Here is a 119,449-nt window from a genome sequence, read left to right on the forward strand (position 1 = left end):
TCTGTTTTAGACTGCAGGAAACTTTCAGGAAAATTACTGTACCTGTTCTAAAAATAAAGCTGACAAAAGCAAGCTGTGAGTCTAACTCATGTGCACTTTTATCTGTTTCACATGAATCCCTTATCAGTGAGGACATTCAATTATTTTGTTTAAAGGTCAGTGATTTCAGCTGTTCTTGCTTCCTTGAGCAAAGGTACAAGTCCATCCAGCTTTTTTTGAGATATTTAACAGATGAAACATTCTCCCCCATCTGAAACTTGTTCCAATGTTTTGTGTTTTTTTTTCCCCTTCAGGTCCTCAGCTGGTGGCAGTCTTGCTGCCCCTCCTCATCTCCTTTCTCCTGGACGAAAATGCCCTTAGCTCTGCTCCCCTGCCATCCAGGTCTCTTCATGATTCGGCACTCAAGGATCTGATGCGCTTTGGCTCTCAGCACCCAGCTGTCTTCAGGTTGGTGGTGATGTGTGCAGTTATTTTGTTGCATACAGCTCTGGTTTAGTTTGTATGAAACGCTCCTGCTGCTCTCAGTGGACTGAACTGTACAAGCAACCTTTTAGGCTTTTTCGTAATTTTCTTTATTTATGTAGATTACATGTTGATTTCTGGGATTCATGAGTATTTTCTTTTCCTGCTCTTCTCCTCAGTAAGAAGAAAGTTTACAATAATGTGATTATAGGGTGTAGGAGAAAGCATTGTGTGACTCCTCTCTGAGGTTTTAGGATTTTATTGATCGTGAGGAACTTTTTGATTATTTTCATATAGTTCAAAATCATTTCCACTGTAGTTTCACCCTATCTGTGAAGGAGAGATTGATAGTCTCCATCACTAATTAAATCATCTCATGCTGAGTAAAGCCATGTTTTGTCATGCTGCTTTTAATGTTTTCAAAAGACAAAGGATCAGTCAATATGAAGCAGATGGTTATATATTTTCCTTCCTCCTACAGGTCACTCATCACAACATCGCCTCACCTGAAGTCTCGTCTTCAAGCTGCCATCAAAGGAAATCAGGAGAGTTTGAATGTCAAAGCTAGCAGTGTTAACCCAGCCGCCCACAGCACTGGGAAGTCCTCTCCCAGCATCACGCTCAAAACCAAGTTCCTATGAGGCAGCCAAGCTTAGATCCGCCGCACAGAGACGGAGTTTAATGTCACTAACACACTGTGGGACTTTGATTGTTCTGAGGGACATTCTGACGGGTTCTGTGGTACGCCATATTGAAAGAGTGATAGCAGATGCCCCCCCCCCCCCAAAAAAAAAAAAAAATCTGTGAGATCACTTCCTGTCTCATTTTGAAGAAAAAAAAAACTAGCTCGAATTTTTTTTTCTTTAATTTTTACCAGCACACTGCATGCCACCTCACATTGATGCTTACCTTTATTATATCATTTGAAAAAAGCAATTCCGCCAGGTTGGCATGTTTTATCACACGAACTGTGCATCATACATACGTCATACATATATGTTGATCAAATCACGGACTGACTCCTCCCCAGGACACACGAGCTTCACTTCATATCTACGAGAATGAACTTGGAGAGTTCAAACTCAGCTTCAAAACGAACTGAGGCCGGTGTCAGTAATTTGGTGAATGATCAACATGATGGCTAACAATATCAAACCTACTGAGGTTCATTCACCTTGAAAAGAAGGGAATGTGATTAACTTGTATTCAGATAGAGCGGTGTGCAAACAAGAGAAGAGTTGCCCATCAGAAGGAACCAGTTTCATTGGTTCTGGCATGTGACAAGGACACCTCCTAGATGCTTCCTGAATGAGCTGTTTTGGGTGTATCCAACAGGGAGGAGACCCAGAGGAACACCCAAGACAAACTTGAGAAATGTCAGGTAGTCAGATTTCCCTCAGTTCCTGACTGAGTGACATGAACAGAAACCATCTGCATGGCAGCCATAATAAGAGCTTTTAGAGCTAAAGGGAAGGTGCCTTGGTCCTTCCTTTATTATCCCCTTTAGTAGAGGATACAATAGAACATTCTGAAAGGAGAGGAGATAAATCCTGCCCAGATTTCATTCGTCAGATCATTTATAAAAACAATCAATATAAGTCGCACACATCATTTAATACACACATCAGGTTAATAGTGCTTTCCCTTTCATGCCTTACATCGCTCTTATGTCCTAAACCACCAATGATAGGCTGTTTAAACCCACAGCTGAACTGTGAACATTACACTGCTATGATCAGATTTGCTTCTTGAGGTGTTGCCACGGGAACAATTATTTGTACTGTAAAGTTTTATAAATAAGAATTATGAGCTATATCTAAATGATCAAAGTGTATTGAAGGTTTACTACAATTCATTTTGTATTAAGTGTTGCTGTTTTGCAACTTCTTGGGTTTATTAAGCATTAATTTGAATTAAGTCACAGCATGCCATCTTAAAGGTGGGATTTAAACTGATCAGTCCTGGGATACCTGAGTCATCTTTTCTTTTGAGTTAGATTTTTCACCTCTTGCATACGACCTCCATCCAACATCTCTATCACCAAGACTGGGACAATAACAAAAATTGACTGCTCCTGTATGCATATATTGTTAGTATCCCTTTCTATTTGCACGTGTGTTTGCTTTACCATTAAAGCAACTACCTGGTGTTTTAAAACTACCAACAGCAGTTAGAGTGCATGTCATAAAAGGGAACATTCAGTTGCCTGAGGTTTTTATTTTTTTTCCCAAATATAACTTTTGCACACTTGGCAATTTCACTTTATTTTTTCATTTGATTTTTTAAGAACCCATTCATGATTTTTTTTTCAAAGACATTGTGCTAGGATCAATCACATGTAATTTTTCTGCTGCTCTGAGCACCACATACATTTTATTCAAGCGAAGGCAGACACATCTACAGTGGATATTTCCAAATCTCCTAAGCAATCTAGATGAAGAAACGGCACTGCAGACAACAGGAAAACACGTACTTGTGATTTTTGAGGTGAACTGCCCCTTTAAACTGTTAGTGTAGTGTTGTTAATGTGTTTGTTTTGAGTGTACTGTAAAAAGCATTGACTGGTTACTTAAACTTAAATCTTGTCAGTTTGTTTAAAAAGAAAAGTCTTGACTTTGTAAATGTGAATGTTGTCCTCTTAACCTGATTTTCTTGAATGATGAAGGGTAACACTAAAGTACTGACCAGCAATAAGTGTACAAGGCAGCAGAGTTTCAGTGTCTGTCTCTGTCCTGGCCATCTCCTTTGTGCAGTGTACAGGTGTGAACTGAAAGATCGAGTAGGTGCAGTACACCTACAAGTACATGTACAAATAAACTCTTTAAATTCACCTCTGTGTTTTCTTCACTTTTAGCTTTTTAGGGTTTTAAAATTTGTGTGACTATGAAGGTTTTAAAGATGGTAAATGTAAACCTTCCGAATGATCATGTCCTCAAAAATAACTGTTAAAGAAGGGGCATTTCAAGATCTACATCCTAATCATCGGAGTTGACAGTAGTAATAAGTCGATTTATCCTATGGTTAAGAAACACCATTGCTCCAGCAGTTAAACTAAACCCAGCAGACAGAACAAGTAGAATGTAGTGCAAAGCATAAAACATGATCAAACAAATATTAAAGAAGGTAAAAACATCTGAAACTAAATACTAAAGTTTTCTAAATTATACATTTAAACAAAATTATAAAGTAATATTACAATATATAACGAGTCAATTTTCAAAAGAAGCGAAAACAATTATGTTTACTAAATGTGGTTAAAAACAGCACGCAAATATCAGATGACATTAAAGTGGCTCTGTGTAAAGTGTAATAGCGCAGCTTTGAAACAAAAAGATAACTCAAAGGTGATTCTCTTTCAAGTTGGCTTTCTCTACCTCTCTGCACACAGTACTGTTTTTGTGTAGTCCATTTAATTAACAACTTACTGATAACGTGTTATTTCATATTGTATTGTTCATGTTCTTTATCCAAACCACACTCTCTGCTGATTCACCTGCAGCATGGCCTCTTCATCCGTCCCTCCTGCGCTTTCCTGCTCAGTGTGTCAGATGTTTCCTCTACTCTGGAGCTCTGGAGACCCAGTGTTGGACCAAAAAGTGATTTCTGGTGTTTTTGTGTTTTTTTTTTTAACATCTACAGAGTGGGCCATTTATATGGATACACCGTAATAACATGGGAATGGTTGGTGATATTAAAGTCCTGTTTGTGGCACATTAGTATATGTGAGGGGGCAAACTCCTCAAGATGGGTGGTGACCATGGTGGCCATTTAGAAGTCGGCCATCTTGGATACAACTTTTGTTTTTTCAATAGGAAGAGGGCCATGTGACACATCAGACTTATTGGTAATGTCACAGGAAAAACAATGGTGTGCTTGGTTTCAACGTAACTTTATTCTTTCATGAGTTATTTACAAGTTTCTCTTTGTTCACAGCCATTGACATGTCGAAGAGGTTAACACGTGAGGAGCGGATCGAAATTGTGTTGATATCTGGTGAACGCAGTAACCGGGTCATTGCAGCAGATTTCAATGCAAGACACCCTACGAGACCACCCATCTCCCATGCTACAGTTAGCAAACTGCTTGCTAAGTTTCGTGAAACTGGTTCAGTGTTGGATTTGCCAAAATGTGGAAGCAAGAAAACTGTCACTAATGAAGAAACATCAGTGGCTGTCCTAGCTTCATTCAGCAAGAGCCCACAGCGTAGCACTCGCCGCATGTCACTGGAGAGTGGGATTAGTCGAACATCCCTTCAGCAGATATTAGCTACTCACAAATGGCACCCTTACAAACTCCAGCTACTGCAGCATGTCAACGAGGATGACCCAGATTGGCGCACAGAATTTGCAGAATGGGCAAAAAAAAAAAAAAAAATTGGAACAGGACCCTCAGTTCATGCAGAAGCTTTTGTTCAGTGATGAGGCAAACTTTTATGTGAATGGTGAAGTTAACAAACAAAACCACTGCTATTGGTCTAACACTAACCCACATTGGATGGCACACTTAATAATAAATCTGAGGAATAGTAATAAGTGTGCCTCTTGGCATAGGCACACTTACTAATAAATCTGAGGAATAGTAATAAGTGTGCCTCTTGGCAAAGGCACACTTAATAAGATGAATAATAAATCTGATGAATAGTAATAAGTGTGCCTCTTGGCATAGGCACACTTAATAAATCTGACGAATAGTAATAAGTGTGCCTCTTGGAATAGGCACACTTAATAAGAAGAATAATAAATCTGAGGAATAGTAATAAGTGTACCTCTTGTCATAGGCACACTGAAAAATAAATCTGACGAATAGTAATAAGTGTGCCTCTTCGAATAGGCACACTTAATAATAATAAGAAGAATACATCTGACGAATAGTAATAAGTGTGCCTCTTGGCATAGGCACACTTAATAAATCTGACGAATAGTAATAAGTGTGCCTCTTGGAATAGGCACACTTAATAATAAGAAGAAGAATAAATCTGACGAATAGTAATAAGTGTGCCTCTTGGCATTGGCACACTTAATAAATCTGAGGAATAGTAAGAAGTGTGCCTCTTGGAATAGGCACACTTAATAAATCTGAGGAATAGTAATAAGTGTACCTCTTGTCATAGGCACACTGAATAATAAATCTGACGAATAGTAATAAGTGTGCCTCTTGGAATAGGCACACTTAATAATAATAAGAAGAATAAATCTGACGAATAGTAATAAGTGTGCCTCTTGGCATAGGCACATTTAATAATAAATCTGAGGAATAGTAATAAGTGTGCCTCTTGGCATAGGCACACTTAATAATAAATCTGACGAATAGTAATAAGTGTGCCTCTTGGCATAGGCACACTTAATAAATCTGACGAATAGTAATAAGTGTGCCTCTTGTCATAGGCACATTTAATAATAAATCTGACGAATAGTAATAAGTGTGCCTCTTGTCATAGGCACATTTAATAATAAATCTGACGAATAGTAATAAGTGTGCCTCTTGGCATAGGCACACTTAATAAATCTGACGAATAGTAATAAGTGTGCCTCTTGGAATAGGCACACTTAATAATAAGAAGAAGAATAAATCTGAGGAATAGTAATAAGTGTGCCTCTTGTCATAGGCACATTTAATAATAAATCTGAGGAATAGTAATAAGTGTGCCTCTTGGCATAGGCACACTTAATAATAAATCTGAGGAATAGTAATAAGTGTGCCTCTTGGAATAGGCACACTTAATAATAATAAGAAGAATAAATCTGACGAATAGTAATAAGTGTACCTCTTGGCATAGGCACACTGAATAATAAATCTGACGAATAGTAATAAGTGTGCCTCTTGGAATAGGCACACTTAATAATAAGAAGAAGAATAAATCTGAGGAATAGTAATAAGTGTGCCTCTTGGCATAGGCACACTTAATAATAAATCTGAGAAATAGTAATAAGTGTGCCTCTTGGCATAGGCACACTTAATAATAAATCTGAGGAATAGTAATAAGTGTGCCTCTTGGAATAGGCACACTTAATAATAAGAAGAAGAATAAATCTGACGAATAGTAATAAGTGTGCCTCTTGGCATTGGCACACTTAATAAATCTGAGGAATAGTAAGAAGTGTGCCTCTTGGAATAGGCACACTTAATAAATCTGAGGAATAGTAATAAGTGTACCTCTTGTCATAGGCACACTGAATAATAAATCTGACGAATAGTAATAAGTGTGCCTCTTGGAATAGGCACACTTAATAATAATAAGAAGAATAAATCTGACGAATAGTAATAAGTGTGCCTCTTGGCATAGGCACACTTAATAAATCTGACGAATAGTAATAAGTGTGCCTCTTGGAATAGGCACACTTAATAAGAAGAATAATAAATCTGAGGAATAGTAATAAGTGTACCTCTTGTCATAGGCACACTGAATAATAAATCTGACGAATAGTAATAAGTGTGCCTCTTCGAATAGGCACACTTAATAATAATAATAAGAATAAATCTGACGAATAGTAATAAGTGTGCCTCTTGGCATAGGCACACTTAATAAATCTGACGAATAGTAATAAGTGTGCCTCTTGGAATAGGCACACTTAATAATAAGAAGAAGAATAAATCTGACGAATAGTAATAAGTGTGCCTCTTGGCATTGGCACACTTAATAAATCTGAGGAATAGTAATAAGTGTGCCTCTTGGCATAGGCACAATTAATAATAATAAGAAGAATAAATCTGAGGAATAGTAATAAGTGTGCCTCTTGGCATAGGCACACTTAATAATAAATCTGAGAAATAGTAATAAGTGTGCCTCTTGGCATAGGCACACTTAATAATAAATCTGAGGAATAGTAATAAGTGTGCCTCTTGGCATAGGCACACTTAATAATAAATCTGAGGAATAGTAATAAGTGTGCCTCTTGGCATTGGCACACTTAATAAATCTGAGGAATAGTAATAAGTGTGCCTCTTGGCATAGGCACAATTAATAATAAGAAGAAGAATAAATCTGAGGAATAGTAATAAGTGTGCCTCTTGGCATAGGCACACTTAATAATAAATCTGAGAAATAGTAATAAGTGTGCCTCTTGGCATAGGCACACTTAATAATAAATCTGAGGAATAGTAATAAGTGTGCCTCTTGGCATAGGCACACTTAATAATAAATCTGAGGAATAGTAATAAGTGTGCCTCTTGGAATAGGCACACTTAATAATAAGAATAATAAATCTGATGAATATTAATAAGTGTTCCTCTTGGCATAGGCACACTTAATAAGAATAATAATAAATCTGACGAATAGTAATAAGTGTGCCTCTTGGCATAGGCACACTTAATAATATACTGTACACAGCTGTACAGAATAGAATAGAATAAAATAAAATACTATATAAAATAGAATAAAATAAAATAAAATAAAATATACAGTAGGATAAAATAGAATACAAATGCTATATACAACTGAGTAAAAATACAACTTTGTCAGAATATGAGTATGGCACTTAGTCTTATTGCACATGTGTGTGTTTGATCAGCTGCAAAAGTCTTTGTTGTGGAGTCTGACAGCAGTGGGGGGGAAAGACCTGCGAAGTCTCTCCGTCCCACACCGTGGGTGCTGCAGCCTGCCACTGAAGGAGCTGCTCAGTGCTGTCAGAGTCTCCTGCGTGGGGTGGGAGATATTGTCGTCAAACAAATGTTTAATGTCAGTGGCACATTTTACCAGGATAAATAGGTCTCTTTACAAAAACTGGTTGCAGCAGATACTTTATGATAGGAATGCTCTTACTGGCTCCAAATTACTTGACATTCTTCCTGAGAGATATTATTGATCTGTTTTTGACAGAATTTAGGTCAACAAGTAATTTCTAACAGCTTAAATTCCTGCAATCACTTTTTTGGACTGGCTTCGTACCCTTGAAAAACCCGTAGCTAGCCAGGCCCCTGGCGCTGGAGCAGCCAAAGGTCCCGTTGGCTCTCCCCCAGCAGATTGTCCCAAGGAACTGGGAAAACAGGATGGCTAGGTGACAGTGAGGAGGAAGCGTAGTCGTAAACAGAAGCCCCCGGTACACCACCAACCCCTTCATGCAGCTAATTGGTTTTCCCCACACTGCAACACACCCACCGTGGAACCAAGATTTCGGAGACAGACACCCTCTCTACTTTAAGATTAGGTTTAAAACTTTCTTGTTTGATAAAGCATAAAGTTAAGGTTGGGTCAGGTGACCCTGAATCCTCCCTTAGTTATGCTGCAATTCATCTAGGGTTGCTGGGGGATTCCCATGATGCACTGAGTGCTTCTACTTCAGTCACCTTTTTCACTCAGTATGTGTTTATACACCTCTCTGCATTTAATTACATGTTATTATTAACCCCTGTCTTTCTTCCAAAGTATGTCTTTATCCTGTCTTTATCTACTTGTGCAGCAGATGGCCAACCCCTCCCTGAGCCTGGTTCTGCTGGAGGTTTCTTCATGTTAAAAGGGAGTTTTTCCTTCCCACTCTCACCAAAGCACTTGCTTATAGAGAGTCATATAATTGTTGGGGTTTTCTCTGTTTATTTGTATTTTTGTAAGGTTTTTACCTTACAATATAAAGCGCCTTGATTTCTATGTGCCTTGTGATTCCATCCTGTCTTCCTGTAGGCATATTTGTCTTTTATTGTCTTATGTACATACAGAGCACCTAAAACTTAAGTAATGCCTATGATAATTGCAAATATGCAGTGATTGAGGGAAGTTGTCACATTGCCATAGTGCCAACAGTTTGTCTCCATCCTATAGCTTTTCACCGAGTTCTCTCCCTGAATGTTAGAACAAGGTCACGTGTGTTTCTGCTGTTCAGTAATACTGCTATGTTACTGTAACAAATGGGAATTAAACATGGAGCCTCCACTGAAAGCAGAAGAGTTTATTACAAAACTTGCATAGGTTGTTGATGTATTCAGGGTAGTAAACTCACTTTTCACAGTAGGCTGAGCAATTTTAAGCTTGTTTATCCTATCTGAGCCTCTGCCAAATGACCAAGACACCCCTTGGATTAAGCTCATTTCTGCCAGTCATTCCTTCTGTTTCTACCCACACATTTGACCATAGATAAGATTAGGAAGGTGTCTCAACTGCTAAACTGACACCTCCACTTTCAGTTCTCTAGACCATGAAAACCTGGTACAACATCCACAATACAGCAATGTTACAAAAGCAATTACCCCAGAGCAATCTGGAGGTCAAAAGCTAATGAAGTCAACAGAAGCACATTATCTGCAAAAAAAACAAAGATGTTTTTCAACAAAGCCCACCAAATTGGAGACTCCACCATCTGGCTATGTCTAAATATTCTGTTCATAAAAACTATGAATCTGTGACAAAGGGCAGCCCTGGAAGAGACCAATACACACTGGAAATGAATCTGACTTACTGTATTCAATACAAACCAAGCTCTTGCTGCATTTGTACAGGGACCGAATGGCCTGTAACAACTGGCCAGACACTCTATAGATACCCCACACAGCATGTCCTGACATATGCAGACAAATAGATTTTCCAGGTCCACAAAACACATGCAAACTGATTGGACAAATTCCTATGCACACTTTAATAATGAATGGGTGCAATGTTCTGTGACTAGGACGAAAACAACATTGTGCCTCCTGAATGCATGGTTTTACTAACAGACGGACTCTCGTAAGATTACTTTGGTAATTTAAAGCCACCGCCAGACCTCCATGCAACATTTCAGAGACATGTCAGCTAGGATAACCCCACAACATCCAGGGTGAATCTCATCCACCCCAGCTACCCTACCACGGAGCAGTTATTCAACTCAATCAGTGACCTCACCTCAAGTGATAAGCAAGTCATCCCCTCAGCCTCACTCTTCTTCCATACAGAAAACATGACAGTGGGATTGAGGTATTCCCTAAATCAGGGGTCGGCAACCTGCGGCTCCGGAGCCGCATGCGGTTCTTTAGTCCTTATAGTGCGGCTCCGCGTGGTTTGGGCAAATAAATTAGAAGTATTTAGCTGAAGTGTATTTTATTTATGTTAGTTCTTTTTACTCGTAGTTCTAAATTGGAAGATTATTGTGATATTGAAATATAAAAATAAAATTATATTCTATTATTTTTTCATCGCTCAAAATAAGAGTCACCCTCGCGGAAGCCGGTATACCCGCAGAAACGCCGTGCATTTATCGAGACTTTCAACCCCAGGTAGGCCAATTATGGATCTTCGGATCCACATTATGTCAGCAGCTGTTCTCCACCGTGAACTATGTTAAAGACAAACACTGTTCACGCCTGACAGATGACAGCTTACAGTCCTGCGTAAACTGACTTCGTATAGCCCCGATTTGCGGACTCTGTGCGCAGAGGTTCAGGAGCAGAAGTCCCATTGTAGTCAAAGGAATTTGCAAAGAAAAGCGTCTGGACTTCTTTAAGTTGCTTGAAGACGTTTCACCTCTCATCCGAGAAGCTTCTTCAGTTCTAAGGTCAAATGGCCGAGAGTCCCAGATTTAAACCCAGTGGGAGTATCCCCCCAAAGAGGGACAAAGGACCCCCTGGTGATCCTCTAATCACATGAGCCAAGGTGTGAAAGCGGGTGTGGGACCTAATCAGCCAGGGTTTCGGGTGAGCTCATTGTGAAACCTGGCCCCACCTTGTTATGTGAATTCCTGAGGTCAGATGGCCCAGGATGTGAGTGGGCGTTAAGGCGTCTGGGGAGGGAACTCAAAACTGGATTATAGATGGCAGACAGTTGGTGTCGTAAACCACCGCCTCTGTTCAAAGATGGTCGCTCACAGTGGACATAGATGGCCTCTTTCACTCCTCTTTCAAACCATCTGTCCTCTCTGTCCAAAATGTGAACATTGGCATCCTCGAAAGAGTGACCTTTATCCTTAAGATGCAGATGGACTGCTGAGTCTTGTCCTGTGGAGGTGGCTCTTCTATGTTGTGCCATGTGCTTGTGAAGTGGCTGTTTGGTCTCTCCAATGTAGAGGTCTGGGCATTCCTCGCTGCACTGTACAGCATACACCACGTTGTTAAGTCTGTGTTTTGGAGTTTTGTCTTTCGGGTGAACCAGTTTGTGTCTGAGTGTGTTGCTGGGTCTGAAGTACACTGGGATGTCGTGCTTGGAGAAAACTCTCCTGAGTTTCTCTGATACACCGGCTACATAGGGGATGACAACATTGTTGCGTCTGTCTTTCTTATCCTCCCTCGCTGGTGTCTGATCTTCTTTTCTGTGCCTCTTTGCTGACTTTATGAACGCCCAGTTAGGATAACCACATGTTTTGAGTGCTTCCTTTACGTGTGTGTGTTCCTTCTTTTTTCCCTCAGGCTTAGAGGGAACATGTTCTGCCCGGTGGTGTAGGGTCCTAATTACTCCAAGTTTGTGTTCCAGAGGGTGATGGGAGTCAAAGAGGAGGTACTGGTCCGTGTGTGTGGGCTTCCGGTAAACTTCGATGTTGAGGTTGCCATTCTCTTCAATGTGCACGGCGCAGTCCAGGAAAGGCAAACAGTTATCCTTTGTGTCTTCCCTGGTGAACTTGATGTTTTTATCCACAGCGTTAATGTGCGCAGTGAAGGATTCCACTTCTTGTGTCTTGATTTTGACCCAGGTGTCATCTACATATCTGTACCAGTGGCTGGGTGCTCTTCCTTTGAAAGAGCCAAGAGCCTTCCTTTCCACTTCCTCCATGTAAAGGTTGGCTACAATAGGTGACACGGGGGAGCCCATGGCACAGCCATGTTTTTGTCTGTAGAAGCCTTCGTTGTATTTGAAGTATGTTGTGGTAAGGCAGAGGTCTAACAGTGTGCAGATCTGATCGGGTGTGAAGTTGGTCCTGTCTTCCAAGGAGCTGTCTTCTTGTAGTCGTTTTCTGACAGTCTCCACTGTTTCCGTGGTGGGTATGCACGTGAAGAGAGAGACTACATCAAAGGACACCATGGTTTCATCTGGATCCAGGGTAAGTTTCTGGACCTTGTCGGTGAAGTCGGTGGAGTTCTTGATGTGGTGTGGGGTGTTCCCCACGAGAGGTGCAAGGATGGTAGCAAGGTGTTTCGTCCTGTGATGAAAGTCATCCTGTGATGAAAGGATGAAAGTCTCAGCCACCCTCTCCAGTGCGAAAGTCCCTCCGATATAAGGGTGGCGGCTGACAGTTTTTGTTTGCTACATGGATCATTCTAGTTCAGGTTGGTGTCTTTCCTTTTGTTATATTTCTTTAAGAGTTCAAAATGTGTTGATTACATAAATATAATTTAATTTTCTCTGTAGCACTTCATGGATTTCATAAGCAGCACACCTTAGTTGTTCACACAAAGCATAAAGATAAAAAACAATATATACAGTGTTATCTTCATTTTAGATGTCAAAAAGTATTTGCGGCTCCCAGTGTTTTCTTTTGCGTGGAAACCAGGTCCAAATGGCTCTTTGGGTGTAAAAGGCTGCAGACCCCTGCCCTAAGTGTTCCTTCCACTGCCTTACCTATGTCCTCAGTTGAGGTCAGTGAAATCCCACCACCGCTTTGAGACCAAAAGTCTTGTTCAGTGGTCTCACCAACTCCTCCCACACCAGAGTTTTTAGGTCAGCCACACTCCACTTGACCTGCTGGTCTGTTAGCTACTTCTGGATTCCCACAGGCTAACCAAGCCTGATAAGACGTCTTTTTCAACCTGATAGCCTCCTTCAACTTCTGTGATTACTGCCACAACAGGCACCAATGACCTTGCAGTCACAGCATTTTGCAGTTGCCTCAACAATAGAGGTGTGGAACATGGTCCACTCAGACTCACTGTCCCCACCCTCCCTCAGAATGCAATCGAAGTCTTGTCAGAGGTGGGAATTGAAGATCTGGAGGACTGCCAGATGTCCCCAATGCTTGCTCACTATACGTTTCAGTATGCCATGTCTGGCTAGCATCTTCCCCTGCCATCTGATCCAATTCACCACCAGGTGGTGATCAGTTGACAGTGTAGAAGCTCTTTTTAAGTGTCCAAGACATATGGCCGCAGATCTGTTGCTATGTGAACTTGTGAACAGCATGGTGTTTGTTATGAACAAACTTTGGAAAATATAGGAAAATATATTGGTCCTAACACCTAGAATACCTATAAATATTTATACTTACTTTTATATATTTACTTTTACTTTTCTACCTTTACTTCTGCTTTACTTTTATATATTTATACTTCTGCATTACATCTACACCTTAGTTAAGTTGTAACTGCAAACCCTTCTGAAACCCTACCTCATAACCTATGGGTAACGTGATGTGTACCTCTAGTAATCTAACTACACATGGCTGTTTGATGCAGGGACACTAGCAAACGGCCACTTGCACATGCTACGCCTTGGCTCTACATACTACATAAGTATAAATTCAACTTTAAGGGAGATGTGGGAGCTGTTTTGGGACATCTGTAAATTAAAATCCTCGCCGCGCTAATATTCAGTGTGTTATCTATTATTTTTTAATGATATTTATGTGAGAGCTTGTGATTTATAAGTCGTAATATATACACTTATTGTGAATAATTAAAAATATTAATGATAAAATGAAGCGAATAGCTTTTGAACATTGGCATTTCCGAGGCAGATGGCGACCTCTGAAGGCAGCGGGCTCAATCGCCTCAGCTCTCCATTTCAGTCCGGTCTGCTGTGTTTTGCGGGCCGCCGTCCACTCTGACCTCTTAAGACTCGTTGAGAAGAAATGGGAGCACCTTGACGTAACTCCCGGCACAAACGGCTCTGTACCCTGTATTTGTCCCAGAAGAATTATTCATACACCTGTCGATCGTCTCTTTGTCAAAAAGAGCAAAAACGGTGAGTGAATCGTTCTGCTGGTGACCTGAAGATCGAGGCCGTTGTCGCTTGAGTTTTGTGTCCGCTGTTTCACCGTGGCCTCTCGGCTCTCTTGGAACTCGAGTCCGGTGGTTTCCTTTAGAAGTCCGAGGCCGCATGTATAGTTGGTTGGCAAAGCAAGCATAAAATACAGGTATAAATTATTTTAATGGTTAAAATTTTTTTGGGGGACAAGACGCTTCAGTTGTTAGTAGGGAAAAAGCTTTTTTGTTGTTAAAGTCTGCTTGTTTTTGGAAGCTAACGTGGTGCTAAGGCCATCTAATCGGCTAATATTAGCCGGCTTTCCGGGTTTCGGTACATGAAATTACTTTTATATTGAGGGACAAACAATTGTATGACTTAATTGAAAGCGGCTGAGTCTGAGGTTGGGGGATTATGGAGATTTTTTAAGCTTTATTTCGGTTTATCGGCCTGACATCGGCCGATGCTTTACATTAGCGAATCTGGAAGTAAAGCTACTCACCCGACTATAAAACTGTATGTACCCGACTGGACAGCTAACTCTAAGGCTTATCGCTTCCAATAACATAGCTGTTCTATGTCCTCTTAAGTTGATTTGTGTGAATAATTAGGCTCCGTATGGCTCGTCAAATAATAAAAACTGCGGTCATACGATTAGCTCTCTCGGATATGGCTGAACGTGTTTGTTTTCCATTAGTCATAACAAAGCTTTTTTTGCCCGACTTTTTAACATTGTGTAAATATAAAGTATAAAAGTTTGAGTTCAACATGGGAACATTTAAATGTTGATTTCTTGTGTTACTACATCAACATTTGTTTTTATATCATTGTTTTGTTTTATTTACCTAATGGTCACTTCTCTTACCAGTTTGCTGTGTAACTGTTATGTGTAACTTTTATTAGGTTGGTGTACCGTAACTGTTTCACAATATTGTGAGCGTGACAGCTGTTCTGTAGGTTTAAATCATGTTAAGCGAACTTTGCCGAATTACTGAGTAATAAATGTCCATATTTTAATTTCTGTCTTTCAGGTTTAAGAAATGCTTTATGGAGCGCTTACATTCTTTTAACCTTGTCTCAGGTATCCACTCCTCATTGGAAAAGCTATGTTTCGGCTAGATGGTTTCAACAAAATCAGTTGGTACAGTCTACGCGAAAGTAGTTTTTTGTGATTAGATAATTTAACTAAGTTTTACAGGTGTGTGTTCTCCAGTATGTGTTGGTGTTAAATTAGTTTTCTTTTTAGTCCTACCCACATTTCCCTAAGCAGCTTTTCCATTTGCCAGATCGCTGTAAGTACAATAAGAATTGGTTGTTAATACTTGCCTGGTTAAATGCTGCCCCATTTACCTCTGAAGTTGGATGTCAGAACTGTGAGTGAGGTCACTTCCAAATTGATTATTTCATTTGTAGTCAGATTTTCTCAGTTTCTAATAGAATTTTTAACTGGAATGCCCCCTCAAGTCTGACTTACGGTGCATTCCTGAATAAGTTGTAATTCCTGAGTTCTTAGTCGGAATTTAAATTTGGAACACCTAATCGAAAACCCAGCAACTGCCAAGTTAACAATCCATGGCAGTCCTGAACGTGTGCAGTAGTAAAACTTTTCATATGTGCTGCCAGTATTGTGTCTTTGTGGCTCATTAAAATAACAGCTAGTTGCTAATAAAATGATAATGTTAATGTAGGAGCAAGGCAGCAAATGTTACCATTTGTAACATTAATACACTGTTAATTCAACAGGGTAACAGTAATTTGTGTCTAACAGTCTACCAGCAACTAGACAGAAATGGCAGCAACCTACCTTACTAACTCTATTTGACCATCGATGAAAATATGGTGTCAGCTCACCATAAGCACAGCACCACCTCAGACAAACTAAAAAAATTTTTTTCAACTGTATAAGAGAATTGTTTTATCATTTAAGTAGTATTGCGTATTTTCCTGGGTATCAGTTATCTAGTTGGAAATTGTACTTTCATGACAAAACTAGCAGGCCCATGTGTGACTTTGAGGCAAGGCATTCGGAAAGCATGCTGTTTAAATGATGTGATGATTTCGCCTACTTGATTCACCACACATGTATGCCAGTGTATTAATTCTGCAGACCCTCTGAAGCACCCATTAGCTGTCATTCACATGGATGTGATGACATGTTGTTTTGTATTTTCCTTTATTTTGTATAGCATTTTTTCTTTTCTTTGCTAAATTAACTTCTGTATATTGTTTACATGATCAAAATAAATTTACAAACTAACAATTAATAACAACTAATAATTAATCATTATTACATTTTTCTGCTCCATACAAATATGATGTAATTCTTGGTTGTAATATGTTTACTGGAGATGCTGATGAAGGCTGCAAGCACATTATCAGTAAGGCTACGTTCACACTGCAGGCGAAAGCGCATCAAATCCAATTTTTTTGACCCTATGCGACCCATATCCGATCATGGTATGACAGTGTGAACGGCACAAATCCGATATTTTCAAATCCAATCTGGGTCACTTTCGTATGTGGTACTGAATCCGATACATATCCGATGTTTTAGAAAGTGACTGCTGTTTGAACGGTCATGTCGCATTAAATCCGTCTTTTACGTCACTGACACAAGACAGACGCCAATTATCAGCGCCGGAGAAGCGCCCGAGAGGACATCGCGAACGCTTCCTGGCCATCCAGTGTAGATGTCAGTGAAACTGTTGGGAAGACAACGTTGGAGAAACGTGAACATTTTATTTGTACTGTATAATCTGCAGATTCTGACAGAAATCTGCAACTATCCTTTGAAACACCGATCCTCTAAAACAGCAATAAGGATAATTATTAGGTTATCTACATTATTATGTAAATAACAAAATAACTTAAAGCAAAAAATTGGGAAACGTAAAGTCTGAAGTCTTTATATTAAGGGCCATCAGTCAAACAATATTGTTTGCTCTGGGTCTAAACAGAGCGCGTTGTGTGTGATATCTTCTTTTGCGCATGCGGGCCGCTTTGAGCGTTCACACTAGAGCACGTTTGCTGTCGCATTTTATTTGTAGTGTGAACAAGCAGACACAAAAATCAGATTTGATCAAAAAATCGGAATTGAGCATTAAGACCTGCAGTGTGAACGTAGCCTAAGTCTGTTCTATATGCTACAGCTGCTGCTGGAAAGTTGACCCCTCCCTGCATTGATGGCTTAACAATAGAGAAAACGCACTTAAAATGACAAGACCCCTTATTCAAATGACTTTGAACTTGAAGCTACTTTATTCTTTAGCAGTATACATGTTTTGTTAAAAGGAAATGGTTGAGCAGTGGTAGCACATTGGCAGTCTGTGGACAGGTACAGACTGCCAATGGCAAAACTCGACATATTTTTTTAGGGTTTTCCAATAGAGTGATAGTACCTGGTACCAGGTACTTTTTTTAGTATCTACTCGACTGGGGTTTCAAGTGATCCCAAAAATATGACGTCAGAAGACTTCATGCCACCGATTGGCTAGTCGGTAGCATTACTCGATGAGTCACGAGAGCATCTCCTTCATGAAAATCAAAACCAACAACGCCGTGGTCCCCAAGTCTGATGAAAACCAACCGATTGAGCAGCAGGTATACCATCACCTTGACGTCCAACTTTGTTGTGGCGTTTGTGTGGCATACAAATGACATGGTTGTTTGTCCGTGTTGCTATAATGACTACATGAATGGTGGTACTCAATTTTAATGGAGGACTGCATAGCAGCTTGTTTGCTTTGAATGAAAACCCCTCTCTGTAGGACTATAGGCAAATAGATTTGCAAACAGACACAATTGCAGTACTGTAATATGCTTTAGAAGCAATTTGGATGACCATTTGACAAATCATTGAACTTTGTCAGCTGTTGCCACACATGCAGTTGGTATCAATTGATCAATTGACAGTAGCTGAGCTGTATCCCTCCATGCTGCAGGAAAACCTTGTGAGAGAACTGGAGATGCAGAGGCAGAGTGGGGGCAGGGCTTTAAGAGTGTTGTGATAGTAGCGTCTGGAAACGCTGACTTTACTGAAGTTATCATGTTATGGCACATGCCATCGCCAGATCTTATATATTATAAATTCTAATTATATCTTAAAGCTTTTATATACTGATGGCTGACCTAAAGTCTTTGTTGTTTTATATATATATATATATATATAGTGGATTTCACTATCTAATGTTTTGAACATTAACCAATGCTTTTAGATTGAAAAGTAGTTCGTATGAGGTAGGGCTGTGCGATATAACGAAAATCTCATATCCCGATATAAGGCATTTATCGTCATGACAATGATATATAAAAACAAACATTTTACATTTTCTGTAAATTCGGTGAATCTTGGGCAGCTCGACTTGCATTAAGTGTTTTCAGCTGGGCGTTGTGTACCTGGAGTCGAGTGTTACATAAGTTGAAACGGCCTCAATTTTCTTTGTGAGTATTTATTACACAGCGTGCTGCAGGGAAAAGCCTGTTCTAAGCTTTATTTTTTTTAGCACGACTCTTTTTAGCTTCTCATGCGTAAACACTCTGCATTCTATTTCACTTGATTCAGTTTATTTTGAAAAATCTCAACAGGATCTTCAGCTTTATTGTGAAAGGTTTATGTGGGAAATAAACATGCGGACGGCAGAGCCACGTGATGGTTTTACCGTCGTTGTTGCTAACGACAACACATAAAAACAATCGCTTGTCTGTCTGTAGTGTGGCTATATTAAATATAAGAGAAAGAGAGAACTTCAGGAAATTATACAGTGACCATCAAAATGATTGCCATAAACAGTTGATTTTGCGACACCACGAAACAAACGATAGCGTAATATGAAACGATAGACGTTTTCATATCGTACCCGATGTATATCGTTATATCGAACAGCCCTACTTTGAGGCATCCTTCAGTTCTTAGCTACACTCAAAGAGCCTAGACAGACTCCACAGGGTGAACTTTGGTCATGAACAGGAAGAATGAGAAAGTGTTTTCTGTCACACTGTGTAATTCCTAACTTCTGTCTGGACTTAGACAATAGAAACACTATCAGGGGTTAAAGGGTGTTAGAGGGAGGGCCAGCCGAAGGCTGAAGCTCTGTGACTGAGCAAGTCACTATATTCTGTCTTGCTGTGGTTGCCCCATGCTGGTGGTGGGGGTGGGAAGAGGTCAGGATGCACAGGATGCCAGTTGTGATGATTAATCTGTGGATTAGAGGATCTGCATCAGCACAGCCTGTTTATATCCAGACAGTCAAACAGGCAAGCAGACTTCAAATTAGCCACTAATCAACTTAGGGTGGAACCAACAGACTCTCAGTAGGGACTGCTGCATGGTAATGCTAATGAACAGAGCCTCTGGTTTGAGGACGTGTTTAATTTTTAAATTTATAAAAAATTCTAACTTGGTATTGAGTTTTGCATTGTCACAGTAAACTTGATGTTTGTAGGTTGCTGCTTTCAGTCAGTGGCTGGTAGGAGTATAGCTGCAACAATAGCAACATTTCAAGGCCTTAATATAAGTGCTTTTGCAGCTGCCATTTCAAAATTTTTTTTCGGAGCCACAAGTGACCGCGAATGAAAGGGTGGACTGCCAAGTTTATCAAGCTTCCAGAAACCTATTTGGATACAGTGTACAGATACAAGTAGCTGCTGTTGGGTACTAAATAACAGACTAATTAAACTGAAAAATGTCACTCACCAAAACAGAAGTACAAATGTGGATGGTCTATAGCTCAAAGGCGGCCTTATTATCGGTCAGTCAGTTCCATTTAAAGGCACCAACATCACAAATGCTTTTGAGAGGTCCAGTAAATCAAAGCGGCCACAACTCTGTTATCCAGATGGATGAGTTGTAAAAACATTCAATCTCCCACTTTAGTTATAAACTAGTAAATATATAAATGGATGAAAATATGTGTTGTTGTTGTTGTGGGGTTTTTTTTTGTTGTTGTTTGTTTGTTTTTTGTTAATGCTGTAACATTAGACTTACATGGGAGTCAGTGTGGCTGGACCCCAATTTGTGTCCATTAAATGAACTGCAGTTTTTTGTTGTTGTTGTTGTTTTTTTGGTTTTTTTTGCCACCTTTACCTTAGCTTTGGTTTTCGGCCCTCCTGCTTTTCTAAATGTGCATCAGATAATCATTTTAGTGTGTTTCATGTACAGACAGATGAATGTCAATTGAGCCTTTCTCCTCTGTTCTTCCTGTTTGCAGGTGAAGAGACTTCATGTCCCAGAAATCCCTGTGAACGTCAGCACTTCCTCTTAAGTGTGTTCCCTTTCCCATTCTCTCTCTCTGGTTGGTTGGATGAGTCCCAAACAGCGACACAACTGATTGGGTGTTGAGCCAGACCGGGTAGCCAACAGGAAGCTAGGTGAGGCTTTCATTTTGTTTGTTGGTTTTTTGTTTTTAAATTATAATAATTTATTTTATTAAGTTTAGTTTTATACTAAACTTAATAGTATAAAACACGTGTGGGAAAGATAGAAAGCTTGACTTAATGAAGAAACCCATCTGGCATATGAGTAGAGCTGGGCGATAGAATGATAACGATATGTATTGTGAAATAACTTTTTCTCGATAGAAAAATTAAACTATTGCGATAGACCTCCTCTCTCGCTCTCTTCCTCTTTTTAAAAAAAAAGAAAAGAACAGCCAATCCAAATTAAGTAGCGCAGAGTCGAACCAATCACAGCCGCAGCGTCACATCACGTGACTTGTTACGTACAGCACAAGCGCCAAGCCGCACATGTGTATTTGCTTGGGAAGCAGCCAGCCGCAGTGCCGGCCGGGTAATGGAGGAAATGAGTGTGCCGACTAGAGAAAAATCAACCGAGAGCTTGGGTGACCAGGTTACCGAAGACAACACAGATGACGGTTCCAATGCCAGAGAGATTGTCGAAAGGGAGGGCCAGAGAAGTTCCGTAGTGTGGAGGTATTTCGGCTATTTGAAGTCTGACAAAAAACAGTAGCGCGTTTTTTCCCAAGAGTTAGCTGCCTGGCAAAGCGCTACCTGTGCATCCCCGCAACCAGCAGCCCCTCTGAGAGGGTATTTAGTACAGGGGGTAATATTGTGACTTGCCACAGGGCCACTTTAAAGCCTGAAGCAGTGGATAGACTTGTCTTCCTGTCCCGCAACCTGTAGGCTTTTGTCAGACTAAAGTTTTATATATATATTAGGGCTCGCAAAATTTCAAAATCTCTTGTAGCCCTTCGGGCAGGCACTCTTCAATTTTTGGTAGCCCAATTTATTTTGGTAGCCCAAAATAAATTTAAGTAGCCCGAATAAAAAAGAGAGCAATTTGTTAATGTTTTGTTTCCTTTACAATATTATACATTAAAGTATAATATTGTAACGGAAACAAAAATTAATCAGAAAATTGTTAAAATACAAATCACAACAACTGTATAAAAATTACAATCATCAACTCAAATACTTGTTTCTAATTGAACAGAAATTTCTATGAACTTGTAAGAACTGTGTAGAACATGAATCAGTCTGTGTCAGATCCTGAATCTGAAATTTCCACTGAAGTCAAGGGTAAGGGGTAAGTGGAACCAAGATCGAGGGCATTTGCTTTTTGAAGTTTGCAAAGACTGCTAAATTTTGACAATGGTAGTTCACTCTTTGCAACATAGTATGCTTTTGAAAGATTTTTCAGGACTTCTTCTTGTGCTTGGTTTATTTTTAGTATGTTTTTTTGCAATTGCTGTTTGTTCTGGGAAAGATATTGCAGACTGGGCAATAATGCATTTCTTGCATTTCTCATGGGTTCTGATGGGGTCTTTCTTAAAATTACTGGTCCCAGTAACAAAGGCACTTGGCGACTCAGATATCGAGGGAAACTCACGACACACCCTGCAGAACATCATGTTATTTAGCTCGTCATATTCCAGCCACATAAATTCTTTTCTCCATGAAACCAAAAAAGCTGAGCTTTCTTTTTGCCTCAGTCTGATTTGTCATAACTTTTCCGTTTTGTGGTAGGCTTTTATTTGGCTGCCCCTTCTTCACCCTGACCTGTCTTATTTGGCTCAGCAGAACTAAAATACCGGCGTAAATCCATCTGCTTTTACACACGTACTTACATAACGGTCAGCGATTCTCTGCGCAATCAACCTCTCACATGTTTAAGCTTGCTGTGGGAGATTTCACTTGTCACGTTTGAATAGTAAGCTAATGAGTGATAAGACGATGTCAGAGGAATTGGTGTGCAATTAATCGTCACTCACCAATCAGTGCTGCCGCTCTCTACACACCGTTCGCGCGATCGCAAAGTGAAAGTGAAAGCAAAAAACAAGCACAAATTCAAACGCGATTTCAGTATGTCACATATTGACAGAGGCTCATCGATGCCAATGACATAATTACTCAGCTACATTTGCGAAAGAAAATGCAAAAGCATTGACACATATTTTTCCTTCCTATGATAGCCCGATGGGCAGGGTTGAGATAGATTTTGATAGCCCGACTGGAAAAATCGCTAGCCCCGGGACGTCGGGCTAGCGATTTTGCGAGCCCTGTATATAGTTGCACCTTGGATGTGCACCTAGTATTTAAAGAATGTTCTGTTAGCATCTTTATTTTAAAACTGTTTGAAAAGCTAAGCTATACAACAAGGAGAGATTGAGAATTTCCTTTTAGTTCTCAGTTTATTTGATATTGACAAAAGTTTGTTTTATAGAAGAACAGACAAAATTGACTAACTAAGATTTATTTTTTTAGAATTAATATTTTGTTTCTAAGTGGAATTGACAATTTAGTAGTCTGTTTTGTTTGTTCTATTTTGAAACTTAAACGCTTTAGCGGCTACCTAGAGCTGGGCAATATAAGATTTTTTTCATATCACGATATGTTTTTTTCATTTCAGGCGATAACGATATATATCACGATATAAGCCAAATAACTATATTTGTAAGATTTAAATGTGCCGTTGCTCACAAGTAAAATGTGAAATAATTAGCAGTTTGTTTTAATTAAAATATTTATTTCCCATAATAAGTTCAACAGGGCAGATGTACTTAAGGAACATGAGACTTCAGTTTCAGATAAATAAAGGCAAATATTGCAAACTACACAAAAGGCAGCCGCTAAAGCGTTTAAGTTTCAAAATAGAACAAACAAAACAGACCACTAAATTGTCAATTCCACTTAGAAACAAAATAGCTGTATAGCTGACGAATTAGCGCTTTCAGTCAGAGGTTGAGCATGCACCGCTTTATTGTATTTCCAGACTTGCTTTCGGCACAATTTACAGTGCGCGCTACTCTGTTTTTTGTCAGACTTGAAATAGCCGAAATACCTTCACACTACGGAACTTCTGTGGCCCTTCCGTTCGACAAGCTCTACGGCATTGGAACCATCATCTGTTTTTTCTTTGGTAACCTTCGCTCACGCTCTCGGTTGATTTTTCTCCAGTCGGCAAACTCCTTTCCTTCATTACCCGGGCTGCACGGCTGCAAAAACAAATACACATGTGCGCCTTGGCGCTTGTGCTGTACGTAACAAGTCACGTGACATGACGCTGCCGCTGTGATTGGTTCGGCTCTGCGCTACTTAATTTGGATTGGCTGTTCTTTTTCCTTTTTTTTTTTTTAAGAGGACAAGAGAGATGAGGCCTATCGCAATAGTTTAATTTTTCTATCGAGAAAAAGTTATTTCGCAATACATATCGTTATCGTTTTATCGCCCAGCTCTACGGCTACCTTTTGTGTAGTTTGCAATATTTACCTTTATTTATCTGAAACTGAAGTCTCATGTTCCTTAAGTACATCTGTCCTGTTGAACTTATTATGGGAAATAAATATTTAAATCAAAACAAGCTGCTGATTATTTCACATTTTACTTGTGAGCAACGGCACATTTAAATCTTACAAATATAGTTATATGGCTTATATCGTGATATATATCGTTATCGCCTGAAATGAAAAAAAAAACATATCGTGATATGAAAAAATCTTATCTCGCCCAGCTCTACATATGAGACAATTTATAGCAAGTTATAAACGGGCGATCGTGGCTCAAGAGTTGGGAGTTCGCCTTGTAATTGGAAGGTTGCCGGTTCGAGCCCCGGCTTGGACAGTCTCGGTCGTTGTGTCCTTGGGCAAGACACTTCACCCGTTGCCTGCCGGACACTGGCGCCTCTGTCAGTGCGCCCCAGGGTGGCTGTGGCTACAACGTAGCTTGCCATCACCAGTGTGTGAATGGGTGGATGACTGGATGTGTAAAGCGCTTTGGGGTCCTTAGGGACTAGTAAAGCGCCATACAAATACAGACCATTTACCAAGCTAAATCTGAAAGTGATAATTTCATACAGCTTTGAAAATGTTAGTGCTGTTATTTTTTTTTTTTTTATTCTAGTAACTAGTGTTTTGGCTCCGTTTCTACGTTATTATCAAGCGATTATTTAAATGTCTTTTCAAAAAAAAGAGAAACACCTGCATGTTTGCTTATGGTTATGTTTCACCTTAATTTATATCTATATTTTTATTGCAATTTTGACTCCATTGTAATTCCGCCCAATTAATGAGACCTTTCCTGAAGCTCTGTGACAGTCTGTGAAGTAATTTCTGTACAGGTATACAGAATTTTTATTTATTTATTTTTTTTTTGGGGGTGGGGGGGGATTCAAAGATAGTTAGGGTTACGCTCAGCCTTGAGTGCCTTGCCTCAATGCCACCTTTCTGCTCTCTCAGAGATGTGCACTTCCAGCACACAGATTGCACACGAAGTCCACATAACGGACACCAAAAAACTGATGTAGCTTCAGATCGTATTTCACTTAGTGACATCATTGTCAAGTAAGGAAGCGTTGAAAAATGCTGTTACAAATTATTGGCAAATTGATGCAAACCCCCAAAGGTGATATACCTGGCAAGTAAGTTTGTTGTTACCCCATATTGGTACAAATTAAAACATGATCAGGATCATATAGCTTGGGTAAATTACAGCGAGCTGGCCAACAAAATCACAGTTATTAGGAAGTGCTAACACTTTTGATTATGTCTAATAATAAATAAACCATAAAAATCAGATCTGTTTAAGCATTAGTACAGTAATAGCTAACACGGGGGGCGGTTAGCTACTTAAATGTAGCTAAATTATGCATCTTTCAACTGTACTTTGATTGCTTGCACATGAATAACAGCTTTGAGTGTCAGTAATAAGATTTCTGTATATTTTTGTTGCTTTAGGCTAGCCATCATGGCCGATGTGGACCCAGACACCCTGCTGGAGTGGCTCCAGATGGGTCAGGGCGATGAGCGTGACATGCAACTCATTGCTCTGGAGCAACTCTGCATGCTACTGCTCATGTCAGATAATGTTGACCGCTGCTTTGAGACGTAAGTTTGTGTATTTGTCTCACAAGCATTCAGTTGGTGGTCATGATTTCAGAATTCAGCACTCTCTCTTCCTTACCGTCATCCCTCTCTTATCTGCTAGATGTCCTCCTCGGACGTTCCTTCCAGCGCTCTGTAAGATCTTCCTGGATGAGAGTGCTCCAGATAATGTGCTGGAGGTTACAGCCCGAGCGATAACCTACTACCTGGATGTGTCGGCAGAATGTACCCGCAGGATTGTGGGAGTGGATGGGGCCATCAAAGCGCTGTGTAATCGGCTGGTGGTAGTGGAGTTGAACAACAGGACCAGCAGAGACCTGGCTGAGCAGTGTGTCAAGGTAGGAGACAACTGACCATAAGGGAAAGACCCATTTCATTTGCCTGATCTGTTTCTTGTCTTATGGTGGTTGTTGACAGGTTTTAAACATAAGGCAAAAGCCTCAGTCCTGCTTGCTTTGCTGGGCTTTCAAATAAATCCTCAAAATTGGAGCTTACTTCCTTATATAAGAGGTGGTCTTCTGACATGAGGGGTTTTTTGGGGTTTGGAGGCAGAACTATGCCATAGACATGAGATCACAACCATGTGCTGCCAGATGTTTATTAATAGACTTCCAGGACAGTGGTGTTTATTCAGGCCTTACTTTGTCACCAGTCTGATGTGTTAGATCAGACTTGTGCTAGAGGCCAAGAGGAGTTCTTTTTCTGTTTTTCTGTCATTTGATCCTGTTATTTTGTTTTTGGAGGTTTAACACACCAAACAGTATTAAATGGTATTGAATTTGACTTGTCAATTTTTTTTTTTGATCTTCTAAGAAAAGGCAGAAATATCAGTTAGTGAGGATGATGGGAGATCAGTCTCTATGTTGAGTGCTTTAAATAAATCATTGACCCACCCAAAAATGTTATCTAATGGCATAGTTTGGAGAAGTCTGTGATTCAGGTACACCAAGAGTTGGAGTTATGTATTTCTTATAGAGATCAAGTTTGAACAAATGTTTTCGTGTTTCTTCAGGTGCTGGAGTTGATCTGTACCAGAGAGTCTGGCGCAGTGTTTGAGGCAGGCGGGCTGAACTGTGTGCTGAGTTTCATCCGAGACAGTGGGCACCTTGTTCATAAAGACACTCTGCACTCAGCCATGGCCGTTGTGTCCCGCCTTTGCAGCAAGATGGAGCCCCAGGACTCTTCTCTGGAGACCTGTGTCGAGTCTCTGTCTAGCCTCCTCAAACACGAAGACCACCAGGTAACTATACAACAGGGGTTGCATCCAGCTAATGCGCTGATTACAAATACATGGTATGAGAGAGACTGAAATAGTTGGTGCCCTTCCTTCTTATTTGTGCTATTTACCGCTTTTTCTAAACTAAGGGTGGTCATAAAGGGGATGGAGCTAAAACTGTTCTTTCTACTATATGGAGGGGCTGGGCCAAATATTTAGATAACTGAAGTTTCAGAGTTTAGATTGTCTCTTTCTCGGTGAATAGATATTACAATGAAAGATGAGGTTTTTGTTCTCTCCTAATGCTGTAACAACTCCTAGTTGCAACACAGAGACTACAGCTTTGTGCCTCTGAGAAAAATGATTTAAAGAAACAAGTAGTGGGACTTTTAACAGCTAAGTAAATTATAGTGCTTTGTTTAAAATGTACTGTTTTGGAACATTAATAACTCAAATTTCCCTTTAGAAGCTGCTTTAAAGAGGGGAAAAAATTGTAATAAGTATCGCTAGATCTTTAACCTTGTTCAGGCTGAATAGAGACTGACAGACCACGTGACTTTCGCACATTGCATTATGGGTACGAGTGGCAACAAAGTCAAAACACTGCATCAAGCGCTAGCATTTCCAGCACCGGTAATCAATTCTGCGGTTTTAATCCCTACTTGCATTTTATTTGCCCCAAAAACAGTTATGTACAAAACGACGGAGAACATGGCAGGTCTGTACAAAGACAGACTTGACGAAAAGGCAAAAAAAAAAAAAGTACGAGGAAAAAATCAAAGGAGTGAAAAGGTTAGACCCATACGAGCATACAGAGTGGAGTAAGGATGTTAGCGTGCTGCCCAACTTTCATCACACACATATTTATTATTATATGGTCCTAAGTGTGAGTGCATACACTCACAAAATGTTTAGTAACTTCAGATCCCTGCAACAAGCCCAGGTCCAGTTTACTTTGGTGATTTGGACTATTCCATTTCACAGCTGTTGTTAAATTTTTTTCCTTTATCTCCTGTACAGACCAATGCAATCTTTTTGTCGTTTCAGGTTGTAGTATTACACAACATTTTCAGATCTAATAGAAATAAGATAAGTGTTTCGTAATTCATTCAATTTATTGTCTTTATTTATAACTGGCATTATTGTTTCATTCTATTATAGAATCTTACAAGAAAGAGGCAAAATTGTATTCCATTATGCTTTATTAGCTGCTTCGGTGAAAAACTAATCAACAATGCAAAAAACCTCCCCCAAAAAAGAATTGCAAAACAACATACTGGAAAACAGTTATTCATCACTTGATTGCTTCAATACAACCCTTGGGCACATATATGCGGGACTTTTCGTGGCTGTTTTGATATCGCTCTATCTCTCAACCGATCAAATCTCGCTGTGGTAGCAGCTTTAAACTCGGTATGACCCAGGTTGATAGAGGGTGCCCAGTCTGGATCGCATTCCAGCATTTTGTAGGCTGGTTTTCCTACAAAACACAACAAATATTAGCCCGCAAAGCCACAGTGAACAAAGCAGCATAGCGCAACGAATTCAAATCAAATCAATATAAGACTTATTTGTAACCTACATCAACAATTATGTTATGATTGTTGGGACGTTATATTTGGTCTCTGGCTCTTTGTTACATCGGAAACATGGCTTGAACAATTTTTCTTCCACGACGTAATCCGATAAAAAACGATCTCTTTACCCGTCGGCTTCCCGTGGCTGTAATGCGACCGGCTATTGCAGTTAATAATACAACAGCTTCTTGCCATTCTTTTGTTTCTTTTTTATCGCTGTGTGACTGTTTTCATGTGAAAGCCTGCGTGTGCTAGTACCGCTTGCCACTCGTACCTACAATTCTTTGCGGTTTTACCCCGGAAATGACACCACATTTTCAATCTCTATATGCTATAACTCAAAACTCTCCTCTCCTGCAGGTGTCAGACGGTGCTTTGCGCTGCTTTGCCTCACTGGCTGATCGGTTCACACGCCGTGGTGTAGACCCTGCCCCTTTAGCCAAACATGGCTTGACAGAGGAGCTCCTGTCCCGCATGGCGGCTGCTGGAGGTACAGTGTCAGGCCCTGCCTCTTCCTGCAAGCCAGGCCGGCCTTCAGCAGGTGCAGGCCCCTCGGCTTCTGACTCGAAATTGAGCAACCAGGTGTCTACCATTGTCAGCCTGCTGTCCACACTCTGCAGGGGGTCTCCGCTAGTGACACATGTAGGTCAAAACACCTTGAATGAAGATGTATTTATTACTTTAGTAAGTAAGAAGTCTGATGAACATTAACTGTTCTCTTTCTGGGTGTCCAGGACTTGTTGCGTTCAGCACTGCCTGATTCAATGGAGTCAGCACTGGGAGGAGATGAGCGGTGTGTATTGGACACCATGCGGCTGGTTGACCTCCTGCTGGTGCTCCTGTTTGAAGGGCGGAAAGCGCTGCCAAAGTCCACAGCGGGGTCGACGGGCAGGATTCCGGGGCTGCGACGTCTGGACAGTTCTGGGGAGAGATCACACCGACAGCTCATTGACTGTATCCGTAGCAAGGACACAGATGCTCTCATCGATGCCATTGACACTGGAGGTGATGATGCAAACTAATAAATATTACAGAAGCCATGAGCCTGAGTCTTGATAGTTTGGAAAAATTTCACACAATTTCACACACATCCTTGTAACTTTGTAATCATATCAGCTAGACTCTTATATATTTGCATATGCATTACAAAAACAAATAACAGAACTTGATTTTAAAGTTTGCTCCAAAAGTATAGGCTTTAAACGTATTGATAGCCTAGACTATACTAAACTGTGAAATGAGGTAGAAAACAGGTGGTGTTTTGCTCAAAGTTTTTTTTTTTTTTTTTTTTTGTGTGTGTGTGTTATGGGTCATAATGGAGTGTTGTTTTGTAGCATTTGAGGTGAACTTTATGGATGATGTCGGACAGACGCTGCTCAACTGGGCTTCAGCTTTTGGCACGCAAGAAATGGTAACAATAAGACTTGCCATTTAATCTGGACTAAATTTACTGAAGATCATCTAACTGACAATGATATTAGTTTTTCAGATCATTATTATTATTATTATTACAAATTGTTGTCCGTGTATTATTTAATTTGTTTCACCAACTGTCTATTGTTCTAGGTTGAGTTTCTTTGTGAGAGGGGAGCAGATGTCAATAGAGGTCAGAGGTCATCCTCACTGCACTATGCTGCCTGTTTTGGACGCCCGCAAGTAGCCAAGGTAACACACAAAGGCGGCTCCTAAGGATGAAATGCACGTTTAGTCCTGCAGTAGTCCAGTGTTCTGAAACATTTTTTTTCTGGAGTTGTCTGGAGCAATGTGTTTTGATGACTGATTTTTTTTTTTCTTTTTTTTTTTTTCTAAATTTTGCATTGCTTCCTTTGTAACGTGTGTGTGCAGACTCTCCTGCGTCATGGGGCCAACCCTGACCTGAGGGATGAAGATGGAAAAACACCTCTGGACAAGGCTAGGGAGAGGGGACACAGTGAAGTTGTAGCTATACTGCAGTCTCCTGGTAAGTAAACCAGGACTGTACAAGACCACTACTGCTATTACTGGTTCAGCTGCTATATCATTTCATTGTAACGTGCCTTTTCTGTCTCTGACTTGTAATAACTTTGCACTTTTGCCTTTCTTATGCCAAAAAGTGAAGTTTACTTGCAATGTCTCCAAAAAAACTGAAATTAACCAGGCCCTTTGCACCTACAGTAGATGTGCTTTATACTTGCCTGCACTTGGTTTTGCTGACAAAGAGTGATGCACAAATGTTGATCGGTCTCGAAAGTCAAACCATCTGTGTGTTTCAGGAGACTGGATGTGTCCGGTGAACAAGAGTGATGACAAGAAGAAGAAAGATGTTAACAAAGAGGAGGAGGAGGGCAGTGAACCCAAAGGAGACCCAGAAATGGCTCCTATCTACCTAAAGAGACTTCTGCCTGTTTTTGCACAAACATTTCAGCATACCATGCTGCCTTCTATTAGGTAAATGACAGTGTCTAAGCACTCTGCAGCAGCCATTCATTCACCTTAATCTACCATTGTTTACTGGGCTACATCAGATAAACTGTAAATATTGTTGAATTTACTTGAGTTAATCGAATCGTATTACATTGTGTTCTTTCTGTTCTGAATCAAACTTCACTACTATGTCCAGTGCAAATCTTAATTAAAGGAGCAGATGCCTTGGCATTCCATCATTCCATTAAGTGGACATAAAAGGAACTGCTGTCTATATATAAAACCAGGCTGGGAGTTCTCACTAGAAAAATGAAGTTGGATGTTTCTGTTTTGATGGTTTTCAGGAAAGCTAGTCTGGCTTTGATCAGGAAAATGGTTCACTATAGCAGCGAAGTGCTGCTGAAAGAGGTGTGTGACAGCGAGGCGGGACATAACTTGCCCACGGTGCTGGTGGAGATCACAGCTACTGTCCTCGATCAAGAGGTACAAACACTCAAATACACAGACACAGACATGCTTTTGGGTCTTATTTGTCAAACCTTCCAAAACCCAGAATCTGAGCAGGACATACCTAGTTTGAATAGATCTAATTTTAGCCCAACAGAGAAGGATCACTAGCTTCAGCAGATGCTTAATATGCCATTAATTACAATTATTAAAACACTGCCGTGTATGTACTATAGAGGCCAAAAGGTGATGACACTCACACTGACTTAAATGGTTTTGGTTTTGGGTGCTTTAGTGCCACACAGCACAGTAGTCCAGTGGTGAGCATTTTTCCTTCAGCTGATTAAGGCTGTGTGAATTTTCTCAACGAAGCTGGGCTACCTCCCACAGTTTAAATACATGTTACGTTAACTAACTCTAAATTTTAAATCCTTTTCTTTCGGCTACACCATAGATCTGGAGGTTATTTTTTCCATCACAGTTCTTCAAGTCCGCTATCTTATCCTGCATTTCAATGTTCTGTTTCAGCAGTGTTTCATTTCCAAACAGTCTGATTCCAGATCTGTTGTCCATGTTTGTCTTTTTGAACAGAGAAAGGTTTTCCTTTGTAGTTGTTGTTGTTGTTTGTTTTTTTTTAAATAAATAAATAAATTCACTAATGTGGCATCCCAGATCTTGTTCAAAGTCTCTCAACTCTATAAGGTAGTGTCAGATTTTTCAGCAGTGTGTTGTGGTTAACGCGACTTCTTCCCCACACTAGACAGCCTTAAGCACATCTGAGGTAAAAAAAGAGATGCAAAGATGTGGAACACAGGGATGATAAAGACTCAGGAACCACTTCAATGTTTTGACCACAAGGCATGATGTTTTACCTGAGGTTGATCTACTAAAAAAAAACAAAACATTTTTCACCATGATGTCGTACCATTATGTGACATTCTAAGCATGCCTACACACTACATGTATTTTAGCCAGCCACATAGGTCCTAATTTTTTTTCCTCTTTTAAGGAGGGATGTGATAACAACATGTTTTCTTGATTTCTCCCTCCCTGTGTCAGGACGATGATGACGGTCACCTTCTGGCTCTGCAGATCATAAGGGATCTGGTGGATAAGGGTGGAGATGTTTTCCTTGACCAGCTGGCTCGACTAGGCGTCATCAACAAGGTGTCGACTTTGGCTGGACCAGCGTCTGATGATGAGAACGAGGATGAAGCAAAGCCTGAGAAGGTATACACTGAGAGGGCGATGCTTAAGATTTAGTCTTTAGTATGTGTATATGATATACATATATCTTTCTCGCAGGAGGAAGAGGTGCAGGAGGATGCTAGGGAGATCCAGCAGGGGAAACCATACCACTGGAGGGACTGGTCCATCATCAGAGGCAGGGACTGTCTTTACATCTGGTCTGACGCTGCTGCCCTTGAGCTCTCCAATGGCTCTAACGGCTGGTTCAGGTTCATCCTGGATGGGAAGCTAGCCACCATGTACTCTAGCGGAAGTCCAGAAGGGGGATCGGACAGCTCCGGTATGAGTTAACATGCTCATAATGCACTTGCATATCTCTCATTTTGTTCTGCTGACAATGATCCATCTCTTTTGGGCTGCAGAGTCTCGCAGCGAGTTCTTGGAGAAGCTACAGCGGGCACGGAGTCAGGTGAAACCAGTAACAGCCAGTCAGCCCATCCTGTCCAGTGTTGGCCCCACCAAGCTGACCGTAGGGAACTGGTCTCTGACCTGCCTAAAGGATGGAGAGATTGCTATCCACAACTCAGATGGGCAGCAGGCCACCATCCTGAAGGAAGACCTGCCCGGCTTCGTCTTTGAGTCTAACAGAGGAACCAAGCACTCTTTCACAGCAGAAACATCCCTGGGTGAGTCTCAATGTCTAACAATCAAAATGTGTACAGATAAACTATCAAACAAAGGAAAATATTCTTGCGGTTGAAATTTACTAAGCAGTACAAACATTTGTTCAGCAGCAGAGACATGTGGTTAAATGTCTCACTTTTGTTTGTGTCTTTGTGTGTGTGCGCGCACGTGCATGAGTAGGCTCAGAGTTTGTGACTGGTTGGACGGGGAAACGAGGCAGGAAGTTGAAGTCAAAACTGGAGAAGACAAAGCAGAAGGTGAAAAGTATGGCAAGAGAGCTATATGACGATCACTTCAAAGCTGTAGAAAGCATGCCCAGAGGAGTGGTGGTTACTCTCCGGAACATTTCAACACAGCTGGAGTCTGCTTGGGAGCTGCACACCAACAGACAGGTATACAAGTACACATTAGTAGACAGACTCTCATTGGATTGCAGTAATAAACAGTAATGTAAATGCTTACATGCTTATGACTTGCATTGTTAACAGTGTATTGAAGGGGAAAACACATGGAGGGACCTGATGAAAACGGCTCTGGAGAACCTGATTGTAGTTTTGAAGGATGAAAACACGATTTCTCCGTATGAGATGTGTAGCAGTGGCTTGGTCCAGGCTCTGTTTACAGTCCTTAACAATGTGAGCTAATTCTAAATCTCTCATTCATCTGATTATTTGTTCTTTACTGAAATATTCTAAGGTACTGGTTTTCAAATAAAGGCCTTGGACAGCCTTGTTGGACAAAGGCTGTGTTTTTCTTAAAGAGGTCTGTATAGCTGGCATTGAATCTTGAAAGCCTCAACAATCTGTGCCCTTTACCAATAGTTCATTAGAATCTAGTGTACATCATATATTCATCTCTTACCATGGCACTGTCCTTAAAGATGAAAATTTGACGTAATGTCTTATGCTTCTGTGCAGAGTGTGGAACTGGACCTGAAGCATGATTGTAAGCCTTTAATGGAAAGAATCAATGTCTTTAAGGCGGCTTTCAGCGAGAATGAAGACGATGAAAGGTAATATCATTCTCACATTCTGACTTCGATAAATGAAAACAAAGCACTCTTATGCATAATATAGGACAGTATGCTTGTTGTTTGTTCAAAGAGAGACAAGGAAAAGAAAGATGGACATAAATGAGGACATTTCGACATGAAGTAGACCAAAAAAATTGATTTAAAGAGACAAGATATACAGAGAATGAAGAAAGGCAGTACATTTTTAAAAGCAAAAATTACAAATGCAGTGTAATCCCAAGTTCATTACACACAGTTGCTGTAATTTTTGTTTGCGCTGTAGTCTCCAGCCTAGTTTGACTGAAATATAAAATCATTATGAAGAACTGTAGGATAGCTTTAGTCTCCTTAGTTATCACTTGGATTCTACTCGGTCACATAGCTAGGCACTGTCAAAGATAAGATAATAAGATAAGATAAGATAACCTTTATTAGTCCCACATGTGGGGAATTTGTTTTGTCACAGCAGGAAGTGGACAGTGCAAAAGTTATGAAGCAAAAATGTTTAAACTGTCTTTGTTTTGTTTGATTAGTTTACAAGTATGTCGAACTGATAAAAGTTGATAAATGATTCTGTGTGTGTGTGTTTAGCCGACCAGCTGTTGCCTTAATCCGTAAACTGATAGCTGTCCTGGAGTCAATAGAACGCCTACCTCTGCACTTGTACGACACTCCGGGATCCTCATACAACCTGCAGGTGAGGCAACGTGTGTTCTAGGTCCTGGTGTGTTGTTTGGAGAAGCTCTCAGTGATGTTGCTTGCCATAATCACAGCCTGTGATAAAATCTGTTTCTGTGCTTCAGATTCTTACACGGAGGTTGCGGTTCCGGCTGGAGCGAGCGCCGGGAGAGACGGCCCTAATCGACCGGACAGGTCGCATGTTGAAGATGGAACCACTTGCAACTGTCGAGTCTCTGGAGCAGTACCTGCTGAAGATGGTGAGGAGACACTAAAAATGCATTCAACCAAAATACAGCTAAATCTGGAAATACTTGGACAGTGAAAAAATAAAATCATAATTTTGGTACTGTAAGTCAAGTTTATTTATGACCGTTCACAGATAGCGTGCCCAAGTCTGACTTTCGTTAAATCTTTTTTTCATAAAATATTATCAAGTCTGTATCAGTGGATTTGGTATCAGCATGATTTCCACCCCAAACCTCTTTGGGAGCCAGTGTGTTTTAATCTTACATTTTTTTTTAATGTTGTGTATCGACCTAATTCCAGTTAATTTTTGACTTCCCTTCCTCTCTTCCTCTTTGGCCTCTTCTTCCTCTAGGTGGCAAAGCAGTGGTACGACTTTGAGCGCTCATCCTTTGTCTTTGTGCGGAAGCTGAGGGAAGGGCAGACCTTCACTTTCAGGCACCAACACGATTTTGATGAAAATGGTATCATCTATTGGGTCGGAACAAATGCCAAGTAAGAGCAACTTAAGCTAGCTATAAATTTAGCATGAGGCTTACTGATCGCTGATTTGCATAAATGATTTGCATCTTGCACTGGAGGTGTAAATGTAATGTTATCAAATTTGTGGTTATATCATGTCAAACTAGTGTTCCTCTTACATTTTATTCAGCATACACATTTTAGAATGAATTTAGCAGATTTTAAAATGGTTTGTGTTAGTGTCTTGATAGCTTGCTCAATCATCCAGATAAAAAAAATCCTAGAAAGTTGATTCTGTTCATTTGGATGTAGCTTTTTCAGTATGAGAAACGTTTCTTCGTCAGTTTCAGCTGACTGCAGGTTTCCCCGCACTTATAAACAGTACATTTGCATAATGACTGAAACTAGCACTACTGACTAACAGTGGGCCATCAGGTCAGACTGAAGGAAGTCACTTGGATGAGTGACGAAATGTTTCTCCCAATGAAAACTCTACGTCCAGATAAACAGAATCAAGTTTCTAGGGTTTGTGATATTTTTTCTGTATACTTACAATCAATGTAAAATGCTATATTGCACACTTTTCTGTTCAGTCCTTCAGTTCTTTTAAAAAGTAATGCAACGTTTTAGATGTTTAAATTTAGAGCAAGGGGAGCTTTAGTGGAGTTTTGTTTTGTTTTTGTTTTCTTTCCCCTAAACCAATATTTGTTTTTGTCAGGACTGCCTACGAGTGGGTAAACCCCGCTGCTTATGGCCTAGTGGTGGTGACATCTTCAGAGGGCCGGAACCTCCCCTACGGGAGACTGGAAGACATTCTCAGTCGGGATAGCTCTGCTCTGAATTGCCACACAAACGACGACAAGAATGCCTGGTTTGCTATCGACCTTGGCCTGTGGGTCATTCCCTCAGCATACACTCTGAGGCATGCCAGGTAATAAGATGAGCACATCGTATGATGTAACAAATATATGTAGATACAATCTGAAATATCAGAAGGCTGTATCATGAAGGTGCTATTTACTCTCCAAATCTAACTTTGGTTTATCTAGGAATGTCGGGTGTTGGCAACCTCTGATAGCCTCTAACTGGCGTAAATTATCCTAAGCTAATCAGTTTAGATGCTAGATATTCAGTTATGTGTTTGTGTCTGGAACCAGATTACAAGTGTAAAAACTGAGCCAGATCTTGAGCTGCACAAAGCGTCTAAAAACATAATCCATGCTAAAAAAAAACAGCAACAAATGGCTGACTGGGTAAATTGTAGTTTTGGTCACTGCCACGGCATTAATGCACAAGTAGATCTGAATGTAATTACAGTTGTGTACTCTAAGAGATTACATTTTCTTTTATCTTTTCTTATGGCTTGATGGCAGTTTCAGCATTACTCTTTCAGACATTCACTAGTATCAGTGCAACATTAAAATCTATAAATTAGGTCCAGAAAAATCACTTGAATTCATTTAAAGTTGTCTGAGGCAAAGTCAAACACTGTCCTTCTGTTTGAGCAATCTAAAAAAATGTTTGCATTGATTTTTTTTTAAAAACCGAGTCCTCTGTGAAAGACACAGAAGGTTATTCATGATGGTGCCATATATGTGCAAGTTATCCGTGCCAAAATCACCCCGTATATAGTATATATTTGTTTTGGAGTAAAGTGTGTGTCATCCAGATAAAGGTCTTTTTAGAAAAAAAGGCCCTGCTAATTTCAACAAGTTGCTGCCAAAAAGCCATTTACATGCAATTCCAATTATGGCTTTGTAGCTAGAGTCTGTCTGCTCACCCACTCTAAGTATTTGCTGTGATAAAATCAATAAAAAGTCTTCAAGCAAAAAACAAAGCATACAAATTAGTAATCTTAACAGAGGAGTTGATGAAACCTCGGGAGAAACGTGCTCCTCTCCCTTCATTTTTTTCTAACATGCCAGCGTCCATATCGCAATCATCATCGTTTTTCAGGATTATGTCGTATAAAAAAATAAAGCGTTATCTGCCAGTTATCTCACGTTGTAGTGTAGAAACTACTGAAGACATCAGGAAATAAAACCAATATACCACCTGACCAAGTTGTGTGGTAACAATTCTACACCCCTTGCTCAGTCTGTAATAAAGCAAACCTGGACCCTGAGAGACGAAATTAAGAAACAGTTACATATAGTGTTCCAACATTGCAGAAAACGAAACAAACCCATGCAACAGAATGACACAATGAGACATTAGTGAATAGAATGGGTCTACCTGCTGAGAGGTATTGGATGATAAATCTACACCTAAAACGTTCTATGCAGTAAAACACTGAAACTGCAGGGGGGGAAAGAAACAAGTAGACTTTAAGACACTATGCATCCTATAACTAACATACACAGATCCTGACAAATGGCAGATATGAAAGTAGCATGTCTAATTTTTAAAATATTAATCCTCCTGCAGGGGGTTATGGCCGCTCTGCGTTGAGGAACTGGGTCTTTCAGGTGTCCAAGGACGGTCAGAACTGGACGACTCTTTACACCCACGTAGATGACAGCAGCCTAAATGAACCGGGGTAGGACTTTTCTCTAAATTCATTTAAACAGCTGAATAACCAAAGTCCATAGTAGGTTGCAATTTTATCTGACTGTTGTCACAGGTCGACAGCCACGTGGCCTCTGGACCCATCTAAAGAAGAGAAGCAGGGCTGGAGGCACATTAGAATTAAACAGATGGGAAAGAACGCCAGCGGCCAGACACACTATCTGTCACTATCTGGACTTGAGCTGTACGGCAATGTCACTGCAGTCTGTGAGGATCAGCTGGGTGAGAACTTTGCTTCACTTGCAGTTTGCTTCGTGTGATTGACAACCGGAGGCTTTTAGTTGTTGGTATAATTTCTGAAAATTATGTCAGTAGCTTAACATTTTATGAACCTTATCTTAAAGCCTTGCCATTACTGCTCCTCCTCTGCTGTTTTGCCTTTGTGTCTAAGTAACTGTCAAACTGGTTAAATGTGAGATTTTAATTTGGCTGCCTCTTGGTCCTGCAGGTAAAGCTGTGAAGGAGGCAGAAGCAAACCTTCGCCGCCAGCGCCGCCTGTTTCGTTCTCAGGTGATGAAGTACATCGTACCAGGGGCACGGGTTGTTCGGGGCATTGACTGGAAGTGGCGTGACCAGGATGGAAACCCACCTGGAGAGGGCACCGTCACTGGAGAGGCTCACAATGGTAAGCAAATACACAAGACCAGATGAAACAGAAAGTGATGAACTGAAAAAAGAAAACAAAAAAGAAAACTGCATCGTTTACCCAACAGCTAGTGGATCCCGACTGGTTTAACTGCTGTAGTGCATTTTCCAAAATGTTTTGTTAACAGGAGTCCAGGGCCTGTACTACGAAGTGAGCTCAACCTGTTATTTGAACTCACTCACTAGCAATACAATACTAGGATAAGTTATCAACCCAAAGTTTCTCCTGTGCGTTCGCATGAAAGGGGTGGCGATAACGTCTGACCAGTCTAAAAAGGGGAGTTTCATGGGTCGTGTGACATGTGATGAATACAGTTAGACACGCAGCGCTACTGTGAGCTATAAATTGCACAAAAAATGCCAGATGTAGCAAAATGATGCATATTAAAACTCGAATATGCAATTAACTAATAACACTTTTAAAAAATTTGTCAGAATGTTCAATAAACACTCCAGTTTCAAATAATTAGGATATTCTGGCAATTATTTCAGACTTCAGGCTTTACAGGGTTATTGATTAGACAGGCATTCTTGATTTGTGTTCTGTGCTCTATTGCTGCAACTCCACCAGTGTAAGATGAATTAGAATAAAGTACAACAAGATTTTACACATTTTCTAAATGGGTAAAACACTTAAACAGACTTACAACATGCTGTAAATAAAGGCATCAGTAAAATTTGTTGGACAAAAAATAAAATCTTAGACCCTTCTACTATCAGCACACGATGATAGTAGAAGCTGCTATTATCTGAAGACTTGATTGGTCAGTGGATAGTGACTTCATACATGTTGATCTCCACCTTTGTGGTGCAGAAAACCTAGGATTAACCCTGAAGATACCTTGATAAGATGAAATCCTGCTTCGTAGTACAGGCCTCTGTCTTCAGGAACTAAAATCTAAACTGTGGTTTCAAACTCCCCACCCAGGTCTTTGCACTGTGTAAAATATGTCTTAACACAGCAGGTTACTGAACAACTGTGTTTACACTTTTCTCCCTGCTCCCTTCTTCACCTTGAGATGTCAGAAGGATGATGTGTCAGCGGTGTCTGTGGTTACAGTAAAAGGCTAACAGCCAAGTGGAATCTCCACTTAGGAAGTGGTCTGTGGATCAGTACCTTTCAATTTAAATCTGTCCGTGATAGGCTGGTAGAATGAAGGGTTGAGTGTGAATTGTTGAATCTAGGATAATTGGACAGCTCCCTGATTGTGGTGACTTATCTAATTGGCTAAAGTAGGTGAAACTTACGCATGTACACATCATTAGTCAGTTTCCCACTGACTAACAAAAACTGACATGATGGAGCTAGCAAGTGAGTTATAACTTAATTAGCTTGTAATGTTTTTTGTAACTGTAAGCAACAACATTATATCCAGCTGAGTGTTTTTTGAAAGGGCCAGATGAGGAGGAATGATTAGTGTTGGAGTGGATAGTTTGTGGAATATCTAGTCATATTGAAAGAAATGGACCCTCTTCATCCTGTAAGGTGTGGAATTAGTGAAAAATTATGTAAAAATTGTAGAGATAATTTTGTTTCAGGATTTCTGGAGTCTTCCCTTTTGGCTTCAAAACCAAAATTCTACAATTTAACCTGGAGAGTCAGATAAGGGCAAACATCCTCTCCTCCTCCTCCTTCTCTTCTTCTCCTCTTCTTCTCCTCTTCCGTTCTCTTCCTATCCCATTTGTGCTTCTCACGTTTATTTTTTTACCCAGATCTGATGCCCTCTCAGTGAGCTGAACGCATTGATACACCACCAGCAGCTCCATTGATTTTTTTTTTTTTTTTTTTTTTTTTTTTTTCATTTCTTTAAAAAAAAAAAATCATTACAAGCCAAGACGGTCTCATTATTTGAGTTTAATTCCTTTCATCTTTGATGCTTTGCATTTGCCAGAAGTATTTTCTACTTTTGCTTTGTCATTTTCTATAATCATGTCCATATCCCTCTCTCTTGTTGCTCCACCTGCACCCAAAAACCCTCCACCACATTAGAAATTTAAACAGAAAACAGCAATGAGTGTGCTGTTCTTTAAAATCAAATGAAATGGCACCCTTATAGGTATTTACATGATATTTTACAATGTTATTTTATGTTCTGTACATTTTGTGTGTACAATACATAAAGGAACAAATGGGTTCATTAGGTTTATATTGCTTGAACTCTATTCAAGAAACATCAGTTAAATATGTAGTATATTTATCAATATAAAGTACAAAACGGTACAGCAAATATTCACTGATTATTATTATTTTATTTTTTTTTGCAGGATTGAGTGTTAATTATTTAAATTTTTTTTAGTTTTATGTATTTTTGAGGAATGTAGTTAAGACTGTTTGATCTGTCTTTAAAAAACTTAAAAAACCAAAAACCAAAAAACTGTTGACCAAACCCAGAGCCAGTGCTTGAGCTAGTGCTCTAAAGAGCCAGTGCGTGGTTTGATTCAGTTTCCTGCCCATTATTTCCAGTGTCTGGGCCGAGTCAGCCTTTATGACACATTCCCTGTTTTTGTTTGTTTGTTTGTTTGTTTTTGGCATTGTGACATGTAAATGACCCCACAGAACCAAGGAAGCATACTGACAGAGCTTGGAGGAAATTACCTCTTGTGGAGTCTAGCTCAGCAGATGCTTGGCTCTCCACTCCTAAAAATGCAACAACAACAAAAAAACAAAACAAAACTTACAAAACTGAAAACCATATGATTTTACATGTACTTATCAGTGTTGGTACATGTAACATTAATATACTAAAAAGATTAGTATTTTAATAAAGATCTGTTTATCTATAGTTATTGGTTAGTTAAAATAACATCGCTTCCTCTTTAAAAATTGGTTATTTGGACACTTTGTTGGATCTAAGATGGGAATGTGGGTAGTCAATTAACAACTCGTTTTATCAGGCAAAAGATATTTTAACACCCACACCCACAAACCCCCCCCAAAACCAAAAGTATAGTAATTTTCACTCATTATACTATACTATATTTTTTTCTCAGGCAAGTTAGTGCTTTGTTTCATTGTGACTCTAAAGCAATATTTCATGTAAAGTATTTGATCTGGTCCAGTGTGGAGCTGCTCTGACTGTAAGCTGCTTCTCTGCTGTCTACCTCTCTTACTGTCTCTCTTTCTGTCTCTCTCTCGGGTCTCTGACATCTATCCGTCCGTCTCCCTCCCATCTCTCTGTCCATCCAGGCTGGATTGATGTAACCTGGGATGCTGGCGGCTCTAACTCTTACCGTATGGGCGCTGAAGGGAAGTTTGACCTCAAGCTTGCTCCAGGGTACGACCCTGAGTCGGCTGCCACAGCGCCGTCACCCAAACCTGTCTCATCCACTGTTTCAGGCCCCGCCTCCACCACGGTGGGACCCTCTGTGACGCAGGCGGCGAGCGGCGGCGGCACCACAACAACCACCTCATCATCTTCCTCCTCCACATCGTCATCCTCACTTCAGCAGTCATGGAGCAGCCTGGTTAAAAATAACTGTCCTGAGAAGGGCGGGGCCTCATCGCTTGGGGGTGCCAGCTCCTCCAGCAGAAAGGGGAGCAGCAGCTCTGTCTGCAGTGTCGCCTCCTCCTCTGACATCAGCCTAAGTTCCTCCGCTGGTTTTCCAGGTGCAGGAGGTCTGCGACTGGAGAGAAGGACTGACGGGCTAATGCTTGACCAAGGAACCGGTGTAGGAGGAGTAATGGGAGGCGGGGTTGGCTCTGATGGACATCAGCAAGAGCCAATTGTCGTTCTGTCCTCTGCAGCAGAGGGCGGATCTGGTTCAGCATCCAGTTCAGGCACACTTACTGGTGATGCATCCACCACAGCAGATGAAACCAGAAACAAAGACTCATCCACAGCAATGGCCACCACTGACCCAGCAACAGCGATCTCCATGGGGCTAGTGAGCGTGAGCTCCCCTGATGTCAGCTCAGTGTCGGAGTCGTCTAGCAAGGACACGCCTTCCCAGAGGCCTATGTGCTCGGTGGCTAACGCCCGGCTATCGGTCAGCTCCCTCTTGGCTGCCGGCGCTCCCATGAGCTCCAGTGCCAGCGTCCCTAATTTGTCTTCTCGTGAGGCCAGCTTGATGGAGTCCTTCGTCCGCCGCGCACCCAACATGTCGCGCACCAATGCCACAAATAACATGAACCTGAGCCGCAGCAGCAGCGACAACAACACCAACACGCTGGGCAGAAACGTCATGAGTACTGCCAGTGAGTACAGCAGGATTACTGCACTAATACTACAATATTTTTACAACATACCATTACAAGACTGGTATTACACCACAGTCCACTATCACGGAACATCATGGGTACTGCCAGCAAGTAATTAACTTGAGTATTAAAATCTAATCATCTTTTGAGTTGGAGCTGGGGTGTATGGCAACATTGTTCAGCTGAATGGTGATGCATGGTGCATATATCTTATTAAATATTTGCCACAAAAGCAATATATGAGTCATCACAGGCACCGATTCTGAAATGGACTGATCAATATAAAATGCAAAAAACAAATTCATGGGTAATACTTCAAAACTTTTCCTTTTTTTTTTTCTTTTTTTTTTTTTGTCTGGACCTGCTAAATATTTTGGTAATCTTTGTAAAATAATTTTCCATATTTCATTCTCCTGTTTAAAATGTTAATCATTTCATTGTTTTAAAATTCAGGCCCACAGTTGGTGTGTTACCCAGAGTTGACGATAATCGAAACCACCACAGCAGTCAGCGAACCACAGCCTACTGCTTCGAGAATAATCAGTGGCAGTGCTTCTTCCACTAAAACGTTGCACAAAGTAGACCAGGAGTTGTCTGTGAAGGTTCTCAGTAATCCAGGTCATCGTAGTCTAAGGAGCTTGGAAAGAAAAGTGTCTGGACTTCTTTAAGTTGCTTGAAGACATTTCACTTCTCATCCGGGAAGCTTCTTCTCCAGATGCTTTTCTTTCCAAGCTCCTTAGGCTACCTCCACACTAGCCCGGATAGATTTGAAAACGGCGTTTTCGTCTGAAAACGCTCCGCGTCCACACTAGCATTTTCAGTCGTTTTCACAGAGTTGTGTGTCCACATTGAAACGGCCGAAAACGCTTACGTTCCAGTCCCGCGCATGCGCAAAAGAGAGTGAAAATTAAAGAATTTGAAGAAAAGCTATCTGGAGCATGTACAAACTGATATTAATCTCTTTTAGGGCTGTCAAAATTGAGAGCAAACAAAGCAACTGCTGTATAATGCCCTCCGCTATCTTTGTTTAATTGGTCACATGACTGCATCACATGAATAAAATGCGTCATCGTTTTAGAAAGTCTGCGTTTTCGAGCGTCCACACTGCAACGGGACAGCTCTGTTTTGAAATGTATGCGTTTTCTAGAGTGTTTCCAAAATGCTGTGTTTTTCCTTGAGGAAAATGCTGTCTCAGTGTGGACGGGAGGCCAAAACGGAGAGAAAACAATGCGTTTTGGAGAGAAAACGCATTAGTGTGGACGTAGCCTTAGACTAGACCAAGAGTTAAAAATCCTTTTCTCTCTCTCTCTTTTTTAAACATTTATTTGTTTTTTACCTTCTAGTTAAGTGCACTTTCCATGGGTGTGGTGTTCTTGTTAATGTGTTAGTATGTCATTATCAAAAATCAGCAAATTTATTGTAAAACTTTATTGTAATCCATTGTCCATTGCTGGACTGGCACTGTGTAACCCACCGTAGTCCATGAGAGAAACCTTACAATGCAAAAGGGTAGAAATGTGTGACTTGACACATGCTGACATGTCTATGCTCTTTGTGCATTGCAACATAAACTTAACATAGTTTAGATCACTTTCTGTCTAATTTCTTTTGAAATATTAATATACATTTTAAAACGTGACTATAAAGTGCACATTGAATATTAGTACTTGATGAATAATGGAGTGAATAAATAGGAAGAGCAGATTAGAGTTTTACACAAAGTAATAATGACACTTAGTAACAAATAAAGTTCCCAAACAGGGTCAGTGAGGCAGAGACCACAGGATGTGTGTTTAGCATTGCTTTTAAAATTAGGAACAGATGCACTATTTACTCAGAGGACACGATTCAGTAAGCTGAGTTTGCTGTTTGAAGTGGCTGTGTGAAGATGCTTGTTCTCAGCTTCAAATCTCGTAGTATTTTTAAGTCCAAAGTTACTCAGACCACATGTGGAGGATCGTTCCTCTGGATCACTGGGTAAACCGCATGAGCTGCCTCCAGCCAGTCAGCTGTTTCCAGTTAGATGACTGGAGCATAACGAGCTTCACCTGCTGCTTTGTTTCTTTGGTTTCTGACCAACTAACCACCATTTGTTTGTTTTTGTGTGTGTGTTTGTTTGCAGCTTCTCCTCTCATGGGTGCTCAGAGCTTTCCTAACCTCACCACCACTGGCACCACCTCCACCGTTACCATGTCCACCTCCATAGTAACCAGCAGCAATAATGTAGCCACAGCCACCACGGGTTTGTCGGTCGGCCAGTTACTAAGCAACACCCTTACAACCAGCCTGACATCTACATCCAGCGAGAGCGACACGGGCCAGGAGGCCGAGTTCTCTCTCTATGGTTGGTGACCACACTCTCACTCACTCACTGAGCTTGCTTCAGCTAACCTATGCTGCCTATTGTCTCTCATATCAGTCAACTGTGTAAAAGTTAGCAGATGGGAGCATAGAGCTTAGCCTTAATTTTATTTGTAAATATAACAGAAAAGAAAAACATAGAAATCATTTTCAGCTTGATGCTGAAAATCCCCTTGAAAATCTTAACAACTGGCATCTTGGAGACAGGTTGTTTCGCTTTTGTCCCGTGATGCCCTTACAATGCATATCTTGACACAAATCTTTAAACCAAATAGTTTTGCATTTAAACATAGTCATAAATTTAATCAACGTTATCAAAGGCAAACAGTGACACTAACACTTTTTCCCAGGTTCACAATCACGTTACTACCTCCCTGCTTGTGTGTGTACATGCTCTTTAAAACAAGTCATAATACCAGTTACGTCTTTATAATAGAAAACGTGCAGGGATCATTAAAACACATCAACATTGATCATTTAAGACTGTCTTTGCATGTCTTTGTATAATATGTATAGTAACTGGTTGGATTTGGATGAACCGGACCACTATTAACCAAACCTAAGCTCATGTTTTTAGAGTATATCAACATGTGTGCCAAGCGCCAACTTCCCCTCTTTCCCTTATTCTCAGTTGTTTAACCGACTTCATGTCCATCTGCTCATTTTCTCTCCCTGTAGACTTTCTGGACAGCTGCCGTGCCAACACACTGTTGGCTGAGCTGGACGATGAGGAGGACCTCCCAGAGCCTGATGACGATGATGACGAGAACGAAGATGACAATCAGGAGGATCAAGAATATGAGGAGGTCCTGGTACGTAAATAGATCTGGGCTTATTTTAAAGATTTGTGTTGTTTTTTGGTTTTTTTTTTTTGGTTTTGGTTTTTTTCTTCTGATGATTCGAAGATAATCTCTCGCTGTAGCTGTGGATGTTTTGTGCAAAAGCCCTTCAGAGGGGTGACTGTGTCACTGCTGTTCTGCAGGAAGAGGAGGAGTATGAGACCAAAGGAGGACGCAGGAGGACATGGGATGACGACTTTGTCCTAAAGAGGCAATTCTCTGCTCTGGTTCCTGCCTTTGACCCCCGACCAGGAAGAACCAACGTCCAGCAGACCACAGACCTGGAGATCCCTCCTCCAGGTAAAAAATGCAAAGGAGGAGGTGTTTGCTCATGGCACGACTTTCAGCTAGTTTCTGTAAATCCTGTTGTTGGCATTTATGTTTTGTGCTTTGTCAGTTGTCAAAGCTTTGACATCACGGCAACATAACTGATCGGTGATGGTCCTGTAGCAATGCTAATATGATTTTATGATTTTGAACAACAATTAATATTAGAAAAATATTACTTCTAATGTCACATATCCTAGTCTTCTGTGGTGACTGGTGACCCTGACTGGTGATCAGTTAAATGGCAGGTACCTCCTGTTGTTTATCTGACCAACCACTGAACTAATAATTGCATTATAAGAAATTAGTATTAAGTTCATTTTTTATTTTGTTGAATAAAAGTTCCATGTTATGATGGAACCAACTGATTTGTTTCCTCGATGTAGAATATTCAGTTTAACACCTTGTTGATGTTAAAGGCTGAAAGGGGTTGAAAAAGTAGCATTTATGGATATTAGTGGAGTAGTATAAACAGGAGATGTTTAACCAAAAATTGAAGTCAGGAAATGAGGACTGAAAGAATCCTTGGGGCTTCCAAATGCTACAGAACTTGTACAGAAATTTTGACTACTGGTCTAGAAATCTTTCTCAGAGTTCAGTTGTTTATTTGAGATCTTAGTTATGCTGAAATCATCATTCTTAAAAAAAAAAAAAAAAAAAAAAAAAACCTCTTATAAGAAAAGTCTGCAGAGTCATATTCCATCGATGTTTTTAAAAAGGGGTTTCTCTGTCTCCTTTGGTCCAGGAACTCCTCGATCTGAGGTTCAGGAGGAGGTGGAGTGTGCTCCCTCTCCTCACCTCGCTCTCACCCTTAAGGTAAGATAGATTACTTGGTGCTCAAATAAGATGTTATTTTTTTTCCTTAAAATAATTATTTCACTTTAATCAGCAGAAGACTTTCAGTATATTTTGTCGGATACAGTCAAATTCTTTCCCAGCTGTCATTGGCGATCCATCCACAGAATACTCTTCCTTTTGCCCAGTCTGTCTGTGCGATCACAGGATGGTCACAATGTTTAAGCACATTTTTATCCTCAGATATTTGCAGTGCTATGCAAAAACTGCCATGGTAGCTGATTTAACAAAAAAACAAAAAAACCCCACAACAACAACAAACAAACAAAATATACCGTCATGTTGCTTTTAAAATGAAAGTTAATTGGTACCAAAATATAATTTTAGGAACATATTAACCGTGTCATATCATTTATCCTTTTCCTTTATTGCTTGTATATTTTTGGAGAAGATGTCTGAATTGTTGTATCTGTCCTGTGTGTGTGTTCAGGTGGCTGGGCTGGGTACAACCCGGGAGGTGGAGTTGCCTCTTACCAACTACAAGTCCACCATCTTCTTCTATGTCCAGCGGCTGCTGCAGCTCTCCTGCAACGGAGCTGTGAAGACGGATAAACTGAGGCGCATCTGGGAGCCCACGTACACGTAAGAGAGGAGACATCTGATGCAAACTTTACTGCATTTGACAGGTGTTGGACAATTTTTGACTTCTGTTTTTAATGCAGGATAATGTACAGAGAGTTGAAAGACTCTGATAAAGAGAAGGAGAGTGGAAAGATGGTGAGTTTATCCATGTTTTCTCTTTATGTTTATGACTGGATGTCTGATGTCTCTTCATTGACCTCGGATCTGTTCCCCTTCACAGGAGTTTTGTGAACACAGCCTTGGGGTCGGGGGCCGTTCTGGTGGCCTGAGCCCCAGTTCAGTTTCAGCCAATCAGAGCAGTGAGATTCTGGGTGGTGCCAGGGAGGTGGCGCAGGCGAAGGCAGGATGCAGCCAGAATGCCTGTGGAGTGGAGGATGTCCTACAGCTACTGCGCATCCTTTACATCATCGGAGGAGACTCGGCTGCTAACACGCGCACGTTGCAGGAGGGTACGAAAACACTCAGTCGGACACTGCGTTTATGCTACTGGGTCTAATGTACATGGGCATTTTCCTTAAATCTGTAGCATCTTTGGGGACTTTTGGGACTGTAAAACATATGAAAACAAAACAGTTCATTCAACATTTCCACTTTAACCACATTAATGATTATATGTAGTACCTGCATTTGGAATGAAATTGGGTAAATGAGAATGGAGCGTTGGACAATCCTTAGGCAAATGAGAATTTGTTGCTTTGCTCACTTTGGTTTGGTAGTCAAACCAAAACACAAAGCAAAAATTCCTGGAGAGAAAAGCTGAATTAGAACTCAGTGATTTCCCACTGAGTTCGAATTCAGCTTGTTGGTGGTGGCTAAGAACAACGTGGACAGTTAAGCTTAGCTTTAATTCAGCAGACAAAAGAGCTAACTAGCAGCAGCGATCTAGCCTGACTTGGCAGGGTACTTCTTAGAGAAGTGACCAACTTAAAACTGATGGAAGACTGTGATGACAGGTGTGTATGGGTGCAGACAAGGCTGCACATATGTCATCACAGGTCATCAGGTGTGAATAGGCTATTTCGGCCAGGAAACGTGACGGTGTAAAATCCCCATACTATGGGTGATGTACTATGTCTGTTCCACATGCAGAAAGCAAATAATATATCACAGCGTGATCAGACATCAGCCACTATAACCTGCCAGTCCCTAATTACAAACTTAAGGTGATATCCACTATCAAGTATTGTATCAATGTATGGTTAAAATATGACTCATGTGTTTTAAGTGGTGAGTAGAATTAGAAAAATGTTATTTAAATGACTGTATAGTGCATGACACAATAAGAATGTGTGACAGTATGTGACAACTGTATCCCGAAGAAAAACTAAAATCTTCATTAGAAAAAATTTGACTGTTTTTCAGCTCTTTCACCATTTCATTAGCACAGTGCATAAACATCAGAAAATACTGATTGCCAATAAATAAGTCAACAGAATCTCTGTCAATATCAGCTAAAAATCCTCCTGCTGTTAATGGTGGTCAGCAGAGGCTTCTGTACATGATTCTCCATTGGCAATGCACTGGCTGTAGAGAGCTACAAACATCTTGTCTGACTGCAGAGAGAGTCTGCCGCTAGAGACAGGCAGGATTATAAAGTATGTGGTTCTGTGCGGGCCACTCTTGCTTGTGCTCTTGTTGGTCCATCAACCAGACACGGAGAAGAGTTGGTTATAACATACAAAGAGAGCTAAGTTGAAAAAACATGAAAAGTGTGTGCAGCCACTGTCTGTACTTTCCATGATGTATTTTTCCACCCACATTATTATTATTATTATTATTATTTTTTTTTTTTCATGTTTGATGTGGGGGTTTTTTCTTCATGCTAAACTCTGCTGTTGCTCCCATCCTTATTGTGGTCGGCTAGTCAACCAGTGGTATTCAAATATGTGCGTTCAGGTTTTCAGAGGACTAGACGGGAGTATGTTTGTGTAGGTTAAAACACCTCTCTCTGCAGTCTCCCCTTAATAAAATATCTTTAGAAAAGGGCAATACCATGGTACGATAAACTAGCTTCAAGGAAAAGTTTAAAATAGTTGCTTATGTTGAAATGGTTGTATGTGTTAAAAATGGGGACTTAACTTTGAGCTTTGAGGGGGGAATAAAGCTCTCATTTCAAAATCTTGAAATTGTTTGCAGATATAGATGAGCTTCAGTTCAACGCATCTCCTGAAGATTTCACCAGCAAAAAAATCACTACAAAGATCCTGCAGCAGATTGAGGTCAGTATATTCCATTTCTGTCATTTGTCTTGGTTGGAAAAACAATCTGAAAATTTCAAGAATTCCTTAAAAAAAAGACATCTTGAAAGTCTCTAAAAAGTTGGCTTTTCAATATTGTCAAAAATCACATCTCCCTTTTCTGTTAACATAAAGTGTTGTAGTGCACAACGTGCAACACCAGGCTTCAGTATAGTGATTAAAATGTGTAACCTGCTGAAACATCAGACAATTATGGGGGGAAAAAAACCCTAAATGCAATACAAGCTCCAGTGAGTGTGATAGTTCACTAGTTAAAGATGTCAGGTTTTAACTGAATGTTTTGGTTTCCCAGGAGCCTCTGGCCCTTGCAAGTGGAGCGCTGCCCGACTGGTGTGAACAACTCACCTCCAAGTGTCCTTTCCTCATCCCTTTTGAGACCCGACAACTCTATTTTACCTGCACTGCTTTCGGAGCCTCCAGGTGAGTGTGATGCAGGAGTAAACAAACATACCATGCATAACTTGAGGCATCTCAGCTCAGTTTTATTTGTATAGCTTCAGTCTATAACAGTAGTTGCCTCAAGACACTTGATATTACAAGGGAGAGACCCTCACAACACAACTTAAAAATGTGGTCCTTTGTGCTTATAACATAAAAAATGTAAAATAAAATAATAAAATAAAATCGGCAACACTTTCTTTTGTTGTTGATTTAAATGTGATGCTTTGAAAACATCATTTTATGACTGACAGATATAGCATTTTGATCTTCAAAGACAGCAGCTAGAAAAGTTTTTTTTTTTAAGTCCTGTTATCAGCATTTGAATTTGGTCTTTTAACCTTAAAGACCATGTCCTGTTGGTGTACTTCCAACACGCTGGCCTCTGACCCCACTCTGTCTGCAGGGCAATTGTGTGGCTCCAGAACCGGCGAGAGGCAACCATGGAACGTTCTCGGCCGTCCACCACAGTGCGGCGGGACGATCCTGGTGAGTTCAGGGTGGGTCGACTCAAACATGAACGAGTGAAAGTCCCCCGAGGAGAAACTATGATGGAATGGGCTGAGTCTGTCATGCACATCCATGCTGACCAAAAGTCTGTGCTAGAGGTGAGAAGCGGTCTGTTTTTAACAAATCACAAAAGAAAACCTTCTGTGTCTACTGCTAGATTTGCAACACGCACTACAATTGTCGGTCTGTGGCATCCCAGGCTAAGTGTGTCTGTGTGTGTTTCCAGGTGGAGTTTCAGGGTGAGGAGGGAACGGGTCTCGGTCCAACTCTGGAGTTTTATGCTCTGGTGGCTGCAGAGTTTCAGAAAACGTCACTGGGAATCTGGCTGTGTGATGATGACTTCCCTGACGATGAGTCACGACAGGTCAGTATTACCAACACGTTCGCAAAGTGACAGGTTTAAAATTGGTGAAGAATTCCATTCTGTCATATTATGAGACGTTAAAATGGTTCAAGTTTCAAACATTGACGTTAGTGTGGCAAAATAATAATAGAAAAGAGTTGTTATTATCATCATTATTATTGTTGTTGTTGTTGTTGTTGTTGTTTTGTTATTATTGTTGTTATTAGTAGAAGTAGTAGTAGCATTAGTGTTATATATTCAAATGTTGTAATGTCAGTGCTAGTCTGTTTTAGTAGCTGTGATCAAATGTAAAGGTGGCGTTAAAAGCCAGTGGTCATTAAGCAAGGGAAAATAATTTAGAGTTTAAAAATAGGGATAACTTTATCAAACAGTGACAGTTGTCAAATATCAGTGATGATGCTTTCTAAGTGCCACAAAAAGTAGTTTTAAAATTGAGGAGAACCCCCCCCCCCCAAAAAGAGCCTTGATTCCTCTCTGCCACAGCAGGAATCATCAGTGCCTTAGCTCATTTTAAATTAACAGATGTCCCTCTTATGTTTGTCTCAGGTGGACCTGGGTGGTGGACTGAAGCCTCCCGGTTACTATGTGCAGCGTTCCTGTGGTCTATTTCCAGCTCCGTTCCCTCAGGATAGCGAGGAACTGGAGCGAATCACCAAACTCTTCTACTTCCTGGGCATCTTCTTGGCCAAGTGCATTCAGGACAACCGGCTGGTCGACCTACCAATATCACAGCCCTTCTTTAAGCTGCTCTGCATGGGGGACATCAAGTCTAACATGAGCAAGCTGCTATACCAGTCTCGAAGCTCACCACAGGGTCACGACCCTGAGCGGCCCCACCTGCAGCCCTTCCTGCTGCTGTCTGAGGTGCAGTCTGAAGCATCGACTGAGGAGAGCCAGGAGACATACTCAGTGGGCAGCTTTGATGAGGATTCCAAGTCCGAGTTCATCATGGACCCACCAAAACCAAAACCTCCAGCTTGGTACCATGGCATCCTGACCTGGGACGACTTCCAGCTTATCAACCCACACAGGTCTCGAGACAGTTTTTAATGTCTAGCATTTTCACAGGCAGCCTGAAAGCCCATGTTTTACCCAAGCAGGTCACCCCCTAGCTCACTGCTGAACCTGAACACATCCTGTGACATGTAGTAGTGCTGCTGAAGTTAAGTTCTAAGAAAACCATGAAAAATAAGATGTGACTATTGGTCATTTTGAAACTTCTTGAAATCTGAGGAGCCTTAATTTTTGAGCAATACTAAAAACAGAAACTTGGAAAGTGTCTGCCAACACTAAAAGGCTTGTGTTATCATCTGCACAAGCTGCTGTGGTTTATCAGCATTAGGTTCAATTTTGTTAAAGTGAAGCATGACTGAAACCTCATTCAGACAGAATTAACATGCAAAGTTATGGAGGCAGGGGATAAAAAGAAAATGTATTTTAAACTTGTGAAATTCCAGGATCTGTTCTGGTCTGCAGCAGAAACACAAATGGGGAGAGAAACGCACTAAACGAGTAGGAAATGATAAAGTCAGAGAGAAAGCAGGTCAACAATAGAATATCTACACTACAACAGACTCACGATGCCCTTTTCCTCTCGCTTCTCTTCCTGCCTCTTCCAGGGCGAGTTTCCTGAAGGAAGTGAAGGATCTGGCAGTGAAGAGGAGGCAGATTCTGGCCAGTAAGAGTTTGTCTGAGGATGAGAAGAACACCAGGCTGCAGGACCTGATGCTGAAGAACCCGCTGGGCTCCGGACCTCCCCTCAGTGTCGAAGACCTCGGGTAAGAAAAGATGCATACAAAGGTGCTGAAGGTGTTACTCTTGTGGTAATGCAATCTGCATCTTTAGTGTTTGCTTAGAAGGGCTAGAGGTTAGTAAAGACCAAGGCCAAGAGGACTGTGATAATAGCTGCTTTTTACTGTTACACCTGCTGATTATAGTCCTGTCAGTGTAAACAAGACCATCCTAGTGCTTATTTCAAGTAGTAGACAGAAAGTAGGGAAAGTCGAACCATTTCTAGTGACCAATAAAAAGCAGGTGATTCTGACAAGAGGAATAACCTGTTTTGATAGGTTCCTAGTGGTATCCATGCCAGTAACAATAACTGTTATTTATCCAGCTCAGCACGTTTTTAGTGCTTTCACTGTTTAGGTCAAGAGTAAGAGGTCCTTTCTAACATACTCTGGAGTCATGTAGTTTGCCATTAGTCAAGTACGCATTAAGTTTAATTAAATTTAATGCGAAATGCAACTACATTGCAGACACAGTCCAGTTCAGTAATGAAGGTTAGTGCTAGCATCTGCCCGTGCCAGATGCTAGCACTGGCACAGGCGCTAAGTCCAGATGAACATATGAACAGAATCAACTTTTGGGGATACCAGACTGTAAATATAGTTTTAAATGCTCTAAATTTTTCACTTTAGCTTAACATTAACTTGAGTGTTGGCTTTGTTCATCAGCCTCAGAGGGTTCTCCTTGCTCTAATCACAGCATACACAGCATGCTGAAGTCAAACTGGAGCTACCCTTTACACAGAGCTAATAATGGCATTAGCAATTCATTTAAAAAACAAACAAAAGATGAAGATGAGTGATACCAGGAAAGGTTCAGCATTTGTTTCCTTAAAATAAACAATTGGACTGAACCAAAATGACATTAACTTAATAGTAATATTTTCTTACAATAATGCATTGACCAGAAACTGAGATGAAAATCTTTTTTCACGTGAGACCACATGGGTTAGAATAAAGTCATATAAAGTATTTGCCTAGTTAAATCTTGGTACCCAATCTTTGTTGTGGTCAAAAACATCTGAGCAGATGAGCAGCTTAGTAAATAACTTGTGTTCTAGTTCCAGCTGACAAACACAAATGCTGTCAGGACTGTTGAATGCTTGAGTTCATTATTTGCAGTGAAAGAGTTTGTACAGCGAAAGCAGAAAGTTTTTTGACTTGTTTTCCCATATGACACAGACCAGATGTTTGACAGCCACATGAACTTTTCTCTGCAGGTTAAACTTTCAGTTCTGTCCATCCTCCAAGGTTCATGGTTTCTCTGCAGTGGATCTCAAACCAAATGGAGACGATGAGGTAAAAATGCCTCAGAACAAGGTTCTTATGTGGATGGAAATATCTTCACGTAAATTTGCACATTTTCAAGAGTTCACTGAGTGTTTTCTGTGTGTATAGATGGTCTCCATGGAGAATGCAGAAGAGTACGTGGAGTTGATGTTTGACTTCTGTATGCACACTGGCATCCAGAAACAGATGGAGGCCTTTAGAGGTAAATGTGCAAAACTGGCAAATTGTTTCTCTACAGTGTCCTGTCATTGTGGAGAAATCTGTTTTTTTTTTTGTTTTTTTTTAGAAAACTTCACAAAATAAAATAGTTTCCTGTTTTAATGAGGAAAGAGGTGGACAACATAACAAAGCAAGAAAGTAGTGCTCTGTGTTCAGAGGCAGTTGTTTTAATGCTGGAAACGCCCTTGACGTGGCCTAATTGGACTTGGTCTTGGTAAAGTTTGAGGGGTGTTTTTTTTTTCTAAAGATTGACTCTCATTTTAGACCCTTATGTTCTCTCGACTCATTGTCACAATAGAATTGATTCCATTGCGACGAGAAACTTTTCTGGTTCGTTTTCCCTGGCAGTTTAGTAAATTGGTGATTATTTCTAAAATTGAGTGAATACTTGGATATCTAATATCATAAACGTGTCCTCTCCTCCTCAGAGGGTTTTAATCGCGTGTTTCCAATGGAGAAACTAAGCTCTTTTAGCCATAAGGAGGTGCAGATGATCCTCTGTGGCAACCAGTCTCCTTCCTGGACTGCTGACGACATCATCAACTACACAGAACCAAAGCTTGGTTACACCAGAGACAGGTATGACATGTTACATCAACACTAATGGAAACACTGAGCCACGGCATCATGTATTTAACCTCTCCTCCTCCTTCAGCCCTGGCTTCTTGCGGTTTGTGCGAGTCTTATGTGGAATGTCATCTGATGAGCGTAAAGCCTTCCTGCAGTTTACCACTGGCTGCTCCACCCTGCCACCTGGTGGTCTTGCCAACCTGCACCCCCGCCTCACTATCGTCAGGAAGGTAAACTGGCTCTCTAAATGACTGAGTTTGTTAATATAGGTAGTTTTAGTCAGTAAGCTGACTGACTGTTGCCTCCGTAGGTGGATGCCACAGACTCCAGCTACCCATCTGTCAACACTTGTGTTCACTACCTGAAGCTGCCCGAGTACTCATCTGAGGACATCATGAGGGAGCGCCTGTTAGCCGCTACCATGGAGAAAGGCTTCCACCTCAACTGACCACCGCTGCCACACTGAGCATGCTTCTCAAGTCATCTGTCCGTCTCGCCTTGTGACTGACGGATCAGCCAGCCAATCCAAACCAGCTGACGGACTGACGGCCGGACCTCCTGCTACAGGAGGAGGAGGATTTATGTTGCAGAAACAAAATGAAAGAAACGCTCTCACGTCTTTCACACCTCTCTGACCGCCTCCTTCATCAGCAGCAGCATCATCTTCCTCACCATCCTGAGCTGCTGCTGCTGCTCTGTTCCCAGCTTTGATGCTGCAGGCTTGCGTGTGTTTGTGTGTACGTGCGTGTGTGTGCTGATCTCCTCCTCCTGTCTGCTCTCAGTTTGGTGCCTGGTTTGACTCATAGCTTCTGTTTTCACTTCCTCCTCCCTGAAATGTTCATGGATCCCCCCATCCCCATTTATTGCTTTTTGTTTTTGTGTGTGTGCGACAGTTCTCTGGTTGTTACTGACCAGTTGTAAAGGTCAAAGGTCAGAGAGCCTTTGGTGTTTGTTTTACAATGAAGCTATGGAGACAAAAACACTGGCTGTGTGCAAGGCACATCTAAAGAGAAAGATTTAAAAAAAAAAAAAAAAAGAAAGCTCTGCTATCCCTGTATTTTCTTTGTATATTATAAACATTTATTTAACTCAAGTTGCAGTTTGAGGTAAACAGATATTTTCAAATGTGTATGCTCCCAAAAAAAATCATTAAAATGTTTGCAAAGTATGAAGTAAAGAATGAGTCCTGTGGTCTGTGGAAGAATATGAATCTTTGATTATTTATTTTTTTTTTTCCATTTTGTTTTCAAGTTGAATTTTGACTTGTTTGTAGTGGAGTTTAAGTGTTTCAGTATTACAGCTGCACTTCAACCAACATGAGGCTGAAGCAGATCCATCATCTACAGCAGTCCAGTCGCTGAAAATCACCGCGTAGAGATGTAGTATTGATTTAGAGATTTATCTTGTAGCCTTTTTCTAAAAAAAAATTTCAAACTTATTATACAGATGTTGTTTCAGTATTTAGGACATTATATTTTTTTAAAATGAAATAGTTATTTAATTTTTTTTTTTGTTTTATTACATATTAGACAGCTTTTTTTATATATATATATATATATTTTTATTAATGTTTTAGGTTTATACATATACAAAAAATACCGCCACATGTCTTTACATTTTGGTTTGTTACAGATATTTTACATGTGTGGCCAGCTCAGTCAAAACAATCCCTGTGGTCTCCCAATACCCCAAAAGACAAATTTAAAAAATGTAATTTATTTCCCGCTAAATTCACACAACCAGTTTTCCCCCTGAATAATTCAAACTGGCCAACTTCAGAGGGAGGCTTCCTGCTCTCAGCTGTGCAGCTCAAACATCTGGATACAGTATACAGATGTGTATTAATATGCTGACCAGAGTTCATGTTGGCACTGAGTAGTTGTTTTTTTTTTTTTTTTTTTTTTAACATCAGTACCTTTAACCAGATTCTAAATTCATACAGTAAGCTGTGGGCCATTCCTCGAGCTTGAAGGACAGTCCGTGACTCCCTTTCTTCTTTTTGTCAGCTCTCCACCATCTTGTCAATGGCGGTGAGGGGAGCGAGGATGCGGCTCTTGTTTGTTTCCACAATGTGTCCATTCTGGATCATCTCATCCAGGATGATATGAACTCGATCCAGATTGAACATTATCTGATAAAGGCGAAGGGTCAAGGAAATAAAGAAAGACAAAGACTCCTACTGAACAAATAGTGATGGGTAACTTTTACATTAATATTTGACCTCAACTCTAAATCTGTTGTGTCTCCAGGTTATTCTTTCTTTTTTTTCTTTGCGCCATTCTGTGTCCTTGTCAATGGTCACTGTCCTTCAGCTGACCATAAAATGTAAATGAAGGAGCTTTATTATTGGCTCTGACATCTGGTGTAAAGGTGATTTGAAATTGGTTAATAAGGAATTAAAAATTACTGGGCTTTGGTAAAATATGCACTGCATGTCATGCTAAAAGCACAGTGTGTGCAGCTGTGGCTGTGTTACAGGATACATCCAGTTCACTCTGTAGGGAGAAATACACAGACTGAAATATTCAAACAGCAGCAGCTTTCTATGATTCATGCATTTCAACAGTCTTCATTTGTTGTTACAGACATCTCAAAAAGTATACAATATATGTTTGAAACTGTAATCATTACTTTTAATGCTTTTAAGACCTGCCTTAGACCTGCACTGATAATGGATCCAACGGTTTTCAGCAGTATAGCTCGAGAATTAAGTGAGGTAGAATTTACTTTTTAATTCAAAGGTGCATCTACTAAATAGCTAGTCATTGTGACTTTGACCTCAAGTTCAGAGGCTTTTTAGGATTTTCACATTTCTACCACAGATGCATCTACTAGGAGGCTGAGGGGTAGCACTGGCGGCTGCCAGTATTTATTTTTGTAAGAACCTCGATCAAACTGAACTCACCACCCGGCTGAAGTATTTATCCAAGACCTCCACGAAGTTATGAACCAGCTCGTAGATGGACAGCTCATTCTGTGAGAGTAAAGAGGAGAAACACGTCCTGTTGACCATTGAAAGGACGAAAACGCTGAGGTGTAAAATACCTCCGATCAGACTCACCTCACTGTCTGTGATGCCCACCACGATATACAGAGCAGCATACTGGCGGTAAACCACTTTAAAGTCTTTGTACTCCACAAAGGAACACTGCAAGCAGAGAGAGGTTAAAAACATGATATTGTTATGTTATTTATTCGATCTAAACGAGACTGGGAATTCGCAGACAGACACCTGATCTTTCTTGCGGCTCAGGCAGTAGCGTACTACATCGGCCTCAAGCGCTGCTCTCCTGCTCAGCTCCACAGAGTGATAATACCTGGACAGCCTGGTCTGACCCTGTCGGTTTACCATTAGCACGAACTTGATCATTCTCCGATCGGCTGCTGGCTGCAGAGGAATCGTAAAGTCAATATTATCAGTACAGACCATTGTCCCATGGTATGAGATATTGCAATCTAATACATTGAACACCCGCTTCTTGTTGTATAGTAATACAAAAACTGAGTTTGTTGGTTACCTACCACTACTGGGTCACCGGAGTAGTCAAGGAGGACATTAACAAATCCTACACCCTCAGCATTACATTTCTCTTTAACAAGTTTAGTGCCGTTTAAATACAACATAACTTTCAGATGGTCAGGAAACTGTGTAACACATCAGTCATTAAGCTGAACGTTTGTTTTACTTACCGCCAGCTGTTAGCTTGTGCCAGATGCTACATTAACCCCATCAAACGGGCTAAAATGGGAACTTCTGCTAGCGAGTTTTTGCCCCAAGCTAATGTTATTTTAAACACGATGCTTTCGGTTTACAGGATTAAAGTCAGATTACTGTAAAGTACCGTAAAGGTAAATAAATACGAACGAAAGACGAAATCCAACGATATACAGCAATAGCATTTGGTACGCATGCGTAGATAGGTGCATTCCAGGGTAACAGTTATTTCCTACATTTGAACGCAAGTACTTTCTACTTATACTTTCAAAACATGCTCGTAACTTAAGCATTAAGACATTTGAGGGAGTAATTATTCCACGCAAACAATCCAAAAGAAAATCCCACCGATGTTTGCATGTTTCCTCCTTTGAAAGATGCAAAATATATACCTTGTACATAATTTATTGTACTGTACTCACGGTTTAAAATTGGTCGGTACGATCCTGGACGGGATTTTAGATTCAGCTGTTTACAAGTTGTGGTTGTGGTACTTAAAAGGAGCGATAGACAACAACCACAATATGTCTGATAGCTAAAGGTAAAACTGCTGTATTTCCTCATACATCTTAATATATGCTCCGTTAAAGAGTTATATTTTACTACCCTTTCCTTGAGCCGTGAAGGTTCCATATTTGGATAGCAGGAAGGGAAAAGGAGGATGGATGTGTCCCGTCAGGCATTGCGGCTGGGTTCTCCCACCTTGACCATCAGGATCTAGAGAAACAGAGAGAGAGGTCGGGGAAGAGAACAGTAATGGCGGCCGGTTAGCTCTATACACAAACACCAAGTCCTCAGTCAGCCGCGCGCACCACACCGCTCCGAGGAAAGCCAGTTTTACACAACACAGCGGAGCCAGCTAGACAGGCACGGAGCTGAGACACGGGCTTTAGGGGGCGGGGATCCCTCCGCGGATCGTTGCTGCCTGTGGAGACTTTCCTTCTACTTTTCAAAAAAAAAAAAAATTATGGACGAACACCCCGGCGGAGGAGGGGTCGGAACAAGTGCCCCACGACAGCCTCCGCCACCACAGCAGCAGGGGAATAACAGTAGCGCGAATCCACCAATTGGAGGCGGTGGTGGCGGAGCAGTCATGGTACCACACCAGCCCGATGAGCTACCTCGGCCGCAGCAGCAGTACACAATCCCCGGCATCCTGCACTACATCCAGCATGAGTGGGCCCGGTTCGAGATGGAGAGGGCGCACTGGGAAGTGGAGAGGGCCGAGCTTCAGGTTAGCCCTCCCAACTTAGCACAGAATTCCAACCATGCTAAACCCCAACAACAACAACATGGACAGTGTGTAGACAATTGGTTTTAGAGAGGTAGTGGCAGTGTTGCAACATTTAATCTATAATTTCATCGATTAGTTAGGCATGGCCTTGGTTTAAACGGGAGGCAAAAGCAGCTAAGCTCGATATTTTTAACCCGACTGGCTAAGTGGCTAAGCTAAAGGGTCAGCTCTGGGTTACCGTTAGCTCGACTAGAGGTAGCGCTTAGCTTCAGTCGGTGTCAGACAAATTTAGCAGGTAGCTGAAGCTGTTGTTGCCGTTCTCCTCTGTTAGCTCATTTGTTCATATTAAGCTAAAACTTTCCCACTGTGGAAACTGAGTTCAGACGCTAGCTAGCAATGGAGAAGTGAATCCAACCGACTGTCAGCTATCTAATCTTAGTCATTTTGGTTTGTCACGCTAGCTGTTAGCAGTGTTAGTCGCTAATGTTGCTTTTGAGTCAACAGCTGGGCCCGAGCGACTGTGATTCACAGCACATAAGGAAAAGAAATGAAATTGGAGGAAAACTGCGTAACCATTTAAAAGTTATTCTTTTCAGTATGAATGATGAAATAAACTCTTAGTATTAGTATTAGTTAGTATTGCCAGATAAAAATTATGTGACATCAAAGTATTATAAACATGAGATACAAAATAAAAACAAAATGTTCAAGCCCGTATATTAAAGTCGGATCTTGCTGTCATATTTGATAAAAGTCAAATTTATAAACTAAAATTAAATTTAAGAATAAAAACACTTGAATTTTAAAATCATAAGATAAAAGGCAGACCTTAACTATCAGCGTTACAATTGTAAGTTAGGAGGGTAAGACAATCAGATAAAAGGTCAACACTTTTAGCAGGCATGATAAATTGAGAGCATTTCTAGTTTTTCATAGTCTCAGTAAATGGGGTGCCCATGCACTTAGGCTGATAAAATGTAATCACCCATTGAATGTTGCATGTACTAATATGATAATCAGTAGCATTAAGTAACAAACAAAGACAAGACATTTTTATACCGTGTAGATTTATTTAAATCCAAGCCAGTTTAGAGTGCCTTTGGTTTCCTTGTAAAAAGAATACCATGTCTTTGTTTTGTAATAAACAAGGCTAATTCTTTGACATATAAATGAGTTATCAAATCTTGTATCTGTTTTGACAGGTATCCATGTAAGATCAGTTTAGTGTTACATACACTTGGATTAACTAATAGTTTCTTTAAGCTATTTATGACCACTGTTTAGAGTGTATTCACCATGAGGCCATCAAATAGGGGTATGGCAGAACCATTTTATGTATTTATTTGAACAACAGTATTTGCTTTTATAAGTTTCCTGCTACTTGTATAGTTCCTGCTGTAAGAAGATGTTTTAATTCACACAATTATTAAATACATAGAAAATGTATGTAATTTAATACTGCTCTGTATGTGTCTCCAGTGGTATAGTGGTTAACACATTCCCTTGGTAAGAGAAAGGGCACAGGTTTGATTTTAGCAGGCAACATAAATCCTCTCTGGGGTTGGGTCAGGAAGAACATCTGGAGTAAAAAAGAAACTCTGTCAAATCAAACATGTGGAGCTACCCGCTGTGGCAACTCTTTGTAGCAAGCCTTTGTGACAAGAAAGCAGTCAAAAGTAGATTTTTACATAAATTGTTCTATATAAAGCTCTAATACAGGTCGGAATCACCATCACTCCACGATACAATATTATCACAATACCTCAGTGATGATATGATGATATTGCAATTTTTAACATTTTGTTTGTGATATACTGAGTATTGCCATAACATACATTATGATTTGTGACCTTTTTTCAACTGCAGATAATTTCCTCAAAGTTGAACTTTGTAAGTATTTGTTTTTATCCAGTAAAATAAAGTTATCTCACTTCAGTTATTTATATTTTTTTGCTGCAAAATGAGAGCATCTATAGCAACACCTGCCATAAATGTTGCTATAAGATGGATTCAGTCTGCTGTCAGTCTGCAATCGAATGGGGTCAAGTTGGCAATTACATCCCCTCTGTTTCTGATAATACAGCAGTAAACTGTGATAAATCATTGAAAATCACACCTGTTGCTGTCTACACAGACAGAAATTCATATTTGAATATTACAGTTGCGGTCGGTAACCTTCCTGTTCTTTAGGAATGTAACCAGAATACAACTAGCTGGCAGCCAGTTGAGTCTCTTCGAATTGTGTTCACTGGTAAAGACACGTTCAGACTGATGGCAACATGTTGGCAATTTGTCTACATTTATAAACTAACCAGCAGCCATTTGTAAACTTTCTAAGAGTGACTGCTGTCAGTCCAAGTAAAACTGCTACCTCTTGTTAGTAGTATTCCCAGAATATTTTAATTTATTTAATAAAATACTGATATTATATGTCCCTATATCAATATGACCTTGCTATGCAGAATATCACATTACTGTGTTGTTTCAGTTCTTTCCCCCATCCCCAGTAATGTTTAATCTGAAAAATGTAGGACAGTTCAAATAATGTGTGATACTTGAAAGTAAAAACCATTCATTGAATAGATGGGTTTGTTTGTTTGTTTTAAAATTATAAATAGTTAGCAGATCTCTCACAGTCAGGCTGCTACAAATCACGCCCATCCAGTTGCAGCTGTGTCACCAAGCCTGAGTTATTTTAATAAAGGTACCTTAGTTTATTAAACGGTAGAAGCTTTTGTGTCTATATCTGTGAACACCTTTGGGTTTGACAGATTGTCTTGTACTTTGGGACCAGTTAATTAAAAGCCGCCATCAATCAAATTTATCACCGTCATTGTTTCTTGCAGGCAAGCTCGGAATTCGACTTTATTCTGTTCTTGTTATTTGAGAGTTGGTATGTTTATCAGTACCCGAGCGCTCTCCTCTTCCCATTGGCAAAGAATCGAACATGGTCCCAAAACATAACAGCCGAATGCCTCCCACAGCACAACAGAGCTGTTAGTGGTACGTTACAGGTTGAGGTCTGATTAACCCTCTTGGAGTGTTGACACAGATCAGGGATAGTCGGTAGATATTTTCAATAAAAAAGTAGAAAAGTAAATGTCTTGAAAATAATCAGAGTTCAGCCCAAATGGCGGAGATTTTATTCAGAATTTCTCCCTGTTCGTATGAATTTGTATGATTACTTGTAGTTGTTCTGAAGTCACTTGTAAGAAGATGATATTTTAGCCACTTTTATTTTTTAAATTTTCTTATTCTCTCATCCAAGCCTGTGTAGGGATAAACTACAGGATGCACAACCCTGTTGAACAGACAAGTAAAGGAGACAGAATATTTAAAATTTGTGGTCCTGGTTGATTTGACATCTTTCTGAGCTTTGTTTTCTGCCCTTTCATTTGAGCTTTGTGATTGTCAAACAAGATATCCAGTGAGTTTGCATAGCTCACAGAGCACATTGTATGTTAACTGTTCATCTGCATATTAATGCAACTTCTGGGGGCCTATTGCAGATGTTTCTCTGTGTGAAACAAGCAAGTTTTGATGGAGCAGCTACAAAGTTTTTTTCTTCACATCAGAGTTTGCTTATCAGGTGGTTTGATGAAAGACTCACTAGCCTTTTCCCAGTAAAAAGTTTAATGGTGATTTCAGGAACAGCACTGCTGTTTTTGGATGTTAGAAACACATTTTCTTTCATGCTACCTGATTTCACCAGCTCTCTCCTGCTGCTGTTGTTATCAGTGGTTTTGTTTAAAACTAGGGCTGTGTGGGCTTAATAACGTCAGACTTCTTACTCACACACTGCTCCTGAATACGTTTGTATTTCAGGTCTGTTTTAGAAGCAAATGTGGATGAAACCCTCGCATTTACATTATTTAACGCGCTACTGAGCTGTGCATTAAAACGAAACATCAAAGCAAAGAATTTATGTCAAGAATTTCTTTTAAATCGAATTATTTGATGAATCGTTGCAGCCGTAAATGTCAGCATCACAGGTGTGAAATGCCTATACATATAGACAACTAAGTTAAATGGGCCAACCCAGGTCACCAATTTGTGATCCAGGTTTTTGAGTCAGGATTTGACCCTTTTGGAGTCCAAATGCTGGATCAGTGCATTTCAAGATAAATGGTCCCTGGCAAACAGAGTTTCACTTGTGGATGTCATAACGCTGATCCAATTTGATGTTAGTCAAGTCTCAATTCAAGCTACAGTAACATAAGAGTCTGTGTTGTTCTAAAATCCTGTCTCAATCCACACACAGCTTTTTAATCCATTATTGGTCTAATTTGCCTAATTTTAACTCTGCTTCAGATTTGTTGGCAACAAACAGAAATACTTCAGTTCAGTGGCTATGACTTTTAAAATGGAAGGATTTCCTGTTTTCTCTGTGTTATGTATTCAAATTCATAATGTACTTCATAGTATACATTGTTAGTGTGAGAACAAAAACCTGTTGGTGTTGTTTCTTCGTGGTAATCACTTGCGTTTTGGTGACATGGATTCAGCAAGTTTGTCTGATGTCTTCTCGGGTTCAGTTATGTGATCTAGGGTTGTCAAAAAGGAAAAGATACTCAAATTCAATTGGCACAAAAAATTGCTCATATGATCTGATATTATTGATACTGACAGTGCTGTCTTTGCCTCCTCCAGATGACAAACAGCCACAGTGCTGCCCTCACTAACAGCTAATGCCGTTTTTATGCTCCCTGCGTCGCTTGTGTATTTTTTATATTTTTCACTTCACACCCTCTGTGATGACACAGTCTTCGTGGCATGTCAGCCAGTCAAGTGCCTCTTGATTTTTGTTACTTGGCGTGTGTTTGTGGAAAAAAGCTAAAAATCGCAAATCATTAGCAATGTATTGGGATAATATTGTAATGTTTTGATTTTTATGAAACATAAAGTGTTATGTTAAGTGTTAAGTCCCAGATTGAAACTGAAAAATTAACCAGCAACTAGACAGAAACAACAGCATAAAATATCGTCTTTGTTTGTTTGTATTGTTCAAATCTTTTAAAAGTAGTATTGAGTATGAGATTTTTTTCCTGGATGTCAGTATGGAGCTTGAAATTTTAGTATCATGACAACCCAAATGTAGTCCAATTTATTTCCTGTTTGCTGCATAAACTGGACAGAATTGATAGATTGCGATCTACCTGCAGATGCAGCATAATTTTGTCCTTCCGCAGCTTCCCTTTTGCACTTTTGCTTTTCAGCACTGTTTGCTAGGGTGACTCAGGTTCAGCTGTGTTCTGAAATAAGTAGGTTTAACTAAGCATTCTGTTGTGCTCAAGCCCCACAGGGATCTGCATACCAGAACCTCCAAATGTGAAGATATGTGGCAAAGCAAGTTTGGAGTTTGTCTTTATATAGATAATCTGTTCCTAATAATTCAAATAAGCCTAAAAAGAACACTGTTGTGTAAAACAAACTGACATATGGGAGCTGTTTGCTGCCTTTGTTCTGTGGTTCCGCAACTTTGTAGAACTCAATCTGATCTTTGCTCACAAGATGTTACTAAACCCATGAGTTTTGATCAAGATCAGGTCAAAGGTTGTCTTCTTTACCTGGAGAGAGAGTAGCAGTAGTTAGGGCAGGGCAATGTTAACTCCATGTTTTGATATGGAGGGCAGGGCTGTAGCGGCCTGGCCTACTGGGACGTGCTCTGACAGCCTGATCCCAGCTGAACGCTAAAAGTAGACAAGCCCGAAATAACTGACGCACAGCGCGCACGCGCACACACACACTGAGATCCAAATACCTGTCAGTCACAAACATGATTGAACAATCTGTGACTTTTTTTTTTTCTTTAAATTGTAATATAATTTTTAGTTAAAAGTTATCTTTTATGTTAGAACAGACAAGCTTGAAGAGTTCCTCTTGTCTTTGACCTGTTCTTGTTTCTTAAGACATTCAGGGAGGATATTTCTGGATCCTGTGGATGTTTTGGTCACTCTCCACAACTTTAAAAGGTTGAGATGTTTTTGGGTTCAGCTTAGAAGTTTTAAAGGCAGGTTGTCAGTAAGTGTTCTCACAAAGGAAACAAGTACAAATCTGTGTCTCTCAGTCATACAGTTGTTCAGAAGAATTGCACCGATGCCCCCAACCCCCATTTTCAGACCGGTCTTATCTGTCAGTGTGGCAAATCTGGGCCAATGAGCTCATTTCTCTCTCTCTCACACACACACACACACACACACACACACACACACACACACACACACACCTTTGTCATCATCACTCCAGTACTCTGACTTCACTTTGGTCCCTAAGGAGCGTTTGATTCATGCACACCAGGTGCACTGGTTGGGAGGGGTTGTGTGACCTGTACACATCCAAATGAACTGGACTTGAGGAGCAGCCTTTCAGATTAACGTGATCAACAACAAAGACCTTCAAACTGCAGGATATTTTCTAATTAGTCTGAAGTCTCTCTGTAAAAATACAAGCAGTGTGGGGGGATAATCCTACCTACAACTATATAGACGTTTCGACAAACAAAAACTAATCAGAATCAAAGTCTTATCCAGTTAAGCTCCAGCAAGGAACAACTGCTGGATTTGATAAAATATTGAATTTGTTATTTGGTTAAGTGTATATAGCATTAATTATGAGTATAAGCAGTTAAACCAGTTTCACAAATATGGCAAGGGCAATTGCACAAAAATGGTACAATATGAAATTAGTAGATTGGCCAGTTTTTATGTTTTTCCTTTTATATAGTTTTCCTTCCAGCATTGTTGTGCTGACTTTTAATTTTTAAAAATGTTTTAGATATCTGATAGAACAGTTTGGCTTATGAAAGTGGTTAAAATTTCTGCCTAATCAGCTTATGGTTGCAGCAGCAGACACAGCAGTAATAATTGTGCTTACGTAGACATTATGATTCTAACCCAAACTGTTCTCTGTGTGTGTGTGTGTGTGTGTGTGTGTGTGTGTGTGTTCACATTTAAACATTACATCTCAATTTCATAAACCTGGATTCGCTTTTATCTTAACCTTAACCTTCCAGCAGTCATTGCAACACCATACAGACAAAAGGGCACCTACACAATACATATCTATATATAAGAGCTGCTTGGCCATGGAAAGCTATGGTATAAAGCTCTGGGCAAACAGATTTTGTGCGGATGTTAATGCCAGAGGAAGTTTAGAATTCTGCAGTTAGTGAGTCATTGGAGCTTTGATTAATTTTATGCTCTGTGCGCCTGTGCTCTCACACCTTCTTGGCTGAGTTGCTGTAGTTTCTAAATGTTTGCAGCTTGTATATTGCCACTTACAGTTGATTGTGAAATTTCTTCCCTACTAGATGTTTCACAAACTGATTTGTTGTACTGATGGCATCCAGTGTCACATGAAAATTTGACGAGCTCTTTAGGATTACATTCTTTGCCGAATGTTTTTAAAAGCAGACTGCATGACAAGGTGCTTTTATACACCTGTGGCAATGGATTGAAAACACCTGAAATCAAAGATTAAGAAAGAGTGGTTCAATCTTGTATGGGCTGTGACCCAATTTAGGGTCTACAGCCTTAAAGTACGCAGCCTCAACGGTCCTCAAGGGCCGCGTACTCAAAGACCGCTAAGGCCGGAAGTGCGAGGCTTGTGAAATGGGACGGTCTAGCCTCCGTCGCGCTGCCCAGGTTGCCTAGCAACCATGATAGCTGGAAACGTGTGGTTGACAGAAATGAAGGAGAACATATTTTGTTCATTTGTCTCTACACGAGCTTTGTGTGATTTAATAAGTATCTGAGGCTGAGACCACAGGACTGTAAAACATGATTGTTGGCCTTCATATCTGTACTGAACAGTCATTTAAGATTAGCTAGTAAATAACAATTAGTTAATGTTGTTCATGAGACTAAAGTCAGTTGTAAATATGATATGGCCAATATTATAGTTATTATATTAATCATTATTAGTTATTACAGCAGTGAGTTTGAACTCTCAAATCAAATCACTTTTATTGTCACATCACATGTGCAGGTACACTGGTACAGCACATGTGAGTGAAATTCATGTGAGTGAACTGTGTGTCAACTACTGAGCTTCAGTAAAGATTCAAGTTGCAGTTATTTATATTTCCTATCACCTTAAATCTTCACTCAAAGACAAGTATCTCTGACAGTGTATATATAGGTGTATTATATATAAGAGACAAACAGGGAATAGTCTGTCTATTCTCGCCATCTGTCAGCTGCTGCTGGCTCTTCCTCCTCCTCTTCCTCACACACTGCTGAGTTTGTCCTGGTGGATCATCAGGGGTGCAAAGCCTCACAGATGATGTGCAGCAGTGGGTCCCTCAGTCTGTCCTCACTCTGGACACTTGCAGTTATCACACATGGAAATCAAATGTGTGATAAGCTGCAGGATTCAAACACAAGTGTAACTTATAAATACATGTTCATACTTTTATTACACAATCAGAGAGAAAGACAAAGAGAGAGAGTGCAGGACAGACAGACAGGTGACAGTCTCAGGTGTATACACTGCTACAAAACAGCACAAGAGAAGGAGGATTTAGTGTTTGTGTTATTATGAGTGCTAAACAAGAAGAGTTCCCAGATGGTACAGTGGACACATGTGTGACTCCTGTGATTAAAGCATCTTTCTTTCAGCTTAACGAGTGAACCGTCAGCTCGTTCAAACACACGTTAAAGTCCGTTTGGCTCGACACCACCGAACAGAGGCAGCAATATAACATAGCTAACATTAACAGTGCAGTTTGTGCAGTTTCTGCTTGTGCTGTGATATTCAGGACTGCAAACCGAGCAGCATCACTGACTTTCAGCTTGTTGTGTTTGTCGATATATGACTGACTTTAATTAGCCATAAAATCATCACATTCTCTGTAAGATTAAGGTCAACTATCGAACGGCGTATATTTTAAAGTAAAGGCTTTAAAACCAAGTAAACGCTGAAAGTACAAACATCGCTAATGTCACATAACTTTGCCGACATGTGGCCAACAGTAACGTTTTAATGTTCTCCATTATTCAACATTTGCACATAAATAAGTGACATATTATTCAGTACTTACTTTTAACAGTTTACTCTTCGGCCACTCCGCTTCTGCCATCTGCGGCAAAATTATCCACACCGACTGCCGCGCTACGAATTGTGGGATATGTGGGGCCACGAAGTCTACACCGCCACATCCTTAAAATTCAGGGAAATGAAGGACTCATTTGAGGGCCGCATTTCGAGCAGCCTTTAAATTGGGACAGCCTTCGGTGCGTCACTGTGACGTAATCGGCCTTAGAATGTGGCCTTTAAGACTGCAGACCCTGAATTGGGATACAGCCATAGTGTTGTAAAGATTCTTTACTATTTACCATTTTTCTCACTCTCCCTCACCTCACCAGACTTACCTTGTTTCCTCTTTTACTTTCTCACCACTGATTGGTTCTGGAGTTTGTCCCTTAATTGAACTCACCTGGCACACATTATTCTTTTCACTCCCACATTAGGTGGCAGCTGAGTTGAGTTTGATTTGTTCTTCTAAATTTAAACCTTTATTCTTAAGTTAGTGAGTTACAGTCCAACCTTGTTTCCTCTTTCAGAGTTTAGCAGTCCACGTGTGTCTTCCTTTAAGTTAAGTTATCACCGATTACATTGAAATAAGCTCAGACATACTGCAACTAATTGATGGCTGTTTTCTTTGCATTCTGCCCGGATGAGGCCATGGTGATAACAATTTCAACCTTCCTTTGAAAAACCTCCTAATTAACATATAGTGTATATGAAGCTGTGCAGTGAACACACTGTGGTAGTCTGCCTAAATAAAAAAACAAAATAAGAGCAATTATACTTACACATGCCAAGTGCTGACACTTACTGTCCAAACATGTGATCTGTGGAGCTCAAATGTGAGCCCAGTGTTGTTGTTTCTTTCCCTTTATAAATCAAGTGCAGGACCCGAGACACTTAAAGTGGACAAAACACTGCTGGAGGGTTTTCTTTTGTTTCTTGCTTTTTTTGGGGGGGGGTGGCTTGAAACTTTGTCTGTCTGACCCACAAACAAAATGACAGACAGCAAAGAAGTGGTAGCACAGCAAAAAGTGAACCAAGGTGAAGCGAAAGATGGTTAAACTTGTTTTTTTTCAAGTGCAGTCATAGCCTTTGTGTCTTAAACCAAAATAAGGCTCTTTAGAGAAAAACCTGTTCAACAGCCTTAAACATGTAGAAAGCAACCTCTGCATCTTTGTTCCATTACTCAGTGACAACATGCTTATCAAGATAATGTAAACTGTTTTGAAAAAAACGAAACCAAAGCCCGTCTCTGTGTAGACTCACTACTAGCATAATGTTCCATATCATAGCACAGCAGAGATCCACATCAGATACAAACAGGTGTTGACAGATAGACAGACAATAAAGAGAACCAACATGATTATTAAGTTCAGAATAAGAAGTATGGCTAATGTAGATATAAAACCTCTACTTGTAGCCATGAAGTAGCTTTGCTGAGAGATGACCATACATCTATCATATCACTCATGCAGCCTCTGAAAGTTAAGGGAAACCCTGAATTTAACTGCAAGTTCTTAATGTACAATTGAATATGTATTAGGGCTGTGTCATAACATATCATTTATACCTCTTATTGAATTCAATTCAGTTTTTTTTTTTTATATAGCACAAAATCACAACAACATAAAATTGAATTGTTATATAGGTAAAACTGTCATGATATAGTTCTATAAAAATGTCACAATATCATTGCTATAGCAATGTCTTGTGTTTTCATTCCATAGTCTGCACAAAGAGACAAGCCCAGGCATGTCTGAGAGCAAGAACCGCTTGTCACCCTCCAAAGACTATTTGGTCCCTAAAAAGGGAGCTACTTCAGTGAAAGGAAGAGCAAAATTAGGTTATATAGCGGAAAAGCAGAGCTTTTAATCAGCTGGTTAAAAAGCTTCCCAAAAATTACAGCATCCCAGATAGAAAATATTTTTTCAGTTTTATTAAGTGACAGTCTTGTGCAGGCTCCTGAGTTACAAGGCTAATTTACTTTTGGTTATTGTTAAACTAAATTTCTGTGTCACTATTGTTCTATAGTGCTTGTTTTAGTTGTGTCCACCTGTGTAAGTATTTGCCTAGATACAGTGATTTACAACCCACGCAGACTTGTTCCCATGCAAGCCTCCAAAAATCCAACGGTGTAGGACAACTGTGCAGAGGTCAAATGCTGATTAGTTGACAAGTAGTCCAGAAGAGTGAAAATGGATGATAAAAGCAGTCTGTCTGATGCTCTTTAACATAGAAAAAGCTGAAGTGAAACTGAGTGTTAAAAACAACGAAAAGTGATCTTTAGGGTTTCTTTTTCTTCATTTCATCCATTCAGGGTGAACTCTGCTGTCGTTTTTTTTCCCTGTTCCAGCCCACTTATCAGCACAGACAATCTTCCACATTAAGCAACATTACAGTTTGGGGTTTTCAGAGGACTGCATGGGAACAAGTTTGCCAGGACTGAAAAACCCCTTTTGGTAGATCCCTACAGGCAAATACACGTATAAATGGAAATAATTGTACTAGCATAAATGAAGCTGAAGGCAGCGACACACTTCTCCTATTCCAGAGTTCACCAGGAACAGGAGAAGCACAGTGTGCCATTCTTCTAACGCTGTGTGCATGCATTCACAGCTTATACCGTCTAACACACACTCACATACATATTCTGGTATGTCAGAGTGATCTCGGGGGTTGCCGTGGAGCTGTGGCTGTCAGTCATAGAGCTGGCCAATCATAGCAGGGCTGAAATAGTGTGGTTTGTTAGTGTAATCCTCTTCCTCACATCCCAGTTTACCCCTGACCACTCTCTCCTTCCCACCCTGGCTGTCTCTTTCATTCTGGGGGAGGACCTTTGGTTTTCCTGTTACCAGGCCATGTCATTATGGGCACGCTGGAAGAGAACACTCTGTGTATAAATGGCTCTTGGGACCTATTAGTGTTGGGTTTCAAGAGCAGCTGCTGGACTGACTGACAGATAGGTGTGGTTAGTCAGACAGGAACGCATTGCTTTCTGACAGGTGAGAGGACATCACTGGTCAGAAAGGGTCCAGAGTCTAGTAATTCTAATCGATCATCATGTTTCTTTCTTGTCTTTGAGTTTCCATGCATAACGAAAGAAATTTTCTAATATGTGGGGAAATTTGCAGTACACTGCAGGTTTATAGCAGATTATGAATCATCACTGAAATTCCATTAAAGAAGAGATTTTTATTACTTACTGACATGTTTCTTCCTGTAATTAAAGGGTTTTAAACATTTGAAATGAATAATTATAATATATTATAATAATAATAATAATAATAATAATAATAATACTGTAACCTGAACTCCTCATAAATGCTTTGTTTGTATGTCTCTCCAGGCGAGGATAGCCTTCTTGCAGGGGGAGAGGAAGGGCCAGGAAAACCTGAAGCATGACCTGGTTAGAAGAATAAAAATGTTAGAATATGCATTAAAGCAGGAAAGGTAAGACACAGAATCTTCTTAATATTGTAGGGTCTCTTTACCTTACAATATAATGTGTCTTGAGGTGAATTGTGTTGTCAACTGGTGCTGTGTAAATAAAATTGAATTGTTGGTGATTCATAGGGGTTAAATTGGGCTTCTCACTGAAGGCTACCAACTATAACTTTAGATCTCTGCTGATCTTTTTTTGTTATTTTTTAAATCCTGTCAGATCTTCAATTTCCTTCCATTCAGTGCCATGAAAAAATATTTTCTGCCTTTCTGATTTGTTTTGTTTTGGGTTTTTTTTGCATGTTTGTCAAACTTAAATGTTGCAGATCATTAAACAAATTGTAATACTAGATAAGGAGAATCCAAGTATGTACAAAATACAGTTTTGTCACAAGCTTGACCTGTTTGAAAAAGTATTTGCCTCCCTTATTAAATTATAAAATAACAGAGATGAACCGCAGTTTTTGGAAAGCTGAGTTTGATTTCACTAGCCACATCCAGGTTCTGAGGGCAACAGCACTCCTGCAGGAGGTTACTAAAGAACCCAGAACAACTCCAGGTCTTGCTTTCCACAGTTAAAATCAGTGTCCAGGTTTCACTAATAAAAAAAGAGACTGGGTAAAAATTGCACCCATAGAAGAGTTCCAAGGAGAAAACCACTGCTGACCAAAAAGAACACAAAGGCTCGTCTCACATGTGCGAAAAGCATCTCAATGGTTCTCAAGACTTTTGGGAAAATATTCTGTGGACTGATGAGACAAAATTTGAACTTTTTTGAAGGTTTGTCTCCTGTTACATCTGCTGTAAAACTCACGCAGGATGTCATAAATCATAAAGTTGAATATGGTATTGGTAGTATTATTGTCTGAGGCTGCTTTAGAATCATAAAAAATGCTCTGTACCAGAAAATCCTGGTTTCCAGCCATCAATTCATCCCTGCACTCGGGTTATGCGATGATCCAAAAACACACCAGCAAGCCCACCTCTGAATGACTTAAAAAAAAAAAAAAAAGCAAGAAAACAAACAAACCCATAAATAAAATCAAGGTTTTGGACTGGACTACTCAAAGTCTGGACTTAAATCTAATTTTGCTAAATAAACCATTCATGTTAGAAAACCCTCCAGTGTGACTGAATTCAAACAATTCTGCCAAAAATAGTGGACCAAAATTCCTCCACAGTGGGAAGGATCCATTGCCAATTCTTGCTCCTAAGGTTTGCACAACCAGTCATTAGGGTTTGTTTTTTTTTTAAATATATTTTTTGCTCTTTTAACGAGCTAGATAGAAACAGCGAAGATCAACAGGAACCCGCCTGCTCATCCGACTGAGCTAAACTGCTGCCCAACCCAGTTATTAGGTTTAGGGGACAAATCATTTTTCCACATAGAGCCCGGTAGGGTTTTCAGTAAAATCATCATCTAAAGCTGTGTTTTACTGTACGAGGGCTCTCTAATATCAAAATTTGTTCAACAATCTGAAACTTGTGACAAATATGCAAAAAAAAAAAAAAAATCAAGAAGGGAGCAAATATTTTTATTTCACTGTGCCAAGTCTTTCACTTCAGTTTGCAGAAGGCTAATTCATTCACAGCCATTGTCATGCTTAGAATAGCTTGTCATGGTTATGTTGTGATGGATTAGAAGCTTGTCTGTGGTTGTTGTGTCATCTCAGTGTCTGCCACTTATTTTCCGCACAGGTACAGCACAGGTGCTCTGAAATATAGAACAGAGAAGTTAATATACCAAATAACCGGGCTTGTGTATTAAAGTGATATGTTTAATTTGTTTGAATACAAAGTTAATTGGCTTTCTATAGTTCTGCTTCAGACTGCTGTTAAATTACTGCTTTGTTCTGTGATTTTTGGGTTGCTTTTGTGCACTAGTGATGTAATAGATTAATTGTATACTTCATATTCTTTGTTTCACTGATAAAGAATCGGACAGAGCCTTATTTTATTTTCATCTGTTTAAGGCATTTACATTTTCAAATTATTTTAATGTAAACTTTTACTTAAGTGGAAATCTGTTTCCCTTTTCTTAGACCACACACTTTCAGCTTTTTTTCATTGTTTTGGGAGTGACACTGATGTGCAGAAAAGATTACAATGCTTTAAAAAATATGTTAAATGTTTATTTTAATATTTAACAGTGTTAATTGATTGGTTGATGATTAGTTTCTCTTTTTTTCCATTTTCAGAGCAAAATACCACAAGTTAAAATATGGAACAGAGCTAAACCAAGGAGAAATGAAGATGCCAAGTTTTGAATCAGGTATGATGTGTCGTACTCCCCTCCACTAATCTCTCGTTGTTCAGATGCTTTATATTCAGTGTGGCCTATTATAAACTGCATATAAAAGATGTAGGTTCTTAGCCCCTGGGCGGCATGGTGGTGCAACGATTAGCACTGTCGCCTCACAGCAAGAAACTCCTGGGTTCAAATCCACCACCTGGCCAGGGTCTTTGTGTTTGGAGTTTTCATGCTGTATCTGCATGGGTTCTCACTGGGTACTCTGGCTTCTTCCCATAGTCTAAAGACATGCAGTTAGTCAGGTTTTTTGAATAAACCAGAAATGCATGAGCATTAAACACTGATATAAATCCATCATCATACACAGTTCTTTAAAATGTTAATTGTTGATTGGAATTGCATAAGAAGATGGACTGATGGATCAACAACTGAATTTTCTCTTAGATTTGAAGTAACTTACAGCTTTAAATACAACTGATGAAACCTATCTGTTTTGTGTCCAGCAGGCGGTGCTGTATAAATTACAGTTTCTCTTTTTGTCCCTAGACACCAAAGACTCAGAGGTCTCTGCTGTTCATGCCAACAGTCAGCTCACCTGGAAACAAGGACGACAGCTGCTCAGACAGTAAGAACATTTGAACACTTGTATTCTCAGTGGAAGCAAAATGCTGAAATCATTTTTTAAAATTAATTTGTTAACAAAAATCATTATTTCACCAAATGATGTGTAGTTTACAGTGTGCGTGTTTGTTTGGCGGTCAGGTACCTACAGGAAGTCGGATACACAGACACCATCCTCGACGTTCGTACTCAGAGGGTTCGCTCTCTGCTTGGCCTGTCAGGCTCAGAGCAGAATGGATCTGTGGAGAACAAGAACCTGCAGCACCTGATCAATGGGACCGAGCGCCGCAAGGACAAAAGGTACAGACAGACGCACAGCTGAAACGCTGAAAGCAATCAAGATAACACTGTGAGCTTATATTGTTCACATGCAGTACCACCTAGTACTTTACTGATTTCAGCTTTTGTGAAAACCGCTCCAGTAACAAAAAAACATAAAACAGCAAATCGAACACGAATTGTTAGTTCCTTTGTAACAAAATGCTTACTTGCCTATCTAGAATTTTTCTAGATAGGAATCAAGCTTCATTTCTTTGCTCTCAAGGCTTGATTTTGTTTCATGTCCCACTATAACACATGGATTCTCACTGTCCACTGTTGTTTACCATCTCAACATGAGCAGCACCACATCCTCTTCCTCTCATGTTGGTCAGTGTTTATATTATTCTAGCTACATCTAAATCTAACATTTGCTTTATGTTATTATAACCATGACCTAGCCTTTGCCTAAGATAGTGGGCTGCAAATGGGACTGGTTGTGGGGCAAGGACACCTAGGGAATGAATATGAAGTTCAAATAACTAATTAATCTTATTTTTACAAAGGGTGTTGACTGTATGAGGCATGAACATATCCTAAAAAAAAAAAAAAAAAAAGGATCGGTTAATCTTAATCTGCTACGTTCACACTGCAGGTCTTAATGCTCAATTCTGATTTTTTGATCAAATCCGATTTTTTTTGTGTGTGTGGTTGTTCACACTACAAATAAAATGTGACAGCAAACGCGCTCTAGTGTGAATGGTTCACTGCCCTCAAAGCGGTCCGCATGCGCAAAAGAAGACGTCACAGCTGGCTGACAGCTGGGCTTGTTGCCCAAAACACGGTCAAGCTCATCATAAAATGGGCAGGTGCCCTCGTTCAACCATTTCTTTGGCAGTGCACTCGAACACAGCCCGGTTACAATACAACCCTTCAAGTTTAGCTTGAATAGAATTGTCTCCCCATATGCCAATCAAGTCCAAAACCTCAGTTTCTGTCCATTGACTCCCTCAGTCTCCAGTTTCCGCCGCCATGCTTTTTCGTTTGTCTTGTCCGGCGCTGATAATTGGCGCCTGTCTTGTGTCAGTGACGTAAAAGACGGATTTAATGCAACATGACCATTCAAACAGCAGTCGCTTTCTAAAACATCAGATATGTATCGGATTCAATACCACATGCGAAAGTGATTTCGCATGTGGTCGGATTTCAAAATATCGGATTTGTGCTGTTCACACTGTCATACCATGATCGGATATGGGTCGCATAGATTTGATGCGCTTTCACCTGCGGTGTGAACATAGCCTAAGCCTACCCGAAACGAACCCTAACCTAATATCGCTTTCCCATGAAAAGGAGCCAAGTCTCCCCAGTGTGACATCTCCCACCACACTGACAGTGCAAGCACAAACACAACACAGCAGACAAGCTAAGTGTAACCATATGCGTGTTTATATCCAGGAGTCCAGGTGATGTTCTGGAGACTTTTAACTTTCTGGAAAACACAGAAGACAGCGATGAAGACGATGAGGAGGAGGGGGACCTGATGGATGACATCAGCACTGACAAACATCACCGAGCCAAGAAACATAAGACCAAGGTAAACAGAGATCAGGCAGCCCCATTTTAAATCACCACTTTCCCCCTCTAACTACTTCCTTCAACACCTCTTCCTTAATTCTTAACTTGTGTTTTGTTTTTTCTCTCTTTCCCCTCCTGCTCTTTTAGGTGGGAAACGAGGGCTTAGCATCAGAGGATGATGCCGACACAGAGGAGGCGCTAAAGGAATTTGACTTCTTGGTGACGGCTGAGGATGGAGAAGGGGCGGGTGAGGCTCGGAGCTCCGGAGACGGGACAGAGTGGGGTAAGAGATGTACATGAATCCCACTGATTGTAAAGATTTAAAGGCTGCGTCCTTTCCTCTCTTCTTGAATATTATCCACCTTAAATAAATAAATGCAAATACTTAAATTATTGATGATTATTTTTCCAGTGAATGAATTGTGTGGCTGTAAAATCATTATGGCAACAGCTAATGAATATAATCTTGTAATAAAGAGGTACAGTGTGTTTACTAAAGCCAATCACTCTGCAGCGGAGCCTCTACCGTTTCCTACTGGCGGGGGAAAGTCCTTCTTACTTGGGGGGTCAGATGACGTGTTGGAGAGCGTGCTGGGACTGGGTGACCTTGCCGACCTCACAGTCACCAACGATGAAACTGACTATGGCTATGATGTAAGGGGAAAAACAAAACCTAAGCTGGAGTTTAAAACTCAAACATTCTTTAGAAGTTGCGCTAACAGTCATCTTGTTTTCCTTAGCTGCCGTCCAGTAAGGAGTCTTCGTTCAGGAAGACATGGAACCCCAAGTACACGCTAAGGAGCCACTTCGATGGTGTCCGAGCACTAGACTTTCATCCCATTGAGCCCTGCCTGGTCACCGTGTCCGAGGATCACACCCTTAAATTGTGGAACCTCACCAAGACCGTCCCTGCCAAAAAGTAGGGTAACACTAGATGTACACATAAACCTCCAAGCAGTATTACCAGAATAATCAAGACTTTGGCATAAATTACACCAAAATATATAGTCCAAGGTGCTTCAGTTCTGAACTGAAGAAGCTTCTCGGATGAGAGGTGAAGCGTCTTCAAGGAAACTTAAAGAACTCCTTTCTTTTCAAGCTCCTTATACTGGATGACTGAGAACCTTCACAGACACCAAATTATATAGTTTTATGTAAAATAAGACATTCCCTTAACTTAAACAGCCAGCACCTGAACACCTTGGTCTTTGCTGCTGTGATCCTAATGATACCTTCTCTAGTTACAGCATGCTTATATTCGTTTCTCTTAGCTGAACAGTTCTTGCCATGACTGGTATTACTGCAATAGTTAAATAATAAGGTGGTTTGCTCTATATTTTTTGCTCTATCTATGCTTTACATTACACAACCTAAATGATGGTCTTCCATTGAAGAAAGAATTTCCAGTGATTAACTTGTTGCAAGGGTTGCTTCTGGAAACCATTTGCAGTGAAGTGCTCAGAGCTGGTTGACATACGGGCAACATTGCAAAGCTCTGATCAAAGCAAATATCACTTACTAAAGGGTATCCTAAATTTTAAAAAAAAGAAAAAGTTCAGTTGGTTGAGAAAAGAACGCTCAGCATGGACAGTATTTCCTCATCTCATCATGTAGAAAAGCCTTTATTCACTCTGCTTCAGAGGAAAATCCTCTCCTTACAAACCTGACAGATCCTTCAGTATTAGCATCTCATTTTCTCCTCATCGCAGCATTTCCATGGCACTATTCTGTTCAAACTCACACCACAAGCTTCTGATGCGTCAGTGTCTTACAAATAATCCCTTTAAATAATACCCCTCAGGACTTACTGTCGTACAGTGAAAAACAGTCACTGCCGCCTGTAACAGAGTTGAAGAAGAGTCTGTTTGGTGATGAAGTAACAATCTGCATATTTATTTCACTGTTGTTGTTGTTGTTGTTGTTGTTGTTTGTTTTTTCCAGAAGTGCCTCTTTCGACGTGGAACCGATCTTCACATTCAGAGCGCATGTGTATGTATCCAAACACACACAGTGTGTCTAAGGTTCTAATTTGACTTGATGGTTGAGGTTCCATGGTGTTTTCTAACTTTTTCAAGTCACATCAGATTTGTTCATCTTTTAAGTGACACAAGTAATATAAACAATGTGAGTTAAAAGAACAAAAAAAGGTCATTTCAGACCTGTGGTGAACTGCTGTTGGCAGGAAGACAAATTCTTTTTAGTGGCAGCAGCTATGAATAAATGAGCATTACTAGTGATTAAGACTGGCGGACACCCTGTAGCTACAGCATGAGAATAAGCTCAGCAGCAGAAAATATGTCTGAAAAATGTAAGTAAAACACCAAGTAACAGAAAAGTGTTAAAAAAAAATCTGGAAAATTTAATGGACCATATTGCCAGATAATAGTAGAATTAAAAATAACTAAAACATTTGAATTTGAAAAAATTGTATTAAAATATGTCTGAAGAGTTGTTTTTGTTTTTTTAATATTTAAAAATAAATAAAGAAAGAATTTGATTAAAATATCAGAAAATGTCTTGTTTGCACTTGACATCATCAGTAACTGTTTGTATTGTATCAAAGCTCTGGTGATGATGCTCTTTTCTCTCTGCAGTGGACCAGTGTTGTCATTGGCGATGACCTCCAGTGGTGAACAGTGTTTTAGTGGTGGTCTCGACGCAACCATCCAATGGTGGAACATCCCCAGCTCAAATGTTGATCCCTACGACACTTATGGTACACACCATTTCACTAAGTGAAAGGGAAAAGGTTTTAAGAGATGGCAGTGATCCCTGCTATGGTGTATGGTTTGGAGTGGCACTAACAAAAAGAGGAGAGTCCAAGCTGAAGATGGCAGAGACAGCTCAGGTTGGGCAGTTATGAAAAGTTAGAGCGACAAGGCTGAGATGTTTGGGCATGCACAGAGGAGGGGCAGTGGATATATTGGACAAAGGATGTTGAAAATGAAGCTGCTAGGCAGGAGGAAATGGGACCACAGAGAAGATTCATGGATTGAGTGAGAGTGGACATGCCGAGTGTTGGTGTAGCAGAAGGGTATACTAATAATGGGGAGATGATCCACTGTGGCGACTCGTTATGGCAACAGCCAAAAGAAAAACAAGTAAACCGGTTGTCTCCTTTCATGATCATCTCCTTGTTTTTCAAAAACATAATTTTTTTTTTTAGATTATCTCAGATGGGTCTGCTTTCCCCAAAAATGGTCTTTTTCTTTTTTTGTTTTATTCTTGGAATCACGGTTCCCAAGTTTGTTTGTTTTTGCTTTTAGCTCTGCTCCTTTTAAGGCTGCTTTTCTCTTGTCTTTACTTTCTGAACAAGATGCTGCATTTTAAAAAATGTCTTTGCTTGGGAAAATACAATTTCTGGGAACATTTTATTTCACAAAACCTTACAAAGACATCAAAAATGTCTTCCCTTTGTTAAAGTTTTCTCTCTCATTTGGGAATATTTGTCAGTTAGATAAATGTACAGTTACAAAAACACAAGGCCCCTCTCATTTCTTATCTCTCTTCCAATCAGATCCCAGCGTCCTGGCAGGTTCCTGGTTAGGACACACGGATGCTGTGTGGGGATTGGCATACAGCGGTATCAAAAACCGCCTCCTGTCCTGCTCGGCCGACGGAACAGTGAAGCTGTGGAACCCAACAGAGAAAAACCCCTGCATCAGCACTTTCAATACAAACCATGGTAAGAAGAAGAAAAACGGTGCACTTCCTGCAGGAGGGAGTTTGAACAGACTCGCTGATGTTTACATCTGTCAGCAGAGCACGGGATCCCTACATCGGTGGACTTCAATGGTTGTGACCCTGCTCACATGGTGGCATCCTTTAATAGCGGAGATGTGGTGGTGTATGACCTGGAAACTTCCCAGCAAGCACTGGTGCTCAAAGGACAGGGAGATGGCAGTAAGAGCACAAACAACCATGAACAGATATGAGGTGTGTGATGGGTTTTTGAGGACAGGAAACAGTGTTATCTTCTTCTCTCCCTCCTCAGCTCTGCCGGGGTCAAATCATATAAATAAGGTGGTGAGTCATCCCACACTGCCAGTCACCATCACTGCTCATGAAGATCGACACATCAAATTCTTTGATAACAAGTCAGGTCAGTCTGCAGCAACTCCCCAGCTGTGTCCATCACTCCAAAGATGGTGATCCTGATTGGTGAGATCAGGTTTCACAGCTCCCGCTACAGATACTGTGTATAGAGTGACTCTGAATTATTTTGACTTGAGAAAAATTAGTCTTTCAGGCTTTTTGAAGTGCTTAGGTGTGCCTTGTGTTCTCTGTGCAGGTAAAGTGATTCATGCCATGGTGGCTCATCTGGATGCAGTAACTAGCCTGGCCGTGGATCCCAACGGCATCTACCTGATGTCTGGCAGTAAGTCCCATAAAAGTCTTCCTGGAGCTCAAAATAAAGCATTGAATTTAATTTAGCTTTTTTAAAATTAAATTCTGAAAGTTATTACAGTTCTTCATGCGTGCTGTAGATGGTGACTAGTGAAGATTGAAATCTGTGTAAGTTAGTTCAACTTTGCTTTGTACCATTACATAACTGAGTGTTCCCTTTCAGTCTATTTACTTGTACAACACATATAGCATTGATTTTTAAGCGTGTTGAACTAGGACACTTGCCTCACAACGGCTTTGTTCACACCTTTAAGTCAAATGACCTGCAGTGCTATATATTAGGCCCCGCCTGCGTATATACCCCTGTCACCGCAGTCATTCCTCAATCCTTATGCTCCTGACCTCACCACGAACACTTCATCTGGCTAGCTGGCTTTCCCATGTGAGGAGTCTTTTGACGGAGACCAAAGGGCATGCATTTTGTCATGAGCTCTGGCACTGGGGTCACGTTAGTAGAGAAAGTCCTGGGAGGTGCTGCTCTTACAAGGCACAATCCTCTTCTCAGAGTCCTTTGACCCAGTTTTAGAGTTGTCAGACCAGTATGCTGCCAGTCCTGCTGCGCTTTTTAGCCAAAACAAAACACCTGTTTTCTCTGTTTCACCGTACAACTAAGAAGCAATGTATGTTTTGTGAGGTTTTCTGATGATGTATCAATCCAAAATCTACTAATTTCACTGTGTCTGGCTATAGACAGGATCTGGAAAAAGCTGACTTAGTTAATGCACCACCTATAGATCCATCACTGACAGTTTATTTGGCCCTGTCTCACAATCCAAGCACAGGTGCCCCCACAGCTCTTCCATCCAAGATTTTCCACATTTCATTTAGACATTTAGACACATTAATCAGGCTTAGTGACAGAGCTCATGGTGTAGGCATTGCCCATCTATGTTTGGATTACTGGTTCCCCAGACAACCCACTGGTGCCTCTCCATATTGAGGTCAGATGTCTTTGGCCCAGGTTCTGTTCAGGTTGTCAGCCCCAAAAGGTGATGCACTTTCCTATCATAGTCTGATAGGCACAACCCCCTGCACAAAAAGCACTTTTGGTGTCTCATGTTGTAACATTCAGTTTTGGTGATGACATCAGCCGTTCACACTGATTTCCATCCACTGTTTCACTTAATACTGAATGTATTAAGGAACTGTCAACTCAATGAGAAGAGTGGCCACATCTTGGCCAATTTGGACAATTGGGGTTTGATAGCAGGATCCAAAGAGCAGGCTGTGATGTGGGTTTCACTGGTCCTGTCACACATTCAATTACTCAGTTTCTCTGTGACCTTTCAAAAAATGTCTGCTAACCACAAGTCAGCAGGTCTCTTGTCTTGGGCTGGAAATATGCTCAGTTTTCAGCTGTGGACGTTTGTCAGGGCACATAATAGCTGCACTCAGTTTCACTTGGGGCACAGAATGCATTGTCATATAATATTGCAATTATTTGGTATGATGGTTGTAGAGCCTGACTGATGTAGTATTTTTCAGACCAATACTTGGTGATTTTTAAAAATAGGCAATATATATTGGCCAATAAAGCTTTTTCTTCTAGATACACAAAATATAAATGGATTTCCCTAAAAATTGCTACGTGTAATAACCAAGATAATATGAAAATGAAATTTAAAAATACTTTTGTTTTATTGTCACGAGAAGTCTTGGATTACTTGCTCTGCCCAACTGCAACTTCCCTGTTGGGGAAACAGCAACCAGCTGATCCGAGTATACTGCACTCTGGTGGACAAACTTTCCAATGGCAACCCTCATAACATGGTTGAAGGGTCTTTCTTTTGTCTCTCCTTATTTATTTTTCAGTTATCAGCAGAACAATTAAAATTATTTGCCAATACTAAGAAATCGCCTTACCAAATTATTGGCGTGTTGCACAATATATAATCAAGGTTTTAAGGATGAGAGCATGTCAGTGGTGGATTCAATTTCTGCCTAGCTACTCCTTGCATGTTAGCTCTTTATCCTTGGAGAGAGCCCAGCTACAGTGCATGTAAACATTTATATCTTTATTATTACAGACAGTGTATGGCATAACACCAAACACTGGTTCAGTTCATTGGGGGTTGTTGACATTTCTTTATGGGCTTAATTTATTCCTTTAGAATATTTTTCATTGTAGAATGCTGGACTTTAAACTGTTTAGAAGTCTCCTTATAACCCTTCCCAAACTGAAGGGCAGAAAGAATTTCTTCTCCAATATCATCTTATTAAAAGCTTAAAACTGCCAAAAAACGTCTGCTGTTGTAGAGGTTCTCATACTCACTGATAATTAAGTGCATCTGAGTAGCAGAACCTGGCTGCTACTTACTCTCTTAATTCCTAAAGGGGCAGCAGGTTTGGAAGCACTAAGGTTTACAGGTTTTTTTTCTCACTCTACTTCTTTGTATTTTCTTAATTTTTTTGATACTTAAAATGTTAGAAATAAGAGACAATATAATAGAATGCTAACCTCCAGTAAAACAGAAGAAGATGAAGAAGAAATGACATAATAGTAATACTGTGAATGCAGCGCGAAATAGCAATAGATAAATATTTTAAAAGAAAAAGTCAATCTGACCTGTGTCCTGGAGAAAATTCTGACCCAGGTGAAGGTCCTAGCATGAGTAGTGGTCAGAACAAAGCAAAAAAGGTATCCCGGGGACAAACCGTACCAATTCTGCTATGCCTGATGCACAGGGAAAAATGATCAATGTGCTTTTTGTGACATTTTTGGTTTGATGGTGTGCCGTGTGATTTTTCTAATGTAAAATATGTGGAGTGGCTCCAAAAGGTTGGGAGACGCTGTGCAGACAATTTTGGCAGTGGTTAATTTGAAACATTACAGAGCAAGCTAATTTTACAGCTATTTAAGCACCAAGAGCTAGAGATAAATTAGCTGACCGTTCACTCTCTTTCTATATGACAGTTTTCATTTGGTCCAGGTAGCAGCTAAGCTGGATTTGGGTGACATCTCCCAGCGCAGGGTCAGTTTTGATCACAGAAACTAAGCACATGTGCCTTCCTAAGTCTCCTGCTTCTGCTCATGTTATGGCAGTTAAGACAACTGTGTGACAAAACTTGCAGTGCGTTCAAAATTTTAATATAACATTATCATTTGTTTCTATCACTTTTCAAGTCAGATGAGAAGGAAATGAGTTTGGTTTGTGCAAATGACTTTGTAACAAAAATGACATAATGGCTTACACTTTTTTTCTTCTCCTCAGGTCACGACTGCTCTCTGCGTCTGTGGAACCTAGACAGTAAAACGTGTGTTCAAGAGATCACAGCTCATCGTAAGAAGAGCGAGGAGGCCATCTACGACGTGGCCTTCCACCCCTCCAAGGCCTACATTGCCTCCGCTGGAGCCGACGCCCTTGCCAGAGTCTACGTATAGACGAGGAAGAGAAGATTTAAACAAAAGAAAAAAGAGGAGATGACCTCGAGGTGAGGGACACAGACAGACAAAGAGAGAGGGGCTAGTCTGTACACAACAGGATTCAGGTCTGTTCAGGTCTCTGAACACAGAATATATATTAATATGAAAGACTGGAGGTGACAGAATCTCCAACGGACAACCGAACAAACACACAGTTTTCTTACACAAGTTTTTAAGTTAAGAGGTGGAATGGTGTGATCTCCCTACAGCTAATTGAAGAGACAGCAGAAATGTGTTTAATGATCAACTTGGAGCAGCTTGCCTGAAACCCATCTGGCCACTCACAAATCCCTAAGGTAGCTTTGACACTACATGCCTGTCCCTATTCATTAACACTACTGTGACTCCTGATCCCAGACAGGAGAGCTGGAGCAGAGGGCAGACGTAAAGAAAAAAATCCCCCCCCCACCCCCCCCCCAAAAAAAAAAAAAAAAAAATTAGACCTGGTCAAGGAAAACAGCCTGACATCTAGATGAGTTAACCCATCGCTCTTTTATTTCTTACTGTTGTCATTTAGCATCGTAATGCGACGGTCAAATGTAGCACATTAAACTGTCGAATCGTAGCACTACACCTTTCCCCTGTTTCTCTTTCTGTCCCACTCAATGGGACAATGGACTCAATGCTGAGAACTGATTTTTACCCATTTGGTAAATGTTCAGGCGTGTCTGAGAGGAGACAGTTACCACTCGAAAAATGACCTTTGTGAGAAGTTTATTGGAATCTGTACTGAATTCACCCCCATTTGGCTAATTTTTCTCTAATAACTCTAAGAACTCTACTTTCAAGGCAGTTTAGAGCAGGCTTGCAGTCCCAAATGAAGTTCTAATTGGCTGCCAGTGCTTTCTCTATGTTTGTTATACATAGAGAAAGCTCTACTACTCCCCAGGTATTGAAGCTTCAGTGGCATATGAACCCAAATCTAAGCACAACTGTAGTGCATTAAGCAGTCTGCTCTCCCAGTCACTTAACATGAGGTGATACAGCTAGAAATGTCCAAGAGTGGATCACTCTAATGAGTCTCCAAAGTCTGCACTTTCTTTCTATCCATTTAGTAGAGCTAACTACTAGTTTAACTAGCAAAAATATAGAGTAGCAAAGAATTCGAGTTGAGTACGGTTTTGTACTGGCTGTCACCTGCCTCAGGAGAGAGCCTAAAACATCCTCTCATTACATTAATCTCCTGTCTAGACAAAACAGTCTGAAGAAACAATTTTGACATTTTCATGGCTGTGCTAAGCTCTGGTAAAACAGAAAAAACTTAAACACCAGTGTCTCTGTTGTGCTTTGTACACACTGCTTCTTCAGAGAGTTTACGTGGAAAAGAGCGTCTGTTTAGATCTGTTTTTTGTTTTTTGGTTTTTTTGTGTCAAATTCTCTTGATTGGCTGGATTCATGTGAAAGAAGAGTGAAAAGCTACAAGCAAACATCTGACCCAGGTTTCTGAATGCTGCCAGCTACCTGGACAGAAACAAAAGATTGAATCACCAATCTTTTAATGCCGAAACACTGAAAAGTAGCAGCTATTTAAGTTGATTTTAGACGTTTGGCCTGTTCAAAATCGTTTCCAAGTTGCAAAAATATCTGGTAATCAAGTGTTTTGTGTGTAGTCTAATTCATATGTGTATGAGTTTAAAGTGTATTTTAATTAGCTGCTCAAAAAACATTTGCCAAATTATAAACATAGAACATCTAAGCTGTTCCACAGGTGGACATCATGCGAGATGCCTGTGTCCCAACACAGGAAGCTATAAACTGTTCTATGTATCATTCACAGTATGATCAGAACTGGGGTACTTGTGTCTATGTAAACACTCCTCCTGTCACAACAATTTTAGCATCTGTTTAGTGACAGTGACAACACATTAGCCACATTAAACCCTGCTGTAAGACTGCCTGAGGAACTGTACTAAAGAGAAAGCCCAGAGGTTAATCAGATGTTTAACTGTTGGAATCACATCTCAGGGGGATTTTTCCTTTAAACCTTCAGTCAACAGTCAACCTGAGAACAGAACATGTGATGTTTGAACTTGTTTTTTCTCTTTCACTTTTTAATAATTAAATCTGAACTAAAACTTCTGCAGAGCAAGTTTTACAGCTTGTAAAGGGGGGAAAATTAAGAAGAAATGTTTTGAGCAAACAGACTGGGTTTAATATCAGATTTTCTTTTTGCCTCTGAGAATGTTTTGGTTAATACTCACAGACCTCAGCCTCCTGCTTGGCCAATCAGAGCCCCACGTTTAACAGTGTAACAAGTGGAGGATTCAGCATTACTGTAGTTACATATTTTTGTTTGTGTAAAGAAATCTAGTTTTTATAGTCCTTTTTAATTTTTTTTAAAAAAATCCACAATATAGTTACTGCCACAATGGATGACCCATTAACCAAAAACCCCTCACCTCAGTCTGATTTGTCAAGACGTCTGGCTTCAGTTTTGGGCCCTGATCTCAAATCATGTAAAGACAGGAACTGCTGCTGCGAGTTGAAACGGCTGAGGAGAGGGACAGCTGTGTCTGTTAGCGGCTGTCCTGATGCTAAATATCAACCTTTAATATACATTTGTCCATTCGAGCTAATGTCTAACATGGCACACATTCCAGTGTGAAACAGCAGCTTATCACAGTGATAAGGTGTTTGCTCCAGAGGTACAGCATGCAAGTCCAATATCATCAACTGAAAGACTCCAAGCACAAGATACATTTTCATTACTCCACAGTGAAACTCTTGCATCTTTTACACCAACAGCCTTAGCATGTTAACTCTTAGCTTTGTCTTATGCTAGCATTAGTTTTAAAAAAGTTACATATTTAAAATACTTACTTGGCATAAGAAAGTTACATTTCTTTGCCAACTTAATGCTGGTGTAAGACAGAACTAATTATGTGCTTTAAAGAAATGTACAAACAAAATGAATTTGCATAGAAAATGTAATCCAAGCATAGCCATTCATAAATGCAAGGTACCAAATGCTTACTAAGTCATTCTGTTCATTCTAATTTACACTGCAGTATGTCTTTTACTGCAGCCGGTAAAATCGCTGGTGGAAAAAAAGTCTGACCAACTCCTTCCTAGGCCAGTCTTATATGACCTTGTTTATGTAGACTGGATAAAATGATGTGAGGTCATAGCTAAAAGGTTTTACAGGGGAGAACTTCTTGAACTACAAATACACAACTTGCTGAAATGATGCTTTCCCCCCATAATCAATATATTTGAATCTAATTAGGTCTGTTTGTTTTTTTATTAAGAAATGAACTTTTAAAATTTTGTGTACACTGTACACATGAACAGTTTGTTATAGTATAATACAGCTGCCATAAAGATCATTTTGTTATGGCTGTAATGTTTTTTTTTTTTTGTTTTTTTTGTTGATATCACCTGAAGGGAGGTCATGGGTATACACTACAAAATATCATCATGTTGAGAGGTGTTTCTAATATTCTGACCCATCAAAAGTAGGTTTTTTTTTTTTTTTTTTTTTTTTAATGGTATTTTCTGTACACTCGTGTCAGAGTTCCACGTTTTATATGTTGACCCCACAGAACTGACACACACACATGCAAGTACGCATTTTTGACACTATCACTATAAGTGGAATATTCTGATATTTGTAAAGACAGATCTTACAGCAAAGCAGTTGTACTAAACGCCATCCGTGTTTAGGTACCTATAATAAAGTGGTCACTGTGTGAGGTGTTTTTGGTTTATTTTGTTTTTTAAAATTTGTTGGTTAGTAATAAGCAAATTTAATTTGTGTAAAAACAAGTTTTGTCCTCAAACAGATCAAAGAATAGTTTGATGTACACATATCTGAATGCAGGGCTGCTCTGGTTAAAGGGCAACTTCCAATAACAAACCGGCAAATAATTGGTTTAATGAGCTGGGAAATGGTACCTGAATGCAGCATGAGCTCAGTTCAAGTGTGAACAGGTGAAGCTGCAGCTTTGTTTGGTTCAGGCTGAGACTTCTGCTCCTCCTCTCCATCATATCGCTTCACTCTTTGAAAAGCTGCTGTCTCACTGGCTGGCCCAAAGGGGGAAGTCTAATTTGTTGTTCTGGTTTGTTACAATCCACAGTTTTATTGTTGTTGTTGTTGTTGTTATTGTTATTATTATTATTATTATTATTATTATTATTATTATTATTATTATTATTATTATTATTCTTGTTGTTGTTGTTGTTGTTGTTTTATTTTTTAACTTGAAAATATTTGTAACACGAGTATCTCCTGACTGATCACAAGTCCAAACAATTTTTTTTCTTTTATTTTCACCAATGCTACAGTTTACTGTGTAACTCTCGTTTGTGTAATGCATGATTAATACAATAAAATATTTTTTTTAGTCTTCCGAAAAATGGAAAAAAAAATTCTGTTTGCGAGATTTGATGAGTTTTGTTTTGTTTTTTTATTTACAAACTATGAACAGCAGATTTTAAAGGCTGTACCACATAGAATACAGCTGTTGAAATGTACATAAAATGTCTATAATAACTATTAAACTGTGTACCTGTACAACACCTGCTGCCTGCTCTTCATTCTGTAGGAAAACACTCGGCATGTTAAAGAGATTGGTGTTCCTGTGGTCCATGTACCATCAAATTAAAGTTAATTAAATTTAGTCCCTGCAACATTTAAGCAATTTATGGGAACTCTTGTCTGTAAGCTTTGCTGTTTGTTCTACAGCAACAGCACAGGTGATACAATGGTAGCCCTTTCTTGTGCTGTTTCACTTTCAGGCAGCGATAAGTCAAATGTCAGGTGGTAAAACCACAAGAAGTGATGTAAGGTGCTAGTGTTGGAGGACTTGCACTAATGGAAGCCAGAGGTTTTGTGTATTCAGATAATATACTCACACTGGTTTTTTTTAATATAGTTATGTCAGCACACTTTCAATGGAGCAACGGTAGAAGACGATCAGCAGCTCCTTTTTCAGGTCCATTTTTCTGAGGATTTTCAGAAAATGGAGACGCTGTTGGGCCTTCTTTAAAACCGCCAAGGTGTTTAAGCTCCATTGGAGGTCTGTGTCCATGTGCACACCCAGGAACTTGAAGCTGGCCCCCCTTTCCACGTTCACGGCTGCAGCAAAGACTTCCTGCCTCTGAAGTTGACTACCAGCTCTTTTGTCCTGGTGATATTGAGGTCCAAGTTGTAGTCTGCACACCAATCCGACAGCCTCTCAACCTCAGCTCTGTATGCTGTCTCATCACCCCCAGAGAGCCCCACCACGGTGGTTTCATCTGCAAACTTAATGACTGCATTGTCTGGATGGGTACTGACACAGTTATGTGTGTACAGTAGGAGACTCAGTACACAGCCTTGTGGAGAGCCAGTGTTAAGGCTGAGGAAAGGTGAGGCCCCACTCTAACTCTCTGTACATGGTCTGAGAGAAAGTCTTTCATCTCAGTAGAAAGCTTCAGTAAAATTTCCACAGCTGTGAAGTTGCTATATACAAATACCTGGTGAACAACAGATCTGATCTGATTGGCACACACACTCATCATGGGCATAAATGGTAATTTTGAGCTTTTAGTAATGTCTATGAACTGCTCTTTTTCCTGGGTGAAATAATTGTATATTATACATCTTTAAAGACTTAAAAAACAAGAACTGGATGTAGAACTTTGAATTTATTTTGCGGGGTTTATCTCCAATCCACACAGGGTTAAAAGTCAGATAAATCATTGAATATGAATATGAATATTATGTAATGACCACTGAACAATTAGTTAACATGACACTTCCCTCCCAGTTTTCCACATTTTGATTAACTGGGTCAGTGTGCTATAGAAACAAAACTCAACAGTTAGTACTAAAGGATTAACATGGTCACCCATTTTCATTTTTGAGGTATACTTTTTTCAGTTCCAATAAAACAATTGAACATGCTTCATTGGGTTGATTACATTATTTGAATATATAAACAGTCTGCTAAAGACACAAGTATAATAACCACCACTTTGAAAATGAACATTAACTAATGCTGGAGCAAAATCATTCTCAATATTCAATGATTTGTGTGTAATTCTGACTCGCATATGTCTACCAATCCACACACAAATACTCCACAAAGATCTGACAAGGGTCTTAACCTTGAGCTAAAGCCCAAGTCTCTGCTGGGCTCTGTCTCCGGCTTAGCAGAAGTTCAATAAAGAATGAAAATAATAAAACTATGGTGTTTTGCCATTGTGGTTAATTTTTTTTTTATGATGTATTCATCATGTTGATGTATTCATCAACACACAAACTTCCTTCTGATACTTTTATCCAAAGCTCCTGGAGCAATTTCCTTGATAACATCTTCAGCTTGTAGTTTGTCCCAGTTTACCAGGATCACCCTTTCCCCCATCTTGGCACTGTGGTTTTACTGTTTCAGTGAGTATTTAATGGTCAGAATATCGGATTTTCTGGTGTCCCTTAAAGTCTGTCTGTTTCAGGTCCTGTTTCTTTTGTGTGACTACAAGGTTTGGTTTTGCTTTTTAGAAATGTAACAGTTTTAACTGAAATGTTTCAAGCCAAAAACACACATAAACACAGGAGACTACATTATAAGGATTTTGTTTAAGAATTAATCTTGAATTTTAATCTCCATCTTCTAGGTCAGGAAACAGGGAAGCATCAGGTTCACCGCATCTTCGTGCAGCTTGACCAGTCTGCAGTCATTTCGCCCTTTGGTTGATGGCTTCCTGCACTCTCATTTAGGGCTGACTCTTGATCTTTGATAAAGTGTGTGATTATGATGTGATGATGTGATCTAAAGGTAAAGATGGGAAACGTGTTCCCTTTTCTCTGTTTACTGAACTCGACTGACATTTATACTAATAATTTCCACTTACCAGGTTTTGAATTTTTATGAATTAGAAACAGTGTTCATCAAAATTCAAACAAAGGGCTTAAAATATTTCACTTCATGTATTAAGAATGTACAGTTAATTATGAAAAAAGAAACCTTTTTCGCAATTTTCTCTTTTTTTGGGTTCTGATTGGTTCTTATATAGCACTTTTCTAGTCAAGCTTGAGTGCTTTCTATGCAACATCCACACACATTCACACTCTAATGAAAACACTGATATTAGCTAAGTGTTTTATTTTATCTACTGATTTACATAGAGAGCTTTACATTTACATTAGGCTTACATTTTATAAAGTATGAAGACTCCTGTTTGCAGTGATAGATACTGACATCTATCACTGGATTAGCATGTTGCTGATGAAAAAGAGCCCCCAGGTAACAAGCTATCAGTTACATTGTTAACAGAGCAACAGCCAATAATAAAGTAGAAACTCCAGTAAATGAACTTGTATTACTTACGTCTCCATCCCTCATTGTTTCCTGTTGTCTATATTTTGGGCACCAGATGGCGCCTTGTCTATGTCAGTAACATGAACACAGGCAAGTGGAGCAGGTGTGAAAACAGCTTTTGGCAAATAAAGAAAATAAATACAGTAAAATGTTTCCATCAAAGAGTCACAATTTAAAAATGCTTGGGCAATTCTTGGCTCAGCTTAGAATTGTTTAAGTTGAGTATATGGACATTTTTAGAAGAACTGATCTTTTGTCTGACAGATGAAGTGTCAGATTTCATAAGAGGGGATTTTGTGATGATAATAAGCACAATTGTACCAACATATTTACAGATAAATTCTTTGAATGTCTTCAATATAGTTTTGATATAAAAATCCAATATGGCAAAATTTTAAATGTGACAGAAATAACTGGTGAAAAGAAACCTTTTCTGTCTTTTTATAAACTAGCACCCTGCCTTAACTTACAAACATGTTGTTTGTAATCTGTCAAAGATTAAATGCAAACAGATGCAAAAATTGGCAAACAAAATGCAATAAATTTAGTAAAACAAGCTACTTCAGCCACTATTTTCTTATATCTTGCTACCCTGCTCCATCACCTTTAAAACTGTAGTTGTTCAGACAACAGCAGGTAGTCCTGCTCTGAGTCTTGCTCAAAGCTAACTAGCCTAGCTTAAATAAATTATATTTTTCTAAAGTAATGACATAAACCAAAAGATTTATGTGTCTAGGTGTACAGTATAAACACAGCAACACTTCTTTCCTTGTTAATGAGATATTACAGAGAAAGACAGACTGCACATTAAGGAAATCCACAGAGTTTGTATATTAGAACTATAACAGACATGCCAACTGGCTTTATGTGGTAAAAAAAAAAAAAAAAAAAAAATGTCAAATGCAAATAGGAGATGAACAAATACTTTATTTCTGTTTAGCAGAATTTAACAAAAAATCACCAGTAAAACATATACCAAAAGAAAGTCATGTAATCATATTGGAGCAAGGCTGAGAGTGTGAGTTAAAAACATGGGTTAGTCTACATAAAAAGTTGAAGCCATCAGATGCTACAAATCAGACAAAGAAAAATAAAAAAAAAACTAGAGGATTTTATACACCTTCCTGCAGGAAATGACTGCTGTGCAAAGCTTTCACCCCTGGCAAGCTTTTCAAGACAAACATTCATCAGGAGAGCTGCTCTGTCTACAAACTGTTAGCTGTTAGAAAATATTCCAGAATAGTCTCTTAGCAGCTTTGTGATATAAACATGAATGTACAAACCAATGCTAGTGGATTACCCGTGATATATATTTAAAAAAAAACAAACATATTTACAAAGTAACCTTTGAAAAGTATTCTTTTTACTCAAAATTATAAGGCCTATTTCATGTAAATGTTAGTTAACAATGGGGATTGTATTTTGGGCTTAAAATGTAGTATAATGCTGCATTTAATGTATTTCATGGATTATAAATATATTACGTTTACCCTCAATGGCTCAAACCTATTTTAAAACTTTTATAGCACAAAGCTAGCATTTTTCTCAAACAATCAAACCTGATCGAAGATTATTGTTTAGCAATTTTCTTTCACATTGTTTTCTGCCTTCATATAGCTTTTTTAAAATTCCATTTTAATTATAGCTACACACTGTAATGGTTATGGCTTCAGATTGGACTTGTCATTGTGAGGAGTTACTGATATTTTCACATAGACAACTAATTATTGTTATTAATTAGTTGATTTTTGAATGATTTTCCAACAGCTTGTTGAAAAATGTAAATAGAAATAATATTTTAATGTGTAAGAGTTCTTTATGTACATTAATGTGTTTTCTGTATTTGAAAATAAATGTGTACAGTATATATACAGATGTATGTATGTATGTTCTTGAATTTATGATTGGTTTAGCTAATGGCAAGTTTTATAAGGAGAAGTGTATTTTTAAGGCATTGAGTCATTATTTAGCTCGTGAAACTTTGAACCATTGCACTGTTATAATGTGCTGGGGGGGATGTTCATGATTTCATAGAGAGCTGTGTCTTGTAGTAAATAGGTGGTGGGGTTTTCATACTTTAGGTGCAAACAATATCAGTTAAAGTATGCTGTTAAGTGTCGGTGTGAGCAAATCAGTTCAGGTAACATAATTGATTTAATAGAGATTATACATTTAAATAAGTGGTTGTAGTCACAAAAAACAAGTGTTGGACACTTTGTGTAGGAAATTGTAGGAAAATCATTTGTCCTTCAACATGTCTGTTTCTTTACGTCTGAGTACACAGTGTAAAAGAATATAAGAAATAAGATATATAAAAGATGTTACTGTAGAAACTTTTGTCACTGTAGATAAGCATGTTGTTCTGAGAGTGTTTATGTGAATGTAATGGTCGTTAATGTGACTTTAATCAGCGCTTTCTAATGAGGATGAACAACAAGGTAAGGCTCCTCACAAGTAAAGAAATACAAACCCTTGTGTGTGTTCTCAGTTATTCTCAGTGAAGTCTCTGCAAATGCCTCGGACCAGTGGTGGGATAAACTCAGAAAGGCCGCTGAACTCTCTGGTGAAGAAAGTGTGGGTGTCCTTTGGCTCTGATGACATCGCTTTGAGATCATCTAGGGGTGCCCACGCCACGCCCACTGAGAAGATGGTAATGCCTGATTGGGCAAGAGAAACAGGAGAAAAAATGAGATGTACCTTAAGGTACTGGCTGAGTACAATAACCTCAGCTTTATCTGAACTTAGAAGCAGAACGTTAGAAGTCATCCAGGTCTTTATATTTTTACGACATTCCTGCAGTTTAACTAGTGTGTTATCTGGGTTAATGGGTTGAGTGTCATCTGCATAGCAGTGAAAATGTATGCTAAGCCTTCTAATGATATTGCCTACAGGAAACAATGTAAACAGAATTGGTCCTAGCACTAAACCCTGTGGAACTCCATAATTAACCTCAGTGTGTGAAGAGGACTCTCCATTTACATGAACAAATTGGAGTCTATTAGATAGATATGATACAAATCACTGCAGCGCAGTACCAGTAATACCTACAGCGTGCTCTAATCGTTCTAATAGAGTATTATGGTCGACAGTATTGAACGCTGCACTGAGGTCTAGCAGGACAAGCACAGAGATGAGTCCACTGTCAGAGGCCATAAGAAGATCATTTGTAACCTTCACTAAAGCTGTTTCTGTGCTGTGATGAGCTCTGAAACCTGACTGAAACTCTTCAAATAAGCCATTCCTCTGCAGATGATCTGTTAGCTGTTTGACAACTACTCTTTCAAGGATTTTTGAGATAAGGGGAAGGTTGGAGATTGGCCTATAAGCTAAGCTGGGCCAAGAGATGGCTTTATAAGTAACTGTTTAACTACTGCCAGCTTGAAGAGCTATGCTACCATAGGTTAGACAGGTTGATCATATTTAGGATTGAAGCATTATTTAATAGCATTATTTAATAGTAGGAGGTCTTTGAGCAGTCTTGTAGGAATCTAAAAGATGATGGTCCGGATGACGTAATTACTGAAATTAACTCAGAAAGATCAATTGGAGAAAAAGACTCTAAATAAATATCAGTGGTACTGAAAGTAGCTGTAGATAATGTCACATGTGAGATGATTATGAGTAATTTTTTCTCTAATGGTTAAAATTTTATTTGTGAAGACGTTCATGAGGTCAGTTAACGTTGAAGGAATGGTTGGCTCAACAAAGCTCTGACTTTTTGTCAGCCTGGCTCAGGGCTGAAGAGAAACCTAGGGTTGTTCTTATTTTCTTCAATCAGTGATGATGAAGCCCTCCGTAAAAGATGTTCTTTTACGGAGGGCTTTCTTATAAAGCAACAAACTATTTCTCCAGGCTAAATGATGATCTTCTAAATTTGCGATATGTCATTTCCTCTCCAGCTTACGAGTTTCTGCTTTAGGCTACGTGTTTAAGAATTATACCAGGGAGTCAAGTACATCTGATTTGAGGCTCTATTTTTCACAGTCTTCAGTATCCGTGTCATACGTAGTGAGGAGGTAAAATTATTAACTCTGCGTTGGTACTGGGCATTGAAGATGATAACAGTGGGTGAATTATATTCTTAAACTCATTACAGCACATTCAGTTTGGACTTTTTAAATACAAAACATGTCAGCGAAATGTTTGTGAAACAACACTACAAACATTGACTCTCTTTCTGGTGAAACAGAGTCACTGGCCCTGCATGGAACGTGTTCCATTGAACTTGCTCTGGAACGAGGCTGGGTCAGGGCAGAGCAGCTGGGGGGAGAGGTTGTCAAGCCAGCCGTTTCTTTTTCGTCTTGATTGCAGCAGCCGGGGGAGGAGCAACTTGAGGTCTGGCCTGGGGAGACTGCTAGTCCATGGATTCTTTGGACCCCCTACAGTCTGGCAGGCTGCCTGCACCTTAGGGATTCTCAAAGGCAAGGAGATATACTGCCTTCTAGTTTCAATCTCACTCTAGCTCAGCTTGGTAAGCTATAGTAGAGACACTGAATACTCTTGCTGACAGAGACCTTCTAGCACTTATCAGTAAAGCTGGAGTAGAAGCGGTCTTCCTTGAAAGGGGACAAAGACCATAAGGACAGAGAAGTCTTCAGGTGAAGATAGCTTACTCCCAAGAGATGCACTTGCGCATGTAGCAAAGGCCATGGAACTCAGTTCCTTAGCAGTCCAACAGGGATCTTCCTGGAAGTTTACCAGCAAGGGAGCTTATCTCAATCGTCATTCGCATCTTATCCCAGGGTGACTTCAGCAGAGGAGAAGCCCTTACATTCTCCACCTGCCTCCAGCGACGGGAAAGCAGTAGTGATGGGCTGAGAATCTGGCTTACCCAGCTTTGACCTGGTTGCGTGTCCAACTCCTAATGCATTTCCATTTCTCCCCACATCAATGAGCCAGCCCATTAAGCATAATGGCATGTGAGCTTCTAATGAGGTCACGCAGGAGGCAATCCTCCCTAGTAAGATATGAAATGAATGCTCTGAAAGAGAACACAAACTTTTCCTGTGTTTATCATCATGAATTTATTAAGAGAGCAAATAAGAGGCCTCCTTAGCCATGCAGCCAGTTTTTCTCAGTGGTGATACAAGGCATTGGAATGAGTATCCTCCGTGTCGCAATAAAAAAACATTTTCTTTCTACAAAAGAAAATTCTATGACAGAAACGACTTTGAAAACTGAGCCTTATGAAGTTTTGATTTATTGTTTTCACACATACCTTGCTTATGTGCAGCCATTGCTGGGCCTCTGACGTCATCGTATGATTGGCCATCTGTCACCACTATGAGAAAATTACGACCCGGTCCTGTTCGCCTGCCATAAACAAATACAGTGTAACTTCTAATACAGATTAAAAAAAACCTCCAGAATGTAAACACAGTTTTCAGAAATTTGATTTTGAGTATTTCCATTTTTGAGTATTTTAACTCGAACATTAAGAGCACCTGATATCTGTCTCTTTGTTGTGGTATAAATATCAGCGTTATTTTCATAAAACTGCATTTTATAAAGACAAAGATTAACACTTCTTTATCATTAATCATCTCATTAAGTATTGGAAGGCCCTGCAGTTTCAAATTTAGAAGCCATCCATCCATTCGCTTCCGCTTCTCCTTTTCAGGGTCGCTGGAGCCTATCCCAGCTGTCATAGGGCAAGAGGCAGGGTACACCCTGGACAGGTCGCCAGTCTGTCGCAGGGCTAACACACAGGGACAGACAACCATTCACACCTAGTGACAATTTGGATTATCCAATTAACCTATCCCCACAAGCTGCATGTCTTTGGACGGTGGGAGGAAGCCAGAGTACCTGGAGGGAACCCATGCAAACACGGGGAGAACATGCAAACTCCACACAGAAAGACCCCGGCCTGATGGTGGAATTGAACTCAGGACCTTCTTGCTGTGCGGCAACAGTGCTAACCATCGTGCCACCGTGCCACTTGAATAAAATAATTTTTTAAGGCTAAACTTGCCAACACTGCAGGTGTGGAGAGCTTTGCTTAGAAAGAAAACAGCGCCACTGTTACCTGAACAGGTTCTGAGTGGTGTAGCTTATGGCTGAACCAGTCGATGTTCCTCCACTCATGTAGGAGATCCTTCTCAGAGCATTGATGGCATCGTCCTTGTTTGAGTAGTCAGACAGGCCAAACTCTAGCCTCTGCTCATAGGTGAACTGCACTGCACCTACAACACCAGCACAGCCAGTCAGCCAGCCAACGTTAATAACGCATAAGATAATCAGTGGTTTGCATGTTGTGAAGCTGACCAATGTGAGCTCCCACATCAGAGACTTCAAAGCTTCTTGCAATTCCTGCTAGGAATTCCAGGACAAGTTGAAAGTTTCCATCCCCAACGCTAGACGAACCGTCGATGAGAAAGCCGATGTTCACAGAATTGTAACAGGTTTTACCTAAAAAATACATTTTATGTCAATCTCACAGCAGAGCCGCATCCATCTAAATAATCAAATGTAAATATTATTAATGAATTAATGTTGTTTCTGCAATAAATAAAATTAATTAAAAAGCTATATTGTTGATAATGAAACCACAGCTGTAAAGAGATGATACTGAAGAGACTCAAACTATTTTTATGTGATAGTTGCATGTCCATAGTGTAGCAATTCTTTCAAAACTCTTTTTTTCAAGCAGAAAACAATATTATTCAATTTTTCTTGGTAATATCTGATATTGCAAAATTAAAGAATTATTGGTATTGTTTTTATGTAAAGGTACAACTGTTAGTACCTTAATAATTGATTATCAAATGTAATGGGATGGCCATGACCTGTGTGTTTTCAAAGGTATCTCCTGACAGCAGCATTACAGCAGTTGATGAAGGTGTGTCTTACTACAGAGCAGGCCGTCTAGTGAACAGAGTCTCTGAGTGAGAGGTCTGATGTGTTTGGTGGTGCTGAACCAGCTGGGGATTGGATAACTGAAGAAACCGTTATCTTTACACACAGCCTGCAGGGGGACAGGTAGAAACATGTTTACTGTAATTTGATGAATCCCTCTTGGGTTTGACTAAAATAATAATTCAAGTTTCAACTTTTATGTTGCACACAGCCACTCTCAATAATCACAGTCATATGCTACAGGTTTTTTTTTTGTTTTTTTTTGCTGCCTAGTAACAGGAAAAAGTTGCACTGTTGTCTAGCTGAGCATGGATGGACACATTTTTCCGCTAAGGCAGTTCTGTATCAGACTTCTAGGACCTGCATCAGCTCCTTTTTGTTTTCTGGAGTCATAGACACAATGCTGAACACCAACATGTTCAAGCAGAGTTGAATTCTTTGTCTTCACAGGACAAGGATCGGTCTGAAAACTACTGTTTATTTAGGGTCAACACTGATGATTTTGTGTTGTTTAAAGGGAACTAAAAATCCATCTCTGCAACTGTGGACACTATTAAAGTAACTTTGCATGAGTCACTGTTTAAAATAATCCTTATTTATCTTAAACCAGGGCACATTTCCTGTCTAAAACACAGCATTTTAACTCCCCTCCCCTGGCCTTAATACAAAGTCTTTCTGGACCTTTGCAAACAGGCATTTTAAACAGCAGATGGGTGAGGCTTCTGTGCTCACATCTTTGTATCTGAGATGTCCATATTAAAAATATCCTCTCTTTTGACAGCATGTATACCTCACAAGCATTTTCTGCACATTTACTGACCTCATAAATTTTGGATATTTTTAATATGAACATGCATCACTGTTTATATATGAAAGAAAAAAGGAGCAGCATAATGTATCCATTTTAGGTTTAAACTAAACAGGAAGGGATAATTCAATCTAAAACATATTGCATGTTAGAATGTCATCTCTTTATTAATGGAACATATGAACATTTATCTAACATTTAGGTAATTCAGATAGCATGTGAACCTTCTTCATGAAGTCTTTGTCTCGAACCATGCTGAGCTCTTCAGGCGCTGGTTTGGCCACAGACACCAGAAAGACATTGATCCCACTCTCTCTGGCCAACATGGCCGCCTGGTCCAGGTCATCAGATGGCCAGCCATCAATTAACACCATCATGACCCGGGGGTGACCCCTTCTCCCCCCATTCTCCTGGGAGAAAAAGGTCTCTGCTGTATGCATGATGGCTTTACCTACGAAGACCAAAACACGATAAATATTTTTACATTACCTGTTTTTTTTTTTAAGTTTTTTTGTCTAACTGATGAGGGACTGATGAAAAGAATACAGGAAGGGTGGGGAAGAGTGTCAGTGGCAACTACTGACAGAAGAATAGCAGCAAGCGTGATAAGGATGGTAGTGTGAGCTGATATGATGACCGGTTTGGATTATTGTAGGGTCTAAATTACAATATAAAGCACCTTGAGGCGACTGTTGTTGTGTTTTGGCGCTATATAAATAAAATTGAATTGAACTGACATTTGCCAGTTAGAGTGGGTTAGATTTCCTCCACAAAAATGTGAGAGACTATTAATGTCATACAGACATTACTGCTGCTAAAGGTGATCCTATAGCCTACTGAATCATCGCATGTACTTACTTTTTTCAACTCATTTGATCATAAATGAGGAAATTTTGTCTGATTGTTACATTTTCAAAGAGCTATGGGCTACGGGATGTGTATTTTTTTTTTTACTTTTCAATTTATAATTCAGGTTAATCAAGATCTAAGTGTGTGTTACCTGTATTGGAGTCTCCTCCTAGGTAGGCCAGCTCCTTGATAGCAAACAACAGCTCTTTAGGTTGAGTGTAGTTAGTCAGTAGGAACTCTGTCCTGGGAGAGTCACTGCAGGCACATATGAAGACAAATGTTTAGTGCACAGATTTATATGTGGAATGGTATAACACACCATTGGATACTCTATTAAATACCCCGTTTCCTTTCAGAACTCTCTAAGTTCATTGTGACACAGATTCAGCAGTCTTCAATAGATTGTTGAAGCTGTGAGTGCTGGATGTGTTCCTCATACAGATCAATACTGAAATGATACAATCACCCAGTTGTTGCAGATTTGTCAACAGAACATCTATGAATGAAATGTCCTCTTTTCCATTTTTATTTGGGCTAGTGCCCAACAAGCTGCCTTTATTTTATTTTTTTTTACATTTATTTACTCAGCACTATCCCAAAGTACCACAATTCTCATGACTTGTTAGTATAATTGACATTGTTGGGTGGTTTAAGGCTGAGGTAAAAAGAAAGAAAAAAAGATTTTTCTGAAGTGATGGAAATGTGACTCTGTGTGGTGTGCCTGACCTGGCCTGTATTAAACCAATATGAGGTCCTATTGGTCCAACTCTTAGCATGGCTGCCAGTTTGGCAATAAAGTTCTTCTGCAGGTTAAACCTCCGCTGCCCAATATTGCTGCTGCTGTCAATCACCATCGCAATGTCCATCTGACAATCTGCCCACACAAAAAAGTAAACATGTTGATCCAGAGATAACAACATTGATTATTTTTATGTTCACTGTTACTATAGATAATAATTATTTTTGCAGTTTTTGTTTATACAACTTTCATTAAATTTTATTTGACCTCTGTCTACACTCGTGATTTGGACTTTTTCCACCCTATATAATTAAATATAATACATAAGAACTTTTCGTGTATATGCTAAGTACGGTTGAGATATAAATGGGTGCTGGAAGATTGCTCTGTTAAGTATAAGACAGGAATAATGCTTGCACTCTTCAGTTTTGATGTATTAGTAGTGCCACAATTATTATAGTCAATTAAAAAGTGCATGTGATGCACATATGCAGATGACTAAACTCTATTTAACCACCTTCTATAGTCATTGTTCTACAGTTACTGTTTTGTACCCATTTCTGGCTCACTTTAAAAAAAGAAAAGAAAAAAGTAATGCATAATAATCTCTGATGTAAACAAAAACATAAAAAATAATAACTTAATTTAAGTTTTAATCTGTAAGCTTAAGCATCTCCAAGCAGGTGATTACCACCTGGTGGTGATTTGGATCAGATGGCAGGGGACAGGTCTGGTGTGCTCAAATGTGTAATGAAGGTGTGTTGGGAGCATCTAGCAGAAGCCCCAGTCCGTGAAATATTAGGAAATAAGTGTGGTTCTTTTTTACCATACTGTTGTTTTGGCCACTATTTAAGTTCTTATTTAATTATGACTCCCCTCCCTGTATCAACATCTGTTTTAACCTTTTGTTGAGAGGTTTTAAACAGCTACCAAACTGATATTCTATACTTGGAAACAAATCCTGAATAGAATAGAATAGAATAGAATAGAATAGAATAGAATAGAATGCCTTTATTGTCACTATACAGATGTTCAATGAGATGTACATATATATATATATATATATATATATATATATATATATATATATATATATATATGAACTGTATAACCAATGATATATACAATGTACCTTTATTCCCACCTGCCAGGGCTTTTTTCACTGATGGCTTCTTCAGCAGTTTCTTTACTGCAACACATACATTTGTAGATCTTTGTAAACAGTCATCGATACAATGCATTCCTTAGTGCCTCACCCACCCTTACCCAACTATTAACTAAAAACTGGGAAGGAACTGTCATGATAAATTATGGACAGTACACATTCAAAGAGCATTTTCTGAGTAACTTGTACTTTGTATAAATCCCCTAGCTTTGGCAAGGTACTCTCTCATTAAAAAAGTACTATATGGAACAAAGTCTGACTTGTGGAACAGGTTAATTATATTTTGTAATAAGACATTTACTTGGCAGAAAAAAAGTTAATCCTGCCAAACAGGTAATTATCTCAAAGAACCATCATTTCTTTGAAAAAGTTCTAATCACATGATCTGTATTCTGACCTGGTAAAAAAACAGCAAAAGAGAATAACAGGTGATAATGAAAGTGGCCAGCACAGTATACGGAAACTAGTGTGCCAAGTATGGCCTGGAAGCCCCGAGGTCAAAATGGAGATGCCCCCTAGGGTGGTGGAGAATGACCAAGCTAAGATCCTGTGGGACTTCCAAATACAGACACACAAAATGGTGATGGCTAACCAACCGGACATAGTAGTGGTGGACAAGCAGCCGTAGTGATAGATGTAGTGATATTGAGTGACAGCAACATCAGAAAGAAGGAACACGAAAAGCTGGAGAAGTTGAAGGTAACAGTGGTCCCAGTGGTAATCGGAGCACTCGGTGCAGTGACCCCCAAGCTAGGCAGGTGGCTCCAGCAGATCCCACGAACAACAACTGAGTACTCCGTCCAGAAGAGCGCAGTCCTAGGAGCAGCTAAGATACTGTGCAGGACCCTCAAGCTCCCAAGCCTCTGGTAGAGGACCTGAGCTTGAAGACTGCCCACAGGGCGAGAGGGGACTTTTAAAATATATTTATATGTGTATATATGTGTAATACCTTCCTTTTACTTCTGTATGAGCTCCTCTTTTAATTTTGCCTTTGACTTAAGATCAGTGCAAATAAAGAAGCCACTTTTGGCTGCCCCCTTGCCACAGTGGGTTGCTCTGCTTATTTGATTTGGCAGAGTTTTACGCCGGATGTCCTTCCTGACACAACCCCAAAGGAGATTTTTGTCTCAAGCTGGAAACCAGTGATCTTTCACTTGCCAAAGAAATCTATTAACCACTAATACTAATAATGAAAATAAAAATCTGACAAAAGAAAGTCAAAGACATAACAAGATGAATTACCAAAAGGAAACAGTTAATTAGAAAAAGTGCTCAGATCAGAGTGGTGTCATGACACTAGGAAAGCACAAACAGAACAAGAACAAATATATATTTCTAATATAAAGGTGTGTATATCATTTACCTGGTCGCGCAGCTGCAGGAAGAGCTGTGGTACTGGTCTCGCTGGTCAGCTCCTGTGGAAGGTTAATTGGCTCTAAAACACACAGAAGGTATGATAATTAGTGGAGAAGACAGATATGCATCATTCACATCTGCGATCAAATGATGATATTAATAAAAAAATTTAAAAAATGTTGTTTTTGTTTTGTCTAATCCCCTGCTAGTTTGCAGTTTTTAAAATTAATTTTTTTTTCTGTTGTACAATTACAGGTAAAGCTTTCCAGTACTATATAAGTTTTAAAAAATCTCTAGATAAATATATATTAAAATAATGTAGATATCATTCTGAAATCACAATTCTAGGTACTTTAAGCATATCTTGCAATACTTAATAAATATTAGCATTATTAGGTTATTTAAACTGGATTATTACTTAATTAAAAACAATTCACCAAAGTGGTTCCACCTACTGGTGAGGCTGAAGGAGGCGGTCCAGTGAGACAGGGCCTGTGAGTGTATACCGTGGGCATACGAGCTGATGTAGTTGTGCCGTCCCTGCAGCCTATGAACCCTAACAGGGCCCCCAGCTGGGCCCAGGATACCTCTGTACGAAAAGACAAAATAAAAGTATTATCACAGTTGAAAAAGATCATCATTAACAGTTATGAGAGTTGCTACTTCTGAAGTCAATTACAAATGCATCTTGAACTGATGCAGCTGGACTGAGACCTTGTTAAAAATAGATTTGTGTCTAAAAACACACACATGTGCGCAGGAAATTCTTTTCATAGTAAAATAAATAACTAAAAAAAAAACAATTTATGGGAGAAGGAAAAGACAGCTGTGAAGGAGAAAAAACATAAGAATAAGCATAATTTTTCTTCTCAGTGGGCCATCGAGGCCCTCTGCAGAGGAATGAGGAGGTCACTCAGGGCTGAGAACTTAATCCTCCTTTCATGCACATTCCTTCATGGTGTTGGTGTTTTGTTAAGGTTCAGCAGGCAGCCGGATTCACACTGCTCTCTATTATGTCACATCTTGGCAGCGGAACACAGAGTCTAATCCACATTTTTGAAAAAACAATCCTCAAAGCGTTCATACTCTGAAAAGTTGCTAAGAGTATCATATACAGGGAACTAAAAAGAAGCTGTGGAAGTAACAAGGAAGTAATCAGTGAATCAGTGAACCACAAAGCAAAATAACTAAATAGAGCTCCACCACCACCTTCCAAAAGAAAAGTTACATTAAATTAAAAAAAAACAAACAAACAAAATAAATATTAAAAAATGCTAAAAATAAATAAATAAGTGAAGACACTGAATAAATAAGAAGGAGAGCGTCTAATCATTAAAAATGTAATGATAGGAAAGAAAAATTAAACTGAAGGAACTTGAACGCAATATGAAAAAAGTCTAGGTTAAAAATGTAAAAAAAAAAAATCTAATTAAAAAAATACACACCAAACAATACAATAGATTAAATGAAAAAAAGAATGAAAATAAATGAAAAATAAATCAACAATACAAAATAGAATCAACCATGAGAAAGTTATTTTAACCTCATAAATTTTAAATTTTAAATAAATAAATATAAGTAAAAAAGAAAAAAGAAAAATAAGAAAACAAGTAACAAAACAAACCAAAAGAAATATGGAAATGAAAATCAGAAGATAAGAAGGATTTACTTTGTTTTCTTTTTTCTTTTGTACTTATTTATTTTTTCCATTTTCATTTTGCTTATTAATCTGTCGGTCCTTTCAGCCAATCATGTCACGGTCCTCTAAATATTACCATGGTTTAATTGTGTAGCTTTGAAATCAAGCAAGTGTACAACATTATGTTTTAGTGTTTTCAGTAATAGACTGAGATATCACAGTTAATATTTACTATAATATGTAATTAAAACATTGAAGATAAATTTAAAAAAGTACAGCTGATATGAAAGGAAAGCTGTACCTGTGGACTGCAGCTCCACAGATGGATGAGACAGCAGCATAGACTCCTGTCCCAAACACAGACGTCCTCCACTGTGTGCACTGTGGTGGACATAAAACCACCACGGTGTCCTGGGTCAGGTCTGCGCCACGTGTTGTACAGGTCACTGGATAGGGCACTGAGTGGAAAACAGTAGCTGTCCAGTCAAAATACTCCATTAAAATCCTTGATCTAGGTAGTAGGTTTCATCTTCATTAAATAGAGGAAGCTAGTTTAGTCCAGAGGCAAGACCAAACATTTTTAAAAACAGACAGAAACATAAAAAAAGACAAACGAAAGAATACAACTAAAAAGATTTCTTTATATTAAATATATAGCATTTATTTCATTATAAAATAATTTTCTACAAAGATAAAAAGGGGAAGAAAAATGTATAAATTGTAAAAGTATAAACATATATCAAATGTAAATGTTAATAATAATAAGAGCAACAACAAAAAAGTAAAATATTCAAAAATGCTTATAAAAACAGAAAATAGCTATGGCTATTGGTGATTACTACAATTGTGTTTTTTTGTTGGCTATTTTTTGCAGCAAATATACAAACACACAAGTATTTATATATGTTTGTATATATGCATCTTTTTTTATATATATGTTTACATATATATATTGTGCTATCTACTGTACAATATAAAGCGCCTTGAGGTGACTTTTGTTGTGATTTGGCGCTATATAAATAAAATTGAATTGAATTGAATTGAATATATGTGTGTGTACTTGACGTTTTCTACAGTGTATGATTTTAGGGAACAAAAGTGACCAGAAAACTTTTAAAAACATAAAAATGATTCAAAACTAATGAAAATGAAATGACAAGATTAACATCATGGCTTGGAATATTATCTGTATTTGCTGAACTATATCATCCACTTTTTCTACCATCAGCTTTCAGTAGTTTTTAAAAGTCTGCTGGGGCTTTCGCTAAATCACTGTTAACATGACTCCATCTCTGTGCTTACCTCCTGCTAGCAGGAGGCTTTGTTATGTCATGGCTTTGTTCAATAAATCTGATAGTTTGGTCAGAAGTTCACTCATCATTGGCATGAATGAAGGGTGGAATGATGGTACAACATGCATCTTTAATTACTTTAAAAAACAGTAACTGAATGCATGTATTAATTTATTTTGGATCTTTGCAGAGCCACACAGGGTCACAGTTCAAGGAACTCAGTCAATATCTAAGAAGGAGAACTGGAGCTTTACACAAGTTGGTCTCTTGGAGACAAAAGTCTAAACAAAGTCAGATTCCAAGATCACCATTTCAAAGAACTGTATGTAAGTACAAGTTAGTCAGATGTGTCAACACTTAGCCAAGGTCTGGAAGAAGACCCAAACCGTCACCCTCAGATTGAGGAAATTGGTGAGTATATTCACAAACAGCTCAATAACCACTAAGGCTCAAGCCTCCCGAGGAAACTGGAAACTCCTGGAACACCAGCGTCCTTTTGCACAGCAAGACAAGTGTTATATCTCTATGGACTGAAAGAGTGCCAGCCCCTGCTTCTTTGTGGTTATGTCAGGCATCAGGCATAAAATTTGTGCCAAGTCAAATAAGTGGATCTATCTGCTGTCGGGCAGTCAGGTATTTTTCAGGACTCACCATTAACTTCTGAGCCAAGTACTGAGGAGAGCAGGAAGAAAAGGCCTGATGGGGGAAAAACAGATCACACGAAGTTGTCATCATATGAAAGAAAGAAAGAAAAGAAAAAAGAAAAAAAAAGAACAGAAGTTACCTGTCAGAGGCAGCAGGACAGACAGCTGAGGCATTTCTGCAACAAGCTCAGTATACTGAAAAACAGATATTACATATAGTTACTCTAATAATATTGAGTATTATTTTTAAATGGTATTTTTTAAAATGAGTTTACCTAGCCTCCTCTGGCTCATCCAGCCAAAAAAAAAGTCATCACCTATATTTAATAAAGCAAATAGGCAAGAGCTTTCCATTGGTGTGGAGGTTTAAGTTTAGCAACATTATCTACCCCCAAAAATGAGACCAGCTGACTACTTAAACAAAATGAATGACGAGGTTTTCATTTCCTTTCCTTGCATTGTTTATTCCCCAAATTCCAAGACAAAGACACCAGGATTCACCAGGGTTAAATTGTGAAAGAGTGATTCTAAGAGCATGAGACATTATTTTCAAACACGGACTGGCCACCACAGAGACTCTTTGGGATGCACTGGAGAGGTCAGACTCTCCCATCATCAGTACAAGATGTTAAAAAAGTAATGCAGCACTGGATGGAAATAAACACTGACACAACTGAAATGATAAAATTCAGCTCATTGAAATGATCCTACTGCAAATGCGTGCCATAATCAAAGCTAAAGGTGCTCCAACAACGTATTTTATTTTGGCCAATAAACCAGTTCACAAGCTAATAATGAATAAGTCAGAAATCCAGAAATGTAGTTATGTGTGAACCACATATCACATAAGTGTGGTTAGAAAACAATGTCATCACATCACTAAAGAGGAAGAGGCAGTAATTGGGTAAATGTCATTCTATAGGTTGACAGACAACAATAGTCAAGTCCACAGCTATCTGTTTGTGACTGAATCCATCAATGACACAACAGCCAGTAACCAGTAGTGGTTTGTAAGCTCCCTATTTACCAGTCAGTAGTAGTAACTAGTTTATATGCATGACACATAATCACAATACAAGAACTAATCAGAAGCCAGAAAGCAAGCCAGTGCCAATCCCTAAACTTGGCAGGTTAAATAGTCGATAAATACATTAAAAAAAAGATGAAAAAAAGATGAGTAGTTAGTAGAGGGTGTAAGAAATATACAGCAAGTAAATAAAGTTATTGGTTAATCACTGTATGGATGTTAATCACCCAGCCTGTTAGTCATTTAGAAAGAAAGATCTCTGTGCAGAATCAGCAGGAATCTCAGTCTTACTGACTGGTTTCTTCAGCAGACGTCTCTGAGGAAAACTGTTCAGACTGTTCACACGTTATTCCCTGGAAGGAGCAGCAGGCGGTAAACTGGCAATGCTGAGCTGGTGTCGATCGCCTGGCGAGAGAGAGGTAGCCCCTTAAATAAGCGTTCTCTCTAACAACACACACACACACACATTCATACACACCTTACTGTGGTGACTTCAGAGGGGGAGGGAGGAGGGGCCTCAGTGACAGGTCAACCTGAGATGGAGCAGAGGAGTGAACTGCAGAAAAAACTGAAAAAGCAAAACACCAATCCAGCTTTAGTTTACTAAAAAGTTTTTATCAACATGTGTTGGTGCATTTATAAAAACAGCATTAGCCCAGTAAGATGACATCCCAAGCAAACATTCACAGTACTGCTAAGCTGATTGAGTAACTCGTTAAAGAACGAGATCAGGGACATTCCACTGAAAATATCAGACTGCTTCCAACCTGTATTATTTTAGGGTCTTTACCTGAAAATAAAAAGCACCTTGAGACAACTGTTGTTGTGCTTTAGTGCTATATAAATAAAATTGAGTTGAACTGATCGACATAGAATGAGATAGATACTTTTGTACAGTAACGAGTTTAATGAAGACATGACTTAAAAGCCCATGAAGTACACTGAAAGGATTAAAAATGTGGCGCTTCTAATTTGTATTTTTTATGTTTCTTCCAGTATATTTGATCCCTAAAATATTGTAATATTATAATATAGCTAGCCACACCACACAGCAGGTTCAGGACAGAAAACCACATTTAACCTTTGTTATAAACAGAGGCACTACCAAAGGGGGGGCCAGGGAGGCACTGACCACCCCCTAAATTTGCTGCCCCCCCCAATGGTGACCCCTGGTAAGACTGTCATATGTTGTTAATAATTTTAATAAACATGTGCACGAGATAGGAAAACACACTACAGTGAGTTGAAACACTGGCTTGTTATTTATTCCTGCTTAAAACAGATTATTAACGATTTCAAAATCTTATTTTGTCTTTCATATTTATTTATATTTTCAGTGATATCAACTTTAATAGCAGATAATTAAATAGGTATATAATTCTTTTCTCTCTCTCTTTTTTGCCATATTTTTCAAGTAACCTATATTTGACAACAGCATCTGGAATTGACAACAGCATTCAAATCTGGAAATTCTGTTTTTTTTGTGTGTTTTAGTGGCTCCCATATGGCCACAACTATGAAAAAAATTCTGGCAGTGCCACTGATTACAAATTTCACAACCACAATTTTTCCATAATATTTTCTATCAGCAACTTCAAGTGTAAAAAATATCTAGGAAAAAATGCAACCCTTTTTTGAGAAGCCAAATCAATAGCAGATTGTTTAGTTTGGTACAACTAAGCTACTTGACTTGATTTCAGAAAGGATAATGGTTGTGGTTGTTCACATATGTAGATGTAAAGGTGGATCATACCAGCAGACAGAGAGAGAGAAGGTTATTAGTTTACCCTGATGTCGAATGTCATTTTAACACACTCCATGCCACCAATGTAAAATTCAATAATAAGAGGTCATTGTCATTTATGACATGGTCAAGTATTTTTGGAAAGACTGGGGTAAATTAACAATAACAATCACTGAATGAATGGCCAAAGTATAAGAGCCAGAACAAGAATCCTCATGACAGTTAGCTTAACTGCCCTTTTGGTGTTAGCCTCCACTGCCGGTTGTTGTTGCGTAGGCTGCCTATGGAGTGCTAATTTTGAGTTTTCTTGTGCAGCGTTTTGCTTTGCGTTTTGGAATGGATTTCTCTTTGCACAACAAGCATGATGCCTGCCCTGTCTGCCAGGGGATTCTCCATGCTAGCAGTGCGTTGACGAAGCCCAAAGCCTGTGCATTTTGTCGCCAGCTCCGAAAAGGTGGGTGATGTTTATGGAGAAAGTGCTGGGACAAACGGCTGTCACATGGCATGACCCTCTCCTTTCTGAGTCTGGGGCCTTGGCTTCATCCGAGTCCAAAGACGAGGAGAATCCGATCAATGTCCCAGCAATTAGCTGGGCTGACCACATATGATATGTTCATGGGTTAACCGAAGATGAGTCAGAACCATGTAGAAAGACAATAATGTGCTGGACATTGGTCTGGACATCTATACTTGGTTGGAGGATGAGCAGGAGAGCCCATTGTCAGCCCATCGTCAGCCTCCATGCTGTTTCACCGTGCAGCTGAGAGGCTGCAGGTGATGGCCCTCTCCTCTGTCAGCTCAGAAGCTGCCAAGGTTTGCGGGATTTTTCCTCCCACCGGAGCCCACAATGACCAAAAATTGCCTTCCCATGTTCCCAGACTTTGTCTCTGAGTTAACTGCATCATGAAGTAAACAGCTGTCTGCCCATGTCACTGTGCCCGGCTATGAACAACACGGACGATCTGATATCCTCGTGTGGTATTGTTCCCTCGTCATCATAAATAATGTTGTTCCAGGCTCAACATTGCAAGTGACCAATCACCTTCTCCTGACGTCATCCGCGACCTTGAAAAAAACAAACGCCTTCAAAAAATCTACTTCACTTACGAGAAGAGAAACCGCCTCTGTAAGGACAATATGTATAATGCTTACCATTTATTAAAGAAAAGTATCCTGAAATGCAAAGAATTCAAGTTCCTGGATCGGCGGACAGAAGCGGTTTCTCTTCTCGCAAGTGAAGTAGAGTTTTTTAAGGCTGTATTTTTCAAAGGCACAAAAGGGGGACGTCACAACAATGTGATTGGTCACTTGCAATGTTGAACCTGGAACAACATTTATTATGATGATGTGGGAACAACACCGACACGAGGATATCAGATCATCCAGACAACACATGGAGTTGGACAGCACCGAGGAGGCTGGCTTAGCTAACCCACCCCCTATGGAGCCATCCCTGGCTGCTTGTCCTTGGTGTTGCTGACTCCGCAACTCTGTTGTCCAAGCGCTGCAGATTCTCTGCGTTGCAGCTGGATAAGATTTATCGTGCTCAGGCCCACACTGCCCGTGCTATGAGCTCCGTCACTATGCTCCAGATGTAGCAGGTGATGTGCCTGGTGGAGCTTGGATCGCTGGTTCCTGATGACAGCCCCTTGGCACCTCTTCTTAACAAGATCAGAGTCGCCACAGATTACATCCTCCATGCGTCCCGTTGTGCAGCGCTCTTCATGGGGTAGAGGGATGGCTTCGACTGACCTTCTTGATAGGGACAGCGCTGTGTATCTGCACAAACCAGTGTCTGTGGCTGGGTTATTTGACAATCTCCATCCAGGTTAGATTTAATCTGAGGAAGAAGCTAGCTCGCTCTCACAGGCCCGGCACTTCTCTGCCGACTGGCAAGAGATTGAGGCCCAGTGTTGTAGTTGGCTTGCCTCCAGCAGGAGCACATCCTCCGGTTCAAGTTCCACACCAGTTGGCTTGGAGGAAAGGTCTACCTGTGGGCCCCCGGCAGGACCCGATACCCAGGAGGAAGAAGCCTCAGCCCTCCTAGCTGTGGAATTGATTGGAGATGGGGAGGCGCTGCTTTTTCCCATCTTTTCACGTCCAAGCCAATTTCTGTTCAGGTTTTCAGCCCCAGAAGGTGCTACACTTTCCTAACACTGTCGCCCAAGCACAAACCGGCTGCACACAAAATGTCCCAGGTTGAAACTCCCAGTTTTCATGTGTTACATCAGTGAGAGGGATCTGGACCACAGCCTAGCGCAAGCTGCACATCAACCACTTAGAGCTGCTAGCTCAAGCATTTCCTTCCAGTTCTGAGGGGCCCAGCATGTCTTAGTCAGGACGGACAATTCAACAGTGGTCTCTTACATAAACAGGCAGAGAAGGACATACTCTTTTCCCCTGTTAAAGCTGTCTCGCTCTCTGCTGTTATGGTGCAGTGTTCATTTTCTGTCTCTAAGAGCCACTCATGCTCTGGGATATCTGAACCTGGGGCCAGACCTTCTGGTGAGGGAATGAAGGTTGCACCCTTTGATAGTGCCCAGATTTAGGATTTATTTGGCGAGACACAAGTAGATCTTTTTGCCTCCAGGGTAAACACTCACTGCCCCTTGTTCTTCTCCATAATCGATAGTGTGGTAGCAACAATTGAGAGTGCTAGGGCTTCATCCACTAGAGGCTTATACAGTTACAAATGGCAAGCCTTTGAGCAATGGTGCCATGACTGCTACACTCTCCTACTTCAGTGCTCTATTGTGGATGTTTTGACATTCCTGCAGGGGATGCTGGATAATTTTTAAAATTAAGGTTTATTTAGCAGCTATATCTGCTTGTCATATTAGCTTTGACAGGGTGACACCAGGTGCACATCCTCTTCCCATATGTTTTTTTAAAAAGGGATTTGCCAGCTGAGACCTGTGGTTACGTCCAGTCTCATGCATGGGACTTGTCTTTGGTGCTGGAGGCCCTTTGTGGCCCTCCTTTTGAACCCATTGAGTCTGTGGAAATGAAATTTCTATCATATAGGACTACATTGCTTCTTGCTTTGGCCTGGATGACCTCTAACTTTCTGCTTCTAAATACGGATAAAACTAAGGTTATTGGAGTTGGCCCTAAAATTCTTAGAAATATGGTATTTAACCAAATTCTTACTCTGGATGGCATTACCTTGGCCTCCAGTAACACTGTGGGGAATCTTGGAGTCATTTTTGATCAGGATATGTCCTTCAATGCACATATTAAAGAAATATGCAGGACTGCTTTCTTTAATTTGTGCAAAATCTCTAAAATTAGAAATATCCTGTCTCACAGTGACACTGAAAAACTAGCTCATGCATTTATTACTTCTAGGCTGGACTACTGAAATTCATTATTATCAGGAAGTCCTAAAAACTCCCTGAAAAGCTTTCAGTTAATTCAAAATGCTGCAGCAAGAGTACTGACAGGGACTAGAAAGAGAGAACATATTTCTCCTGTATTGGCTTCCCTTCATTGGGTCCCTGTTAAATCCAGAATTCAAAATCCTGCTCCTCACATACAAGGTCTTAAATAATCAGGCCCCATCTTATCTTAATGACCTTATAGTATCATATCACCCCATTAGAGCACTTCACTCTCACACTGCAGCCTTACTTGTTGTTTCTAGAGTATTTAAAAGTAGAATGGGAGGCAGAGCCTTCAGTTTTCAGGCCCCTCTTCTGTGGAACCAGCTTCCATTTTACATTCGGGAGACAGACACTATCTCTACATTCACATTTTATTTTCCTTTTTGCTAAAGCATATGGTTAGGGCTCAATCAGGTGACCCTCAATCCTCCCTTAGTTATGATGCAATAGGTGTACACTGCTGGGGGATTTCTATGATGCATTGATCTTCTTCTTTAGTCATCCTTTTCATTCAGTATGTGTTCATACACCTGTCTGCATTTAATTATATGCTATTATTAATTCCTGTCTCTCTTCCATAGCGTGTCTTTGTCCTGTCTTCATCTACTCAACCCCAACCTGTCGGAGCATTTGGCCGACCCCTCCCTGGTTCTGCTGGAGGTTTCTTCATGTTAAAAGGGAGTTTTTCCTTCTCACTATCACCGCAGCTCATAGAGGGTTATATGATTGGTGGGGCTTTTCTGTTTATGTATTATTGTGGGGTCTACCTTACAATATAAAGCACCTTGAGGTGACTGCTGTTGTGATTTGGCACTGTTTAAATAAAATTGAATTGAATTGAATTGAATGGCACTAAAAGCAGATGCAGTATGACCATCTCAGACACACACCTCTGACTGTGAGCCCTGATGTTTAAATCTTGTGTTTATGAGGCAGAGATAATCAGAAGAAAGGGGGTTTATAGGAAGATAAGCAGCTTTTTTATGATGTGCTAATTTAAAGGCTGCACTAAGGCTCAATAAAAATGAGTTTGAAGTATTACATACTCAAAGTTCAAGAATAAAAATCTTCAGGGGATCAGTAATAAAAGGTAAAAGGTTTGTTGTAGCAATGGGCCTTTAGAAACAGGGCAAAATAGCAAAATCACAGAATCCAGAATTTCTGTCATCATCATTTCTGTTATCAACTAATTTCAGTCTCATTTAATCATCTCTGTGGCTCTGGTTATTGTCATGAGCCAAGCGGAGTCTAGAATCATCTAGATAACAAAAGAGCAGAACTGTGTGCCAGACAGACATAGTCAGGAATTCTGTTTGGCTAGCTCCCAGCATGCACCTTGTAAAATGAGAAGGGCGAAGGGAGGAAGGTAACTGGAGCAAAGATGAACATTTTCTCAAACTCATGCCGGTTCCGATAGAAAAACAGAAGGGCAGAGATGTAGCGTATAAAATGTAAAAATGACCACTCCTCTTGCCAAAGTCATCAGATCAGGTCTTTTAAGTTATTTCTGATGGAAAATCAATTTCCTGGACTCCACTTTTCTTTTTTTTAGCTTTTGACTTATTAGTTCTTGTTCATTCATTTTGAGTAGGTTTGTTTTGCATCTCAGCACCTCATGACAGTCCTGTTGCCAGGCAGACTTTGAGTTATCAGCAGCATCTTTGTATGAAATCTCCACAGTTTGCCTGCAGCTCACAGGTGCTTTTGTAAAATGAGACGGTTGTTATTTCTGACAAGCAAGATAAACAGCAAGGCTGAGGCCTTTACCCAGAGTAAAAGAACAATTCATTTTCAAACTGCATGTGCTTTGAATGTCTGGTTTCAAGACGCCACTGATCTAACTTTTCTCAACCACCAAAGTCAGGTCAAAAATATTTTCACATTGAAATATCTGCAAAACAAACAATAGTCCTACCAGCTTCAGCTACATTTTGTGTTACTGTTAAGTGAATAATAACATGTAAAATGATGATTGTTATAATGGTGAACATTGAACTGTAAGTGTATCATAAAAGTTTGTTTGTAAAAATCTCATTTCCAAGAGAGACCTGGCATCATGGCAACAAAAGTCAAAATACATGTACCACATAAGTATATAACATTTAAAACAAATACAATATCCCGTACAAACTTGTGAAAAAATATACAATAACAGATCAATTTAAGAGCGACATTAAAAACAATCATAGAAAAGTAAGTAAGTGAGTAAAAGAGTTATTCTCTCATTCCTTTAAGATGGACTTAAATTCCCCCAAGGTAACCAATTCTGATAATTTCAGTTCCTCCTGCACTTGAACTGTTTTCAACTTGAAAACTGTTCACACTTAACCTTTCATGGATAAAATTCATGAATTTTCGCTCTTCCTGTTTTCCTTGTGGTTGGCATATACGTCACACTTAAATGGTTCAGATAATCAAACACATTTTAATATTAGACAATGATAATCCGAGTAAATACAAAATGCAGTTTTTAAATGATGATTTAATTGACCAACTTGACAAAAGTTGAACTTTTTGGAAAGTGTGTGTCCTGTTACATCTGTCATAAGACTAACAGAGCATTTCAGAAAAGGAACATCACATGTCAACAGTAAAATATGGTGGTAGTAGTGTGATGGTCTGGGGCAGTGACCTGGAAGACTTGCTTTGGTAAATGGACCCATGAATTCTGCTGTCTACCAAAACATCCTGAAGGAGAATGTGCACTGAAGTGCACTTGGTTTCTGCAGCAGGACAATGATGCAAAACACACCAGCGAGTCCACCTCTGAATGGCCAAAGTCCTGACCTAAATCCATTTGAGATGATGTGGTATGACCTTAAAAAGGTGGTTCATATCTGGAAACCCTCCAGTGTTGCTGAATTACAACAATTCAGCAAAGATGAGTGTGCCAAAATCCCTCCAAAGCTATAAAAGACTCGTTGCCAGTTATCAAAAATGCTTGATTGCAGTTATCAGGTTTTCAGTTATCACTTTTTCACACAGGTCCTATGCAGGTTTGGATTTTTTTCTTCTAATAATAAACAACTTCATTTAGAAACTGCATTTTGTGCTTACTTGATTTATCTTTGTCTAATATTTAAATTTGTTTGATGGGCTGAAACATTTTCAGATTTTCAGAAAATCAGAAAGTGTTCAAACACTTTTCACATCATGTATTGCTTTTGTATTCTACTTGAGCACTCAAAGTATATACATATACAACATGCCTCATTTACCCATTCACATACTTACACACTCACACATGTGTCTGAATGTGTCTAACTACTCTGTGTAGAGCTTTATGAATCAGAGGTGGATATCACATTTCTCTCATTTGACATTTGGAGTACCATTGCAACCTGGTATCTTACATCTCCCTTCATAAAGTCCTCTCCAACCTACCAACACCCACACACATGCACACACTATGCTTAGCCACACACATCACATACAGTATGTATAGCCTTTAACTGACCCCTGATCTGCTAACTTTTCCTCAAACTTGATTCTGGGATCCTTTCATACTCACTGTCACCCTTATCAGTTTGCTGTCCTCACCAAGGATATAACCTTATGACCCCAACTGTTCAGTCAAATTTTATCCTCCTGTGAAATGTTTTTGTGCTCATTTTAGTGCATAATTTGTTTGCTTACACATCTCATAACTCAGTGTTCTCAGAAAGTAATCCCAGTCCCTGCTCCAACACACCTGATTCAAACAAACATAATTTCCTTATTGTTAAAGTATTCTGATTGTGATGACCAACTGGACCCCCTGTTGATCCTCTACCTAATCACATGAGCCAAGGTGTGAAAACGGGTGTGGGTGACAATCAGCCAAGGTTTCGGGTGAACTGTGAAACCTAGCCCCACCCTATCATGTGATTTATTGAGGTCAAATGGCCCAGGATGTGAGTGGGCGTTACGGCATCTGGAAAGGGATCTCAAAACTGGATTATAGATGGCAGACAGTTGGTGTCGTAAACCACCGCCTCTGGTCAAAGATGGTCATTCACAGTGGACATAAATGGCTTCTTTCACTCCTCTTTCAAACCATCTGTCTTCTCTGTCCAAAATGTGAACATTGGCATCCTCGAAAGAGTGACCTTTGTCCTTTAGATGGACAGCCCAGTCTTGTCCGATGGAGGTGGCTCTTCTATGTTTTTACGAAGTGGCTGTTTGGTCTCTCCAATGTAGAGGTCTGAGCAAGCTCCTTAGACTACGATTACCTGGATGACTGAGAACCTTCATTGACATAGCTTTGGCATTATTTTGTAAAACTGAATAAATGTGAAAACTTTCTTGGATTAAAATCTTACAGTGCAACAAGTTAAAAAAACAAAATGAAACAAACAAATCCTTCCAGCTGCTGCTGTCCTCTCAATATCTTTATGGATATTTATCTCATTTTGGGCCATTGCAATACTGCCAGTGACCACTAGGATAAAACACAGTCCGTAAAGATGAGCTGCTTCCACAGTTTAATCCAGTACAAATGAAAAACTTCCTCATTAGGGAAGCCATGGCTGCTGCCTTATTTGAGATGTAGATAGACCCATTAGCAGTGGTTTAATGGGCGGACATGATGTTATTAGCTTTATACCTGTTCCAGGCCTGTCAGAGTTCAAGCAGATTTTAGTTTCTTTCTAAATCTTTTATCAGATGGGCTTCTTGAGAGGAATGTCTGGAGCAGGAATGTGATCTGTATATAGACACTCATCTCCCATAGATCTCTTGCCAAATTTGAAGAGAAGGGCCAAAACATGACGAGAGAAAACATACTATGGATGGGCCATGCCATCTTAGTGCCACTGTCCACATAATTTCATACTGTTGTAACAGAATAGTCTGGCAATGCAGCTAATCTGCCAATATGGTAAAATATCCACATCCCCAAAGGCTACATGGAGGTTTTGGTGTAGCGAGGACATCCAAATAGTAGATAAAAGATATCCAGTTCAAATTTACTGTTCTGTACAACATTGATTTTTTTAAAAATTTGGCTAAGAAAAGGTTTAATAGTGATCTCAAATATTTAATAATAATAAATATATTTAAATAAATATAGAATTTTTTTAAGTCTCCGCATGAATTTGCTTAATGTCATGCAACTCATATAATAACTGATGAGGAGTTCGGGCAGATAGCAGAAACTTCTAATCACTGCATCTGCTTACAGATATTATTTACTAACTAACAGTAACTACTACTACTGACTAACCAATGCCATAGCTATTACAGACAGTAAACTAATCACTGCGATTAATGCCATAGCTGTTGAGTGAGAAAAGAAAAAGGCACATTTATGTAACCGTAACAAAAAGAGGAGAGGAACTGATAGCGATGGTTACTGAGCAGCATTTGCATGTAAAAAATTTACTAGCTCTGATGTACT

At 39.7% G+C, this 119,449-nt stretch overlaps 5 protein-coding genes across 17 annotated transcripts in view; 3 read left to right on the forward strand and 2 right to left on the reverse strand.

Annotated features, from left to right (window-relative positions):
- Positions 1-3,292, forward strand: part of heatr5a (HEAT repeat containing 5a) — a 57,489-nt gene extending 54,197 nt beyond the window's left edge. For both annotated transcript variants that reach the window (XM_013274973.3, XM_013274974.3), the window contains 2 exons: positions 294-447; positions 944-3,292. In XM_013274973.3, coding sequence (XP_013130427.1) covers positions 294-447; positions 944-1,103 — 314 coding nt within the window. In that variant the 3' untranslated portion in view covers positions 1,104-3,292. The remainder of the gene's footprint in view (positions 1-293; positions 448-943) is intronic.
- Positions 3,293-14,048: 10,756 nt separating this feature from the next.
- Positions 14,049-56,485, forward strand: hectd1 (HECT domain containing 1). Of its 5 annotated transcripts, none has more exons than XM_025900811.1 (44): positions 14,049-14,251; positions 20,458-20,617; positions 25,438-25,587; positions 25,688-25,922; positions 26,597-26,824; positions 28,738-29,019; positions 29,112-29,382; positions 29,712-29,788; positions 29,944-30,042; positions 30,223-30,337; positions 30,630-30,804; positions 31,125-31,263; positions 32,287-32,457; positions 32,533-32,755; positions 32,838-33,101; positions 33,280-33,491; positions 33,588-33,734; positions 34,017-34,111; positions 34,703-34,808; positions 34,915-35,049; positions 35,391-35,530; positions 36,216-36,428; positions 37,926-38,036; positions 38,121-38,287; positions 38,514-38,690; positions 41,898-42,905; positions 45,031-45,252; positions 45,948-46,081; positions 46,252-46,408; positions 47,181-47,251; positions 47,721-47,872; positions 47,953-48,007; positions 48,093-48,321; positions 50,009-50,091; positions 50,423-50,550; positions 50,975-51,176; positions 51,305-51,442; positions 51,989-52,473; positions 53,062-53,220; positions 54,450-54,528; positions 54,628-54,721; positions 55,167-55,317; positions 55,394-55,538; positions 55,619-56,485. In XM_025900811.1, the coding sequence occupies exons 3-44, from the start codon at positions 25,448-25,450 to the stop codon at positions 55,754-55,756; spliced, it is 7,752 nt and encodes a 2,583-aa protein (XP_025756596.1). In that variant the 5' UTR covers positions 14,049-14,251; positions 20,458-20,617; positions 25,438-25,447; the 3' UTR covers positions 55,757-56,485. The 5 variants fall into 5 exon arrangements, with proteins under 5 accessions (XP_025756596.1, XP_025756597.1, XP_025756598.1 ...); XM_025900812.1 differs by having other exon boundaries at positions 42,048-42,905; positions 55,619-55,756; XM_025900810.1 differs by lacking the exon at positions 14,049-14,251 and adding an exon at positions 14,280-14,423 and having other exon boundaries at positions 55,619-55,756.
- Positions 56,486-57,237: 752 nt separating this feature from the next.
- Positions 57,238-59,439, reverse strand: ap4s1 (adaptor related protein complex 4 subunit sigma 1). Of its 4 annotated transcripts, XM_005455952.4 has the most exons (6): positions 58,999-59,437; positions 58,541-58,696; positions 58,370-58,456; positions 58,214-58,282; positions 57,792-57,803; positions 57,238-57,439 (listed from the first exon to the last, which is right to left on the reverse strand). In XM_005455952.4, exons 2-6 carry the CDS (start codon positions 58,676-58,678, stop codon positions 57,311-57,313), a joined length of 435 nt encoding a protein of 144 aa, XP_005456009.1. In that variant the 5' UTR covers positions 58,679-58,696; positions 58,999-59,437; the 3' UTR covers positions 57,238-57,310. The 4 variants fall into 4 exon arrangements, with proteins under 4 accessions (XP_005456009.1, XP_013130425.1, XP_003451235.1 ...); XM_013274971.3 differs by having other exon boundaries at positions 57,792-57,824; positions 58,541-59,439; XM_003451187.5 differs by having other exon boundaries at positions 58,541-59,438.
- Positions 59,440-59,445: 6 nt separating this feature from the next.
- Positions 59,446-89,785, forward strand: strn3 (striatin, calmodulin binding protein 3). Of its 2 annotated transcripts, none has more exons than XM_005455954.4 (16): positions 59,446-60,257; positions 72,634-72,737; positions 74,927-75,000; positions 75,526-75,604; positions 75,742-75,900; positions 77,317-77,455; positions 77,584-77,719; positions 77,951-78,090; positions 78,177-78,355; positions 79,378-79,425; positions 80,031-80,152; positions 80,954-81,121; positions 81,196-81,339; positions 81,431-81,538; positions 81,728-81,814; positions 85,056-89,785. In XM_005455954.4, the coding sequence occupies exons 1-16, from the start codon at positions 59,991-59,993 to the stop codon at positions 85,223-85,225; spliced, it is 2,124 nt and encodes a 707-aa protein (XP_005456011.1). In that variant the 5' UTR covers positions 59,446-59,990; the 3' UTR covers positions 85,226-89,785. The 2 variants fall into 2 exon arrangements, with proteins under 2 accessions (XP_005456011.1, XP_003451234.1); XM_003451186.5 differs by having other exon boundaries at positions 81,199-81,339.
- Positions 89,786-93,475: 3,690 nt separating this feature from the next.
- Positions 93,476-109,398, reverse strand: coch (coagulation factor C homolog, cochlin (Limulus polyphemus)). 4 transcript variants are annotated; one of them, XM_005455947.4, is made up of 15 exons: positions 109,241-109,398; positions 108,059-108,113; positions 107,926-107,970; positions 106,284-106,440; positions 104,799-104,932; positions 104,351-104,422; positions 102,955-103,011; positions 101,810-101,957; positions 101,235-101,338; positions 100,459-100,685; positions 99,421-99,535; positions 98,836-98,979; positions 98,597-98,753; positions 97,787-97,881; positions 93,476-95,225 (listed from the first exon to the last, which is right to left on the reverse strand). In XM_005455947.4, the coding sequence occupies exons 2-15, from the start codon at positions 108,090-108,092 to the stop codon at positions 95,053-95,055; spliced, it is 1,662 nt and encodes a 553-aa protein (XP_005456004.1). In that variant the 5' UTR covers positions 108,093-108,113; positions 109,241-109,398; the 3' UTR covers positions 93,476-95,052. The 4 variants fall into 4 exon arrangements, with proteins under 4 accessions (XP_005456004.1, XP_005456003.1, XP_019204216.1 ...); XM_005455946.4 differs by having other exon boundaries at positions 106,284-106,458; XM_019348671.2 differs by having other exon boundaries at positions 109,237-109,398.
- Positions 109,399-119,449: the final 10,051 nt, after the last annotated feature.

This window comes from Oreochromis niloticus, linkage group LG19 (genome assembly GCF_001858045.2).
Source record: "Oreochromis niloticus isolate F11D_XX linkage group LG19, O_niloticus_UMD_NMBU, whole genome shotgun sequence".
NCBI classification, from domain to species: Eukaryota; Metazoa; Chordata; class Actinopteri; order Cichliformes; family Cichlidae; genus Oreochromis; species Oreochromis niloticus.

What these genes read in the sequence shown, in the direction of transcription:
- coch (XM_005455946.4), bottom strand. Translation starts at nt 108,092, where the DNA reads ATGCCTCAGCTGTCTGTCCTGCTGCCTCTGACAG. An exon ending in CGCCTCCTTCAGCCTCACCA is followed by an intron (nt 104,423 to 104,798) that starts GTAGGTGGAACC and finishes TGTGTGTTTTAG; the next exon opens with AGCCAATTAACCTTCCACAG. An exon ending in TCCTGCAGCTGCGCGACCAG is followed by an intron (nt 103,012 to 104,350) that starts GTAAATGATATA and finishes TATGTGTTGCAG; the next exon opens with TAAAGAAACTGCTGAAGAAG.
- hectd1 (XM_025900811.1), top strand. Translation starts at nt 25,448, where the DNA reads ATGGCCGATGTGGACCCAGACACCCTGCTGGAGTGGCTCCAGATGGGT. An exon ending in ACCATGCTGCCTTCTATTAG is followed by an intron (nt 30,805 to 31,124) that starts GTAAATGACAGT and finishes GATGGTTTTCAG; the next exon opens with GAAAGCTAGTCTGGCTTTGA. An exon ending in ACCAAAAGTCTGTGCTAGAG is followed by an intron (nt 51,177 to 51,304) that starts GTGAGAAGCGGT and finishes GTGTGTTTCCAG; the next exon opens with GTGGAGTTTCAGGGTGAGGA.
- ap4s1 (XM_013274971.3), bottom strand. Translation starts at nt 58,738, where the DNA reads ATGGTCTGTACTGATAATATTGACTTTACGATTCCTCTGCAGCCAGCA. An exon ending in TGAGCCGCAAGAAAGATCAG is followed by an intron (nt 58,457 to 58,540) that starts GTGTCTGTCTGC and finishes CTCTGCTTGCAG; the next exon opens with TGTTCCTTTGTGGAGTACAA. An exon ending in TGGGCATCACAGACAGTGAG is followed by an intron (nt 58,283 to 58,369) that starts GTGAGTCTGATC and finishes TTACTCTCACAG; the next exon opens with AATGAGCTGTCCATCTACGA.
- strn3 (XM_005455954.4), top strand. Translation starts at nt 59,991, where the DNA reads ATGGACGAACACCCCGGCGGAGGAGGGGTCGGAACAAGTGCCCCACGA. An exon ending in TGATCCCTACGACACTTATG is followed by an intron (nt 80,153 to 80,953) that starts GTACACACCATT and finishes TCTTCCAATCAG; the next exon opens with ATCCCAGCGTCCTGGCAGGT. An exon ending in CAAAGGACAGGGAGATGGCA is followed by an intron (nt 81,340 to 81,430) that starts GTAAGAGCACAA and finishes CTCCCTCCTCAG; the next exon opens with CTCTGCCGGGGTCAAATCAT.